Source organism: Cucurbita pepo, chromosome LG01 (genome assembly GCF_002806865.2).
Source record: "Cucurbita pepo subsp. pepo cultivar mu-cu-16 chromosome LG01, ASM280686v2, whole genome shotgun sequence".
Classification (NCBI taxonomy): Eukaryota; Viridiplantae; Streptophyta; class Magnoliopsida; order Cucurbitales; family Cucurbitaceae; genus Cucurbita; species Cucurbita pepo.
In genome coordinates, this window is record NC_036638.1 from 16,443,817 (window position 1) to 16,572,936 (window position 129,120).

The following is a 129,120-nucleotide window of genomic DNA, read 5'->3' on the forward strand; positions in this document are numbered from 1 at the left end:
TCCTTGCATAAAATACCTCGTTAAACTTTGACTCGATCTCTAACATTAAATTGTTTAAACATTTTTATTTAAATTTTGAAATCTAGCTTGATTCTTAAAAATTTAGGAAAAAAAAGGTTTTTATTTATTTATTTATTATATAAAAAAAAAAAAAAAAAAAAATNAAAAAAGCTTAAAGCTTACCGCGTAGGCAAACACAAGGCAAGGTCAAATTTCTCCTGCAAATTGGGGAAAATAAAGCCGGTTCTGTCGCCTCCACTCCAATACCCCATATCCCTCGAACCGCTTCTTCCCAATTCATTTTTCGCCGCGGAAGGCTTCGATTGTTCCCCGTCGAAGATGCTGAGGGTTGCGGCTCGAAGGCTCTCTTCGCTCCCTTCTTCCCATTTCAGGCCCTCTATTGCCTCTTCCTTGCCCGGTTCTCATAAGATCGCTGATGGCGGTGATTCTGCCCCATCCAATGATTTCAGATCCGTCAGCTCTTTCAATACCTTCGCTTTTGGATCCAACTTTGCGCCTAGTTGTCGAGGTTACATTTTGCTCCCCTCTTCTCTGAAATACTTTTGTTCTCTCTGCGCGTAGTTGATTTATGGCGTTTTTTAGGGTTTGTTTTGGTGGAGATGTGATGTCTTTTGTTGAAATTTGTTTTTGGGAAGGGAAATCCTTATTTAGTATTTGACTTGTAGTTTTGTTACTTGCTTGTGTTGCTTTAATCATGTTTAGCCGTGGATGGGGATTGATAATGGTCTTTACCGATCTACTGTTTAGTTGCATTTCATGATGATGAATCATGTTTTGCGTACTCATTTTTCATTGTAAATTTGAGGGTTGTTTATGGGATTTATGTTGGGGCATCATATCACTTAGTCGAATCAATCACTTCCTATTGGAGTTCATGTTTGAATCTTCCAGAGTTGGTTTTCAAAGCTCTTAACTTGTTGTTACCATCATGTTTGCATATTCGTTTCTCATTCTGGAAATATTGTGAAAACGTGAAATGTTATTTAAAAACCGTATTTTCTTAGCAATACGATGATATCTCTCTGTTGAAGCAGCCCCTTTTCGTTTATTTTAGAATCTTTTCACCGTTGCTCTACAAATTTTACAAAATTTTTAACATTTTTTTTTTCTTGTAAATATTTTTTATTCTTTCTTTCATTTTCCTTTCATTGAAAAGTGTGATTTTAGCCCATTCGAGTGCATAAGTTTTAAGTGTGAGTTTTCTTTTTTACTTTTCCGTTAAAACAAATTAGTTTAAGGTTTTCTGTATTATCTGTACCGAATAAAGTTCAGAGCATTCGTCCATTTTAAGCACTCACCCATTCTTGATAAACGGATGATATGCAACATTGTAGAGGGAGTATAGTAATTATTTTCCTTACAAAAGAACATTCAGTGCACTAATTCATTTTTAATAAACGGATGTTATACGGGCTGCAGTGATTGGGGTGTAGTTTATTGTTATTGGAAGAATGGATTTGTTATTTACAAACTTTAAGCAGTTGTCTTTTTTTTTTTTTTATTAATTTTTTTTTTCTCCCGTTTGGATTGTATTTCTTTCTTTCTCATTTTTTATTATCATATCTTGATCAACAGATAGTAGGTTGCAAACAAAACTTGGCATTGAAAACTTTTTTTTTTTTTTGAGATGAGAAACAACTTTTTATTGATACCTAAGGAGTTACGATGGTACTAAAATATTAGTAATAATAATAAAAAAAAAACTCCATTTAGGAGCTTGTTCAAAGGAATCTAGCTACTTGAAATAACATTTACAAAAGGGCCAAGATTTTGAGAACTTAGGCACCTAAAAAAGAAGCATTTGTTATAAACACCAAAGATCGGGCATTTCCATAGTCCACACCCTTATGGACCATACAATTAGAAAGACGAAAGAAAATAAATGAAAGTCAAAACCAGCAAGAGCAGGTGACTCAAGGTATGCCATTGCCCTTCTCTCTTGACAGACACTTGAGACTTCGTTGGGGGAGGTCGAGTTTCATAAACAAGGAGAAGAATTTATAGTTATTAAAAGTTTGTATTACTTGGTTGAACAGCATTGCCTTTGGGCGTTGAAATTCTATATTAGCTCATTAGCCATGATGTGATCATGGGCTTATTGTGGTCTTTTGGTTTGTGTTATAGAGGTCTATGAAGTTGTGTTCCATGGTTGCTAGTGCCAATTCTAATAGGCTCGTATCAGGCCATAAGAACCTCGTAGGTGCCTTGTAGGTGCAAAATAGTGCTAGGAAGAACCATCCTCAGCCTATCATCCTACACCTTAGCAATGGTTTCATACAAGCTAGTTCCAAGCTGATTGGTATATAATCCAAATCTCTCGTGATCAAAAGCCAATGGAACCATCATGGCTGAGAACCTTACTATTGATTGTTATCAAAGCTGAAATCATCGAGCCTTTAACCTTTTCTACCCTTCTCTAGAATAGGATGCTGATTAAAACCTTCCTCAAACCTTTATGCGACTGATTACTGAGTTTTATTTCCTAATCTTGTATGTAAGTCTTCAATAGAAATGTCGGCCAGAAATTTGTTAGCACTCTCTGGAAACAGTTTGAGGCCCGCTTATAACTTCCCCTGGAGAATGTGTACTAGCATGTTATTATTTGGTATTGTGTTTGTTTGGTACTAATTAAATGAAAAAGGGCTTCAAAACTGAATGGTTTGGACTCTGACTTTAACAATCAGTAGGTTTAGATGTTGAACATTCTGCCCAAGGCAATTGATTGGATGACTGCATTTCAATCGTATTTTGTGATTCAGCTCTTTTGTTATGAATGATTCTTTCTTTCTCCTGTAGTGAAATTTTATGATTGAATAGAATAACTCTTTGCTAGGTTTCGCTTCTGATGCCTTGACTTCAATGGGCGAAAACAACTTAGTTCCAGATGTTCCTGCAACTGTTGCAGCCGTTAAGAACCCTACTTCAAAGATAGTGTATGATGAATACAATCATGAGCGATTTCCTCCGGGTGATCCCAGCAAGCGTGCATTTGCCTATTTTGTCTTGTCAGGCGGTCGGTTTGTCTATGCTTCTTTGATTCGCCTCCTTGTTCTCAAGTTTGTTCTTAGCATGTCAGCCAGTAAGGATGTTCTTGCCCTGGCCTCACTTGAGGTTGACCTCTCAAGCATTGAGCCTGGTTCTACTGTGACGGTTAAGTGGCGTGGAAAACCAGTCTTCATCAGGCGACGAACTGAAGATGATATTAAGATAGCAAATAGCGTCGACATTGGATCTCTTCGTGACCCACAGCAGGATGTCGAAAGAGTCAAGGATCCAGAATGGCTTATCGTGATTGGTGTTTGCACACATCTTGGTTGCATTCCCTTGCCAAATGCTGGTGATTTTGGTGGGTGGTTTTGCCCGTGCCATGGTTCCCATTACGACATCTCCGGTAGGATCCGTAAAGGACCAGCGCCATACAATTTGGAGGTACCCACCTATACCTTTTTGGATGAAAACAAGCTTTTGATTGGTTAAGAAATCAAACTCTTTTTCTGGGTTTGTAGTAGTGGTTTGGAACAATCATCTATGATAATGTCTTGAAGATTTGTTGCAGGCATTTTATTATTTTTCTACTCAAATTCTGATTTGATGTTTATGTTATGAGAAAACTGTAACTCCCGTATATTGGTGGTGCATGAATGCATCTGAATAAGTTGCTTTGCTTGAATGGGGTGTTTCCCCCATGAAGTAAGATCTTCTGATTTTGGGAATAGACTTGATAGTGAAATGGAAACTAAAATTTCTTTGTATGATTTGTATCTACAATTGCTATACAAGTCTACAAAATTTTCTTCAGTTGAGCAGATTTAATTTTAAATTTTATTTTCGAGTTCTAATAACATGTGAGGTGGATGGATTCGAACATTTGGTTGCATCTCATTTGGATTGATCGATTGATTGAGTTTTTGAACTTTAGCAATTGATGTAACTCATGAGGATTTCTTCAAACTATATGGTAAACAGGACAACGAAAAAAAAATCATTGCTAATAAGTGCGTTCGTATTACTTGACGAAGTAGTGCTTTATCGAGGTTTCTGCTTTTTCTATACATGTTTGTTTCTCTTCCTCTTTGGCTCTTCTTATCATCACGGTTTTTGTTTTATTTTCTTCTGGCTTTTCTTGTGTATTATCCGAAATAGTCAATTCTGTTATGTGTTTTTCCATATTGAAGGTCTAAAAAGCGTTTTTATTATTCTGAGAATATGAAAAGAACGTACATTTGCTTGAAGTGTCAAAGACAACACGCATAGAGCCTTTAATTATGTTTCGACGAAAATTCGATAGTTGGAAATACTGTATCAAAATAATTTTTTCTAATGTTTTGTTAGAATTATCAAGATATCAATATATCAATATCTTGTTATATATATATATTTATTTATTTATTGTAAAAACAAAAACCATATGCATTGAATAACTGTTTTTGAGGGAAAATAAAATAAAATAAATCTAGAGAAATGAAAAAGGAAAGTTGAAAGAGATAATTTTTAGAGTGAAAAAAAAAAGATTAAATGAGAAAAAATGTCGTAGTGAGAGGAAATTCAGGTAGAATTATTAAGAAAAATATTTAAAATATATCGGAAAAAAAATGAATTTAATATTTATAATAATAGGGAAAAATCAAAATGAATTTAATTAATAAATAAAAGGAATAAGCCTATTATTCCTATTCAAATAAAAAAAATTAAAATTAAAATTCACATTGACTGGTTATCAAAAACTGGTCCGAACAACTCTAATAGAATTTATAGTCCAACCAACTCAACCCATACTTCTTAAAAGGTTGGATTAAGTTGTCGATAAAAAGTTATACTTATCTATTAATATCGCTCATCATAATAATATTATTATAAATAATAAAATTTTTTTAATATTTATTATATTTGAAGGATGGAATGGTAAATTATTATAAATAATAAATTTTTTTTAATATTTATTATATTTGAAGGATGGAATGGTAAATTATTATAAATAATAAATATTTTTTAATATTTATTATATTTGAAGGATGGAATGGTAAACTATTTTCCGGATGTGAAGAAAAATTATTAGTGAGCCGAGCCGAGCCGAGCCGAAAAGTAAAATACACACGAGTTTAACGGTTCCGAACAACGTCTGCATCTCTCTCTTCTTTCAATGGCCATTGGGTCTCTGTTTCAGTGCCTCTCTCTATCTCTCGCAGTTCAGCTTCCGCAATATTCTGGATAACCCAAAACCCTATCTCTCACTCGTTCACGCTTCCGCTCTACTTCTTCTTTTCATCGATTACACTTTTCTATCGTTTTGTTTCAGAATTCTCATCCATTCTTCACTGCGGTTTCTTGCACTTTTCCATGTTTTTGCGGCGATAGGAGCTTCGTTTTGAGAATATTCAAGGTTTTCTCAATCTTTATGTTTCTTTCTGTTGCTCCGACTGTGGGGTTTTTTGTTTTAATTCTAGTGAGTGTTTCTTTTTCTTGTTTTTCCTCTAGTTGCATTGCTCTGACTCTTAATGCGACCTCTTTGTTTTTCTATTGGTGTGGAATTTGTTTTTGGTTGTAGGCTGAGGCTTTGTTGTTGTTGTTGTTGTTTTTTTATGAAGAGGAGGAAGAAGGCTTTTGGTTTGTAATTTGCTAGGTTATTTTTTGATGGGTTTGATTGGTGGTGTTTATGTATTGTTGTTATTAGGAATATTGATTCATGGTTTGTGTATTGTTTGTCAATGGAGGTTGAAGGCTACTGAGAATTGCATTTTGAATAGATTATTTTTTGTTCTTCGAACTGTTAAATCCATGTTTTTTCTTAAAGTTTTTCCCCATGATTGTTCAAGTGAGGTTTTCTGTACTTGGTATGAATTCAATGCTTGTTTGTAATATAACCATTTTGATTGACATGTGCTACGATGAGAATAAAAGGTTTATCACTTTTCATTTTTGATATTTTAAAAATATGGTATGCTAGTGATCATCTAATCTGTGAAATAAAATTGAAAATTTAGAGGGCTAATTGGCTGCCTGAAATTGGATGTTACATTTGATCAATAAACGACATTTTAAAAAATGTTTTCAATTGAGTTTATGTTTCTCTACTTAAGATTGTATATGGCTGTAATATGTTCTCTCTATGACATGGGATGTTATGCCAGTTACTAGTTAAAGAATAGTTTGATCTTGGGAAGGATTTTGAAGCCCCATCCCTGAAATTAACTTAGGCTTGATGATTCTACAGTATTGAAAGGTTCACTAGTTGATTCATTTTTCAGGCCTCTCATAAAAGTCGTAGCTGCACTATCTATGTGCTAGTATGTTGTCTTCCTGCAACTTGTTCTGATACTTGATTAATGGCGGCCAATCAACGGAGAAAAAAATTGAGTTCTGCCAGTGTAGTCAGTCACAGTACGAGGGATTCATATAGAGTTAGAAAAAAGAATTTTGCATTGCCGCACAGTGATGCAAACTTGAGATCCCATATTACTCTGGTATGGGATGGGAGTAAAAGAAGAGTTGTTTCTAAAAGGGAACAAGTTGGCATAAGTTGGAGAAAATTAAGACCATTTCTTGATTCAGTTTCCAATAAACACAGTATCTTAGCTGACGTTTTTGATGTTCCTCGTGAGATTTTTGAGTTGAAAAATTTATCAGAAGTCCTTTCACTTGAGGTAGCAATATTTTTGCGGTCAGGCCTTGTTATTTGTATCGAAGTATCGCTTTCCCTTCTGTATTTCTTTTTATTCATTTGGCCTTGAATTTATTTCAGGTTTGGCAGACACATCTTTCAGAAAATGAGAGAAACGATCTGAGGAGGTTTCTTCCTGAAGAACAAGAAAATGAAACTGATGTGATGGAAGCATTGTTTTCTGGGGATAATTTTCACTTTGGAAATTCCCTTGTTAAATGGCGAGTTTTTCTTTCTTTCTTCTTCTTCTTTTTTATTTTATAAATAACAAACAAACACTTCCATTAAAAAAAATAAATAAATAATACCATCAACTGGGCTGGGACAGCCTAATGCACAAATGGACAACAGCTTTAATTGGAGGGATCTTGATGGCTATGAAGTAACTGTTGTTTATCAAAATATGTCTTGCAGGGAGTCTTCACTTTGCTCTGGTGCCCTGCACCCCGATGCAGTTCTTCAAGATGAACAGTGTTTAATGACAGCTAAAAAGTCGTATTCCTGTGAGTTACAGAAGTATCATAACAAGTAAGAAGTGTACTGAATGTTCAATCTGTAAAATTGCCATTTTTAACTTTATGATTTCAGCACTGTATTCTTAACTATTTGAAATATCACTATGATTTCAACAATTTATTCTTAACTATTGAAATATCTCTATTTTCTGTACGCCTTTCAATGGTGTTTACTATAAACTGAAGCATGTTGTTGCTAATACTGGTTCCTACTTGTGGCAGTATGATTGAATATCTGCAGAAACTGAAGGATCGATGTGCAAACTGCAAAGATCCAGAGAAGGAAATCATACATCCAACATGGAGGTTACCTTTTCTTTTTTCTTCTTTCAAACTCATAATTTTGGACCTTTTGCACTGATAGAGTTTGAACATCAGCTTGGACAATATTCTGCATATTGTTGTAATGAAGGATATTTAAAGCTGGTAGCTGGCATATAGAATTGCTTCATCTCTTTAATTGTTCTCCCGATTATTTTCAATTGCATTACACTTTAGCGGTTATTGCTTATAAATGACCAATTTTTAAAACATACTGTTGATTTCTTTTCAGTCGTCCGCACATTTCTTGATTTTTTGATTGATGGTCAAGGTTAGCATTCAATAATAAATCTTGGAATGGAAAGAAGTTAATTAGTAAATATTTTAATTTGGATCCTGCCTGCCAATTGTATCCATTTAAACAGAATGCCAAAGTATTTCTTGTCAAACGAAAAAAATTCAGAATTCAAAATAGGCTGGTGTGGTTTTTTATTTGATCAGGAAAGAAAACGAAAAAAATTCAGAATTCAAAATGCACTTTAAGCAGGTCAAGAAATGCAGAAAGGAGAGTCTCCACCCAAGTGAATGAGTCCAGATTTGACTATCACAAGGATAATGCGATAGCTACATCAGAGTCTGGTTCATGGGCTGCAGAGGAGAAAGCATGTAGCAGTGATAACAGACTTCATTCATGAAGGGTAGAGTACTTTCCGAACGGTAATTTAGCTTGGCATTCTGGAATATGCATGAGGCATATTGATCCATTCTTTATATAGGCTGGTGTTTATGAATTCTGAAGGAATGAATCTGTTTGTGGTTCTTCATATGAGATTAGTGGACGCTTGTATGGTTTATCCATCGTTCCTTTTAGTTAGGGATAGTTTCTTCAAGGTATCACGATGTTTTTCTGCTATCAGTTGTGAATAGGTTGTATAGGTGCACATCATGTTTTTCTTTGTAATCTCTATTTGAGAGGCAATTTCTCTATATTAAATATGCGTTTTGTTCTGTTGACTGTTTATTAGTTTTTATGATTAACAGGATGTGTTCTGTCGACTATTTATTAGTTTTTATGATTAACAGGGTGTGCACTATTCTGGTCTAAAAACAGGTTGTGCAGTCGAGAATACAAGCAAAAAAGATGCAGAACTTCATCAACTCCTATAGATGATATGCTTAATGTGGGAACTAGACCTGAGGTCAAGCTACAAAAGCGCAACATCCAGTGTAGTGATGGTTCCAAATATATGTCATATTTCAAGGTTAGGTGCTTTTTTATTTCTTTCATTTTGCTTGAAATGAATAGAATAATATCATTGGGAGTTTTGGGATAATACTATGTTTGGGTTTCTCTCCTTGGAGCTTTTGTCTTAGGAGTTCTGTAATTATTCTCCATTTATATGTGTTAGTTTTTTATTTTCTTTCATTAATTCAAAGCTTCGTTTCTCATAAAAAAGTATTAAAATGCCCAAAACATTAAGAGGGAAATAAAGTCTATAGGATGTTGGACTTTTATAAATGCCCAAAACATTTATTAAAGTGCCCAAAACATAGTTATAACACATTTCTGTTATGTTGATGATTAAAAGTTATGGTTTAACAGACTTCATGAAAATCTGGTTATTTTCTTTTTATGAATTTTTCTCCTTTTGACAAGAGGGACAAGTTTTGGTACTTGGGCGTGATTTGATGTCAATTTCTTGTTCACACACTTCAGATTAGCAAGAAGCAGCTTGACCTCGTGAAGAACATGAAGCAATCTGGATCCCTTGACCAAGTTTTAGGTGACATGGAAGCTTTTAATGTACAACCATATGAAGTATTTGTAGAGGAAGAACGAAAGAAGTTGCATGAGCACTGGTGAGAGCATATGTGAAGTAACGTATTTATTGTTATACCAAATTGAATGTTTCATTCTGTCTCCCTCATTTAATAGTTTCTTTCTTTGCATAGGGTGCAATTATCAAAAGTTCATCTCCCAGTTGCATATGCAAATTGGAGAGAGACTCGTTTACAGAGACGGAAAGTAACCAAGGCCTTGGAGCAAGATCTGAACGACAGGCAAAAATTGCTGATGGTGCTTAACAATTCTGCTTCTTTCTTCTCTCTCATTTATTTTCCTCTCTTTGTTCAAGTGTTTGGTCATCGTTGTATGCAGTCTTGCTAGTTCATATTACCTGTACTCGTTTTGCTAGGATGTGGACACTGAAAGCCATGATAGCATGCTTCGAGACCAAATGGATACTGAAGAAACAGATCAAATGGATAGGGAAGAAACAAGGAATGAACCTATTGAAAAATCAATTTCTGGTTCCCAAAGTTGTCAATCCTCAAAGCAGGTCAATGGTGGGCTGGAGACCTACAGAAATTCTGATTCTGAAAACCACGACACCCCAAATTCTGGTGATGCTCATCTTGAAGAATCTGGAATATCAAGAAACAGGAATGCTATAGAATGCTCAGCCAGTCAGGGAGAGTCCTTACATTCTATTGGTGATGTTCACCCAGAACCAAGCATGCCAAAGAATTACCACAGCTCTGCTACCAGCCATGATTATGCAACATCTATTAGTGTTTTGTCTCTTGCAAATTCTCATGCTGATGAAGAGCGAAAAACAAACGTTTTCAATGTTGAACCTGACATGCCTGCCAGAGGTATTGCTAAAAGTTTGTTGCCAAGACAATCAGATGACGGCTCTTCTGTGAAATCTGGCTTACATGGTCTGGATATTGGGAAAATTTTGTTGCCTAGACAATTGGATAATGGCACTTTTGTGGAACGTGATTCGCATGGCCGAGATATTGGAAATATTTTGTTACATAGCGGATCAGACGATAGCACCTTTTGTTCTTATGGAAACCAAGGTAAAGTTATTGGAAAACATATGTTACATAGACATTCTGACAATGACACCCTTAGTTATGAAAATCAAGGTAAGGATGAGTTACTTCATTCCGTGTTTAACAGACGGGGAGTAGCAGCTCCTCTGTCCTTCCATCGTGAGGAGAGGCACTCGGGTTTAGATTTCCAGCCATCGAACCACGACTTGATAGAAGAGAATCGATATTCTAGACATTTCCAGGAGCAACCAGATTTATCCGTGCCTTTGCAGCAAAGAAGAAAGGAAGACAAGCAAGTTTACTTGCAACATGGTGTTCCTGAAAACATTTATCCTGAAGGCAACAAGTATATAATCCCAACACAGCAACAGTTACCCTCATCTGTAATGCAGGACTGGACGGTGAACTCGGTTCCCATGTCTACTCATATCCATTCTCATACCATGAATGCTGGAAGTTTATTAGGCGATAATTGGTTTCCGGGAGAGCATCAAGTCCGTGGAGGGTTTACTACGGGGTCAGATGGTGTCATAGTCCCAAATCAGAATATTGGCAGTGGAAACAGCAGCACAGATCAAACCTTATTCAGTGTTCTATCTCAAGGTAGTCAATTCTGTTCCCCTTTTCATTCAATGGGCTCGAACAGACAATTCATTTCCCCAAGGAACCATGGAATGTTGCACGAAGGAAATCCCATGATCGGTAACGTTCTACCAAAAGTATCAAACTCACTCGACTACTTGGGAGGGCATGAAATACCATCCCAGGGTATGAACTGGGTAGGCATGAGGCATCAGAATTCCAATTTGACTGATCCAATGGAGAAACCATACTTGAGATCATGGAATCAATGAGGAGAAATCTGTGGCCATTTTGTTTCCCTATAAGGGACAAAAAAGAAAACGTCGTGGATGTTTCAATGAGAGCTGGTTTTGTGTAATACAAGATGGTAGACTGCTATATATACCCAATTCATACAGGAAGAGAAGCAACCAACACCATGTACATATTTAGATGTTAGATGAGCAGCTGGAAGGAAGAAGAAATTTTGAAGCGATGGAAAGATCCAGGTCAAAATGATTGTTCCTGGTAAGGTAAATTTTTGTAGCTTGTTCATTTATTCTTAGTTCTTCTATCTGTTCTGTTGCTTAGAAAGATGATTTCAATAATTTTGGAGGCTACAAAGCCATCTATGAGGCCAATGCTTAAAAGGGATGATTCTCCTGATTGTTTGCTTTGATCTGTGGTTTATTAAGTTGTTGATTATTTTTCTGAGGACACTGATTGCTGCTCTGCTGAGTTATGGTTTGCTTAGTTTGAGAGGGATGGTATATTTCTTTTTTCTTTTCTGAAGATAACATTTACAAATGAGGGGAGAATTCAAACATACTATCCATTAGGAAGAGACACTAAATCCTATTTGAACTATGTTTAGAGGTTGGCAACATGTATTGGTATTGAAATGCGAGCAAGGCATCGAGATTTGAGTGATATCGCTGTTGATATACTTATTTATTTAAATTGAATTTCAAACACAATGTTCTCTTATTCTACCGTGGTTAGAAATATTCATCTTACTTACGAAGACTTAGCTCGAATGTTACATAGCATGGTCATTTAAACAAGAAATTATTTTCTTTCTTCAAAAGATTTTTCTCTCATAAAAACATAACTGGTGATGGGGATTATATTATCTTCCTCCAACCCTGAAAATATTGAAATTCAAATTTCTAGAAAGTATGTATTTTTCTATGAAATGTTATTAGGTTAATTGAGATGTTTTGACTTTTTATAATATAGAAATTATATTGGAAATTAAAAAAATGAAAATTATCTAGAAAGAAATATTTTAAGAAATTCTTGAGATAGAATGTTCTAAAAAAAATTAAGTTCTTACAAAAAAAAAAGAACATTGAAGAAAGGACAGCAACTTGATATGTTTTACTTTTAACATCTCATGTCGACAAAAAAAAGCAAAAAATACTTAAAAGAGACATACAGGTTTATGTTAATGTTATTTACTACAATGCTTCGTGTAAATTATCTAATACATTTGTTTTATATAGTCATACCTCTCCCTAAACATTAAATCAAAAAGGCCTTTTGTAAGGATCATGAATAACACGTCCATGTCGTAAATTTCAAACATCAACAAAATTGTCTCTACAAAATTGCAAGCGAACAAAATTTTGCTTTACGAGATCTCTTAAGGAGTTTCAATCAATGTATGCAACTGCAATAGCAAATCCTGATCGATTCTTTTACAAAAACACATGGACAAATAAATTTGTTCATCAACTACTAAAACCACATCTAAATCTAAATCCAAGTTCACCCAAAGGAGCAAAAGCCCCTAAAAGCTGTCTAGCTTAAACACACCTCTATTAAAATAAATAGCAAAAAAAAAAGGTAGAAATCGCCTCACAAGGTGAAACAATCCATTTTCGCTTTCAGCTGGTCTCGTTGAGGTTCAAAGAATCAATTTCCTATGCAAGAACAGAAAAATATTGACCAGTATCAACTACATGTGAAAATAAAAAATTGTATCTCTATAGCTTAGGTTGGCAACGGGTTTTATCATAATACAATTTTCTTATCTATGGAAGCTACACCTTCGTGAGGGAACACCCATAACTCCCATCTAATTTCAGACTTCTAATCCTCTTGCTAGGGATGCATTCTAAACGTTAAAACCAAATCATTCTACCATTTACCACAAAGCACCAAATTACCAAAGCCAAATCAGATGACTACAAACTATGGCGCTCCCGTCTCTGCAGTTGTTTTGGCCTTTCGTGCCCGTTTTCGTTTACGAGTCCTTTTAGTAGTATTATCATCAGCCTTCTGCAGCATAAGATAGAAAATTCAATCATGACCCAGAAGCACAAATAGGTATTAAGACAAAGCATTGAAATAAAATGCATAGAAGATAATTATATTGTGGTTAGGAAGTAAGATGTAATTAAAGAAAAAGTAACAGTTTGTTTTCATGCTATCTCATGATGAAAAAACAAAAGAAAAGCATACTTGAAGATGATTTCCTTGGATTGGGACATGAATTTTCAAGAATATTTCAGACTAATCTCTAGACTTTCAAACTTCTTCTATTTTAGTCCCGAAGCTTTCGAAGTGATCGTTTTGCCTTCGAACTTCCCCTTTTTTTCTTTTTGTCTTTAAGCTTCAAAATGTAAATTATAGTTCCTAGACTTCAAGAGGTAATCACTTTGATTCTTACCGTTTTTTTTTTTTTTTTTTTTTTTTTTTGGTTTAGACAGGAATTTTATTTCTTGAGTTTCTTTTGCTTTTAATAAGTATTGGCTGGGTATTAAATCGAAAAATGGTTTTTTTTTCTAAGCTTAAGGACTAGAAATGGTATTATTCATACTATACTAGTTTAAGGACAGACATAAGTAAGAAAATAATATAACTCAACAAATTTCAGTTACGACTTATGTTCCCAATTCTTAGCTTCCTTCGCCCAATCGAATAGCATCTTATCTCCCATTTGTTTTCCATTGGTTTTCATTTCATTCAATGAATTATTGAATCCTATCAAATAATAATAATACAAAAAACAGAATGAAGTGCAATGCAATCATGCAACAATAATTTGAAATTATAGAAGATGCAAACTACCTTCTCTGAAACTGGATGTTGGTTTGGATCGACCTTTTTCTTCTTCTTCAGACACGAAAGAGGGTTTGGACCCTGCTTTTGTGGAGAGAATAGAAAATGAAAGTGATTAAGAAACTTGGTCTGACCGATCAATATAATCATCATATAATAACTAAGAGCAGCAACAGAATGGTACCCTGAATAGTGTTATGTAGAAAAAGAAAAAAAAAAAAAAAAAAAAAAANAAAAAAAAAAAGAATGACACCATAAATATAAATAATAAATAGCAGTGCTTCATTGTAGGAGTGTTCATATGATCCAAGAACCCAACCAACCTAGACTACCCAACCCAAACCGTAAAAGTTGGGTTAGATTAGATTTGTTTCTGATTTGGGTTGGGTTGAGTTTTTAGAAAACTGAAACTTCGAGTCAATTTGCAGGTTGACATTTTTGTTTGTTTGGGAACCCGAAAATAGGGTTACAACCCAACACAACTTATCCTACTTTTAAGATTATTCAGATTGCCCACCAACCCAACCAACCCAAAATTTTAGGTTGGTCCAAAAAGTTTTCCCAACTCAACCCATGTACACCCCCCTCACTGCACATTTATTAAATAACAAACATCACTATGAAATCCTTCAGCATCGAACATTGCAATCAAAATAGCTGAAAGGAATTTCACAAAAAACCAGCTTATCTCTTATCCGATAACTCTAGTCAAGTGACTAGAAAATCCTAGAGCATGCATGCAATTGAAAATAGGAAGGATCAAATGAAAATGTACATGTCAAGAAGGAAAACATAAGTTTTCATTAATGTGATAAAAAAAAAAAAAATCTTGGCTTTGTATCTTAAATTACTTTCTTATCATCTGCAAGTGTCGGAATGAATTAAGAGTCAGAAGAGTTGCTTTCTATATACAATCAACATAAAATGTATTGGGCAAAATCAGAGGAAATACAACAACTTAGGGGCAGGTGAAAAGAGAATACCCTCCCAAAGGACGCAATTGCAAAATAATAATAATATAATAATAATAATAATAATAATAATAATAATAAATCAATCAGAATATAAACGCAATTAGGTCATTACAAAAAATTATTTATAACTATGAACCCACCAAGAGCCAATAAGCAGAAAAGTCCCTAAAAAAGAAAGAAAATCAGTAAACTCATCCTCAAAACATGCATTCATAGTCGAACGAAAATTCTTCTGTGCAATTCCTTTAGAAAACAGACTAGGGTCCAATGCACTCCCCTAAAAAATAATATAAGAACTACAGACTATTCCTTCCACGGCATTTTAATATAGAAAGCTCAAGATAGGACCAAAACATCAAAGTTACAAGTTAGTAATAATGCAAAAATGAAGCACAAAACCAAGTCTACAATAAAGAGAAAATGTTATCATGGAAAAATACCTTTGTTTTCTTTCTCTTAAATTGAGGTCTATCCTTCAAATCATTTAAATTTCCTTTCTTTTTCTTTTTCTTTTCCAAAACCTGCATCTCTGAAATTTTGTCTACCAGATCTCCATCTTCGTTAGTTTTCTCAGTTTCCTCTTCGTCGTCCTTCGTTACTTTCCGTAACAAATTAAGTTCGACCTCAGAAATATGCGATCTTTTTTCTTCCGAAGATTTAACAAATTGGCGTTCCAAGGCAGTTGGTTGCTCCATGAAAAGTGCATTTCTCAAACCAAATATAAGTGGGACCCCAGGTATCTGCAAACGTATACAAAAGAATTAAGCAAGCAAGTTTAAGATTTCAGCCCTTCAGAAAACCATCCATACAAGCAGGCATGGATAAGTCAATCTAAACATAATAAAAAATAATGGCCAACAATAACAAAAATACCAGTCCAAACATACATAGTTAGACTTCCAAGATAACTTCTAACCAAGTGCATATGTTAAAAAGGTAGAAACTAGAAACATTTCATAACTAGGAAGTTGGAAAAAGATAATAAGCTCTTGAAGCAAACGAAAAGAGTATAGATGCAATGGAAAATTAATAATTTTGGGATCAATTCATTAAATAAACTAACCTCTTGAAGCTGCTTCTTAAGATCAGTATCTTGGGTGGCAACAAAAAAATGCTCCGCATTTGATTTACCAATCACCTCCATGATACATGTCACAGCATGCTTTCTTATCTCATGGTCACATCTGACGCAAAAATATAATTTCAACTCAGAAAAGATGGAATTGAACAAGAAAATACAATTACACTACCTCATAGCAACCAACGCTAATACCACAAGAACATGACAAAGTCAAGAATCGATGATCATGAAAAGAAGCTATTCAAGTTAAGAAGGGAAATAATAAGATAAGTCCGTGTCTGACCTTGCAGTAGACAGATTACTAGCTGCCTCAAAAGCTTTAGAGTAGGATGGACCAAGGGCCTTCAATTCTAAGAGTACACATCTGCAAACCAATGAGATAATGAAAAACAACAGGTCAAATGGGCGTAGGAAGAAACATACTATGATTGATTCAATAAAGAAAACACACCTAGTGGTGAAAACCTTGACTCGGCCACCAAGAACTTTAGCAAGGGCAGCATCGGCCGGCAATATTTGATTGGAGAGAAGATGGTGGACAAAAGTTCCGTCACACAAGACTTTAAACGGCTCCCTGAATCCAAAACATGTAGTGTAGAATCTCACAGCTTTCCGATGACGCTTTTGCTTTTTGAATCTCATCTAAACATATAACCAAAAAAACAATTGAAATATACGTTCCAATATGAAAGAAGACATGGTAGAATAAATCATTCCATCACTAAGATCAACAAAATTCACGTTAGAAGAAATTGATTGTAACTAACCTATGATTTAACAAAAAATCACTCCATTACAAAACCAGTACATGAAAATCATGCTTCAAATTAAAAATTGTAGATTAACATAAATAAATAAAAAATCCTGATAGGAAAAATTAATTGTCATGAACGTTTGAGATAACACAAATCACTGCATTACAACATCAGTAATCTTCAGGTATAATAAATATCTTCCTGTGATTAAACTCAAATCATGATTGAAATAAGAAACTATAGATTAGGAAGAGATTTAACGGAAAAATACCCTGAGAACAAGGAGAGCTTATTCTGGTACTTGCGATTCTCGATTGCAGCAACTGTTTTCGTGGTATTGCCTAGTCCGGGAAACCTTCGGTTGCAGCAGACAAAGAAGAAGAGAAGAAAGCAAAGTGGCAGTGGAGGCGTCACCGGCGTGCGGCGGCGGAGAGAAACATAAATCAGAGAGTGAGCAGAGAGATGACCGAAACTTAAACCTCGGGTTGCTTGTTCATCCTAGCCCAACCCATAGTAGGGCATCTGGATTTTCCTTTTTTATTTTCACTTTTAATTTTAATTTTAATTAGAATAATCTTTTTTTTTCCGCCCTCTACCTATTATTATTATTATTATTAATTTTTATTTTTCATTTTTTCATTTTTTACGGTCTTTTTTTTTGTTTGTCCTAATTTTCTAATTTTATCAATTTAATTAAATTAAAACTTAGAGATGAAAATAGAATTTATTCAAAAATATAAATTTAAAATTTTGTAATATTGCTAAGCCATATATGTATTCATGAAAGTTATGTTTATGAAAGAACGAATGTATTCATGAAAGTTATGTTTATGAAAGAACGAATGTATGACGTGCATCATAGTTTATGTCATGATTTAAATCTAAGTATCTCATGCATTTTTGTATGTCATGTACACAGAGATATTTCTCCATTATGATGACGTCAAATGCGTACATTACAATATTTATGTATGTCATGATTTATGCAAACTCTTTTTCCTCCTTCGCTCCGGTAGCATGAGCTTGTACTAGCTGAAGGCCAGGCCCAAGTACTTATACGCCCGCTTGGAAAAGAGAGTTCAAGAAAACATTTTTATGAAAGACTGCTTGTGTATACTCAAGTCACGTGCTACTTTTATTTTACTTTTATTTTTTAGGTAAAGGTAAGACAATCCTTATCCGCCTGCCTCTATATACTCAAGTCACATACTACTCTTATTTTCTAGGTAAAGGTAAGGCAATAAGTCACTTATTTTCTAGGTAAAGGTAAGGCAATAAGTCACGTATTTTCTATTTTCTAGGTAAGGCAATAAGTCAAGTCACGTGCTACTCTTATTCTCTATTTTCTAGGTAAGGCAATAAGTCAAGTCAAGGCAACAAGTCAAGTCACGTGCTACTCTTATTCTCTATTTTCTAGGTAAGGCAATAATATTCTGTCACGTGCTACTCTTATTCTCTATTTTCTAGGTAAGGCAATAATATTCTCTATTTTCTAGGTAAGGCAATAAGTCAAGTCACGTGCTACTCTTATTCCCGTGCTACTCTTATTCTCTAGGTAAATGTAAGCTACTCTTATTCTCTAGGTAAATGTATATTCCCGTGCTACTCTTATTCTCTAGGTAAATGTAAGCTACTCTTATTCTCTAGGTAAATGTAAGGCAATCATTATACGACAGCATATAGTAGAGACCATACAACCGAATTATATAAACGTTTAAGTCCATGACATCATTTACGAAATATTTTAAAACTTTATTTTTAATAATTTATTTCATTTAAGTCCATGACATCATTTACGAAATATTTTAAAACTTTATTTTTAATAATTTATTTCATATAAAAGATTAAAATATTTTAAATAATATTTCGATCCCAAAATAGATCTTATGAGTTTAACCAATTAAACCTAAATAAGAGCCGAGCCGAACATAGGCGCTAATTCATTAGGTTCAACTCACGAAACAAACACCCGTTAACGAACCGTGAATAACTCGAGGTCATTCCGGGATCGATAAATGAAAATTATAAATTATAAATAAAAAATAATAATAAAAAAAAGAATGATTCAGCTGTTTCTTTTTTTATACACTTACAACAGCTGAGCTCTGTTGCTCATATTTTCTGATGTGGAGGGAAATTTAAAAGGGAATTTAATATTTAAAAATAAAAATAAAAATAAAAATAAAAATAATAAAGAACTAAACATAAACAAGCCTGTGTTTTCCCTTTTTACTTTGTGGCTTTGAACAACTGACTTCCAAGAGTAACCGTTGGACTCCCTTCTCCCATCACTGTTGTCAAGTTCATCTCCTTCTCCAGTATCCTTTCAAGCTCCATCACCACATAGCTCATCACCGGCCGCCTCTCGCTCGAGTACCCGACGCATTGAGCGATCAAATGCATCACTTCACCCATACCTTCCTCCGTGAAGCTCTTCTTCCCCAATCTCGGATCCATAACGCTACCAATATCGTTCTTTTTCGGATTGCTTTGTATCTTTCAAATAGGTATGGAACGTAACACGGTTTCAGAATTCGATAAACGCAAAAGATAGCAAGATAAACGAGAATAGTGTCCTATTTGCAACCCGAATGCCATATACTAGACCTATGTGAACTAGTAGGGTCCGTATTGCTTTCATTAACCTTCGACTTCTTTCCCGAGGCCGGAGTCGTATTGAGAAAAGCAAACCATGTCCAAAAGTTAACAAAAACGTCTATAAATACGAGAATAATGTCCTATTTGCAACCTGGATGCCATATACTAGACCTATGTGAACTAGTAGGGTCCGTATTGCTTTCATTAACCTTCGTTCTCTTTCCCGAGATCGGAGTCGTATCGAGAAAAGTAAACCATGTCCAAAAGTTAACAAAAACAATGTCTATAAAAACGTTCGACCGATACCGAGATTATTTAGAGCAAGACAATGATCAGTTCGACTATGAGCTTTTGAGTAGAGAAAACGACTTACCCAATCAACCAGAGTATAATTTGGATTGGAAACAGGTGCATCCGACGCTTTTTGACCGCTTAACAACTCCAAAAGGAATACGCCGAAACTATATACGTCGCTCTTTTCAGAGAATTGTCGAAACTCTTTTACCCTACAAAAGAGGACGGAAGATGAAAAATACGAACGAATAGAACATGCAGTGTTGATATCGATTGTAGAAAGTTTTAGAATGAATACTCGGGAGCGAGGAATATCTCATCCGTTGTTGCTCGAGACGATGATTCTGAAATGCTAGATCGTCCCATGACATTGTGAAGTCCTGCATCGGCCACTTTAGCTATAAAGTTCTCGTCTACGAGTACGTTGGACGTCTTAAAGTTTTTGTGTATCAAACGCGGGGTAATGGAGTGAAGATGCGACAGACCTGCATAAGATAATCGGGTTACGTAACCGAGGGACGAGTTCGTTGTAAGCATTCATAGATAAGAATTTGGTTTCACCATTTGATATATTCGATGATTAGTCAATCTACAAGAGATCACCTTTAGCTGCCCCCAGAGCTATTGCGAGTCTGATCTTGAATTCGAGCCTCTCAGCCGAACGCTGCTCGGTGCCTGCAAACACCCGTGCTCTTTAAGAAATAGAGCTTTTGCACGTAGGAACCATAAAATTTTCGCTAGGCAGCTGGATGGACCATTACCATATAAGTGGCTAGAAACGCTTCCGTTCGGTATGTAATCGAAGATGAGAAACTGTAGATTGTTTTCCTGGCAGTAGCCTAAAAGAGTTACGAAATTTCGATGTCGAATAGACGAGAGGTAGTGTACCTGATAGTAAATGAAATAAATTAGATCGAAACATGAACTGAACATCGATGCAAGTACCGTCCCTTCCTAGATGAAAGGGAGCCGATCACTAACTAGTAAGGCAAAATGAGCAACTAAAGAGAACATCAACCCGAACCCAACGCTAACAAATATTGTCCTCTTTGAGAGGAAGCCCGAACGGAAAAGCCCAAAGAGAACAATATCTACTAGCAGTGAGCTTGGGCTGTTACAATATGTGAATGTCAAGTGAAACTCGCAAGCAGATCTTATCTTCTTTGGGCTTTCTTTGAGGGGTGGCTTTCCCGTTCGGGATTCCCCTCAAGGTTTTTAAAACGCATCTTAAAAACCTTGAAGAGAATCCCGAACGAGAAAGCCCAAAGAGGACAATATCCGCTTGCGGTAGGCCTAGGCTGTTAGTTTTGCATTAATCAATACGTGATGATCTCAAAAGAAAAAACAGGTGCGGTAGAGTATGATTTGCATTAATCAATACGTGAAAGAAAAAACAGGTGCGGTAGAGTATGAAATTCACGTGTCGAGTTAATACTTCGAGAGACGAGACTTTAACGACCTCGTGATCGTTGGGGGGGGGNTGTTGAAGACAACAAATGAAGATTACCTCATCCACAAAGTCCTGGCTAGGCGCTCCGTGCCGTTTTTTGATAGCGACGAACATCCCATTGTGAAGCATGCCTTTATAGACCTCCCCGAACTTCCCTTCAGCAATCAAGTTCTTGTCGCTGAAATCATTAGTGGCTAACGCCAACTCTGCCATCTCGAAACGCCTAGCATCCCGTAGAGACAACTCGATCCCGACATGTCTTCCCACTACAAGTAATCAAAAAACACAACCAGCTGATGATAGATTAAACTACGTGTGCTAATCGATAACTCGAGCAGCGAAGACGAAACCAATACCTTGAATAGAAGGATCCGAAGAGCCAGTCTCCGATGTTCTTGTAGCGTTTCTCGAGCGAGCTAAGAATCTTATAAGCACAATAATCAATCCCACCAATGCCACAGCTCCTGCAGAACCTCCTAATATTGCTGCTAGGATCCTTGACATCTCATGTGAGTTCTTCCCTTCACCGTTGATGCTTTTTTACAGTATAACAATGACTATACACACTCTTATACATTGAACCTGAGAAAAAAAACACAACACTCAAACCACCACAAGTTTAAACGACCCTCGTCGGTTCGGGATCCGTTCTCGTTTGATATCCGTTTCATTTTTTATAATACTACTTCTACCTATGGGTTTCCTTGTTTTGATATCTATTTTTTACGTGTCTTTTAATGATTTCGTATTGTTTTCGGGAATTTAGCTAAGAATTCAAATGTTTTCTTAAGAACAACGAGACTCATCGATGATAAAACAAGAACAAGTTTCGGGAATTTAGCTAAGAATTCAAACGTTTTCTTAAGAACAATGAAATGCATCGATGATAAAACAAGAACAATTTCTAAAAATTATCGAACATAGTCTAAAGAATCCTCAATTATATCCCTTCGTAAACAAATTTTCGGGAATTTAGCTAAGAATTCAAATGTTTTCTTAAGAACAACGAAGCTCATCGATGATAAAACAAGAACAATTTCTAAGAATTATCGAACATAGTCCAAAGAATCCTCAATTCTATCACTTCATAAACAAATTTTTATGATCAGAAACCAAACCAGGAGTGTGTCGCCTATCCTGAAGTGTTTGATATCAAAACAATTCTTACATTAAACCACAAGAACAGAACAAAGTTCAAGGCACAGATCTTCATCTTGTTCATCACAATAAACATCTAAATTCAGCGACAACAACAGGAACAGAACATGAACATCATCATCATCATCATCATGAACAAGAAGAACAATTAAAAACAGACCTGAAATCGTGAAGAAACTATGGAAAAAGCTGCAGATCTTCTGAAAACGTTGCGTCATTTGACAATCAGCAAATGAAGAACAGGTTTCTTTCCAGTAAAGGATGAGAAAAGCTGATGAAATTCAACCCACATTCAAAAATGGAGGATCAAAGAACTCAAAAACCACAAAAATGGCGGCCGATCATCAGTTGCTGCAAATATCTTAGTTGAAATCGAAGGAAGAAGATGACGAAATCGGCTAAACAGCAACAGAAACAACGGGGAGAGTACTTTTTGGTTCAATTAATACCAAATGCATCATTGGCTACAGACAATGCCGACAGAAAGTGACCTCGCGCCGACAACAATTTCTCAAAGTTTTTATTGCTTCGTTTTCCCCTCCACCAAACCAACCCAAATTAAAAAACCATAAGAACAAACCCACAAAACCCACGATTCTAAAATTTCAACGCCACCAAAAACAAAAACAAAATCAAAATCAGATCAAAACCCGGCCTACCCTTTTGATAAAACAACCAAAGAAACAAAACCCATGTGACCAAAACTCGAATTGAAGGAAGAAAATGGATCAATATCAATATCAATAACAACAAAAGAGTAATAATGTACCTAGAGAGAGAAAGAACAGAGTTAATTTAATCTAATTTTACTAACTAAACCCAATTTCAAACCTCAAAAACAAGATTAATAAGAACCCAAAACCCCAAAACGATCAGTGAACAAAACCCATGTGGTGAAAACTCAAATGGAAGGAAGAAAAAACGATCAATGATGAATAAGAACAAAGAAAGTGATAATGTAGAGAGAGAAATAGAAAAAAAGTGGATTGAAATTTGATATATATTGTTGTTTTTGTTGAGTAATGTGTGGGCTGTAAAGCAGCAAAATAGTGTTGTCTGCTACTGCAACTTGAAAGAATGGGTGGGTTCGTTCATCTCTGTCGTGTACAGAGCATCTTGGCTGTGTTCAAATCACTAAGCTGCAAGAATCAGCGAACGAATTCAACTCCAGAAACCCAAGAAATCAACAACAAAAAGCAAAACGATAATCAAATCACTCAAAATCATTACCCATTTTCTGAAGAATCTTGATTAAACAAGAACACGAAGAGAAAAGAAAAGGGGAAATTCAAAGCAGCGGCTATGTGGGGTTTACGATCCCCACCAGCCAGCTATGTTGATATCGCTTCGTTTCCACTGACCCAAATGTTTTTTTGGTGAAAGAACAGTGAAAATTTGAGATGATATTAAAGAAATTTGAGAGAAGATGATTTATACTAAGAGAGTATGAACGGATAATGACACCAAATTTTGTTGCGGAGTGAAACAGAAAGAAGAAGGGTTATGTGTGAAAAGAAAACAATTTTGGTTTTTTCTTCCNGTAAAAAAAATATATATATATATATATAAGTCTTCTAATAAACGTCTCCGTTATCGTCACGTCGGTCTAAACCACGATCATACCGATTTCCCGTTTAACTTTTGAACTATAACCATATTAAGAGTAGCTCTTAAAAAGTCGAGGATAGTATTGTAATTTTCAAAATGGATTGTTTAGGACGCCAGGTGAAAAGTATTATCTATACTTTAACGGCTGTTTTTTAGTTCATTTTTCCCGTGGTTTGTTTGGGTCTATTATACTTTCGGATTATTTTTTGTTGGTTTCTCGAGTATATCTGTGGGCTTTTAAAATAGTGACTTTACTTCTCCCTTTAATTTCTTAAACACGAGAACTCAACCAATTTAAATTACTCAACTCAAATCATATATATTGAATTGGTTTAGGTTTTTTTGAGTTTCGGTTGGTTTGTGAGTTTACATTTTTTTTGTTTATCCAATAAACTCGACTAACCTGAGAATAAAGAGTAGGGTTGGGTTATGATTTATGCTCGGGTCACCAATCCACCAACCTAACTAGCTCAAAATTTAGGGTTGGTTGGTACAAAAGATTTCTCTAACCTAATCCGTGTATATCCCATAACATTATAAGTTGTTCATATTAAAATTAATTGTCAACTTATACGAGTTGAGATGAAATTTTTTATGAACCAGCGTGAAATTTCAGGTTGGTTAGATTGGTGACCCGACCCGAATAGAGTGCACAATCCAACTCAACCCGACCCTGTTTTCAAATAGGTTCTACCCGACCAAAAAAAATATTAAAACGAGTAGTTCGAGTTAGTTGGATTATCCAGTCATATGAATACTGAATCGTCAGGTAAAATAAAATAATAATAATAATAATATTGACATTTTTGTGTAATATATTATTTTAATATTTTGACATAAAAACAAATAAATACATTAAAGGTAATTCATATAAAATATTAAAAATAATTGAAATAAAAAAATAAAAGTATGTAAAAATTGGAATAAATAAAATAAAATATTTCAATAATCAGTTGATTGAGACTCAACCTCTTAAACAAAAAGAAAGCTTTCAAATCAATATTTATAATTAAGAGAACAGTCACATCATTATTTTTCATAAACTATTATTATATTATTATTATTATTATTATTATTATTATTATTATTATATTAAGTGAAATTAACCTTTTCTTAGAATATTGTTATTGTAATTATAGAAATAATTTTAGTGAGGGATAAATTATAGAAAGTGGGATTAGCTCTTTTGTTTATTTATTTATTTTTATAATTATGGGATGTTTCAATAATGTTGTTAGTATTAATTTAAGAGATTAATTGTATAATGTATATTAATTTAATCTTATTCCTTATAAGTCAACTTATGATAATCTTTTAATTTTATATTACACTTCAATGTGAATGCTTTGTATTTATATCATTTTAAATCTATTTATTTTGCCCATTTATATATAATTAATATTTAAAAACAAATCTCCTTAATTTGCTTACTTCCTTTTTTTTTTTTAATTTATTTATTAATATAACATTTTAATCGTACATAGTTGGTAAATGGTTATCAAAATTTTAAGAAATTTTTGAAAATAAACTATTTTATTAAATATAATTTAAAATGTAGATCTAGTTGTAGGCTCTCATCCCATCTTTAATCTAATAGATGTCCACGTACTTTACTTTGGGTTCTAGAAAGTTTAAGCCTAGTCTCTATTGCTTGAGTATCTATAATGTCTCGAAGTTCCAAACGATACTTTAACTGCTCGTGGACCCATTTTGGGTATAGTGGATGTTGCTACTTGAGTATCTAAGATGTTTCGAAGTTTTAAATGGTCCGCGCATGAACTCATTCTAGGTATAGTGGGTGTAGTTCACCCATTTCAAACCTAGTCTCTACTGCTACTTAAGTATCTAGGATGTCTCGAAGTTTCAAACGGTACTTTAACTGCTCACAGACCTATTCTGGATATAGAGGGTGTTGCTACCCGAGTATCTAGGATGTCTTGATGTTCCAAACGGTACTTGAGCTGCACACGAACCCATTATGGGTATAGAGGGTGTTGCTACCTGAGTATCTAGAATGCCTCGAAGTTTCAAATGGTACTTTAACAGCACACGGGCCCATTCTATGTATAGAGGGTGTTGCTACCTGAGTATATAGGATGTCTCGAAGTCCAAGATTACTTTAACTACTCACGAACTCTTTATGTCCACCCAGTTCTAACGTTACAGGTCATATGGACGACATATCTAATCTCCGAGGTGAATTACTTTTATGTTCTTAGTCTTAAGCAGAAAATTGTCTAGTCAAACACCAAAGACCTTCAAGTTGGGTCAAGGCTCTCCGCTCCTACTTCTACCTCAACACTCTCTACTCCTACTTCTATCTCGAGTTCCATGGACCAGAAAAAATTGAATCCATACACTCTCCATTACCTTTACCCCTACCGAGCCAGCTTGGGACCTGAACTCTCGAAACTCGAATTGAACCCACTATAGTTCAAATAGGTACTCATACCATACTTATCATTTAAGAATTTGTCCTCATATCATACTTATCATTTAAGAATTAAACAAAAACTCAGCATCTTACATACCTTGTGACTTCAAACTTGCCTTTTCAATGAACCCAGTAGGTAGCCATGAAAGCTCAACCACCAAAATAATGATTAAGATTATAGTTAAATGAGCTTTAGCAAGATTCTCTTATAGTCCCTAATTGCTTATTAAAAATCAGTGTACATCTGAAAAGAACAACAGCTGCTGTATAAGAAAAATGAAAAACCAGGTAGTTGCCTTCACAAAGAGTTGTCAAACAATACAAGAACCAAAAATTATGGCAGCTTTTAAGCCGCTTGATATCCAAATACTCTCAATAATTGAAGCCGATCGATACATGTGATAATCTCAATAGCTGATTCATACAATGATACGTACTCGTAATAGCAGATTAATTAACTTTTCGGTACCCGACTTTTCTTCTCCTCGATGCCTGACTGAGAAAATCTCTGGCGAAGAATTTGAAGGACGTCCTCCATCTCTACCCCTTTAACTGCAAGGAGAACCATGGCATGATACAGAACATCTGCCATTTCCGAGGCAGCGCGAGACTTATCCTCGTTCTCTTCCAATGTTCGACACAACTCGTCTGCTTCTTCCCTGTCAAGATGGGGAACAAATACAGAACCTGTCGGAAACCAGGACTACAACTAAACGTTGATTTCAAATACGATACCTTATCTTTGAGCAGAGCAAGTTGTTGTCGAGTAATAGGCGTTTTGTCCATGAGGGTTTGCCATTTTGTGGCACTTCTATTTCTGCTTTGCGTTCGGAAATTGTAGATTCTAACGAGTACAGAGTGGACAAGGCCAGTTTATCTTTTGCATCCTACAAGAATTAACAGACAAATAAGTCACAAGCTCATTCACTTCATTAGCCATAAACAATTAGATAAACGCAGCAGACCTGTTGATTTATCGAATCATCAAGTGATGTATAATAGCATGTCTCAGCTCCGGTATGACAAGTAGGCCCAACAGGCTTCCCGAGATAAATTATCTAACAATCAGTTTTAAAACTGTGTTAGCCATGAACAGTAAACCACAATAAGCTCGTGTTTTAGGTCATAGTCGATTAGAATCGTACAGAATCACGATCACAATCGAGGAATATGTCGTGAATGTTTATGAAGTTATTAGAGGTTTCTCCCTTTGTCCACAGCTGTGATCGGGATCGGCTATAGAATGTAGCCTTACGTTGGGAAACAGTTGTAGCAATAGCCTCCTTATTCACAAATCCTTGCATTAGTATAGCCCCCGTGTCAACATTTTGAGCTATAGCTACCGCCAGACCTTTGTCATCCCATTTTATGCTATCTAACAGTGTCTCAACCTGAAACATACTGTTGGATATTATTTGATTATAATAATAGACTAATCAGAAGAAGAAAAGAACAGACGGAATCAGAGAAGGTTAAGTAAAGCATTATTGGATCTCCGAGTAAATATACACTATGATGGCTCATTTAGTATTAGTAAGGGAATAATGTGAATATTGGATCTGCTAGGGAGAAGTTTCTATACCCTCATAAGGAATGTTTCATTCCCCTCTCAAACAGATGTGGAATCTCACAATCCATCCACCCCCTTTGGGGACCAACGTCCTCGCTGGCACACCGCCCGGTGCCTGACTTTGATACCATTTTTAGCAGCACAAGGTTTCACTTTCGAGCTCGTTTTTAAAACGCATGGGTCAAACAACACCAACAAAATCAATTCAACCAAGTTGAAGTAATAGAATGTGGAGTCCAGATGTAGCTCAAATAACAATAAAAAGTATTATTGGGCAACGATGAACACCTTAAAGAGATTTTGATCAAATCTCCCCAAATTAGTCTTCCAGAAACATTATGGACTCTACCAAATGAAGAAGATAGATTCCTTATTATTGAGTCTGGCAAAATTCTACGCCATATCATGCATAAAAAATGTGAATGTTGCATTCAGATGTGTGCACGACATTACTTTATCTGGTCACATCCCTATATTTGATACCTGCATCTTATCAACATATGTCCTTCCCTATTTTTAAATGTTTTAGTGGTTATGAAAACTGGTTTTATATGTTGATCATAAAAAATAAAAGAAATAAAAAAAATTGTGAATAAGCAGTCATTTCTTCAACGGTAATGGAGAATTAAACTAATACATACAGTTCTCTTTTCAAAGAGCAGATGGTCAAAAGCACGCACATTATGACTACATCATGCAAAGAAATGCTAGACTATGTCAACACAATTCAACTGAGTAGGATTCTATAGAATGTGGAGTCCAGATGTAGCTCGCATAATAATAATAAGTATTATCGGGCAACGATGAACACCTAGAAGAGATTGTGATCTAATCTCCACCATTTATTCTTCCAGACATATAATATAACGGGCCCAACCACAAAACCAAGGTAGATCCCTCATTAAGAATGGTAAAGTTCTTTGAAAAAAAACAAGTAAATATTGCCTTCACAAAGGTCCAGATAATCCCAGTACTAAAATCTCTTCATGGAGTTTAGAGAGTACAAAGAACTAATATGTAGCGATTGATTGTTTTTTACATTCATCGTACTAACTTCATTTTTTGACATCCCTTCTGTTTCCAAATGTTTTTGTGGTTATGGAAACTTGTTTTGTAAGTTGATCATAAAACACAGAAAATAGTCATGAATTCGTTGGCATCCTTCAACATTAGTGAAAGTCAAACTATTACATGCAGCTTTCATTTTCAAAAGCACATGCTCAACATCACACAAATTATGAATACATCATTCAACAAAATCTGAGAATATATCAACACAAGCAACTCAGTTAAGTTGGAATCTATAGAATGTAGTGTCCAGATGTAGCTCACATGATAATATTTAGTATCATCGGGCAACGATGAACACCTTGAAGAGATTTTGATCAAGTCTCCCCAATTTTTCTTCCAGACATAATATAACAGGCCCAACCACAAAAACTAGGTAGATCCTTTTCTAAGTCTGGTAAAATTCTTTTAAAAATTCATGAATAGTGTCACAGTCATGCTTGTCCAGAGTGTGTTACTTGTAGCAGCATACCCATTCCAAACCATTTTATTTTACTTTCATTATATATCTTTCATTTTAGCTAGTTATTTATTTTCTTTGTACTTTTGTGAGTGTACGACTCCTCGCCACATTAGATATCTACACTTGCCAAAGGAAATTTGAGTCTAAGATATACTATAAGAGATATGATGAGTTGTCAAATCTTCCAACCTAGGTTATATGCTATCAAATTAGATTCTATAGAATGTGGAGTCCAGATGTAGCTCGCATAATAATAATAAGTATTATCGGGCAACGATGAACACCTTGACAAGATTTTGATCAAATCTCCCATTTTTTCTTCCAGACATTATATAACGGACCCTACCAAATAAACACGGTAGATTCCTTGTTAAGACTGGTAAATTGATTAAAACAAATTATATGGATATTTCCTTCAAGAGGGTGCAGAGAACAATGTTATTTAGTTGCATCTTTATTCCTAAAATATCCAGTCTTCTAAGTAATTGTCCCGTATCAAGTGGTTTGTATAAAAAATCATCTATTAACATAGAGCACATGAATATGCACATGAAGGAAATAGTTCAAGTACCTTCATTTGAAGTGAAAGGTCTTTTCCCGATTCGCTCATTGAAGCAAACGTAGCATTACATCTGTACTTCCTGGAAACAGAGTTCTTTGATGCGAAGAGGCGTCCCCTGGGGGAAAATCTCAAAGACTGGCATCCAAAAGTCGAAGTCGACATATTAATATAGGGAGCTCAGGATCTTCCCTTCTTGTAAAGAAAATCGCGATCGAATCTGGGAATGCACAACCATGACAAGATACGTTAAGGAATTGAAGTACTCAAAAAAGTTCAAAATATATTGAGAAACTTTAGGAGAATATGAAGAACCCTTCGTTTCTTTTACAATAATCTATGTCACAACCTTCGCTCCTAAACTCATTTACACTCGTCAAAATACTTCCTTCCATCTGTTCTTCGCCAATGGCGAGGGCGGGACTGCAGTGGGACGGCGGCGGCGGCGGCGGCGGCGGCGGCGGCGGCGGCGCCATAAATTAAACGCAAACAAAAACAAGAGAAAAGGGTTGGGTGATTGGAGGAAACAATCAATACTTACTGTAAAAGAGAGAGAGATGATGATTGAAGAGGGCGGAAGCGAAGTGAATCTGGAAAGAGAGATGACGGCGGCACCGAAGCTGCAATGGAACTGCAATGTCGTCGGTAGTGACACTGGTAGAGATTGAAAACCCTAATATAAACTGTATGATGAATGGGCTTGGGCTGTTATGTTGTTAAGTAGGGTTAACACAACTTTAAAATATGGTATATTTTTATAATTTTGCATAAATTATATTTTTAAATGAAAATTTAAGAAATTGGAACCGATTTATTCTCGTTCGTTAGACGAGGCTAGAGACCGAGATTATATTCTCTATCCAACTCCACCCGAGTCACTTTTGCATTTTTCTTTTTAGAGAATATTAATTTAAATGAAAAATGAAGAAATAAGCCGAAAATATTTATTTTTATTAGCTAAATGAGGTTGGAGATGGAGATTATATTATTTACCCGACCTTACCCAAATCTCGGCTTCACTAACTTATTTTTTTATATACAAATATAACGGTATATCTTCCCTGCTTACCTAATAAGTAAATAAATAAATATTAATACTATGTCGTAACATTAAAATTTGAGTTTATAAAAAACACGTTCTAACGTTATATTATAAATTTTAAATTTTAAAATTTAACAGAAAATTATTTCGATAATAACTTTATTTTAAAATATTGATTTTAAGGATTTAAGTTACAATTAACGAGTGGTCATTATGGTATTGATGAGAACGAGAGTTACGATCTTGAGTTTCCTAAAGGGTGGCCGTGGCAGTGTGTCGAGATCACGCCACCACACAATTGAAAAATTCGTATATATATATATATAAATGACTTTTAACAAGAAATTATTATTATTTAAAAAATCATAAATTTGTAATATTAATAAATATTACGTGTCTTCGAAAATTAAATTAATGAATTTATAAATGTATAAAAACATGTATTTTAGAAAAATAAAAATAAAAATAAGTAGGACGATTTTATTATTATTATTATTATTATTTTGGATTATCCAACTTAAGGCCCAAAACCTGCTTTGAAATTTAAAAAGCCCATTTTTTACGGCCTGTTTGCGCAACCCTATATATAAAAATGAGGTTTTAGGGTTCTTGCTTCCTCCCTCTGCTGCGGTCGTGCGCTTCTCCCTATAGGCCTTGCAGGATTTTCTTCTTTCACCGGTTTTCGTTCCAGATTTTTCCAACATGGTGAGTTCTCGTTCCTCTCCTACTCAGATTATTGTAGTGTAGAATCTTGTTTTTCGTTTCGGATCTGTTTGTTCGGACAGTTGAATGTATTTCGGTGTGTTTAAGCCTCGGAGTTTTATTTGAACCGTTTTGAGTTGTGGATTCATGGTTGTAGGATGAGGATACGAATATCGATACAAATGAAACCTCTGTATACTAGAATTTTTGCGTTTTTTTTTTTTTTTTTTTTTTTNTGTTCTGTCGTATTTAGAATTCTTTGGGTTTTGCGAACGAAAAATGCATTAAGATTATAGAAAGATGTGTTTCATAATATGAGCGGAGAACGCTAAGAAATGTTTATCGAGATAGTAGTGCAAAAATATTTTTCATTCCGCTACTCTGATGTACTGAATTGTATGAAATTCTTTTATTTTTTAAATTTGCGGGGGTTTGATTTTTATCTGATGTCCTCAAGTTATTTTGGAATAGATTTCTTTGCAAAACTGGTGTCCGTTGAATGGAATCTCGCTCTTGTGTTTGTAAATAGTTTCATATTTCTGTAGTGTACACATCACGTATGTTCTTAACAAACTTCTGCTACTTGAACGTCTCTTTATGATTTTTTTATATAAAACCCGCAAGTCGAGTATTAAAGCCATATAAATGCATGTTCGAGCTGTTGGTATTAGACAAGTGTAATGATGTAAAATACTGCTGTGGATTCTCAAATTTGGAGTTGATCAACTTGGATTTTTTTTTTATTTTTGTCAATAGGTTCTCCAAAACGATATTGATTTGCTGAATCCACCTGCTGAGCTTGAGAAGAGGAAACACAAGCTCAAGCGTCTTGTGCAGTCGCCCAATTCCTTCTTCATGGTATACCTTTGATTTTATTTCAATTTCATGCCATTATTTCTATGCCCATCAATTTTTTTTCTCGGGGAGGCGCTTCTTAATAGCATACACATTCCAACCTGTTAACGTTTCTGCTTTTGCCTTGAATTATATGTTGTTCTGACAAGTTTTGCCTTTCATTGTGTTTCGACTTGAAGGACGTTAAGTGCCAGGGATGCTTCAACATGTAAGTGCCATTCCTTTTCATTAGTTTGTTGTACTCTGCAAATTTTCTGGATTCTGATCGAGGATGTTGTGTTGAACCCGTCTGATTGTAGTTTTCTTTGATGATATGCAGTACCACTGTCTTTAGCCACTCTCAAACTGTTGTGGTATGCGGGAACTGCCAGACCGTCTTGTGCCAACCAACTGGAGGGCGTGCTAGACTCACCGAAGGGTGTTCTTTCAGGAGAAAGGGCGATTGATTGATGATGAAGATGATGAGGTTCCTTGTTTCTTTTTGATGGAAGAAGACGCTGTCTCTGTTTTGATCATGGTATATTTATTTTTCTTGTACGGTACCAGACTTGATTGTGCTCTCACTCTCCTCAATAGATTATATTTGGCTTTTTAGAGTTATGGTTTTGTTTAAAAGAAGAATTTTATGTACCGAACTGTTAGTTTCATTTAGTAAAGCTTAGATTTCTTTCATCTGTTCTTCATTTTCCTTCATTGGAGTGAATGCCTATGAGTTTATGATATGCATTCATGCAGGAGAATCTTTCACTACTCATCTGATTTTGCATCATGAATTTAATACTATTTTTATTTCAATGACATGTTCTTAATGTTAAGTGTCGTTTGTTGGAGGAAAAATGGTGCTGCGAGCTGTAAAAGTATCCTTCTTTTTCTCTTCTTTTTTTTCCTTCATGTACAGAACATTTAGTTTTGAGGCTTCCTTGTTAGTTTCTCCACTGATTTCTCATCATTATTTTATTTTATATTTATTTTGTGGGTTTAAAGTGTTTATTTTAGTTCTTCAACTGTGATGAAGCTGGGCTTTGTTTTATATATTTGAATAATGGTAGAGAAGGATGATTTTATGTGGTGCATGTAGTTAAATACTTTGTCTTGTGGTGATATTAAGTTTCAAAATATTGAAATTAGTTTTTATTTATCATAAATATAATTAGGAAACTTAAGGGCGTAATTTGCTTTGATTCGAAGTTTTAGAACTCAAAAATTGGTTGTATTTAATCTTTTTTTTTAAAGGACTTTTTTTAAGCATGAGTATCTCCAATGAGAGCTTAATTCTTTTACCAGCTGCATCTTGATACAAACCAATGGTAGCATCAATTACAGGCCAATTTGTGTTTTTGTCGAAAGTGGCATTCATTACAGACACCAATGTTGCTCGTTCGCTTGATTGTTGCAACTATTTCCTCCTAAATTTGGACCTTTCGCATCACAGCCTCATGCGATTTGGTGGACTCAACTGTTTCCCAACCCTTGAAGCAATTCATTTTGTTGATGCCTTTTATTCAAAGAGTCGTCTCACTGTGGTTCTTATTGGATTTTGATTTGTACGGTCTATGATGTCCTCTCGTCTACACGAAAATAACATTAGCCTTGTCAACATGTCACTGGATTATCGATTCAACCTACTATCCTGAACGCCAGAGAGAATTTTATCTCCTTTGTAATGAAAAAAAAAAGATGAAAAATGAGGAACAAGAATGAAAGAATTTGAGTCTCGGACCAACTACTTATTTGTAAATAATAAAAACAATATTAAACATAATTTTAATCCAAGCTTGCCCGCATAATTGGAGAAAAAAAATTGTAAAAGCATTTTGTAAACAAAATCACCTTTTTTGGACAATTTTAACCGTTTTATTGTTTAAATCTTAGTAAATAAATAAATGATTTTAAAATCCTTGAAAAAATTTCATCTAGATACATTATTTTTTTTAAAAAAAGGTAAGATATACAAATAAATATTTTAAGAAAGAATGTCTAAACTATAAGATCGGTGAAACATTCTTGAGATCTTATTGGATTGGAGGGATAAGGTCGGAGATGAGAATAAGGGTGAGAATGCACTTTATTCGAAATAAGATTTGAAATAAGGTTTGTATCGGTGGATACGCATACCGGAATGAGTTCGTTCGAATTAAAATATATGTAAAATTTAATCGTGATAGGCACTACCCTAGTAATTTTTTTTATTTTATTTTTAATAGTACTTTTTATGGTGTTTGGGTAAGATATTATAAAAATGTGTGTAATTAAGTATAGAGCACACATGGGATGCTAATAGCTACTAATTAGCTATTGAAAATTCCTTGTAAAAGATTGCACCATAGTCAGTGTCATCAACCACATCACTCTTATTATATACTTCAATTAAATCTCTTTTATATTTCTTCTATCAAAATAATAATAAATTTCTTTTTACATTTTTATATAGGTAAAACTTTGATCAATAAAATATTTCCAAATAATAATAAACACAATGTTATATTTTTACCGACTCATACCTTTCCTTTCATCCTTAAGTTTCAAAATATTATATTTTTACGTTCGATTTTTAGGTTATAATTTCCCTTTGTCTTTAAGTTTCAAAATATAATATTTTTATGCTTCACGCTATAGTTTCCATTTCGTTAATAGATTTAAAAATATTATATTTTTACGATAGATTTTCCGACTATGGATTCCATTTTGTCCTTAGGTTTCAAAATGTAATATTTTTACGTCTTATTTTCAACTATAGTTTTCATTTCGTCTTCAGATTTTATAATATTATATTTTTACGTCTTATTTTCCAACTATGGATTCTATTTTCTTTTTAAATTTTAAAATATTATATTTTTAGGTCTGATTTTCCCGTACAAAATATTTTTATATTTTTACTCAGTTTTGAATTTTATTTCTATTTAGTCTCCAAAAATAAATTTCAAAATTTCTTCACTCGGATGACATTTTTCGTTAATTCTCTTAGTTTTATGGCGCATAAGTTATTATCAACAAGTTTCAATATTTACAAACGACAAAGGACTAAATTGCAAAATATCAATTCACAGGGACTTAATTGAAAACATAATCATTTCAAGTTTCTAATCCATCCTCTAAATTTCTAATAATTTGGTATAAAATTGAAATTATTTTTTCAAAGTCAATTCGACCTAAGTTTATTATCGAGGAGCATTCCCGAACAAAAAAAGGACTAAATTATAAAATATCAATAGACAAGGACTAAATTGAAAATATAAAAAAGATGAAGGAGCAGAGCATAAAAAAGGAGATTTGTTATGGTCAAAAGAAAGTAATGGTAATTTGAAGTTAAATTAATATAAATATGATATTGGAGTAATGGCTATGAAGGTCTACTCATCGTTTTCTTAAAAAGGAACCCTTTTGTCTCTATATACGTCTTTTTTCATTCATTCACATGCAACCCATCAAAATAGAACCCCAAATAATAATTAATTAATTTTTAAAAAAATATATATTTTTAATTTCAAAGTAATTATACATTTATTCGATTCTTCGTTTTTTTCAAACAAAACCGAATAGAAATAGAATCACACTGCTACCTTCAATGTCCTGACTGTTCACAAAACGTGAGAAGCAGATGAATAATTATCTGATTCTTGAAGATTTTCTAGAAAATTGTATCTGATCCATTCGTTTTTTTTTTCCCTCGGATAGATGGTCTGGATTTCGTATGGGTTCGAAACCTGTTGAGATGTGACGGGAAATCATTAATTGTTGAAAAATAACAAAAATGTTTCTTTTATTCATAGAACGTGCGAAGCAGATGAATAATTATCTGCTTCTAGAAGATTTTCTAGAAAACTGTATCTGATTCATTTGTTTTTTTTCCTCTTACAAATGGTCAGGATTTCGTATGGGTTCGAAATCTATTGAGATGTTCACGGAAAATCTTGAATTGTTGAAAAAATAACAAAAATGTTTCTTTTATTCATAGAACGTGCGATTTGCTTCTAGAAGATTTTTTAGAAAACTGTATCTGATCCATTCGTTTTCTTTTTTCCTCTGATAGATGGTCAGGATTTCGTATGGGTTCCAAACCTATTGAGATGTTCACGAAAAATCTTGAATTGTTGAAAAAAGAACAAAAATGTTTATTTTATTCATAAGACGGGAGAAGCATATGAATATTTATCTGGTTCTATAAGATTTTCTAGAAAACTGTACCCGATTTATTCGTTTTTTTCTCTGATAGTTGGTCAGGATTTCGTACGGGTTCGAAACCTGTTGAGATGCCCACCCGAAATCATTAATTGTTAAAAAATAACAAAAATGTTTCTTTTATTCATAGAACGTGCGAAGCAGATGAATAATTATCTGCTTCTAGAAGATTTTCTAGAAAACTGTATCCGATTCATTGGTTTTTTTTTCCTCCGATAGACAGTCTGGTTTTCGTATGGGTTCGAAATCTATTGAGATGTCCACGGGAAATCTTGAATGGTTGAAAAAAGAACAAAAGTGTTTCTTTTATCGAGACCACCGATAAATAAATAAAATAATAAATATATTTCGAGATAATTATATACTTAATAATTATAAAATTTTCTTTTTTAATCTTTAACTTACTCCCAACAAAAATAATATTATTTAAAAAAAAAAAAACTGTATTTTTTATTTGAGTTATTTAATTATATGCATTAATCCAATTTAATTTTATGCAAAATTTGATTTTCATTCAATTAACAAATCTATAAAAAAAAATATAACATTATTTTTAGCGTTAAAATTAATAAAAATCGAGTATAGCGTAAAAAAATCGAAAGTTTAGCCATCTAATTTTTGAAAACTACGTTAAAATTTGTCGTAGAAATATTTATTTTAAATTTTAAAATTATTTTTTATTTTATATGGGTTAAGAATCACGAATCTCCACAATAGTATGATATGGTCGACTTTGAGCATAAACTCTCGTAACTTTGCTTCTCAGATAGTATTTTTGGAATCCCGGGTAGGTGGGACTTTCATCCAACAATATGAATTATATTTTTTTTAATTCACCTCAAAAACGCTAATTTATATTATTTTTTCACAAAATTTAAATAATTAAAATGTCCCAATAACTAATAATAATTCAAAAAAAAAAAAAAAAAAAAAAANGAAGAAGGTGCGTGGAGCATATGATTGCTGAATTTATTTGGCTTTTGTCCATCAGTCAAATTTGAAGCACATGAATGCATGCTTACCCCTAAACTTTATATTATAATTATTATTATTATTATTTATTTTAATACACCTAACTCAAGCACCTACTTTTAATTATATTATTATTCACCTATTTCATTTTATAATATGATAGGTAAACTTTGTCATTGCTTATAAGTCACATTATAATATGCTAAAACTTTGATAACATGTTGTATTTTTTAAAAAAATACTTAGGTATATATGTTGTATCTTAGGGTCTCCCATACATAATATTTATACCTACCTCTATGTTAGCCTCCCCTGAAGATTTAATGGATAATGAAAGTTAATGTGACAATCACCCTCTTTCTCTCTCTCTCTCTCTCTCGTTATTATTTTGTGTAAATTTACTCGAGAGTTCCCGACATGGAGTTTTTGATTTTTTATAGAGTGCTTGCAGCTTTGTCCGAAACGCTTGCAGCCTCCCGTCAAAATCTTCGAGCAAGAAGCAGGCAGATATAAATAGTCGATAGCAGTAATCAATCGTTTCGAACTCGACAAAAGGCTATAAAATATAAGTTTGTAATCGAGCAGATAAAGTACATTACATAGTCTGTTTTAGGGAGTGGTAACTTACCCATTCAGTAACTTTGACACTGGACGTAATGGGGTATTGTTGGGTCGGGTGAATTCAATAATAGACGCTTGTTGGCATTTCGGGCTTCTTTTCTCCTTTTAGGGTCTACCCGAAAGAGAATCTAATGTTTCTTGGTTGTGAATATCTGAATTGGATGAATTACCCATCTTAATTTAATATTTGAAAATAAAATAAATGACAAAAGTTGGAACAAAGAATTGTGAGCCTGGAACGTGTAGTTAAAAGTGACTACAGTGTCGAATAAAGAGGAGGCTATTCGAGAACTCTGTAAGCCTCAGAAGAGGCTTATAATGTACTATTAGTATCTGTCCCGAGCTTCGAAACTTGTTTTTCTATCAATTTTTAGTATATGCCATGAACTCCGAAACCCGTCTTTATATCGGTTATCCTGTATTTGTCGTGAGCCGTGGACATCTCTACCCCTACCAATGTTAGGTAGAAAATACATACAAAAAGAAGCAAAGCATTGCCATCTTACGCTTATATAAACCCTCACACACACGCAAGCTAACTTCAGTTCATACTAAAACAGAGCTTCTCTGCTTCTTCATCTTCTTCACAAAATGAGTCCATCGCCGTCAAAACCCAAGAGAAAGCAGCAGCAGCCGCCGCCGGAAACGACGCCCCACCGTTTCCTCGGAGTCCGACGGCGGCCATGGGGCCGATACGCCGCCGAGATCAGGGACCCTTCCACCAAAGAGCGTCACTGGCTCGGAACCTTCGACACCGCCGAGGAGGCCGCAGTCGCTTACGACTGCGCCGCCCGCTCCCTCCGCGGCTCCCTCGCTCGTACCAATTTCCTCTACTCCGATTCTCTCCCCCCTCCGCCGCCACCTCCCTCCGCCGCCCTCCCTCCCAATCAAGCTCCTCTGCTTCTGCCTACTCCACCGCCTCATTTCCACCAAATCCCCCCTTCCAGAGACTCGCCGCCAAGCCTCTTCTCCGTCGACGGAGACGGCGGCGCTGAACTCCCGCCGTTTCCTCCCGCGATTTCGTCGGAATCCGAGAATTACAATTACAATTACAATTATAATCAGGGTTTAATGGAATTGCAGAACTCTGGATTTGAATATTTCGATCAGTCTCCGACTGACATCGGATCGTGTTTCGGATTTGATTCGAGCAGCGAGTACGTGCATGGCCCGATCTTCGGCTCAATGCCGGCTGTTTCCGACGCCGGCGCCGGCGAGTTTCTGTCTCCGGCGGCTAATTTCTATTTCCCTCAGTCTTGAGTTTAATTATTATCATATTATAAATTAGAATAATATATATATATATATATATATTATGTAATGTAATGCATGCGATAGTTTGACTTTATCCTCTCAATTTAATTATAATATATATAAGTATTCGCACTTTATTTAACCTTTCTTTTACTATTACCTTTATACTTTCAACAAATTTAATAAATAATCTTAAATTAAAAAATAAATAAATAATTCTTACGGTTAATTTGGAATAAAAATAGTTATTATTCTATTTTATATTTTTAATTTTTTTAAATACTCTTAAAATTTTAAAATATTTCATTAATATATTTTAATTTAAAAAAATTAAAAAAAAATACTTCAGCATTGTATTTAAAAATTACTCATAACATATTTAAAGTAGCATTAACGCCCGTTAAATTTTTTTCTATTGTTAATATATGGACGAACTGTCCATGTTATTTTCAGAATTTAGAGTCGGTAAAAATATCAAAGTTCGAACGTATTTTTGAAGTTTTTTTAGTTGAAAGGTGTAAATGAAATTTTCAAAATTTTAAGAATTTTTTTGGAATTTTTTTTTGAAGTTAAAATAATATTTTTTTAACTTTTTAAAATTTTAGAATATGGTTTAAAAAATGCACAAAATATTTTTTTTTATTAATTTAGCAAAAATAAAATAAAAATAAATACATGAAATCGGTAATTAAATGAATTTTTTAAAACTGACCAAGCATATAATTTATTAATTTTGTATTAAACATATGTTTATTATTCACTAAAAGCATATAATAATTTTTCATATAATAAAAATATATTAAAGTATATAAATTGCAATATAAGACTTTAATGTATAATTTAATGAAATTGAAAGACCATAAATAATAATATTTGTTCAAAATTATTTTTAAATTTTACTTTAAACGATTTTGTTAAAAAATAAAAAAATAAAAAAATAAAAAATGGTCCGACCCGACCCGACCCGTCTTATAAATATCTACAGAAAATTTGGTTGGCTTGCTTCCACGTACAAAACCCTTCAAAAACCTCCACGTTCATATTATCCGTCTCTGTAAATTTCTCCCATTCACAAAGCTTTCTTCCAGTCCTTCAATGGTGGAATTTCCATCTCCATTATCTTCTTCACTCGATTTTCCACCTGCATAACAGTACCTCAGTTCTCGTCTTTATTTGTCTCTTAGGTTATTCCTTTAATGGCTCTACTTTTACCCACAGCAGTCGTTTCTTCCTCCAGACCGCTAGTCGCCTTCAGACTTGGCTCATTTCCCAAGCTATGGGGTCTCTTCAACCGCAACTGTAATTTACGGCATTGTTCCAAGCGATGTGTGTCGATAACTAATGTCGTCTATGCTGAAGATGTTATGGTTCCTGGTGCGGCTAAATCGGCGAGGCGGAGAGAGCAAATTGAGCTCGAGCACGACTCTATTACGGTTCTCAATGAGAGAATTCGGCGGTTTCATGTAAAGAGGGAGTCTTCGAAAACGGCTATGGAGGCCGAGGAGGCGGACCGGTATATTCAGATGGTGAAGGAGCAGCAGCAAAGGGGCTTACAGAAGTTGAAAGGGAATAGGCAAAAGAAAGAGAGCGATGGTTATGATTATAAGGTTGATCCTTATACGCTTCGTTCTGGGGATTATGTCGTGCATAAGAAGGTCGGTATTGGCCGGTTCGTTGGAATTAAATTTGATGTTCAGAAGGGTTCTACGGAGCCTACTGAGTATGTGTTCATTGAGTATGCCGATGGGATGGCGAAGCTTTCAGTTAAGCAGGCGTCTCGAATGCTGTATCGCTATAGTCTGTACGTTTGTTCGTTCATTTACCCGCTTACGCATTCTGTTCATCGTGAACTTTCGTAGAATTATTCGCTACATTCATTGAATTGTTCAATGTTGGCCGTCATTTGGTGGCACATGCTAATTCATAATAGCAGACAAGTAGTTGGATTCGTGAGGATAAACAATTTGAATGAGCCTGCTAAATTAAAACTTCCAAGAATGAGTTTAAACTCAAGAATATATTGTGAATGAATTGCTCTTAAAAGGGTAAGAAAATTATTCAGAGCAGTTGTTTGGAACTATGGTAACTAGTCTTTCTGGAGTTGAGGTTATACGAACAAATTCATTATTTGCTTTGTTATGTTTCTATTTACATATCCATGTTTCATTTATTTCATACTTTATTACATTTTCAGACCAAATGAAAACAAAAGGCCTCGTACATTGAGCAAATTAAATGACACTACCACATGGGAAAAGAGAAAGACCAAGGGAAAGATTGCAATTCAGAAGATGGTTGTTGATTTGATGGAACTGTATCTTCATAGGTTGAAACAGAGAAGGCCTCCCTACCCGAAGTGTTCGGCTATGGAGGAATTTGCTGCTCAGTTTTCTTACACGCCTACAGTGGACCAAAAAGAGGTACTTTCACTCAAAGGCTTCTGCCCTTCCATTCCTTGGGTAGGGATGGTGGAGCTTCTTGGAATTTATCCAACTCCCATAAGGGAGCCTAACGAATCAAAAGTTTCATGTATGGTTTTGAATTGAAATGTTACATATGTATATTTACGTTCCCATCAACTTCAATTTACATTTCGTCCTTAAACTATAAGTTTTATTTCAGTTGAATAAAAAATTCAATAGTTTCAATAATGTTATCAAACTTATCCATTGAGCAAGTTCTTAATCTTAGAGTTGTTTTGACAAATGATTGGTAATATGACATTGTACATTATGATTGACTTATATAAATAAGGATACCTAGACATTTAACAACATGGAATTGTAGGAATTTATTCAAAACAGTGTAATGGGTCAAAATTCATTATCACGACATCAATATTATCTTTCTTTGAACACAACAATCAAATATTATTTACCACATCATCTTACCATTTATTTTGGGAGGAAGGACTAGGGATTCTCTATAAACAATTTATCAGTTTTAGGGACGACACTAAAAACTAGCCTAGAGTTTAGAGATGGAATCAATATTTTAGTCTTTCCCATTTGTTTGACTTCTTAAAGTCGTTCCAGATGTCTAAATATGGGTCTGGATCAATTGCTCATGTTTTACTGTTTGTACCAGTGCATACTAAATCATCTTCTATTCATTAGAACATGATATACTGTTGCTGCTCTAGTTCATTTATATCTGCAATGGCAAGCATAATAAGTTTCGTTAGTATGCGTTTGTATATTTATACCTCCACCAATTCATCTTTATATTAGCCATTAGATGCTTTCAGATTATTGCTATATTACTTTAAAGACCTAGATCCCTACTTGTGTTTTCTGAAGTTTCAGTGGATATGCATATTCTACTCTCTTCTTCTTGTAAAGTATCTGTTATTTATGCAGGCTTTCAGAGATGTTGAGAAAGATTTGACAGAGAGGGAAACTCCAATGGATCGTTTAATTTGTGGGGATGTTGGCTTTGGTAAAACTGAGGTTGCACTGCGTGCAATCTTCTATGTAGTCTCAGCAGGAAAGCAAGCTATGGTTCTAGCACCAACGATAGTCCTTGCCAAACAGCATTTTGAAGTTATCACACAGAGATTTTCTTCTTTTCCTGATGTTCAGATTGGACTATTGAGCAGGTTTCAGGTACTGTTAGATAAGCCTTAATTATGTGAAGACACCAGCATATAAGTTCTGGTAAAACGGCAAGGAATAATTCTAAGTCACGTGGACACAAACAATATAAAGTACTTTGAATTTCTTTATCCGTTTGGTGCATGTTGGCTTGGCTTAAATTATATTCTTAAATAGTTTGTTTTGTAGCTGACTCGACATGAATGTAACCGCTTAATCTTACTTTTATTCTGTTATGCGAACTCACTCTAAAAGAGTATAACTGCTGAATGTCTAAGCTAACTATACACATTACGACATGCAGACAAAATCAGAGAAAGATAAGCATCTAGAAATGATCAAAGAAGGCCAATTGAACATTGTTGTTGGGACTCACTCACTCCTTGGAGATCGTGTTGTATATAGTAATTTAGGGCTTCTAGTTGTTGATGAGGAACAGGTTCCTTTTTTTTTTGGTATCTCATTTTAGTTTGCTATTAATCATCCTGGTCTGGTGTAAGAGTAACTTACTTTCCTTCTGTTTCTTTTGTCTTTCCAGAGGTTTGGTGTCAAACAGAAGGAGAAAATAGCTTCTTTTAAAACTTCAATTGATGTTCTTACTCTCTCTGCAACACCGATACCGCGGACCCTGTATTTAGCATTGACTGGATTTCGCGATGCTAGGTAATTGAATCAACGCCTGTAATTCCTGAGTGAAGATACTGTTGGGATTTGTTGATTTCTAATTATTCTGGTATCCCTTTCTACTTTTGGGTCTAAATCACTGCTATCTTTCTGTGCTTTAGCTTGATTACAACTCCTCCTCCGGAAAGAGTTCCAATAAAGACCCATCTCTCAGCATTCAGTAAAGAAAAAGTGAAATCGGCTATTAAGTATGAGCTGGAACGTGGAGGCCAAGTTTTTTATGTTTTTCCTCGAATTAAAGGTAATGCATTAACACTTTTTTTTAAGATTTAAATTGTACTGTACGCTCAACTCTTAAGAACAGCTTTTATTTATCCATTCCTTCATGGCGCTACTTTTTAATTATGTGTATATGTGCATACGTTCTGGTTACAAACAGTTTCCCTTGATACTAACAAGGGAGAATGGGAAAATAAGATCCAGGCAAGCCAATTAGAGAGCTTTTTTGCTCCTTTGCCTGCCTAGGAGGCTCTCTTTCACCCCGTTTTTGTACTTCCTCTTTTCTATTATTTTTAACTGGCTTTAATCATGGATGGAGAATACCTACAAAAATGTTTATAAGGTTTTCCAACAGGATGGCAACGTACAACCCCCCAAAAAGTGATCATAACTCTTATCATTTCCTTTGAAAGGATGGCTGCTGTGAATTTAATTGATGAGACTATAAAGAAACATCATTTGCACAGAAATTAGTCCAAGGTATATATGCAGCATCTCCAAATTGGTGATTTCCATTTCCCCCTTGCTCTGATTGCACATGGAGCACCTGACTGTCAGGCAATATTTGGGTTCTTAATTTTGTCAGCAATCTTAATTGGATCTAAGTTCAAATACTTAAAAAAAAAATTCTTTTCCAATTAGCCTTGCAGAGAAAAAGAAGGGAAGAGGCTTTTGATCGTTGTGATATCATGGAACAAGGATTTATAAGTAGACTAACACATCTCCAAAGCCTATCGTTTATGGTTGCGCATTAGAGTAGGGGAAAAGTTCTGAATCTTCTTAGCCAAAGAAATCAATTATTTTGTTTTTCATACCTTAGATTCCTCCTAAAACCAAAATCCTATAATGTCACTTCAACATCTGGACAATCGCAAATATTTCTGAATTTTCATTTCAAATGAGTTCTTTCTGATAGGGAGATAGCTGAGTTGACATCTTTATCCATTTTACATGATACTTTTGTTTCCTCGAGTTTTAGAGAGAACAGAGTTTGGACACTTGAGTCTTCTAACGTGGTCTCTTGCAAGTTTCTCTTCTTTAGCCTTGTTCCCCATGTCAATCTGTGTTAGTCCCCTTTCTTCTTCCCTAGAAGGAAAAAGTTATGAGAATGCGTGCCACAACCTCTTCTCAATTGCTAAGATTTTGGTTTATATTCATAGTATATACTACTAAAACCTAGTGACTTGCTACTTCGTGCAGCAACTAGACACTGATAAAAGGAATAAAGATTGTAAAAAACCTTTGGAAGCATTTGATGTGTGGTGCGCCATTTAGTTCAATACTCAACAGAGCGAAATAATTTAAGCAGACAAGGAACTTTGGCTTAAGGGTGGTTTACAAGTAGGGGACCTCTAGCACATTGTATATTATTTGTTGGGATTTGGTCTCTAAATAACCTTAGTTTTTTCTCTTTAGTTTCCATACCAAGAGTGCATCAAGGACACTTGAAATTATCTCCTCATAGTTTTTAGATTCTCTACTGCAAATTGATTTGCTTGTGAACTGGTGGGGTTTTTTACATTATGAAGGTTAATAGTTCAAATCTCCTGCGGTTGGCATGAATTATCCAAAGGAGAGTCTATTGATGTTGGAGACTTGAGCTCAAATGAACACTACCAATTACACTAGAGGGATCCATCAAATACTTTCATTTTGAGGTTAGAGGTTCTTTTGACCTCTCACCAAGTTTAGAGGTCTGAATCTAGGGCTTGAGTGTCACATGGAAAGATAGAGATTTGAATTAAAGAATTTTTATACCAGTAGTAATATGTAAGAAAATATAATTTCTTCTCTCTACTTTATAAATCACATGTACGTTATTTGCGAGATCCTTTACTTAGCAAGCTAATTAAAATTTTAATCCGACCTATTAATTAGAAAGCATAGAAAGCAAATGTAAGAAAAGGGGGATACATACATACAAACAATATGTTAGTGAACCACAACAAATGAACATGAGTGAAGTGAATTCAATCATTTTCTCCCTTCAGAGATTCACGGTTCCCAGGAATTATTTAGTTTTAAAAAAAGGCAAATAAAAGCGAAGCCCAAAGGAGGCTAAAACAGTTGCAAAGTCCTCTTCAGTCTGTGGAAACATTGTAATTACTATTTCTATCATGAGAAGACCAAAAGGAAAAAGTAGAAACGTGATAATATCCAAATATTTTTTGATTGCTCCTTTCTGGATATAATAACCATCATGTAATTCCTAAAGTTGTTTTCTTGATTGTGTTAAGTTGCATTTCTTATCATTGCGCCAACAATATGTACTTCTTTCCTATTACATGCATTTATAAGAAATTCATGCAGCTTTATATCCAGTTTGGTAATGCCATAATTGAACCACAGGACTCGAGGAAGTGAAGGATTTTCTTGAGGCGAGTTTTCCAGACATTGAAATAGGTCTTGCTCATGGAAAGGTATTTTGTGTCCCTTTGTCAATTATGTGAGGCCTTAGTGTTGAATTAGCCGCTATCTAATACAACTTGAGCTTTAGCAATTGTTTCTAGAGCAACTACATTGACTGGTGAGCTAGAATATGTTTCAACAACAACAAACGTGCTCTGCTTTAGTTCATTCAAGCTTAGGGAATTAAGAAGTATGATGAATAAATTATTTTGTAGGACACTCTTTTTTAATTGCTGGATATTGTTTTTTCATGGGAAAGACTCCTGGTTCGTTAAGATATCAAAGCATCATTTAAGGTCTAAGGCTATCATACTAAAAATATTATCAAGCAAAACCTAGTTCCCGTCAGGAATACCTTCGTGTTCAATCTTTGAAAATGTTGTAGCTGCATATTTTATTCTTTCATTTCACTTATATAGCCATTATTTGCAGCAATACTCAAAGCAACTTGAAGAAACCATGGAAAATTTTGCACTTGGTGCTATTAAGATTCTTATATGTACGAATATTGTTGAAAGTGGTCTGGATATTCAAAATGCAAACACCATCATTGTTCAGGATGTTCAACAATTTGGGTTAGCACAATTATACCAGGTCTTGCCTATTCCCTCTTTTATTTCATTTTTGTCCGTCTTTGAGGAGAACTATGTTCTTTTAAAATTAACATTTCAATCTTTGTTTGGAATGTATATTTTTAAATGGAGATCAAGAGATGATACTATTGAATGTTGCAAAGAGGAAAACTTGCTTTTTATGGGGTTTTTTCTAATGCCCCTTGGCGATGGATCAAAAAATTGAAATGGTCATATAATTATTGTGTTTGCTCCCTTTTATCTTTATGAACGTTATAGTTATCTTTATTTTTTTATTATTCTACTATCTTCTTTTACTCTTTCCCTTACGTATCTCTCTAATGTCTGATAGCTGCGTGGAAGGGTGGGCCGGGCAGACAAGGAAGCTCATGCGTACTTGTTTTACCCAGACAAGGCCCTGCTATCTGATCAAGCACTGGTTTGTAGTTTCAATTCCATCTCATCTTTGCCATTGTAAACAATGTGGATGTTCTACACCATAATAATCTATCCTGGGCAATATGATCTTGAAACTTTCGAATTCTTCTAGTGTTTATTGCTCTTCTTTATTATCATTTAGGAAAGGCTTGCCGCTCTTGAAGAATGCCGTGAACTTGGGCAAGGTTTCCAACTCGCCGAGAGAGACATGGGCATAAGAGGGTTTGGTACCATCTTCGGTGAGCAACAAAGTGGTGATGTTGGAAATGTGGGCATTGATCTCTTCTTTGAAATGCTTTTTGACAGCTTGTCTAAGGTTTGTAATGATTCACCATCTACTAGTTTATATTTTGAGAGGGCAGCAGTTTCTGGCATGAAATAATGCGAAGTACTAATAATGCTTAAAAATTTTATTCACTGAAGTGCTAACCTCGTTTCTAAAACCAAATGTTGATTTTCCTGTGTATTTTTCTTGTTGCCATTGTTTCTTCTTTCTGTTTCCTTTATCTTCTGCAGTAATGATGTGTGAGCACATGCAATCTACAGTTGATCAATTAGCTAACTTTTGAATTATGGGTTGGTTGCTAATTTCTCTAATTCTGGATGGATTCTTTTCCTATGAGTTGCAGGTTGACGAACACAGGGTAGTCTCTGTCCCATACCAGTCAGTAAAGGTACTTTCTTGACTGGTGTTTGTTGAAAAAAAAAGAAAAAGAAGTTTGACTATTGAATTTAAGGGTCTAAATAGTAACTACTTTTCATGGTTCTAAGTCAGCTATCTTTTGTTGACAAAGAGAATTACAACATCTTTAACAAGCAAAAAACAACTTGACTGCTTTGTTTCTACTGAAATTCAGTTCAACATTGATTGCGTTGTGAAACACAACTTGTCTTCTAGAGATTGTAAGTAAAATTTGAAGTCGAAACTTGAAAGGGGTTGGTTGTCAATTGAGGGAGTGAGAAGAGATAAAGACAGGTAATAATTGAGAAGCTTTTTTTTTTTAAACCAGAAACGGAGCTCTTCATTAAATAAATGAAACAAGACTAATGTTCAAAAGATACAAACTCCATGAGGGAGTTGAAAAATAAACAGAGAAGAGATATAAAAAGTAATATTTGAGTTGTTTAGGCTTGTGTTTACTAGAAGGAAGGTTCAAGTTTTTCCAACTACCTGGGTATCTTGTTCTTCTAGTTCTAACTTCTTGCAGTTTCTTTCTGTATTTTCTTATTCACTATTAATATAATTCTCTAGTTTATATTTTAAATTGTGTCTGATTTTTATCGCTTTCTAACAGATTGATATAGATATTAATCCTCATTTGCCCTCTGAGTACATTAATTATTTGGAGAATCCCATGAAAATAATTAATGGAGCTGAAAAGGCGGCTGAGACAGACATCTGGGCTTTAATGCAATTTACTGAAAATTTGCGCCGTCAACATGGAAAAGAACCTTACTCAATGGAGATTCTGCTGAAGAAGCTTTATGTGAGGAGAATGGCAGCGGATCTAGGAATTTATCGGATATATGCTTCAGGAAAGACCGTTTGCATGGAAACTAAAATGAATAAGAAAGTTTTCAAGTTGATATCTGAATCAATGGTATCAGAGGTGCATCGAAATTGTTTGACTTTTGAGGAACATCAGATCAAGGTGAGCATATAGAATATCTTGCTGTTCATTTCTTGATTTGTTAAAGTTTATTATTCTTGATCTTGGTCTTGATCTCTAGCCTTTTCTCCACCTGCTGTGAAATGCTTAAACATATGAAATGGAAAAAGTAAAAGGAAATTCTATATGGAAAAATATTAAAATTCTTGTTACTTTTTAGTCTACATGTAACTTTTTCTTCGGAAGAATCAAAGAGAAAAAGAACAATGATCGGTCTTAGAGTTGACAAGGGCCCGAATCACTGAAATGGCTAAACACAGAAGGAAAAAGAACGAAAAGTCCTACCAAACACCCCAGTTATAACTTAGGCCAAAAATATCATGTGACCGAAGTACAACCGTAGGCAAAAGGGAGGTATTGAAATCTGCAGGGTATGATTATGAATGTACGTAAGGAGAAAAAAGAACTGAAGGGTAGCATATGAATGTAGGGAAGGAAAGTTCTTTTTTTTATTGATTCAGTTTGATGAGAGAGCACATTTGCTGCATAATGGAATGTGAATTCTGTTTAGATCTTTGCTTTCAGGGGAGTGTGTTGAACTCTTAAATCCTTCTGCAAGGTATCTTCCCTTAATTGGATTCCGTCCTTTTTCCTTTGTCCTATACATCATATGAAGTAAAGTAAGCATCATTGTGTCAGCCATACCTTCTTTCTTGTGTTACATTGTGTCAGCCATACTAAATAATCTATGCGCACAAAACTGAAAACATTTGAACAATGCTGCTCGTGTATATCTGCATTCTGTTTCTAACCTATGCAATTCAAATTGGCATCTTACTGTTTTTATTCTCTGTCTGTCCCCCTTTGCCTTTCACCTTTGGCAGGCTGGACTTCTCTTAGAGCTACCAAGAGAACAACTGCTAAATTGGATCTTTGAGTGCTTGGTGGAACTTCATGCTTCCCTCCCAGCCTTGATCAAATACTAGCTCTTATTACAGCAGGTTTCACAATGATTTTCTTAATCACAAGGCTTCATGCATATAATGTCCATTAACCAGCCTTGTTATTTTAAAAGCCTGAAATTTAGACTTGGCCTCTGAGGTCTCTGAACAAGAAGCTTTTGACATGGAAAATCTCAAATCCCAAGCAAAAGTATATTACCTGTTGTTAGTAAGCTGGAACAAGCTGATGGATATCACTTTCGAGCATTGTTTCAAGGTAAGCCTGGGATAACTGAAAACTGTTCTTTTCCCTCAACTAGCCTCTTCTTTCAACGGTTTTTCTTATTGCAGGATACGAGCTGGAGTTATCTTTCCAGAATATATAGCAGTGCCCGGGATCTGCTGGTGTATACGACGTTATCGAGACTCCAAGAAGGCTACGACATCACTCAGGTTACAATTTGTTCTGCCCCTCATTGTCTGTATATCATATTCGTTAAATCTTGTTATCAAGTTTGATTAGAAGCACAGTTCTGTTTTATTCTGATCTTAAAATTTACATGAGAAGAGGGTATGTTGTAAAGAAATTCTATGTTAATAAGTACAAAAAATTTAGGGAAGGGTTGAAGTAGGAACCAACAAGCATAGAGTTATTGAACATTTCAGAAGAAAATTGTGAGAAAAATGTTTTATATTATTATATCCACTTTTGATACCCTTTATTCCAGGCTGCTGTATGCATCTCTTTATTCCATGCTCTATTTTCTGATACTAAATTTCTAAAATTAAGCTTGCTTTACCATAAAACTTGATGCTCTTGTATGTTGAGAAATCTGAATCCCTAGATATTGATATACCAACTTGAGTTTTCCTTGTATTATTTACCCCTCAAATCCAATATGATCTCTCAACCTTTTTCTATGTCATATAAGCTCAACATTGACTTAATTACTCTTTGCTACAATTCATTAATGAAAGCATGCATGACTGAAGCCACTTAGATACGTGTCAACACTCGTGTAAAAACCGTTCCAAGATAACAGATATAACCATAATTTGATCTGGAGGTCTAAGATGTATGTCTTAATAAGTTGAACTATACTCATGTTGACAAAATTTTGGTAAGGTATTTTAAAAATAGAATTGATCTTATTTTCTTAAGGTTCCCTTTTGATCCATAGAAATGGACCTCTGGTTAGGTTTTTATCCAAAATTATGAGAAGTTTTGGGTTACATATCACTTCCCAAGGATGTTGGTCCCCAAAATTCTTTTAAAGAAGCTTCATAAAGCTGGAAAACAAGCACAGGTTTGGAGCCAAGACAATAATCAAATGAACTGTTCACCAAAAGAAAAGGAAAAAGTTGATGATCAAATTACATTAGTGCAGCCATTAATGTCCATTTATTTCCAAGCCCCCTCATACTCCTCCTGCATTGTTTAGCAAGAAGAGATTAGCTCAGATAAAGCATGATGATCATCAACAGATCATGAACAAATTATCCATTCTACTAAGCCAGCAGCTTCATTTGTTTGTGTTATTGCATCTTTGAACCTTGTTATGCAGTGGCTGTGCCTGCCCTCATGGCCGCCCTTCCTGGCCACGTGAGGGGTTAGGTCTGTGGGCCCGTAGTTGGGTTGACCGAGTTCGTGTGGTGGGCCTGTTGGTCAGGAACTGTGTCGAGGACTTGTGGGCCTGTTGGTGAGGAACTGGGTCGAGGACTTGTGGGCCTGGAGCTGGGCCGAGACATGCGTGGGCTTCGCGCCTGGTAGGTTGTGGGCCTGGAGCTGGGCCGAGACATGCGTGGGCTTCGCGCCTGGTAGGTTGTGGGCCGGTGGGCTCGTATGCCCTGGGATGCTGGATCGGTCTACATGTCGGGTTCGGGTTGACCCAACTCTATGGCTCGTGGACCTCTTTTTCTCTGCAGAAGCTACAAATTTTGATTCCTCTGGTGAGCTCAACGACGTTGGTTCTACGGTAGATTTACAATGTAAATCTTCCCAAAACACGGTAGATCACGCAGGGTAGAACTTTAGAAGAAGTTCGGAGGAGACCGAGCTCAAGTTCAATGAAAACGAAAGAGGGAAGGATTCTGATCTGTGACAACAATTTACGATTTTTCAACAAAGAACTAATTCGGTGTGATGCTTGAAAACCAAATTTAAATGAGGGAGAAGATTGGGAGAGCATTTCTAAAGAGAATGGGAGAAGAAACGGTTGACGTTCGTTGTTGAGATTGCGTGAATTCCAGCGAGTTGTGTGAATTCCAGCTACTCGCCTGGCTACTCACAATTGACTAACGACCAACTTATAATAATTATTATTATTACTACTAATACCTAACGAGTTAAAATCTAGATAAATTTTGAAAAATGAAAATTCATATCATTAGAGCGTTGGAAATTAAGCTACTCTTACCATAACCCAACAACCTTAAGAGCTCTAGCGTATTCGAACCCTTGTAAAGTCGTTTAAGACTCGAGTAAAGTTCATGTCTACTCTGTTACCTTTTAAAAATCAGGAATATTTGCTACAATGTAACTAGCAGATTTTAAAACATATTTATTTCAAGAATGTAGGCTCAACCCCAATAAAATAATCATAATAATCATTCATACCAGGGCAGGCAAAATGGAAGCTCATGGTCTGAGCTAAAGCTTGGACTTGGGAGCTTGAGGTTCTCTAGACCATGAAGGAGGAATGATTCTGTAATCTTGTGTTGGCTCTTCAGCCTTCTGCTTTTCCCTTTCCTCTTCCTCTGCTTCTTCTTCTTCTTCATCCAATACATCCTTTGAGAATGCATTAGGGTTTGCTTTTATGCAGCTCTGCAAAGCCACAAAAGGATGCACACAGTCCGATCCCTTTACAAAAACCAATCACAATTTAGCTGTTAGTATGTGCCACAATTTTCTTTGAAGATACCAAACAAACTTTCAATCCCATGCCTGTTTCACTTTAATTCTTATACTTTTACTAATTCAGATTTCTTAATTCCCTTTCGGGCTTCCCCTCAAAGTTTTTAAAACGCGTATATACTAGGGAGGAGAACGGAACACCCTTATAGCGTGGATCCACTCCACGCTATAAGGGTGTTCCATTCTCCTCCCCAATCGATATGGGATCTCACAATTCACCCCCCTTCAAGGTCCAGCGTCCTCGCTGGCACTCGTTCCTTTCTCCAATCGATGTGGGATCCCACCAAATCCACCCCCCTTCTGGGCCCAAGGTTCTTACTAGCACACCGCCTCGTGTCTACCCACCTTCGGGGAACAACCTCCTCGCTGGCACATCGCCCAATGTCGGCTCTGATACCATTTGTAATGGCCCAAGCCCACCGCTAACAGATATCGTCCTTTTTGAGCTTCCCCTCAAGGTTTTTAAAACGCGTCTGCTAGGGAGAGGTTTCCACACCCTTATAAAGGGTGTTTCGTTCTCCTCCCCAACCGATGTGGGATGTCATAGTTACATTCCTCTTTAGTGAAAAAGCAGAAAATAAACCTAATGTAGTAAATTATAAAAATAATAAATAAAATTTAAAGGAAAAAGTAAAAGAAATCTAAGGAGCACATTAGTTGCAGAGTTAGACAAGATTAGTCATAGTCCCTTGTTTCTACTTTTCAACCAAAAACATACTCTAAATAACTTAAATGTACAAACTAATTGCTATTTTGAATTCCAATTATCTCTCACTACCGTCAAAGACATTTGGTAAGTTCTAATGCAAAAGTATGAACCACAATGAAACTTTAAACGTATAGAGAACAAATTGACTCAACAATTAAGGGATAACGATTGAAAATGTAACTTAAAAGTTAGTGGATGGGGTGGTTCCATCTTTTTCCTTACCTTTTCCTCTGCAGTACTCTTGAAGAAGCAGAGAAAAGCATCAGAAAATTGGACCCCACATGGACCTTTACGCAAGTCAGCTATGCAGGGGCACTCTAACGCTCTGTTAGCTTTGGCCTCAAGAGACTGAAAGAAGCATAGGTCAACTTCTTTGTTGGCAATTCCAACTTCAAAAGAAAACTTAGATCTTTAGAGTGGACAAACCTCATTTGCTTCATTGCCATAAGCTGCAGCTTCTGCACGAATGACAACAACGTTGTTGATTATCAAACATGTTCTCAAATCTAACACCAAACGGGTAGAGTACAACAGGAATTGCAAATAATATTTCATTTCATCTGTATTTAAACCTAATAAATTTAAAACAAAGAATTGTTGAAGCGCACTAGACAAATAATATTTTTCTGGTTCTGATTTAAAGGCAGTATCATTCAATTTTTTCGGTTATCTCTTGTGATGCCAGCTTAGTATTTCACAACCGACGTGTCGTAGCTTGTGGTTTTCTTTTCATAGGCACTTTCAGTTTTGCCTCTTATGAACCCTATAGTTTCCTCCCTTACCTGAATAATACCTCACGATCTCACTTGTTAGTCTACAGAAAACCGCATGGCTGCAACAATTGCTTAGCATTTTGCTAAAAAAAATTCCCCATCAATGAAGAACTATAAGATAAACCACATGCAGTTGAGCATGGTGCAATCAGGTTAAGTTTTCACTGGAAAAGTTTCGATTGGATGCACTCCTCTAAGAAGTCTGGTCTACGTATTTAAGTAACCTCTCACAAATTAGATTGATACAACTTTCATCCGTGACAAATTTGGCCCTCCAATACTTAGAAGCTACAGATTAGAAGCCTGAAGAACACCTTCAGCAGCAAGACACTAGCAAGTGTTGTCCATTGTGTTTATCCCCTCATACACTAATGCCGACAGACAGACCCATGAAATTTCCTTATTCACAGAATAAAAAAAAAATACCGACTACTAAATGGAAGTTGATGACTTCTTCACAGGTGGTTGAACAATTAAATCTGCTGAAATTGTTTTGCAAGTCATGGGATATCTACAATCTTCTCTTCCCCACGTTAATTTATAAAAATGAACAAAGAGGTTATCCTTCGTTTCAAACAATTCAAACTTCCTATTGAAACCAAGCATGAAACAAAAATCTTAGTCCTCTATTTGATGGTGGACGAGAGTTACCACTCGTTTAAAGTGCTGAAGAACAAGGAATCCACGTTAGATTATCTTGTCATCCCTCCTATATCTCTTTCCAAAATGAGAGAGCTGAACTAAAGCATCGCTGTCCTGTTGAAATTGAATTAACTCTCCTACCTCTAGCCTATAGGCCACTTTAAGTTGTGTGCTGTCAGCTTAGTATTTCACATATTTGGATAGTAAGTGACTCTTCATTTGTGAAGTATTGCCAGTACACGCTCATGTATTCTGTAACCCTCCCGCATGTTCCAACAAGCTCTCTTCAACTCAATGCTTAGTCTCAATCTACCAGAAACCTCAGTTTCATTTAGAAAACCTTATTTAATCTTCCAATACAAACACGGCAACGTTCCAAGAACTGAATGTAGTTAAAACATGCTACGAAGGAAAGAAAAAAATCAATAAAACGAACAGAAAATCAACTCAGCAAAATTCATGATACTCCATAGATCTTTTAGCGCTCAAAATTTAAATTTCTCGAACACGATTCGTTCTCACATGAAAAAAATCGCTTCGTTAGCCTACAGATACATTTTTATAGACACTAGGAATACGAACTGAACAAAAAGACAAGAAGAACTCAGTAAGAAGACGACGAACCTGCAATTAGAGAATCCATGGAGGGAGATTCGGAAGAGGAACCGGAGACAGGACTTGGAGACGGATTCCGGCTTTGTGGTAGATCGTTCGGAGACGATGCCGCTGCTACGCTCTCCGTTTGACCCATCCTTCTCTCAAGTCCACAACTCAAGTTGGAAACCGTATAAGCTCTGAAAAGGCGGACCGAAGAAAAATGGAGCTTTTTTTATAAAAAAAATAAAATAAAATAAATAAATAATGACTTTTTTATATAAAAAAAATAACTTTTTAAAACAAATAATAAGATTTTTTTTTTAAATAACTTTTTATTATGAAATAAAAAAATTGCTAATTATCTTATTTAATTTGTTTTATTTTTTTAAAATGATATTATTACCGTATTAATCTCTAACTCATTCACATATTTATTTAAGTCAAAATCTTATTTTAGTAATATTAATAAATAATATATTAATTTAATTATGATCAAAATTAATGTCTAAAATGAATGAAGTTAAAATCTTTAGAAAATTATTGTTTAATATATTTTTAAGATTTTTATATTATTTTTAAAAATCTTATTATTACACTTATATAAATATATATATATATTTTTCTAATAGTTTAGGACTATTTATCTTGATCAAAAGATTCCATTTATTTATTTATATATATATATATATATATATATATATATATATATATATATATATATATATAAATTGTGATATAATAACGTTGCAACAAATAGAAAATAAATATATTAGAACATAATTTGTGAACATTCAACTAGCAAGATATAAAATTATTGGTTTATCTTTAAATATATTTAAATTAAAAGTTACAATTACTTGTCTATCTTTAATCGTTAGGATTTAAACTAAGGTGTGAGTCTTCTTCAACCGGCCAAAGTACCACTCTGGCAAATCTATTGTAAATAAGATTTTTTAATATATTTTATATATTTGAATTTAGCTCGGGTCAACTCGAGGGTTTTACCCACGAACCCGAAACCGAACCGATTCAGTTTGGGTTCAGAAAAATGAACCCAACCCTACCCGAAATGCTAATCCAACCCAACCCAATCCTTGTAGTTCAGGTTGGGTTGGTCCCGATTGTCTGGTTGTCGGGTTGAATGTACACCCCTAATATGAATCAAGAGACATCAATTATACAATATACTTTATTGAAGATGTGAAGAAAATATTGTTAAAATTATCAAAAAGATATTTCAATTCATGTCACATTAAATAGAATGAAGTTTCATGTTATAAATTTTGGGTGGATTACAATTTAGAGCAATTTATAGTTATTATATTTCATTAATGTCTTTCGTAATGCCTTTAATAGTTTCATTTTGAGGCTATATAAAGCTATATATGTTATATTTGAAAGAAGACTTAAAAACTATAATAAAAGAATCATTTGTGTTTTTCTTGAGCCAATGACTAAATTTATTTGCAATTCTATATAGTTTAGGTTGCATGTAAAATCATTCAAGCTCGACATGATCAATCTTACTTGTGGAGTGATTCAAATCTTAATTAAGTGTTCTTGCGTTGAGATATTTGATCAACAAGAATCATTCAAGTTAGACATGATCGATCTTGCTTGTGGAGTGATTCGAATCTCAAACAAGTGTTCTTGCGTTGAGATATTTGATCAACAAAAATCATTCAAGTCAGACATGATCGATCTTGCTTGCGGAGTGATTCGAATCTCAAACAATGTTCTTGCCTTGAGATATTCGATCAACAAGGTAATCTGAATCTTACTCCCCCTGTAGTGATTTCCACATATCAATATTTTTTTAAACAGATAACATTTTTTTTTTGACAATGTGAATTTTCGACTTCATGGAAAGAACGAACAATTCAATTATCATTGAGTAAGCTCACTTTAATGTATGATATGTAATGTATAAACTACCATTATAAATCAATTTGAGCATAGTTTAACGGATTAAAACATTATATAGGATCAAAATATTAAATATTTGAATTAAAAAAAAGATATTTATGAAATTTGATTAAACTACGAGAGTGTCAACTCAAATGACACGTGAACCTACAAACTCGGATTAACTAATTCAAACTATAAAAATCGGGTTAAAATAAAGTTTTTTTTTTATATTTGAGTTCCGTTGAATCTTTGGAAACAACAAATTGAGTTTTGTTTGAAGATCCAGCGGGAGTAATTTTTTTTATTACTAAGATTAATAATATTTAATATTGTAACTGATGTTAGTGATGCGGTGGATATTTGATATTTGAGTTTTATGATATTTTAATTATTAATATAATATATCGTATAAATAAATATAATTTTTTTAAAATAATTAAAAAAAAAATACAACTCAACCATCCAATAGAGAATTGAGTTGTAAACTGGGTGCAATTCGAAATTGAAATAAATAATGATGGAAGCATCCAAACAAAATTTAAAATTTTAAAACCATAGGATTTACGAAAGAAATAATGCATGTGATCATTCCATGACGAAAATGAGAGCAGATGATTCGAGGAAGAATAATGTGAGAGGCTGAACTGGAGGAACATTGACTACGAACAGGTTCAAATCATCTCTCTCGATCAATCCATTTCTTCAATTTGTAATTGCTCATTCAACAATTTCGAATTAAACTGGACAAATATCCGGTTTCGGCGAGATAATGGCGAAGAAAGTGAAGGTTACAACAGGGATCGAGCAAATCATCTCTCGATCAATCCATTTCTTGAATTTGTAATTGCTCATTCGACAATTTCTTAAATTGGACAAATATCTGGTTTCCACGAGATAATGGTGAAGAAAGTGAAAAGTACAGGATTCGAGACCTTGAAAAAGAACCAGCCGAACACATTCAGATCCATCTTTCACCGCAAAAAAACGAAGAATGGAGACGATTCTCCTTATTCCATCCCTCAGCTCTCTTCCTTCGCAAATTCTGTTGTCGCTCGTTGTTCCAAGTATTTCTTCATTTTTGTATTGGTCGAATGTTTTCTTTGCTGTTATCTTGTATATTTCTGCACGAGTTTGCATGCATTGTAATGTTAATGCTAAGGACTTTATCTTACAATATCAGCTGCTATTTTTCTTCAAAATTTGATGTGTTTACCATCTATTTTGTGATACTATGACTGTTATTCATGCGTGATGATAAAAGGCTACCGTACTGGTGATATACTTGAGTAAAAGTTGTTCTAACATGTGATTTGAAGTAGGATGATTAGTTGTTCATCATGTGCAAATGACTGATTCTCGGGAATTTTTCTAGTTACTGTTGAAGAACTCGAATATGACTATTAATAATCAATCGCTGCACTCATGATCCATGGACAATAATGCGAGTATGTGTGAAGCCCGTCCATTCAAATTAGGCATATCTATCAAACTAATCACTTCCTCTTGTTCTTCTTCATTAACTGTTGCATTATTGCACAGTTTACACATTTTTAGTCAGAGGATTTCAATAATTTAAGCGCTTTTAAAGATATGTTGCATGTCATATTGAAGGCATAGTTTGGATTCAGCATTTGTTATGCAATCTCCACAACTGGACATTGACTTGAGCTTTTATGTCATCGTCATTTCATGCATCTAAAGGCAATTCTGTTATGCAGGATTCTTCAAACGTCCATTGAAGAAATGCAACACATTTTTGATTCAGAGCAACCTGAAGCTAATAAGGAACCCGAAACTTATTCTAGAAGTTTGTTGGAATTTTGCTCATACCAAACACTCTATTCAATGAATAGACGTACAGATTATTTAAGTGACAAGGATTTTCGTCGCTTGACATACGACATGATGCTCGCTTGGGAGTGCCCTGGTATTGAAACCGAACCACTGCCGCAAGTGAGACAGTCTACCATTATTATACTCCATTGATATTTAGTAAGATAGAGTGAGATTATCACTTAGATGCATCTTTCTTTTTTCTCGTGGGGTTGGAGATGGGATGTGGAGGGGCGGAATTTGGGATAATTTTATCTTTTAGTTTTTTTTTTAAAAAAATTCATTTACAAAGATAGTAAAAAAAGAGGGAGAGAAGAAATTGATTGTGTTTCTAAATCCTCTTTCCAACTGTAGGAAACTGCTTCTTGCAGTAATGAGGAAGTAGAGGATAAGGAAGAGTGGTCACTATTTTATTCAAATTCTAAAAACACGGCTGTTCAGGTTAATAATGTTCTGGTTTTCTTATTTGCAACTTGATAGGCACCTTATTTTATCTCATGTCTAGGATGGGTACTTTGAAGATTGTTTTGCTAGCATTGACTGAGATTTAGAGGTACTAGTTTTTAGAACTCTTATATTATGATGATCAGGTTGATGACAAGAAAACTGTTGGACGAGAAGCTTTTGCACGGATAGCTCCTGCTTGCATTGCGCTTGCCGATCTCATAACTGTTCACAATCTTTTTGACTCTTTGACGAGTTCTTCAAGTCACCGACTCCATTTTCTTGTCTTTGACAAGTATATAAGAAGTCTTGAAAAGTAAGAACTTGCTTCGTTTGTGTGACAATTGTGTGATTTTATACATGTGATCGAAATCGTTTCTCCGACTTATACAGGTTTAGTTAAGAAAGCTTTAAATGTGTGATATACAGTTTTTGTTCTACACAAAACAGAAAATGAAATGGTTATCAAACATACACCTTGGATTTTATGATCTTCTATTTTGAAGTTTGTTCTTTTAAGATTAGTTTTTTGTTTCTTTAACGAAAGTTGATTTTAGTCAGTTCTGGATTCATGTTTTTGGTTCAGTAAAGTATTATTTAATCCGCTTTTGCTCAGTTTATGCTTCTGCAGCATTGTTAGAATGATTGTCGTTTAATGTTCGGGTTTTTATATTACATGCGGTTACATTCAAGCTTGTGTGTAGTGTATGATAATTGCACCTTGCAACAGAAATATATTGCAACTATTATATATTAATTTTATTTTTTTTGTGAATATCAAATGGTCACTGAAGAAGTCTTAAGGTGGGACCTATCTGTTTCTTGATCATGACCTTTTCTGTTCCAGAATTAGTTAGTTTATGGACTCATATCACTCTTAGGAAAGGATTATCACGATATCTGTTTCACAGGGTTATTAAGGCAACTAAACATGGATTGCACCCATCAACTGGAAGTCTTCATCTTTCCGAAGGAGAAATTGTCCTTGAAGTTGAGGGTACGCTACCCACTCAACCGGTGCTTCAGCATATTGGCATTTCTGCTTGGCCTGGTGAGTCTTGTTTCTACAAATGTAATCCAAGATTAAACAGATTGAACTACCTCCGTTTAAATTTTGAAGATTGAAATTTAAGATCCAAGTTTCCTTCTCTCGATTATAGTTTTTGAGCCATGAATAAAAATTCATGTTTCTTTCCTTTTTTTTTTTTTTTTTTTTTTTTTTTTTTTTTTNGCATTCCTTACTTTGTCGGTCAAAATATAGATTATTCATGTTGGATAGATTATAGTTGTTTATTGACTAAGAAAGGGTAGATAGTTCTCTCTTTGGAGATTTTGTCCCAGATTATGAGCTTTTTTTGGATTATAGATTTTGGAAGTTGTGGTGTAGAAAGTAGTTAATTCTTTTGTGACTAAAGGATTGATGCTTTCAAATTGGAGGAGAAAAGAGATAAGTCTTCCTTTTTCATGAGATTGCTATGGAATCAAGTGCAATGGTTAGAACCATCTTTGTGTATTCATCTCTATTTCCAATAAACTTAAGTTGCAAAAAAAGGTGAATGAGTTCTATTTGAAAGCTTAAATTGTAATTTTTTCTATCGAGTCTTTCATTGTCTAAGATGAATGGTTGGCTTGCATTTGAATAATAATATAAAAAAAATTACCTTTTCTGATAAAGGAATAAGAAGTGCATTCTGATTCTCGTAACTGTAAAGAAGAGAGGTTGGTTTGTCTTTTTAGGAAATGGTTAGAGAGTTCCAATAAAGCTCTTCACACTAGACCTACCAAGGAGTCACAATAAAGCTCTTAAGTTGCAAAAGATGTATGAAGACCAAGGAGTCACAATTAAGCTCTTCAACTGGCCAGAAACTTTAAATTCCCCAGAACTCACACTAGAACTACTCTAATCTACTCAAAGTTGGCCTAGAAACACCAGAAAATCACCAACAAGAGCCATCACACATATGTAACTTCATTGACATAGATCCATTCTTGTCCCATTGACATAGTGAAATCCCCCGGGGGAACCATTCTTGTCCTAGAGAAATGCTTTTGGACATTTTCTACAATAGGAGTCCAAAAGAGCAAGTTAGGAGTCCAAAAGAATAAACTTACGGGGGTTGTGTCGATATGAACCAAGACATCTCAATTATGTAATATGAAGTTCGAGGAAGATGTGAAAAAAATGTTGTTCAAATTACCACTAGATAAACTCTAGTCACATTAAGTGAAGTCATGTTTCATTAGTATATAGATTAAATTTATATACCGGTTAATTATGGTCATAAAGTGTGAATGCTACCACTCTTGAAATGTATCATGGAAGATCAAGGGTTTTATTTTGAGGCTATATAAAGCCATGTTGTCTTTGTAAAATAGACTTGAAAAATGGAGTAAAAAGAAAGTTTTCTTTGCAATTCTATATAATTTAGATTGCGAGCTTAGAATTATTCAAGTTTGAGTTGATCAATCTTGCTTGGGGAGTGATTTGAATCTCAAATAAATTTTCTTATCTTGAGATATTTGATCAATAAGGTAACCTGAATCTTACTTTCCCTTGAGGTGATTTCTTATTGTTTTGGTGTTCTTGAATATTTTAGATTTAAAAGTTTTATTTTTCAGTAAGGTTGTTACATCGAATTCTCGGGAGTTTCGTAACATTTGAGATTTAGGGGTTTGCATATTCATAAGGGTTCTTGGTTCCAATTGGTTGGGAGTTTCATATCATGTGTGATATAGTATTCACTTGATTGCTCTGCGGTGAAGATATTCACCAAGTGTTTTCCCTCCACATCTGCGTTTGATCTAGTTGATCTATTCATGCAGGGAGGTTGACACTGACCAATCATGCCTTCTACTTTGAGTCATTGGGTGTTGGTATATACGACAAAGCTGTTAGATATGATCTGGGAGCTGGTATGAAACAGCAAATAAAACCTGAACTTACAGGACCATTGGGTGCTCGTCTATTTGATAAAGCTGTTATGTACAAGTCAACATCTGTGTATGATATCTCTTGATCGATATGAAATACTTTTATATATTCTAGTCCCTAGGTTCTAATCTTTGTTTTCCCTTCCTTTGAGGTTATTTTTATTAATTTATTTTATGGTTAAACGCTTTAATGATCTTTTACAGGATAGAACCTGTTTATTTGGAGTTTCCTGAATTCAAAGGCAGTTCTCGGCGGGATTATTGGTTGGATATCTGTCTTGAGGTCCTGCGAGCACATAAGTTTATCAGGAAGAACAATCTTAATGAAACTCAGAAATCAGAAGTACTTGCAAGGGCAATTTTTGGCATTTTCAGAATTCATGCAGTTAAAGATGCTTGTCATGTTTTTGCATCACAATACAGGACATTACTCACTTTTAATCTGACAGAAAGTCTTCCTGGGAGAGATTTAATTTTGGAAACTCTCTTGAGTCGATTGATGTTGATAAATAGAGATAGTGTTCAGCATGATGCTTCTGGGAATCCACCTGCAAAGCAGCAACGACAATTGTCTCCAATTTTTCTTCTATCATTAAGTCAACTTGGATTCACCTTACAGAAAGAGATAGGTTATGAATGCGATGCAGTCTTAGTTGGAGATGTTTGGGTTTGTGAGACTAATCCCTTGGACGTTATAGTGAGACAATCAATGTCAGATTCAGGCAGGGCTGAAGCTGCACAAGCAACTGTTGACAAAGTGAAAGTGGAGGGTATTGATACAAATCTTGCAGTAATGAAGGTAAGTTTGTTGGAGAAAACAATTTCCTTCTATGAGATACTTGGAAGATACGCAAGCTATCGAGTTAAAATTTAAAATTGATATAACTTGTAGACTTGTATATCTTCTTGATCAACAACTGTTATCATCACTATCACGTTTCAGTGTCTTTTCTTTTATTTTACATAGCGGAGGAAATATGGGGAATTTCAATCTCCACTTCTCTGTTTGTGTCAACCAAATTGATAAATTTAATACCGGATAGGTGGTAATTTTTTGCATGCTTGAACGATTAACCAAAGAAAAATATTGAATTCTTTGGGAGTGTATCTTGGATCTGAATCTTTCTCTGTCTGTCCAGGAACTGTTGTTTCCATTTCTGGTATTGGCTAGAAATATTCAAATTTTGGCCTCATGGGAAGACACTTTCACATCAACATTTTTTCTACTGCTGTTTTGCTACGCTATTATATGGTAACTACTCATTTTCTGGAGCTTTGCATGTTTGTGTCGAAATAGAGCATTGATATCTTGGTGTGCCGCTTACTTGACTCATAAATAACTGTGTTCCAAAACAAAGCTTGTAAGTTATATGCATGCTATAATATGCTGGTCTTTTTTACTTTTACCTATTTGAAGGCTGTGTTTGGATTAAGTTCTTAATCTGTCAAAACATTTTACGTGGATAGGATTTCAGCACATTTGATCATGAGTGATTATGGAATTGCTAATAGTTTTTCGGGCATAATCATAAATCTTCATACTTTTTGGTAGTAAAATTTATTAGTGATGAGGTTGAGAAGTGATAGAAGGGTCTTTTATTTCATTTTGATATTTATTGTATCCACTTAGGTCCATCAACTCTAACTTTCCTAAAAAAACTGTGATTTAAAGGACATGGAGCAGCTTTACCATTACGTGGTTCTGCAAAGTAACTTCATGATATGCCTTTCTTGTAACTTCTTGATCAATTTATGGTTACAATTTCCAGATAGTCGCCAATTTCAGCTTCTATTTGCTAGGATCAACAACCTATTGAATTTATCTCCAGTTTTAACCTTAGAGGGCAGAAGAAAGTCCTCTAGCCTTTGAGTTCATGCTTGTGGTCTCCTTTGGTACATCTGGTTGGAGCACAACGACATGATCTTCTCATTCTCTTTCTTTTAATCCTTTTTTTAATTTTATGAAAACTACACTTCTATTGAGGGAGATGATGAAAATGGGAAGGGACATCCAAAAAAGGGTCCAACAGAAGGAGCCAGACAAAACTAACTATATAAAAAAGGCTTTGTTCTCCTTCGAAACTAACACCCCAATCGTAACGGCCCAAGTCCACCGCTACCAGACATTGTCCTCTTTGGACTTTCCCTCAAGGTTTTTAAAACGCGCCTGATAGGGAGAGGTTTCCACACCCTTATAAAGAATGCTTTGTTATCCTCTCCAATCAATATGGGATCTCACACCAATAGAGGCATGAAACTCGGCCAGAGGCCACACCTCCTTCCTCAATCTCAATCCCTTTAAGAAGTCCATTGCTTCTCCCAATCCCCAAAGGTTAAAAGAAGATCCTTATTCAAGTTGAAGATTCTGCAATTATAGCATTGATCCTGAACACTTCTTTCAGACCTCCAAATTTAAGTTCGGAGAGGAATTGAAAATTTTGTTGGTTAATGTTGTTCAGCGAATGAAAAATGTCCAGGAGCTTGGAACCAGTGGCTATAACCGATCAAATGACTTGAAACAAAGAGATAGTATGCCGTTACCAAATACTTTTCGCAAAATGCACCAATTAGGATTTTGGATAATGTTGGTATTTCTTTTCTGAATAAGATGTTTACAAATGATGATTGATAAGCTTGAATTGAATGGCTAGTTAATATTTTTTCCCCCTCGTTTTAGCTATTGTTGCATTCTGATTTTACTTGCAATTAACCTCTCAACTTCATTCCATATATCAAAGTTTTAGTGGGAGGTAATAATAGCTTGAGATCAACGAAATTTTTCCATGTTGAAATGCAGGAATTGGATAAGGTTTTTTTTGCCTTGCATTCTAGTATCTCTTGCGGTTCTCATGACTTGCCGCCGGAAGTTTGGCCAAAGCAAGCCACTAGAACCCTACAGGATCACGGCCCCCCCTAATCGAAATGCTGTAGAACAGTTGCTGACCTTGCAAGAAGTCATCACTCAAGTTGAAGCATTGATCCAAGACGGGAATATCTTTCTCCTAAAAATAAGAGCTCTCTTATTTGCAGTACTTCCACAGGTACATATTATGAATGTTTCCTTGAAGTAAAGTCATTATCTGATTATTTGACTATTTCCTTTATCTTCTTCACCAGAAAGTACTTCAGAGGATGATCTGAATCTTGTACATTTTAACCCAACCCCTCTTTGAGTCTTGCTTCTAACTTTGTTTGTTTTTCTCTCTCCCGGAGTCCTTTTTTCTACTCAACTTTTGGTGGTTTGTGTGTGGTGGCGGCTTCTCCTTATCTTTTAACTACAGCTGTAGTGCTTTTTAAAAACGAAAAACTATAAAGAACCAGGCTTCAAAGGAAACATATCTCAGCCAGAGCACACATATCTTCCCAATACCTTTCCAACCCTTTAAAAATTATCTCATTCCTCACCCAAATCCTCCAAAAAAACTAAATAACTGAGAGGAAGAGAAAAATATGCTTGAGATTGCTGGCCTTATCATGAAAGGTTGGATGGAATAAACATAGTTTATAGGTCAAGACATCTATTCCTTCCTTTGAGATGGAATGATAAGAAATCAATCCAAATAGTTTATAGGTCAAGACATCTATTCCTTCCTTTGAGATGGAACGATAAGAAATCAATCCAAAGGAAAGCTATGATACCAAATGATAAGGAATCAACCAAAGGAAAACTCTGATACCAAATGATAAGGAATCACTACAAGAGAATTAAGATTCAGATTACTTTGTTGATCAAATATCTCAAGGCAAGAACACTTGTTTGAGATTCGAATCACTCGATCATGTCAAGCTTGAATACATGCAACCTAAACTACACAGAATTGCACAGAAACTTAGCCATTGGGTAAAAGAAAGCACAAATGCTCCTTTTACTACATTTTCCGAGTCTATTTTACAAAGACAACATATATCGCTTTATATAGCCTCATAATTAAAACCCTTAACCTTCCATGAGGCATTCCAAGAGTTGTAACTTTCATATTTTATGACCATAATTAGCCACTATGTCTACTCTACGACCATAATTAGCTACTATGTAAATAAATCCTTTAAATACATTAAAGAAACATCATAACTAGAAATTATTATATAAAAAAAATGAAGCTGCATATGAAGTATCTTGAGGCCTTTGTTGCATAAATGAAACTTGATTTTTCTTAACGTGGCATCAATATTATATGATTGAGATATCTTGTGAACCTTGTGAACGAGGTTTCCATCCCCTCCCCCACATTGTACTTAAAAAAAAAATCCTCCATTCATTCTTTCTTTCTTTGTTTTTTATTTTTTTTATGTAAGCTTAAGAAATATTTGGCCTTTAGCCTCTAGCGTTTTTGTACTTTTCAGAAGTCATCAAGTATCATATTTCCTGTGTATATAAGCTTGTAATCCCTTGATCTTTGTTGCAGGAGACGGACATGGTTGCTATAGTGCTGGTTTTTGCAGCTTTTGTTTTTGCATTTATGCCATTTAAGTACATAATTATGCTAGCATTAGTAGAGGCATATACAAGGGAAATGCCATGCAGGAAGGAAACCAGTTACAAATGGATTAGACGGGGAAGGGAATGGTGGATTAGAATTCCAGCAGCTCCTGTTCATCTTGTCAAACATGATGATAAGAAAAAGAAATCATAAAGCGAGTTGATGGGTCGAGATTTTGCATATCGTCTCATCACCATAGTGAAGATATTTTTGTATGTGTATATATATATATATGTCTAATTTATTAATGTCTCGAGAAATCTATATTTCCTTAAAAAGATTACGGTCGCACGATTCTCATTATATTTGCAGTGGGTAGCTCACACAGACACGCACGCTCACACGCAAGTTACAATAGTTAGAACACGAAAAAAAGAAAGAAAGAAAAGGTTTTGTAGTGCCAAGATATGGACTAGGCAATTCAGATTCTTATGTTAAGTGAGATAGAGGTAACGACATTGTCTTCTTTGGGCTTTCCCTCAAGGCTTTACGGAGGATTTAGATGGGTTTGTTTGATATTGTTTAGACCATTTCTAGGAAGTTCTTTTATCGTAAATATTTTGTTGTGAAAGTTGTTTATTTGGCTTTAATGGCTTTTAAAAAACACTTATTGACTTCATTACTTTGGGTTCAGGTCGTATAAATATTAGTTTTCTAAAAAGGAGAGGATAAAATTTGTGTATCAGTCCTACGTGGCAAGCAAATTATTTAGATACCATTGGATTTGAATCTTATCATGTTCTTCTACTCTCTCTCTCTAAAGCTAAGTTGGACTCTTCAGAGATTGAAGGATCATCTTATTGTCGATGAAATTCCGAAACTTTCTTAAGTGCATCAAACTTAAATGACTTTAGATTTATAGCTATTTTTATTTGGTTTTATTTTTTATCAAAATAAAAAGTACAAAAATTCAATTATTACAAATTAAAGGGACTAAATTGTTATTTTCACGAGAGTTATCAAAACTATTATTTATTAAGAATTTTTTTTTAAAAAAAAAAGAAAAATTTTTAAGGGCATTTTTAAAGTTTTCAAAATTCTCAAATTTTTTTTTGTTAATAAAAGTTGGATGCAATAAATGGTAATAATGATCTTAATTTTATATATAGTCACAAATCTAAAAACACGATGGTACAATATTGACTATCTTACAAAGATAAAATTTCAGTTAATTTCTATTTATTGATTTCATCTTTTACGGAATCGATCCCATTTTGACTGTACAAGAATATGTGGAGCTCGGCATGTTTGGAAGCACAGGAGAATGTTGTTTTCCTGATATTATCACAAGTATTCGATATTAGGTCATTCATAGCATTATTATACCTTCTCTATTCATTGCAGGTTGGTTATTCGTCGACACGGGTTTAGCTTACGATGTTTTTGGAAGCCCTCGTCCAAATGAGTATTTTACAGAGAGCCGACAAGGAATTCCATTAATAACTGGCCGTTTTGATTCTTTGGAACAACTCGATGAATTTAGTCGATCTTTTTAGGAGGAACAAATGACTATGGATAAAACTTATCAAATTTTCATTTTTTATTTTAACAGAAATATATATTTTTAAAGCAATTCAACCTCCAAAAAGTATTTTTTAAAAATAAATTCCCGTAAATATAAAAACGAAACTTTCCAAAGTCTAAAATAAATAATCAAATCTATCCGAAATTTGTCGGTTTAATTCAATCAAAATTTATTAATCAAAACCCTTAAGGCAGTCCCTACAACCAGCTGTCACATTACAAGACAACCCCACGAAATATATGATCTTTATTAGTTCAATTATTATATGGATAAAGGTAGAATCATTGACTTTTGAATAACAGTCGTTACTTTAATTCAATTCATCAAATTAAAATAAATATATGCATAAACAATTTTGTTTAATTAAACATAAATTATGGTAAAATCAAGTTTTTAAATTATAGATTCTTTTGAACACATTCTTTTTATTTTAAAAGATTAAAAAAATAATAATAATAATAATAATATAAATATATATATATATAAAAAGCATAAGCCATAAACCCAAATCGGTCTTGTAGAACCAAAACCATCAAATCCATATCCAATATCAATACGCCTACGCCTCTTCGTTCTTCTTCTTCATTTTTTCTGGCGGCCGTCTCCGGTTCAGCTCCGGTGGAAATTATTCGTTCACAATTCAAATCAGCATGCCATCGTCTTCCTCCAATTCATCGTCGCCGGAGAATAACCACCTTGATGCTCTGTTATGCTCTGTTCGTCCTTTCCTTCGCGGTGAACTTGAAAAGGTAAACACGAACCTTCCCTCTCTCATCTCTGTCCTCCGTTCCGTCGGTGCCGGCGAGTGTTGGCACAAGCACGGCACCTTCCTCGATCACCTTGTTGATATCTACCGAATTCTCAAAATCTGGAAAGCTCAAGAGCCGGTTTGTTTGTGCGGCCTCTTCCACTCTGCGTATTCCAATTCCTACGTCAATCTTGCTATTTTCGATCCATCTACCGGCCGCGATATTGTTCGTGGCCATGTCGGTGAGGCGGCGGAGAGATTGATTCATCTGTTTTGTATCGTTCCTCGGCAGCATCTAATTCATGACGATCTTCTTTTCCGCTACTCCGATTCGGAACTCGTCGATCACCTCAAAGTTTCCGAGGCATCGCTGAAGAACGCCGTGGAAAACGGACATTTCAACGACGATGAAACCTGGAGAAAGAAACTGCAGTCGATTCTTCCAGCCGATGGCATAACCGTGAAGCACATCAAAACCGGAGAAGACGTGATGGTTTCGAGGCGAGTGGTTGCGATTTTCCTCATGATGACAATAGCCGATTTCAGCGATCAACTCTTCGGATTCCAAGATTTGTTGTTCGAAAACTCCAACGGACGTCTCGAATTCACAGGTAATAATTACACATCTCTGTGGCCTGGAAACGGCAAGCCTGGACTATGGATGAACTCCTCATCAAGAATGGGAGCGATCTACTCCTTAATTGCGAGAGAGGAAGCCATTTTAATCGCACAGAGAAAGCGAAAGGGCGAATTGGGGCTCAAAACAGAAAGAGACGAGGATTTAGACCTAGTAATTCCCCCAATTTTCAGTAACTGCACAAGAATTCTCGACGCAGATGATCAAATCACAGCAAGGGATTCATACTGGGAAGGTATTTGCAAAACATCTGAAAGAACTGAGGAATTGCTGTTGAGATGTGTGGAGAAGAATCCGTTTGTTGGTGAGCCGCATGTGGCGTTGGCGCAGCTGTATTTGGGGAAAGGGCGGTTTGAGGAGGCTGAAAAGGAGGCCGAGGAAGGGGTGAGGCTGATGCTTGAATGGGGCAGCGCTTGGGACAAGAGGATGCCATGGGATGGCTGGATTGCTTGGGGAAGAGTGCTGTTGATGAAAGCCAAAGAGAGGACATGGACGAACACATCATGGGGAATCCTCAACTTGGGGCTTGTAAGGTAAGAGAAATTAAATCTTCACTATGTTTTGGTATTAATTAGTCATATCAATTGTGTTCATAAATAGAGTTTTGTGAAGAACATTCCATGGCTGTGTTGCTTGCATCTCATGTTGATATAAATAAAACTTGGGTGTTGTTTGATCATACATGAAGTTCATTAGGACATCATAATTGAAGTTGCATGATTATCATATGCCCATTTGCTTCTTCTAAATGATTATTCGATGTTAGTAATAAGTTAGGAATCACGGATCTCTTCACAATGGTATGATATTGTCCACTTTGAATATAAGCTCTCATGGCTTTGTTTTGGGCTTCTCCATAAGGTTTCATAGATGTATTCCTTTACTTATAAACTCATGATCATTCAATCCTCCCCCTGAGGCTTATGAAGCTCTCGAACAACCTTCTTTTAATTGAGGCTCGACTCCCTTCTCTCGAGCCCTCAAACAAATTACACCCTTTATTCGACACTTTAGTCACTTTTAACTACATTTTCGAGGCTCACAATTCTTTGTCCTTTCCTTAATTGAGGCTCGACTCCCTTCTCTTGAGCCCTCGAACAAAGTACACCATTTATTCGACACTTTAGTCACTTTTGCCTACATATTCGAGGCTCACAATTCTTTGTTCGATATTCGAGGATTCTATTGTCATGACTAAGTTTAGTGTATGACTCTGACACATGTTTTAGGAATTATGGATCTCCACAATGGTATGATATTATCTACTTTTAACCCATGATAATTCCCTAAATTAGCTCACGTGTAACTCACTTGGGTTTAAGTTCTTTCTTTTCTTAGTTATCAAACGAGTGGGATAATTAGTGGAAGAATATACCATATCTGTTTTTGACTCTCCAAAGCCGTGTATATAAAGATCACTACAATTTTTCCGTAACTTGTTTAGAATCTCTTCCTTCTTTATTCACGCAAGCTGCAAATTGGGTAATTGATGTTGAATTTTCTAAATTATTAGTGCAAAGTATTGGTATTTAAACAAAAGTGCATTTTCCATCCAAAAAGTTCTTGAATTCTTTTACAAAGCAACCAAATTTGTCTTTGAACTTCATACATATATGCTTAAAAGAGAGAGATGAAATATGTAAATATGCCCATTTTTTAATTTTAAAAATAGTATGTAATAAATGGATGAAATATTTGCCTTCAAAGAAAAATTGTTATAATGCTGACAAAGGTGTATACGTCCAATAATAGAAAGAGAAATGTGGACATAGTCGCATATTCCAAGAACATGCACCAAAATATGATATCATTCAAACAAATGGCGGACGCATATGGCCATAAAACTGGCAGAAAAGGCCAAAAAGTTTTACAAAAGCCCAACCCATTAGGCACTCTAATTCTCATTGGGTTAGTTAGAATGGGTTCAAATTCAGTCCTGACAAATGGGTTCAAATTCAGTCCTGACAAATGGGTTCAAATTCAAAGAAAAAGACACAAACCTAACAGAAAGAAGAAAAAAAAAAAAAAAGAGGTCACCAACCTTTTTTTCAAGGTTTTAGAACGTGTCTAGTAGATAGAGGTTTTTTTTCAAGGTTTTAAAACGTGTCTACTAGACAGGTTTAGGACAAAAATCAAGTATTTGTACTATATTTGCTATATTTGCTTCTAACGCAGCCATAGAATCCAACAGCGGTTTGTGGCTAAATTAGACAGAATTTACAAGATGAAGCTGTTTCTAGCTATTTACTATCACAAAAGACTAACTTGGGAATGTTTTACTCATCTGTTACTTTCTCTGCCTCCTTCTCTGTAATCTCTTCTGTGTCTTTCTCATCCTGAACAAAGATCCCACATTAGCATTTGAATGAATAATCAAATGGATTCAGACAGTTGAGAGCTCAAATCTCACATCTTCGTTCTCAGCGTTTCGGGTTTCCAAGGCTTTTTCGTACTCTGCTTTCAGCTCAGCAGCTTTATCCTGGTAAGGCTTCTTCTCCTGTTCAATCAACTTAAGTTTTAAATGACAGAATTCATAAACATAGACGTGCTTTTAGATGGCAAGTAATCTCACTTCATCAGTCATTGATTTCCATTTCTCACCACCCTCCTTTGCAACCTGAAAAGATTGAAATACTTGATCATGAGACAGAGCATACAATAATTTGATCCCTCGTCATAATTACTATATCAATACAAGCCCACCGCTAACAGATATTATTCTCTTTGAGCTTTCCTTCCCCTCAAAGTTTTTGAAACGTGTCTACTAGGAATAGATTTTCACCCTTATAAAAAAAGTTTCGTTCTTCTCTCCAACCAACATGGGAACTCACAATCCACCCCTTTCGTGACAGCATCCTCATTGACACTCATTTCTCTCTCCTCTCACCGTTACTACACAAAGCGATATGGGTCTGTGCTAACCTCTTTAACGCCTTTAGACTCAGGATTTGCTTCTTTAAATGACTTTCTGAAGTCGTCCCTGAAGTATTACAATTATTTGAAATTCAGTTAAAATTCAAGTAAATAGGAAATAATACTATAAATCTAATGATTCTGACAATTGAGAGCAGAAGGAATGTGGGAAATTTGCATACATGAAGATAAAGAAGGCTGTAGGAGGGCGCTTGGGGGCATTTGGATCTTTGTCTTTCTTCTTCCTCTTGTCCGTTTTGGATTTAGTGGCTTTTGGTTCCGATGGTGCTGATCTTTTCCTGTAGTTAATTTAACTCAAAACATCAGCTCAACCAGGTAAGAATAAAGAAGAACGTGCAGAGAGAGGAGCATAGCGACGGATAAGACACCTTTCAGCTGGCTTTTTAGCTTGAGTTTGCTTCTCGACAGTCTGAGCCTCTACAGGAAACGAGAACAGTAAGAGTTCCAAATCAGAAAAGAATCCCAAAGAAAAAAAAATATTCACGAATCCACACGGATATTACCTAAATTCATTCTAATTTTGGTATCGAGGCTACAGCTGTGCATGCTGATTAGGGCGGCCGGAACACTTTTGCCGCACTCATCACTGTAACGGCCAGAAATCAACCATTCAAATCAGAGAAATCAGAGAAATCAGATTCTTCCATTGTCAAGAAACTTAATGATGTTTTCATTAACTATCAAAATCAAACTAAAAGTGCGAACAGAAAACCACACATTATTATTGAATGAACAACAAACAAAAGGAAAACACCGTAAACTGTAATCTCTTCCGACAATAATCGAAGAAATGGAACGTTAGGAAGGTACAGTACGAACACACCAATGAAACCAACAAAAAACAAAAGCAGTAAAAACACGCCAAGTTATAAAGGTAAGAAATAATCGTACATCAACAAGAACATTCATAACGAAAGCAAATATTTCATTCAACTTTAAAACACAATCGGAATAAAACGCAAGCAAAAAGACAAATATTATCAATGCCAAAGCAAAAATCACTCCAAACACAACTTGTTCCGAAAATATTCGAAGAAATGGAGTGTTAGGAAAGTGTAACACAGACACGCCGATTCAACCAACGTAGAAATCAAAGCATAAAGAAAACAAGTTACAAAGATTCAGGAATGTGACTCCGTCCTCTTTAGCTCTCCAACCAGTCGGTGTACAAACCATAACATCCATAGAGAAAATGGAAAGAAACACGCACCATCGAGCAAAAGCACTGCCGTCTTTGGCTCTCACAAGGGAAGGGCCAGTGGTGGCGGCGTCGGAGGGAGCAGCATCCACTCTCTTCCTCGAACTCGACGATCTTCGAACGGCCATTTCCTCTTCTCCGCCGCTGAATCGGTGACTCCGAAAATGCAGAAGAACTGATGGTAATGGGAAGTTTTTCGCGGTGGAAAAATCAAGTGGCCACTGTCATCTAAATTTTGGCGCCTTTAATCCTCGCATGTTATATCGTTTCACGAAGATCTCTGACTTGGATCAATCTTCTACCGTTGATTTTATACAATTTTGTATCGACGTTCCAGATTCATACTCCCGTCAAATGGGCCTTTGATAAACCTGGGCTAGGTTATTGGGCCTTGAATAAACCTGGGATTGGGCTTGCGATTGGGCTTGGGCTTGGATGAAACTTTTAAAGATTTTTTAAATTAACACTTTTAAAAAATAATTATATAGCTAATTTCTATTGAAAATTTTTCCTTTAAATGATTAATTACCACAAAAAAAAAAAAAAAATTGAAGATCAATTTTAGAAACAAAATAATATTATCTATGAGTAATAACAACGACAATAATAATAAATAAATAAAAGTAAATCGGGTTGGCATATGAAATGGGGAAACATGTTTACGAGAGATCGAGATGGATTCCACCTCAACCGTGCCTAGTGTACGACGAGCAATATCACATAATTGTTATGGGTGTTTGAGGTTGAGTTGGATAGGGTCGAGACATTTTTTAGATCCAGTTGTAAATTTTTTCAACTCAAATAATTCTTATTAAATAATGAACTCAACTCGATCTAACATGGTTCAGTTCATTTCTCAACTTTGTGTGCTTGATTTAATTAGACTCGTTTAGGCACCCTTGGTCTATTTATGTGCTTGATTTAGTGAAGAATTTGTCCGGGTGTGAAATTGGTTTGAAAGAGGCTTATTAGAGATTTTCTAACGTAACTTTGTTTAAATAGGGTTAACGTTGTGGATTCACATAGGATCTACTGTTCGTTCACGTACCGTATGGATATTACAGTCGTAAGGAATTATTCAAATATGCAATGTGGTTCAAGAGATGTCTAAATTACAAAATACGAACCCTATCTCGACCTTGTTTCCTCCCCACCTCCTAAAACTAATATGTAAGTATACTCTTAATCACATGTTTTTACCAATTTGAGCTTAGCTTAACTAGTTTAGTCAGCATGTCTTCTAGTCTAAATTAAACAAAAAAATCGTAAGAACTCTCGTAATCAAAGGGTTCGAGCACATGAATAGCTAGCATAGAACGTTTATGAGGTGGCTAAGTCAAATTGGTCCTTTAATCCGACCACGAGGGACCAAGCAATCATGCCATAAATAACCTTTCACAAACTTTGGATAATAACCCATTATCATCAAGAGGACCCCTCAACTCCTTTTCTTTTTATAATTGAATATGAGAATTACGTTACCTACTCCTGATATTCATGACTTTGAAAAAATCAATACATGTTTTAGCTTTTCTCGTCCTCGTTTTTACCTCCTATTTCATTCTCCGTCCCTACAAAAAATTTCATTTATTTGTTCAGGAATTGTAGCGGGACTCCCTACAAAAGTTCGCACTGATCGGGATTTCCTTGGATTTTTTTTTTTTACCAATATATACATTTTAAATAATTTTCAAAAAAATAATTTTCATTTTCTAATATAATTTATATTAAGAAAATGTAAGAGATCCTAATAAATTTAAAAATATTTTATAAGAAAAAAAAAATTATATATATATATATATATATATATATGGAGTAGCATAGGACCTAGGGGCGGGAATTGGGAAAGAATTAGGGTTGAGGATGAGGATAGATAATATAATTTTCGTCCCCGGTCCCCATTTAGCTATCTGAGAAAAATCTCTCCCCTCTTATTTCTTCATTAATCAGATATTTTTCATCTCATCCGTCCCATCCGGGATGTGTTTGGACGATATTGCCCTTCTAAATAAAGGTAAAGGCTAGAAAAAATAATTATTTTTTAAATATTTGCATTAGAATTTAGATGTAAAAATGACGTCATATTTGAGTAACAATTATTTGAAGAAAAAAATGTGGGAGAAAATGAAAGTATTTTATTTGTATATCCAAAATGATCCTTTGATTGATTCTGACTAAAGCTTACACATTGCCTTTATTTGATTCCTTCACCTTTCACAAATTTCTTGGGCAAATTTTTACTTTTTGGGACATAAAGTAAATATGGGAATTAAGTGGGCACTATGGTTAACATCACTCTTTTTTTTTACCTTATTTTGTTTATATTTACTTTTGCATCAATAATTAGATACGTGTCGATCTTTAGGTCAATATTTTTCACTACATTCGATAGTTCAACATTTGATTTAATTGGGGCGGTGCACGGGTTGAGTTGGATTGGAGAAAACTTTTGGACCAACCCGAAAGTTTAGGTTGGTTGGATAGGTGACTCACGGAGAACGAAATATTTTTGTTAAGAGTGTGGATATTTCTCCCTAGTAGACGCGTTTTAAAACGTAAGGCTGACGGTCATATGTAACGGGTTAAGACGTACAATATCTGCTAACCGTGGACTTGAGGTGTTACAAATGGTATCATAAACCAAATACTGGGTAGTGTGCTAACGAGGATATAGGGCCTCCAAGAGTGGTGGATTCTGAGATCTCGCATCGGTTGCAGAGGAGAACGAAGCATTTCTTATAAGGGTGTGGAAACCTCTCTCTAGTAAATGCGTTTTAAAATGTTAGGCTGACGGCTATATGTAACGGGCTAAAACGAACAATATCTACTAGCAGTGAGATTGTGGTGTTACAAATGGTATCGGAAACCAAACACTGGGTAGTGTGCTAGCGAGGACACAGGACCTCTAAGGGGGTGGATTGTGAGATCCCACATTGGTTGCAGAGGAGAACGAAACATTTCTTATAAGGGTGTGGNCGTAAGGCTGACGGTCATATGTAACGGGCTAAAACGAACAATATCTACAAGTGGTGAGATTGTGGTGTTACAAATGGTATCAGAAACTAAACACTGGGTAATGTGTTAGCGTGGACACAGGGTCTCCAAGGGGGGTGGATTGTGAGATCCCACATCAGTTGCAGAGGGGAACGNAGTAAACGCGTTTTAAAACCGTGCGGCTAACAACAAAACGTAATGGGCTAAAACAGACAATATCTGCGAGCGATGAGTTTGGGCTTCAACCCAATTCAATCTGAAAATAGAGGCCCAACTCCAATTTAAGCATTTTTAGGTGTTTGATTAGGGTTCAAAGTTACCGCACATTATAAACGTCAAATATTCTTAATTTTCATAATAATCTTAAATGGTACGGTTGAGTTGTAACGCTATTTATGGTTTGGTTAGGTTGATACGACAAAAAAAAAAAAAATGTTAGCTAACGAGCCCGACCCTAAACCCTAAACTCAACCCTAAACCCTAAATTCAACCCTAAACCCTAATATTCGGGCTCATTAGTTAAACCCTAAACCCTAAACTCTAAAAAAAATGTTAACAAAAAAATTAGGGTCGGGCTCGTCAGTTAAACCCTAAACCCTAAACTCTACCCAAAATTTAAAAAAAAAAAAAAAAAAAAAAAAAAAAAAAAANCCTATGGATGGGTTTAGGTAGTCCAAATTAGTCGGGTTCTCGGATCATTTGAACACCCTTAAATCTGACAGGCTAAATCCGATTACCAAGGTCTCATTATTTGACCTACGAATTCTAGCGAGAAAAAAAAACATGTTTTTAAAAGCTTATTTTTAGCCTTTTGAATTTGACCGAGAATTCAAATGTCTAACACACATCAATACTCAGAAAACTAGTAACGAAATCATTCTTATCTCGGGTACCTAGTAGATTTTCCAAAAACATCTCTCCAAGACCTCGACACTCGACACTCGACATTTTTTCTAATCACGAACGTATAAATGTATGCAATGCCGAATCGTTTAACTCGTCCCGAACGAAAAAAGGGGCGACAAAAGTAATGAAAATTGATTTCACAATGTCATAAAAAGAGGAAAAAGCAAATGGCTTTACAAAAGCTCATTACTTGAATGAAGCTCAAAGGCAGACCAAAGCTCCTAGTGATGGCTTCACATGTCTACCTTAGTGGTGGCTCCCTTACTTCATCATTTCAACACCTTCAATTATTTATTTATTTATTTATTTATTTATTTATTTATTATTTATAATAAGTTAAAAGCTTAAAGGGATCCCTTGGAACCTTACTGCTCAAATACCCTAATTTTTTTTTTTTTTTATTATTTATTCACATCTCCCTTTTTGCCCATTCTTTTTGACCCACTTTATATTGCCAATGCTGACCCTTTGTTTAACCATGGTTAACCCCTTTTCGACTCTTCGATTAAATTTAAAGTTACTTTTTTCGATCTCGATTAGAGTTTTTATGAGAGCTCACATCGGTTGGAGAAGGGAACGAAACATTCCTTGAGAGGAAGCCGTTAAAGAGAAAGACAATATCGGCTAGCAATGAGCTTGAGCTGTTGGACATCCTCTTTCATTTTCTCATTGCCAATGCTTGACCCTTTCTTTAACCATGGTTAACCCCTTTTCGACTCTTCATTTAAATCTAAAGTTACTTTTTTTAGATCTCGATCAGGGTTTTTGTGAGAGCTCACATCGGGTAGAGAGGGGAACGAAACATTCCTTGAGAGGAAGCTCTTAAAGAGAAAGACAATATCTACTAGCAGTGAACTTGAGCTGTTGAACATCCTCTTTCATTTTCCCATTGCCACTGCTTGACCCTTTCTTTAACCATGGTTAACCCCTTTTCGACTCTTCGTTTAAATCTAAAGTTACTTTTTTCGATCTCCATCAGGATTTTTGTGAGAGCTCACATCGGTTGGAGAGGGGAACGAAACATTCCTTGAGAGGAAGCTGTTAAAGAGAAAAACAATATCTGCTAGCAGTGAACTTGGGCTATTGGACATCCTCTTTCATTTTCTCATTGCCAATGCTTGACCCTTTTCTTTAACCACGGTTAACCCCTTTTCGACTCTTCGTTTAAATCTAAAGTTACTTTTTTCTATCTCGATTAAGGTTTTTGTGCGAGCTCACATCGGTTGGAAAGGGAAACGAATCATTCCTTGAGAGGAAGCGTTAAAGAGAAAGACAATATATGTTAGAACTGAGCTTGAACGGGTATAATTTTCTGTCCAAATATAGAAAAAAAAAATGGTTTTTATTTTTTTTATTTTTTTATTGAGTTCGGAAAAAATATTTTGTGGGATGGTAATAATTTTATAGTGCAGTTTCTTTTTGGTGGGTTCGGGTTTTTTTTTTTTTTTTTTTTTTTTTTTCACGTAAATTATGTTTTTTTAGTGACTATGTAAGAAGAGCAAATATATTTAGACATAAAATTAGAGATGTTCCTACCCTGACCTCGTTTACCTAACGAAATTTTTTTTCTCCCTCCGTCTATCACGTTTTCTGTTGTGATTACCCATCCCGTTCGAGGCAGGTCCATGGACATGTGTACGTAGATAGTCTTATTAGTTACTATACTAAAAGTTGACGTATTACAAACATTTTCGGAGTGGGGGACTTACTAAACATGATACCTTTTAGTATCGAGCTTATACTTTAACCTAAAAAATGAAACCGAGCATTGTTTAGTGGATAAGATAGTAGTTAGGTAAATGTCTACTGTTCGTCCGTTCCTAATGGTTGAACTAAAAAAATTAAATTAAATTAAAAAAAAAAACTATTCAAAATGACAGATTTGCCCTTTGAATTTTGATTAATTAACAAATACTTGGCCCAAATCCCACAAACCCATTAGCTCCATCAACGGAGATTTGAATCCCTTCTTGTTGGATGTTCCCTATTATCGACAATCCCGACGGCGATGCTGCGAATGCGAAGCAAAATGTCCCTTCTCCGTCCACCGGAATCAGAAAGTTTCTCGCCGGCAGCGTCAGTATCGGTCCGCCGGAGAAGTAGAATGATACCGTCGGTACCCTAACTGATACGAACCCGTTTAGATCGTAGCATGTGTCGAAGATTGATACCTCGCGCGATCGTGGTAGGTTCGCCGTTTGCCCTATGAAAGTGTCTCGAAATGCTTCGTATGCCGGCACTGGCAGTCTCGTCACGGCGGTGCCGGTGTCCATCACCACGCCGCCGTACCCTAGATCGGTGAGTTCGAAGATCTGTTCGGGTATTGGAACTCGGATCCCTCCGACTCCGAGACCTGAAAGCCCTACGTAGTAGAAACTTGGAGCGCGTGGATTTCTGATTAAGGGAACCCACGCGCCGCCGACTGGCATAGCACTGCGGCCGAACTCCAGCGTTCCAGTGGACTCGGTTCCTCGACTCACCAAGCAGTAGCTGAACGCGCCGCCGGTCTGGCCGCCGAGTTGGCCAACGAACGACATGGCGCCGCCACCGAGGCCGAGCAACCCGGCGGCTCCTACGAACATTCCACGGTTCATATGACCGCATCCAATCGCGATGTTTCGGATCAAGACTCGGCCGAAAGTTAGGGTTTCTAGAGCGAGATTGCCGCGAGTGTATGAGCCGTCACCGTACGACACCTCGTACCGGCACCGGCCGTCGTTGCAGCCGGCGTTGTCAAGACGGCCGCATACCGACGAATCGCAGGAGATCCCAGCGTAGGAGGCGGAACTAGCCGGGTCGAACACCGGGTCAGATTGTTGGTAGCATTCGCTGCAGGGCTGGCATTGCACCCAAACAATGTCGCTGCCGGAATCAATCACCACGTATTGGCTCCTCGGCGGGCTGCCGACGCCGATCCTCACAAAGTACTCTCCGCTCCCCTGTTCCGTGCCGGAGATCACATCGGAGCCGAAATCCGTCACCTGCAAAAGGTGGAACATACAAATTTTTACCTCCTAACCTTTTAAATATAATCTATACGGCCATTCAAAGGAAAAGCTACAAAATCTTGAGTATATTCATATAAATTGAAAGGAGGGCAACTGCCTCCCTCCTTCCTTCCCTGTCAGCTCCCCCCCCAAATCACCTGCTCGTCACTGCCATTGGAAAGCCGGCGGAGCAGAGAAGAGACTCTTTGGACGTCTCTTCCGATACGCTCCTTGAAACGGCGACGATGGTCGGGGTCGAAGTTGAGGGGCAGCTTATCTCTATGGAAGAGCTCAAGCTTCCATTGATTCTGAGTACTGTTGTCAATTGGAGGGTAGTTTTCATAGAGTTCAAGGTCCTGTGGTAGTCTAGATGGCTTGATTTCTGTTTCTTTGATTGTATCTTTGACATGTAGGAGTTGGGTGGCCGGGTAATTAGCCACAAGGCCGGTGGCCACCGTGTCGACGGCGGCTCTGGTTAAAAGAGGAGGAAGAAGAAGGAGGAAGAAGGGTAGCATGGTTTTTTTAGTAGTTGAGAGCTTGAGAATGAGAAATGATGGCTTGAAAGTGTGGGAAAATATGGAAGGGAAAAAGAGAGAGTTTGTGGGGTTTGGAGTATGATTAGAGTTCTAATGGTTTTTGAGTGTCTCTGTGCAGAGAAATGGAGAAGAAGCTGAAGCTGAAGCTGAAGCTGAAGCTGAAGGTAGTGTGTGTGTGTGTGTGTGTATATAGATTGTATAGATATAAAAATGTGTTCCTTTTTGCTGGTTGTGGCTGATGATGGGCTTTGTTTGTTTTTACGTAGACTTTTTGAGTGTGTTTGAAAGTTTTGTATAATGTTTATGTTGACTATAGGGTGCATGCATGCTGGATTACACCTATCTCTCCCTCACGAAAGCCATAAAGAAACCCGTGTACAAAATTTGTATCGGTATCGGTATCGGTACGTAGGTTGATATTTTTTTGTTTGAACACGTGACTAACTCGAAGTAGTATTACAATCGAACTCTATCCTACTTCTAAATGATTGTGAAAATGAAACATATTTGACTTTTGTAATTCTTATTAGCATTAAGGTAGATAATTATTTTCTTTTTAAAATAATTAACAATAGACGATTGAGTTGAGTCGAAATTTCATTTGAAGATATACACGTAGAGGCATGGATGGATGAATGAATCTCATGCATTTTGCTTTATTGGCTTTAAATGATGAGCCTCTAGTCTTGTGCACAATCATTAATACTCTTTCTATCATTCTTGTATTTCTCTCCCTTCTAAATCAACAACTATTTAAATTTCATTTTTAACATTCTTGTAAATTTATAATTTTACCTTTGAATTAGGAAGGTTTTGTATATTTAATCGTTATACTTCAACCGGGCGTTCATTAGTCACTATTTGGAGGTTTGAAAGTTCATATTTGCAAGGTTGAAGTGAAGTACGAGATTGTCATTAATAAATTTTTCATATTTCATTTCAGGGTCAAGTGTTGATGAACACATTGAACTATCCATGTGGCTGAGAGCCCTCACAACCCAGGCACAACGACGCAATTACCAGGGACGCGCTCTACAAATAAGCTAATAGCCTGTCGTGCGAGCCTCTTATTGGGGCTTGCTATGCCAAAAGTGAGAGGAACCCCATCCCCCTCTTTCCTGTTTTCGACCCCATGTCGCCACACAAGAGGGACATGAGGACGTAAAAAAGGGGATCCTATCAACTCGTTACGACCTAACAAAACTTTATTTATTATTTTAATTTCGTAACTCTTTTTAGTGGGCATTTGAAGGTTGGGGTTTCTTTTATTTATTATTTTAATTTCGTAACTCTTTTTAGTGGGCATTCGGAGAGTTGGAGTTTCTCAAAATGGTATATAAAATTAAAGTCCATTCAAAGTTCAATCATAAAATGATTCAATTTAGAACAGGATTCCAAATCTTGCTTTTAGATCTTTGATCTTGGATCTAATTCTAACTTTGATCAAATAGATCTTTTGAGTGGTAATCTAATTCTATCTTTCTCTCCTCTTGATCCAAATATTGCATAGATATTAATTTATTTAATTACAGGGTTCTTGCTTCGACAAAATCTTAGATCGTTGGCTGAAGAGAATTGAGTCTATAAGAATTTTATCTCTTTGAACACTGTTAAATACAAGATAAATTTTTTTTAGAACGGATAACGCTTTCCACCACCGACTCCGAGAAAGTGAAGCCAAATCTTTGTTTGTCCATACACATAAATACACTTCGAGTGGAGGTTTGAAAGTAGAAAAAGAAAATGTGGTATACAAGCATGAATGCATTAAAAAATAGCATTAGGCTTTTTCAATAAAGACCCCATGGGAAAAGTTTGCCTCATAAACCTATTTAATTACAATCAAAAGTAGTACTTACAGCAAATACCTTCAATTAAAGAAACACTTAACCAAAGCAATTATTTTAAACACAACCCATAAGAAAAGGACATCTTCTAAAGCTCTCAGGTATAAGGTCAAGGTAGAGTGGTTCAAAACTTCCATGCCCATAAAACTAAATCAGTCATCCAAAATAGGAGCAAAAAGATTGTGAAATCCCACGTCGACTCAAGAGAGGAACGAAACATTCTTCTTTATAAGGGTGTGGAAACCTTAGTAGACTCGTTTTGAAAACCTTGAGAAGAATCTCAAAAGGGAAAGTCCAAAGAGGACAATATTTGTTAGCGGTGAGTTTGGGCTGTTACAAATGATATCAGAGCCAAACATCGTACAATGTGTTAGTGAGAACCTTGAGCTCTGAAACGGGATGGAAACCGAGCGGTGTGCCAGCAAGGATGCTGAGCCCCGAAGAGGGGGGGTGGATTATGAGATTTCACATCGATTAAAGAGAGGAACGAGTGCCAACAAAAATGCTGGGTCTCGAAGGGAGGTAGATTGTGAGATCTCACGTCGGTTGAAGAGGGAAATGAAACATTTTTTTATAAAGGTGTGGAAACCCCTCTCTAGCAGATGCGTTTCAAAGACTTTGGAAAAGCCTAAAAATGACAATATCGGCTAATTGTGGACTTGAACTGTTACAAAAATAGACCTACGTTAGCATGTTTTACGTTAATGACTCAGGTAATATTTTGGTCTCACATACTTCATGCACAAATTTTCAATTCTGGAGATTTAGGAAGAACTGCAAGAACATTAAAAATATAGGGATCAAATCTTCAACAAAGATAAAGGAAAGGACCAAAATGCAACAAAAGACAATAAGTGTGTTCATCAGCAAATAGGATTCCTTTATCAGTGAACAAATGCATCAGTGATTAGCTAAATAATAATCAAAAGTGTTGGATGTTATCCACTTCCAAACGTAAAGGCATTGCACAGAATGATAACATAAACCAACCACAGCCCACCAATTGTGTCCATTTGAGACCAAAAATATGGCATAACCATAACAGATTATAAAATTAAGTATAGGAACCGAAGACATGTACGAGCGAGCTCAATAATTGAACCATTACCACCACATTTGGCCTACCACTAGTAGATATTGTCCTATTTGGGCTTTCCCTCAATGTTTTAAAACGTGTCCAATAGGGAAAAGTTTTCACACTCTTATAAAGAATGCTTCGTTCCTCTCTCCAATGACATATGATGAAATTGGAACGATTAAGAGAAGATTAGCATGGCCCCTACGCAAGGATGACACACACAAATCTAGAAATGGTCCAAATTTTTAAGTCTGCGACCGCCCAAGCCCCACTGTTAGCAGATATTGTCCTCTTTGGGCTATCCCTTCTGGGCTTCCCCTCAAGGTTTTAAAACACATCCACTAAAGAAAGGTTTTCACACCCTTATAAGGAATGCTTCGTTCTCCTCTCCAACTGATGTGGGATCTCGCAATCCACCCCCTTGAGGGCCCAACATCCTTGCTGGCACACCTGGGCTCTGATACCATTTGTAATAGCTCAAGCCCACCCCTAGCAAATATTGTCCTCTTTGGGCTTTCCCTCAAGGTTTTAAAACGCATCAACTAGAGAAAAGTTTCCACACCCTTATAAGGAATGCTTCATTCTCCTCTCCAACTGATGTGGGATCTCGCAATCCACCCCCTTGGGGGCTCAGCGTCATTGCCGGCATACCACCCAATGTCTGACTCTAATACCATTTGTAACAGCCCAAGCCCACCGCTAGCAAATATTATCCTTTTTGGGTTTCCCCTCAAGGTTTTAAAACACATCAACTAGGGAAAGGTTTCCACACCCTTATAAAGAATGTTTCGTTCCCCTCTCCAACCGACGTGGGATCTCACAAGAACTCTAGAGCTCATCCGCTACTCTGTTGATCGAGAGATATTTCGAACATAAACACGACAACTACATTGGCACAATCAGCAGGGGAAACAAGCCAGAAGAGAAGATAAAAATAGAATCATACTTGGCTTTTCCTCTCTTCTCCAGCTGAAATAGAACACGTTGAACTCCTAGAACAAGAGGATGTATATGCAATATTGGATATGGAAGATATCAAAAAAAGAAAAAGGTTAACAAACTTAATATCTCATCAATTTTCAGCTATCACAGAACAGATCTTTGAGATATAGTCAAAAGTGAAGCACTACAATATCAGGACAACAAGAGGATGTATGTTTTTGAATCAATAAGAGATGTGAGAGAAAGATAGAGAGAGAATGATCATACTTCTAGATTGAACTTGGGCATTTAAAAAATAAATGGTGGGAGTTCTATAATCTTACATGATGGAAAAATACTCGTCCTTGAGAATTTGAAGGGGATAAGTCCTACAATTGTAATATCAATGTAGTATTACATTTCAATAAAAGAATTCTTCATGGAGTCTTGTATCAATCTTAGCCTACATCTTTCCCGAAGAGAAGACAATGTGACGAAGAAATCGAATCAAGCAATCGCAAAGCAAAAACACGGTCAAGAGTCAACTGTCTCTTAGGTCAACCAAACCAGCAGCTTCCAGACACTTCAAATTCTAAAAATGTTAGTCTGAGTAGTAATTCCTAGAGTTGCTTGGAAAATTGTTTCAGGAAGGTTAAGCCTTAAGAAGGCTCACAGACACTACACATCAAGAAACAAAGCAAAGAATAGATATCACCTCATCACCGACTCTTTTACAAAGGATCGCCCACCTGAACTGCATGATCAAATATCAAAGCCAATATGAGATGCGCATATCAAAGCAGTGGCTGGAGAAATTTTTGCTACAATAGAACTCACACGTATTCGAGGCGAATATTCATGAACCGACGGTTTTCTCTGCTTTGCGACAAAGTAACAGAGCCTTCGATTATTTGGTCTTGTTCGACCTCTAATGGGTCATAGAAGTAGATTAATGTCTGCAAAAATAAACAAGATTAATTCTGACCAAAGCAACTTAACTATAAGATTAAGGCTAAATAATAACAACAGTCTACGGAAGTTTTGGAGGAACAAAGATCTCCACGACATTACCACACATTTCACCCCATTCCCGAAACACGCGAACATGTGGCTAAAAGATTTTTCGATCATTTTTTTCTTGTAAATAGTCTTTAGTTTCATATATCTTCTTTTCCATCCAAAAAATAAATCATAAATGGAGAAACCAAAACCTTAAGTCGTGCACCAATGTAGAAAAGGATTAAAGAAACATTTAAAATATTGAGTTACAATAATACGATGACATACCTGCTGCCAATGGGTTGGAGGGTCCTCAGGTGCCGTGGACAGTACAAGTGCTTCATTTGGATTTGCACGTTTCTTCCTCTGGCTACCATCATTCACTTGATTATCATCAGAAGTTGAGGGCACTAGACCATGCATGGCGGTAGCAGGCCCACAAAACTCCACATCAAACCAGAATGCAAAACCATGCAACGGAGCTGGAAATTAAAGAGCTTTTAATCACACAGGTACAAATTTGGAAATCAAAGAACACTATAGCAACGGGAAAAACTACGTATAAACAGCACGAGAATGGATCCGTGACATGGAAGAAAAAAGGTTTGCACTCTAAAAATACACAAACAATATATAATGAACCATGATTAGAATATATCCATATGGTCCTACTTAATGCAACACCCATGTAGTCCAAACTCCACATTGATATGTAAACAACACAAGGAAGATAAAAGCTAGAAGAATTCTCTACAGTGACTCCATGTGTAACAGCCCAAGCCCAGTGACTCCATATGTAACCGTCTAAGCCCACCGCTAGTAGATATTGTCCTTTTTGGGCTTTCCCTTTCGAGTTTCTCCTCAAGGATTTTAAAATACGTCTGCTGGGGAGAGGTTTCCACACCCTTATAAGGAATGATTCGTTCTTCTCTCCAACCGATGTGGGATGTCACAATCCACCCCCTTTGGGGGCAGCGTCCTCGCTGGCACACCATTCGGTGCCTGGCTCTAATACCATTTGTAACAGCCCAAGCCCACCGCTAGCAGATATTGTCCTCTTTGGACTTCCCTTTTGGGCTTCCCCTCAAGGTTTTTAAAACGCATCTGCTAAGGAGAGGTTTCCACACCATTACAAGAAATGATTCGTTCCTCTCTCCAACCGATGTGGGATCTCACACCATATATGACCGATGTGGGATCTCACACCATATCATATGAGAACCCAATATTACAGAAGTTCATGCATGAATGCCACTGCAAGTCAAGAGGGAAGAATGGCGAGAGAGACATTACCTCGCATCATTGACTTGAACTTGTAACTTTTTGTGACAGATTCGAGCTCGCCAATTGAAACCGTGAGGCAGTCTACATGCTTTACCTGTAAAGGTGAACAGATTGATTGTAAACATTTGTAAATTACTCTATCTCTCCCTGCCTCCCTCCATGTAAGGAATTAAATTTCTGTCACACCAAAAACTAATCTATCGCTTTTCAACTAAAGTTGTCAAAGGAAGGTTCTAGTCAGGTTGTTCCATTCTCTCTTCCATCATTGGACTTTTGAAAATACTTTTAAAGAACGCCATCACATTCTCTTTGGGTGGTTAATCCATCACAAGCTCCCTTGAAATTCTTGTTCTTTTTCCAAATTCAATTATAGATCTGATCAGCCAGCCACTTTTGTGTATAAAAAGAAAATTTAGAAACAGAGCATTATAATGATACATAGAAATTACCAAAAATAATGGAATACCAAAAAAACGTGAAGCATAAGGAAGGCAACTACTGAAGCCCTGATCAAATTCAGCCACAATGTCCCTCTCGGTACCCGTCGAGGAACGATGAGTGCAAGCTGTGGTACTTTAGGGAAGGAAACTTGCCAGCCAAAGAAAAAAAAAAGACTAACAGCTTTAAAAGAAACCTGCCTGCCAACTTAGCATGGCAGATATTTACAAGAAGCCAACACTTACGAACTCACTACAAGAGTGTTCATTATAAATCAATAACTACCTCTCCCCACAAGAAACGAAAAATTTATAATAAACAAATAGCATCCACATCCTCAGGTATTTCACAGCTTATGCATTAAGATCGCGTCATGAAAGACTGATAAGTTCTTGCCTTAAGTACAAAAAAAGAATCCATTCCGAACAAAAATTGTGATGTCATTAATGCATCATTTCTAAGCTATCTTCCATGAACTTTTTGTGATAAGCAACAAACTATAGCATCATCAAGAAAGGGTTACAGCCAAAAGGCTACAGAGAAGAGGAAACACCTAAAGCATCAAGAGGTTACAAGAAACAATCCCAATCAAGGTTAATAAAAAGCACTACTTTTGAAAACTCACATTTATCTTCACCTTTTAAAAGCAATCATGTGTCTTGAGAGATAGGAGGAAGATATATGATCTTATGTCAAGTTTTCCGCCTCCCTATGCACGTCAGTTTCTAAGGAGTTTTTTAATCATCTTTTAGGTCTTTATTTTTTTCTGCTTGGAGCCCTTTTAGGGTAGGTAGTTTAGACTCTGGTTGGCTCCCCTTTCTTGTCCATCTTTTTATAGGTCCTTTTATAATCTTTCACATTTTTTGTCAATAAAACCCTGTTTATCAAGAAAAAAGAAACGGCACTATTATCTAAGAAATCACTACTTTTCCTAAGACCAATCATTAAGTATGAAAGGGTAAATGTTGCTGAAAACACTTCTTTTGGCACCAATATCCATGCTTATATAATCAAACCTGAGTTGTTTTATGTACCTATTTGCCTTTTCAAGGTTGGAATTCTAGTTCATGATTTATATAATCAAACTGAAAAAGAAAGAAAACTTAGAATCCTCACCACTTCCGGCCATGTCAAAACATTCTCTCCTGATATTGTCTCAATCGATGGCTCTTCAAAAGCGCACTGTTTAGCTAATGGCAACATCGCTGACACTGCATACCCCCGCTCCCCCCAGCACCAGGGCAAGAAAAAGGAGAAAAAGAGTTAATTTATATCAACAAGAACACAGCACAGGGAACAAACGAACAGAAAATGTATAATTTATTTTCTTAAAAAAAAAAGGTATAATTTATGAATGTACAAGTTACATACGGATTTTCATTTAAATACTAATAAATACACGTCTCCCATGCTCTTAGTAGGAAAATATGAACAAGATTTACTAAAGAACAAAACAAAAGATTCGGAAGTCATGTAAGAGTATACAAAAATGTTGTTTGTTTTTTTAATAAGTAATTTTATAGAGTATAAAATTACAAAAGAGGGAAAAAAAATCCCAAGTCAATGGAGTAACAAAAAACCTCTCCAATTGGTAACAAGAGAAACAAAAGAATAAGATTTAAAGAGGGCATCAACTACACCAAGATATGGCTAAAAAAGAGATACTCTCCCAAAGAGCCTTGGCCTATCAATGATCCTTTTGCTGCTTAATATTGGCATGACCTCTTTAAACTCTTTAATCACCGGGTGCTTCCTAAAGCTCAGCAACTCTCTTTTGCTCATTTCAGGCACCTATTTTTCGACCAGAGCAATGGTGGCTCTTCAGGAAGATTCTCACCGTGGATTTTTTTTAGATTTGGATTGCTTTCCCCTATTTAGTGTTCTCTTTCAAGAGATTCCTGTAATTATGTTTTGTATACTCTTCTTTGTCGTGGTGCTCTCTTTCAAAATTCTTTTTGTACTTATTTTACCATCGAATTAACTTTATTAAGAAGGAAACAAAAATTTTATTGATGAATGAAATGTACAAAATAAAGCAAAAATCTCAGCCACTAAAGGTGGTTGCAAAAATGACCTTCAATTAGCGACTACGGAAGAAAGTTCATAACTAGTAAAGGTGGTGAGCATTTACAACCAAGAAAGGGCAGTACAAAGAAAATTGTCCGTAAAATTGTCGGACTAACTACAATGTTCTTCTAAAGAGGGTGGAACATGTTTAATAAGTTCAGTATGTGTTTTAACTATATCAATTCCTTCAACAAAAATAGCAGCACCAACCCTCAAAATTTCCAAAGATGCTGGAAAGTATCTAGGATGAATATCTGTTTCGGTTAGGTTAGGCAGTATTGGTTATATAAGCTCTAAAAGAAGGAAAGTTTTATAGTATATATTTACAAGAAAGAAAGAGATAATTTTTTAAAACATACCATGGTGCGATTGTGACCCTCACGTTACGACAAGCAAAGTGGCGACCCTCAAGTGGCGTCCATCCGACCACACGAAGGCCTAGACGAGTGCCATGATGTAACCGAGGAGGATGGTGCATCATCTAACACACCACATAGAGTGCGCATTAAAGAGTAGAGGAGACATAAGCAAGATAAGGGCCACGAGTAGACATGAGTGTCAAAGATAGGCTTGTTGAAGGGTCAGGTAGGGCTTTGGGCCTTAACCTCGAAAGTTGAGGTTCCAGAGGAAATTTGGGCATGCGGTTCTAGAGTCAAGCCTGTCCATATGAAATATGAATGCTTGCCAAATTTGGTGTCAATCGGACACTGGACGAACACTCCACGACACTTTATGACCGTCCACCAAAATGACGTCTATCCGAGAAGGATTGGAAATGCCTAAATATTTACCTTAGGAGGAGGCATGATGTCAGCTCTCCACCACCCATGGGCTCTGTGGCCTAAGTGAGCTACCTTGTGGCACATGTGTGTGTCACAGTGAGGGCGAGCGTTCTGAGACAAGTGTCTCAAGCGACTTCTTTTGAAATGGATCTTTCAAGGACAGTATCGACAAGGCATTTGTGTTGTCAAGCATTAGAAACAAAAACGGGTCAAAACCAAGACTCCCCCAAGCTCAAGAATGTCAGTTGCGACACATTAATGAGGAGAGTCCTTACCTGTCAAGCAAGACCAAGCTCATTTGCCAAGGGCTTGGAGTTCTAAATTGGGCAGATAAGATGCAACAGAAGAAACACCAAGTCGGGTGTCTTCCGGAGAACCATTCACATTAGAGGAATAGTGTCAATGGTTGCAAGTAGAGAAACCAATGGTCAGACAAGACAAGTGTCGGCCAAGTGCCAAGTTGAACACAACACAAGTCCTTATGGGGGGTAACCTTGCTGCAAAGAGGCAACCGAGTTTGAATAGAGGAGGACCCGAGTGAATGGGTTGCTCACGCCATGAATGTTCTCCAAAGTGCAAGCACATGTGTATTCCTTGAGTCACTGCCTCGAGCCTAAGGTGGGTGGTTTCACAAAAGGATCAAGACTAGCATCAGCTAGATAAGTGAGCATTAGCTGTATGTGGGCAAAGTAAGGTGGCTGTAGGAAGACCAGAGAAGTATCAAGGAAGAAATCGCCACATGAAGGTGACCAGTTGAAGAGTTGGCTGAAGTGTAGTGCCAACACGTAGTTGTGTTACAAGCTTTCAAACATTGCTACTATAAGGGTCGGTGCCACGATGAGTAAATGTCGTGATCGACTTGCGAGCCTTACCCCAAAGGGGGCACCGCTGTGTGTGCCTCCGAGAATACGATGAGTGAGGCAAAAGTGGCCAAGTTTGGAACACGCTCCCCCTAACCTAGGCAAGGATATGCAAAGCTAGTTAGCTTGCAGTGGGTTGTCGGGTGAGTCCCAAGCCACGTCCGAGAGAAGGGCAAGGGAGGCCCCAGAGGGGATAGCCCACAATCATTGGGCAGTTGTTTTATTGTGCTTATGTTGCGAGTCTCGAAGACCGAGGGAAGGTTCGTCAGTGGGATAGCTCATAAGTAGTGCGTAATTTTGTATTCATAAAGCACGTATTTCCAGCGGGTCCGTCAACAACCAATCCAAAGTCAGATCGTTGTCAAGGACGATACTGAGATTAAGTGGAGGAGAGTGTCACAATCCGTGGAGTGATTGTGCCCCTGAGTAAGTCATCGAGGACGATTCCTTGAGCCGAATGACTTGGTCTAATATAAAGGCAAGTTGGTTGTGTTGCAGAAGATTGAATATGCACGCACAAGGGGAGTGTGGGGCCGAACAAGCTTGGATTCAGCACAAATGATGTTCGATTGGCAAAAACAAAACTCGCCTAAGGTTCGACAAAACCATAAAGCCAGGCGAAAAATGAATATCGGGTTTCGGTTCCCCTCAAGGCTGGTCATGAGCGTGTCAAGATCACGACGCCGCATGGTTGAAAAAGTTCGACGTTGACACATGACACAACATCCAATTATTTAACCAATACCAAGAAGCTGTCGGTTTTAGAGAAGAAAATCTTCTCATTAATTTAACAGACCAAATTACTTATATATTCAACAAAGAACAAATAATTCTAGATAAACTGAGATATAAAAACAAAAGGCTAACTTATAAAAGCTGAAAAAATGGAACTCGAAGCTTTAACATGGACTTACTATCAATTCCATATACACTGCGCCAGAAATCAATGCTCGCACTGTATCGGTCACTGTGAGTGACAGGTGCCATGTACAACTGTGAGCAAGATAGACAGAATCAGCACTGTATCTGTCAAGCTACTCAAGTTTATAAAACAAAGCATATGCACACACACACGCACACACAACATAAAACAAGCTCTGATCCCAAGTATCCAACTACCCAAGGTTTTAGCACTGTTCCTTCTTTTCTGTCTTATATATTGCTTAAATTTTGAGATCATATATCGTACAGGTTTTCATTGTGTACAGGGTATGTTGATCATTTAAAGCTTTCCAACTTTGATAGCTCTTGCTGTTATTTCAACAGCTTTCATCTTTCTTAATGAAAGCTCCATTTCTCACTAAAAAAGAAGTACCAAACTAATCGGAGATAGAGGTTATGAATGCAAGGGGAATCTTTTTGTATAGCTTTTCATTTTGCACAGATCATTTGAAGTTTTCCAACATCAATAGCTGTCGCTGATCTTTTCAATGCTTTTGCATCTTTCTTGATGGAAGTTCCATTTCTCATTAAAAATGACTCAAAGATCCTACAGAAAAATAGGTAACATGCATGCTAATGGTGTAGACACATCTCATAGTCCAAGTGAAAGTAATGAGAACAAAGGGGCAAAAAAATTGCCACCATTGTTACACAATAGATCAAAACTGAAGATAATATAAGAAAAGCACGATACTGTTGCATTTGATGGCAGTATAAGGCCTCCAGGTTTCAACCACCGATCTCTGGCATAAATTATACTTCCAAGCATGCTCTGCAATAGTAATAACCCCACTATTCAATACAGAGAATAAGTAAAATTGGATCTTTCATGAAAAACATTGAGGTAAACTAGCAGATAAGGTAATTATTTCAGGTTCAAGCTTTACAAGTTGATGAACATAATCACCTCGTATAAAAGCATATATCCCATCCACTCAGAAATAATAACATCCACATCCTCATCAATTTGAACATCCTGCAAGGTTTTAGGAGGAAAAGTTCAACAATGTAATTGTTATTAATATTTTATTAATAAATTAATCAAATTTACTAAATAATAAATGGTAAACAACTAAGTAATCTATTAATGAATTTTGTATGAACTAATATTGAACCCATCTCTTTATCATGTACTTGTGATGCCAATAGGAACAGGAGGTCATCCATTCACAACTTTGAATGAAAGTAATATTTTGGTTTATTGTTTTTCTTATATTCAAAGAACTAAGTGAAAGAAACTGAAGAATACAGGGCCAACCATAGTAAAAAAACAGAGCCAACAAAAAATGGATCTACGAAAGCAGCCCAAAAGAAACCCAACAAATCTTAAACCTCCTGACAACTCCAGTCTAAAAGAATAAAACCTAAATCGATAACGAAAGTCATAAGACATGGACGTCCAAAGTCGTTCTTGGGAAACCAGAGCTGTAAAAACCTACCAACAAAGAGTGTAAGATGACACGTAGGTAGTATGATTGATATCTAAATCAAAACATGACGATGTACATCCCAACCCATTCCAAGAGAATTACTTGAAACAAACGCAACAAAAGAATTAGAAAATAAGGGAACCAAAACCAAGTGGATTGTTTAAAACTTGGTAACCAATATGAGTAATTCTACATCATTCATCATTCAATCTAAATCTCTGATTAGACATTTAGGGATTAGTTTCACCATGTCGTTGAAGATGGGCCACCTGAAATTTAAATGCGTTCCAAAAAAAGATATAATAGAAACATTTCTTTAACCAATTTAAAGAATGAAAGTACAAAATAAGGGATGAATCAAAAGCGCAAAGCAAGGAATCTAACGTTACAAAAGGGACTCCAATCATTAGCGGTTTTTCTTTTTTCTTTTTTCTTTTTATCAAATGATGGAAACATTTTGAACATATCAATTCTAGATTAATGAAGACTAGGAGCAACCAAATAGGAGTAAAGACAAATCTGCAACTTAAGAGAGCTCACCTCAACTCTACTATGCAATACAATAACAGTATCCGATAAATTATTAGCCTTAACAACCTCTGTGGCCTGCAAAGAAAAGCAAAATCAACTCAGACATAAAGTTCAAATTTTGCTTCTTCCATGATTCATAGATGTCTAACTAGGATCTTCAATAAAATTATATATTATAACATTAATAATATGACAATTACATGTACTGAAATATGCATGGATACTAAGAGTGAAACTGAGTGCATCGATATGTAAGAATGTAACGTATTACAAATTTACAATTGATACTAGTCCATTAAAAGAAGAATTAGTAAGAACAAAAAGTAGTTAGGCTACAAAATCTGAAACGTTGAGAGTTAAAAGTGATGCATGTAACCCCGATAGAATTAAAAAAAAAAAAAAAAAAAAAAAAAAAAAAAAAAAAAAAAAANAAAAAAAAAAAAAAAAAAAAAAAAAAAAAAAAAAAAGCAGAAGCGATTGCATATGATGGGTACTTACAGCTCAATAAGTTCAGTTTTTCCGGACATATCAAAATGACAAGACTCCGAAACACATGGTTAACTATATTTCCACTACATTGATGTCAAAAGCCTCCAACCTTGGACAGTAAACATCAAAAAGCACCCACAGAAGGGATAAGGAAAAGTCGATGCAACTTAAAGTTTTGGAACATTGATCGAGTGGTAAAATTTATTCTTGAGCAACCCAAGGGGGAAACCATTACAGAATTAAAAATCTAACAGACAGATTTTCTTTACAATTGAATATTCTTTAGTCAATTTAGCTAAATTGTTAATTTTAGTTAATCAATTAACTAAATACAACTAGACTAATAAATTCACATTGTCTTCTTACATCAGTTTCCAGAATTATACATGGGTGACTATGAATAAAATTCATACAAAGGTGAGGGATATTACATAAAGATTTTTCAGGTAGCAATAATCAAGAAAGTGGTAGCTGGAAACACGTTAGTGTTTAAAGCCCAAAAGCATATTATTTACAACCATAATAATAAGATTTCAATATCATACAAGAATAATACCTGCACTGCTATGTCACTTGCATCAACTGCATAAACCTGACAAAAGAGAGAAACAATGAGCATTCAAGAATGTTGTGGAACGATAAATATTTGTTACCCCAGATCTCAGATTAACAAATCAAGATATTTAAAAGAAAAAAAAGATTCATTATACGAATAAAAATTACATCAAGCGAAATCCCTACAAAAGTCTCAATATCTCTCCCAAAGGAAATATTCATCAATTTCAAGTGTCATTACACAATTTGTATTAATTACACTGGAGGGATAAGTACGAAAGGAAGAAAATAACAAACTCTACAAAGAACAATTAAACTTAGCCAATCATACTGCCTCTTCCAATCTTAAACTTGGCCAACAATACCACCTCTTCCAATCTTTACTCTGACCGTGAAACACCCTTTCGTCTCTCTTTCCATAAACCCAAAGAGTCGTTTTGACTACATTCAACTATAAAGTAATAGTCTCTAAAAATGATTCATAGTATTGTGTCTCAATCAAGAAGAAAGAATGTCCAAACACGGTCCATGATGTTCATTCTCCCATGTACGACCTACAACAAAAAAAACTTAAGCCTTCTTTAGAATTTTAACCTTCTACGACAAGGAACATAAAGGGGTTTTTGCAATATGATGATTACCCAAAATGAGAAGGAAAGAGTGGTAAGTGAATCCTTTAGAGGGATTGGGGGACAAAACCAAATAAGGCTCTCCTTTGCTTTCCATTACGAAAGATAGGGAATTTATATCAACAACACAACCCTTTATCTCACATATCCATCTTTCTCAACCAAACTCATGTTCTTTTCATTATCGTTTCTAGAAACTCCCCGTCAGCTATATCAAATGCGGCCATTCATCTCACAAACCTGTTCTCTGTCCCTCTTAACTCTATACTTTCTTCCAAATCATTACCAATTAGAACCAAGCCCACTTTGTCTTCCTTCAACAAAAGTATGTAGACATTTAGAAATTGAAGTTCTTTCTTTTAGACCTAGTAATTATGGGAAAACTTTTAGACCTACCAAATCATTACCAATTAGAACCAAGCCCACAATAATTACTAGGTCTAAAAGTTCTTTCTTGTTTATAGCACCATTCTTGAAATTCCTTCTCAATCCTCCCCTTCTTCTCCCGTTCCCCAACTAGTAAAGTCTTCCATCTGCTGGATCAATCAATTATACTCCTTTTCTATAATGTCCTTATCTAAAGTGCATTCCTTCTTTTTAATACTCAAGTCTTTTATAAACACCTTTAAACCTTTTATTTTCTCCATCAGCCTATACCCTACCCAATGCATCAATTAACAGCCGCACTATAATCCTGCCCACCAACCTTAAACTAACTTCAAAGGCTATGGATCTTGCATCAGTATTCACACACCGAAAAGGAGGAGGGCCCCAACAAAAAACTACTAGATTCTAACAAAAATGAAGTACGACTTAATATGCAACATGGTATTTATTATAAGGGGCAAAGTAGCCTTGTTAACAAAATACACAAAGATCTAGGTCTTTCTGCTCCAATCCGTTTATTAAAAGAAACAAAAAAAAGTGAAGCATTATCTAACACCATTTTCACTTTTTAAAATTTTCTTCTTTAAAAAAAAAAAAACATTCTTTTCTGTTCAAAGTTTGGATAATAAAACATATCAAGCTTTGATAGTAATGGCCACTCCCTTGTGTTTCACTTCATAAATGTTTCAATTGTTAATGATTGGACAATCTTTAATCGAAAAGGTACGATGAAAATGGGCTGCTGTTAGTGATTGAATTTCAAGGAACTGGAGTTACAAGAGACGTCTGGGGATCCTAGAGAGAGATGCCAGGCCAGCTCAACCAATAATTAAAAAGTGCAAATACCTCACCATTAGAAAAGCTAATAGTCCAAGTAAAATTTAAAAACAGATTCCCGCATTGTGCCAATAATGTTTTTAGGAAAAGAAAACACATTTAGACACAAGATAGCTCACCCGCCTAGCACCAGCCTGAGCACAAAATATGGAGAGGATACCAGTGCCACAGCCAACATCCATTACAACCTGTATTCAATTTAGTAAATAAACAGGAAAATGAGCACAGATCCAAATAGAATCCAGAAATGGATATATTATGCTATACACATGAAAGACTAAAGTTTTGACCCTGTTTTGATAGAGTGAAAAAACGTAGAAAGAAAAAAAAATCCAAGAAAAACATGGAAGCCCTGTTTGATTCCAGATTNAAAAAAAAAAAAAAGACTAGTAGCAGACTGTTTTTCTTTGTTGGGTGGCTTAAATATAAATGAAACTTCCTCATAGGATGTTAAATCCTTTAATGTATCAACTCCATTTTAAAGCAGGGAAGGGCCAAGTATCTACTTTTTCGGTGTTCATATAATTTTTTATTTAAAACCCAACTTTCATTGAAGAAAATGAAAGAAAAAAAGACATGAGGGCGGCTCAAAAAGGAAAGCGGAAAACAGAAGAAGCCAAAAAAACAAAAACTTTCATTGTTCGTATAGTGGCAAGTGTTTGAATAGACTTCCAGAAATTTTAGTGTTTCTTGAGCATTCGATAAACGGACAAAGGATAATATTTTCCAGCTACCTTGTGGAATAAACTTTAAAAGTAAAGTGAAGCTTTTATTTGTGGTGTTTTGTTTCAAGTTCGTCCTTGTCCTTCTTCTTATAACGTAATTTTTCCCAGTTAGAAGGCATTTTCATAACATTTTGGTTCTCCAACAAGTCGAGTTCGGGTATTCATAATATGAAATTATAATTTCCTGTATTTAGGAGGAATATGTCTTCTCCTAAAGGAGAATGTCTTTTCGTTATCCATCTGTAACTTTTAAGTCATTATTGAAAAATTATATTTCTTTTATTTAAAAAGAAAAATAAAAAGACAAAAAAAAAAATGGATTGAAACTATTTCATTAAACACATGGCAAAGAAACAGATTTGATAAATTTCAGCACAAACATATTACTTTGCCAGCAATATAACTCTGATGTTGCATAATCGCCGCCCTATAAGTTTCAGTCCGCACGCTATCCTGAAAATAGGGATTTCACGATATCTATCAATATAAAGAAAGAACAGCACACGAATGGAGTAGAATTTCTAAATTTACACGCTTGCATGTTTTAGCTAATATAATTCATTCATTCTAAATAATTAATATACATTCATAAATATAAAAGAAAAAACTTAAACCTTTAGAAAGACTACTCTTAGATGCAGTCAAAAGAATAATGGAGATATGGCAAGAATTTTTGTGGCCATTTCAGAGTGTTATTCCATCTTCTACAATGAAGAGCCATGCCAATACATCTCCAAGCCTTTTTCTTTAAATTCGGCTATTGGGATTCAGTGGAATTTCAAGAATACGGCTGATATGGATGCCTCACTTTATGTGATGTCTTTAAACAATTTTGCATGATCTTTTAAAAGGGTTGCAACGGAAGTATATCTGAAACTGTAACTCAGGTTCTTGAGAACTTTTTTTTATAAAGGAGACAATTAAAGACAGATAAACAGTGTCTCTACCTTTTGACATATCTTGACAACATTTTCTCTCTCAAAACCAAAATACTAGACTTCAGAAGCTTGGTCAACCCAGTCCCATCACCATCAGCTCCTTATTTGGTGTTCTTATAGCCGAGGACCAAGGAAAATATCAATTCTCAAGAGCTTTGTATACATATATGAAAGAGGTCAACAGAAAGTGTAGGGTCTTTCATCAGTATGTCTTTCTTCAAGGTCTTAATGCCACTTACGGTAGTCTAGCAAAGTTATCCTACATGTTGCCCCGAGTCACAACCTAACTATGAAGAGAGTAGGTCGTGACTCTCGCGTTACGACAAGAGAAGTGGAGCCCATCCGACCACACGAGGGCCTAGACGAGTGTCATGATGCAACCGAGGAGGACGGTGCATCATCAATGTTCGGTTGGCAAAGACAAACTTCGCCTAAGATCCGACAAAGCCACAAAGCCGGACAAAAAATGTATATGGGGCTTGAATTTTCCTTAAAGCTGATCGTGAGCGTGTCAAGATCACGACGCCGCACGTTTAAAAAAGTAGGACGGTGACACTCCGCCCCCAATTGGTGTGTCCTTGACAAGACAGAAGGAAATGGTTTATCTATATAAGAGCCAAAACTCAAAATGGAACATTGGCCAAGTGGGGAAGGGAAAAAGTGAAGGGACTACATAAGCTAACCAAACTAGTGTATATAATAAACGGTCTAAAGTCTGTAATATAGCGATAATAGACTAAAAATTCTTGGGAATCAAGCATATATAAAACCCATTTCCACTATAATCAAGAACATCATTCTGAAAATAAGCCTCAAAACACCCCCACAGCATCCTCCCAACCGATGTCCTAACTTCCTTCCAAGTATCCCAAAGTTCCACCGCTCCAAATAAAGGACAAAATTAATATCTCAAATTGACATCGTCTAGTAAAACGCATCAGCAATTATCACAAATAGAGAACAACAACCGAAACTGACCTTGATCATTTCTTCATGAATACCAACGTGCGAGTACGATTGAAAGTAGGCCATGTCAAAATCGGTACAAGGAAGTCCCTCCACTTGCTTCATCTGCTCATCTTCAGAAACCCTCACTCCGCCGCCATTGGAGGACCTGCTAGCTCTTCCCCGGCGGGGGCGGCCTTTCTGGACGGTTCCAGGCCGCTTTTCGGAGGAAGAGTCGCCGTGGTGGAAGCCGTTAGAGTGGCCGGAGTTGGAATACATTTTCCGAGGCTTCTTGGAGCTGTCTTTGTGTAGTCGGAGCTGGGAATACAGTAGTGTAATTAAGGTGTGACGTTCTTCTTGCAATATAAAAGCGAACGAGAAAGGGCGGGCGCAGATCAAAATGTTGTCTCCCAGACGACATGTCGAATTATTTTTTGTCTTTAAGGAATTTTAATTTTAAAAACAATTTTATTTATTTATTTATTGAAATTTAAATTTTTAAAAATTAGATTGATTAAGGTTGTAATTATTTCTTTCTTATAAAATTTCATTATTTTTACTACAATATTTTATACCATTTTATTCTATTTCTATAATTCTTTAAAAATAAAATATTAAAATTAAAAATAAACTGTTCATTTAAATATATTTCATTATTAAAGAGTTTTTTTTTATTTATTTATTTAGAATACGAGATAGAATTAAAATAGAATAAATCTTCCAATTTAAAAGAAAAAAAAGGGTTTTTTTTTTGTTGGAAGAAATAAAACTCGTAGCATAGCATATGTCAAGTTTTGTCACGTACTCTGAGGTTTATAATATCGTCGTCTATGATTAATTTGCGTGTGCAATCGGCTTTTTTTTTTTTTTTTTTTTTTTTATTTTTTTAAAGCTTAAAAGTTTTTTTTTATAGTTTTTTTTTAAATAAAATTATTAATGAANTTTTTTAAAATTATATTATGCTTCAATTCTACTCTAAATTTTTTACGAGATCTTCTACTAGGATTAGTTTAAAATTTTCGAAAATTTTTAAATTATTTTTAATATAATGATTTTTCACGGTTTTAGGTTATTTTTTATAAGTTGAAATTTGTCACAGTGAATGTAGTAGAAAACCGGAAGACATGCCTGTTTATCTAGACCAAAACTTTTAACCTCTAAATTTGAGTTTGAAATCTATTCCGCTCTTAAATTTCAAAACGAGCTTTCTTTCTGGATGTTTGAGAAATAAATCGTCGTAAAACTAAGTGATTTGTGCTAGACTAGAAAAGTACAAGACAATTTTCCGTTTATCAACTAAGAATCATAAAACGTGGTGATTATAATATTAACTTCAAGATTTCAGAGACCAAATAAACATTAAACTCAGACATAAGAACCGAAAGTTTATTTTCCACAAATACCCTTTTGATCGTTCAACGTTCAAGTCTACCAATCAAACCATGATATTTTTTTTTTTTTTGGTTAAATTAGTTTAATTTAAAGTTTTATTTTTAATAAAAATAAAATATTAGTGTGTAAAAATATTTAATTATTTATTTTCAAACATTTAATTAAGATTTATAATTTAATTTTAATAACTATTTTAAAAAATTACCTTTAAAATGATTAAAAATTATTTTAAAGAATAATTAGAGTATATATATAATAAAAAGTAATTATAAAAATAAATAAATAAATATATATATATATTTATAACAAAGCTCTTTATAATTCAACCCAAATTTAATTTAATTTTAAATATTAGATTTAACTAATAAAAAAATTTAATCATCAAATAAAAAACAAGAGAATTCAACAGATCTACGAGAGTCATCAATGATCAACAAAAACAAACTCCGTTTAGTCCAATTCTTCCACTCGTTTTCCTCTCGATTCCCCTTCGCTCTAAGAATCTCTCTGATCAATTTGTTCTCCAGAGATATCTCTCAAATTCTTAATCCCTCGGATTCCATCTTCTTCAACAATCGTCTCTTCAATCTCCGCATTCGCCATTGGCAGCCATTGTTGAACACTTCACAGAATGAACAGAGTTTCCATTATCATATACATTACAGTTGCCATTCTTCTTTTTCTTCTCATTTCCCACTCGCCCAAGAAAACCCCAGATCACCGCCATCGCCGCCTCCATCTTCGCTCCAACTTCACTTTTGACCCTTCGCACAATCGCAGACACAACCATCACGAGGCGGTGCCGTTCGACCCTCTCGTCGCCGACATTGAGCGCCGTCGTGAAGACCGGCAATGGGAGAAGCAATATGTGGAAGAACACCATCCAGAGATGGCTGCGCATTTGACGGAATCGGCCCCTGGTGAAGAATCGCAGCCCGAGTGGGAGGATTTTGCGAATGCCGAGGATTATATCAATGATGATAATAGGTTCAATGTGACCGATCGGCTGACGTTGCTGTTTCCGAAGATTGATATTAATCCACATGATGATTTTGTCACTGTCGATGAGTTGACTGAGTGGAATTTGCAGCAGGCCGAGAGGGAAACTTTGCATAGGACTCGAAGGGAGTTGGAGACGCATGATAAGAATCATGATGGGCTTATTTCGTTTTCAGAGTACGAGCCCCCCAGTTGGATTCGCAATTCAGGTCTGTTTTTCTTGAAATGCTATTGGATTTTAGTTTCATGTATGCTCGACAATGAATTGGCGACTCTTTCTTCTTGTATTGTTCAATTCTTCCTCATTGCGAATTGCTATGCTGTGTAGAAAGATATGTTTATCCTGTTCAATCTCTAGGACTAAGAGTTTGAAAACCCCTTTGATCGATTTCTTAAGCGATAAGTATTTTGACAAAAACAAATGTAATTGCCCCACATATGATGCAGATTCATAGGAGTTTTTCCATTTGTTTTATGTTCCTTTGTGTATTACTCATTATTAAACTGTTCATCAGATAACAATTCCTTTGGGTATGATATGGGTTGGTGGAAACTTGAACATTTTAATGCATCGGATGCGGATGGAGATGGTCTTTTGAATTTGGCCGAGTTCAACGAGTAAGTTTTTAGTATTTGTGGAGGCTATTTTTGAGGTGAACACGGAAGGCTTATTGGATGTTTTAATTGAAATACATATGATTTTTCTTCATCTCTGGATTTTTAGCTTTCTGCACCCAGCTGACAGCAAAAACCCAAAGCTACTTCATTGGCTGTGTGAGGAAGAAATAAGGTAATGAAACTTTATGAAGCTATGTTCTTAACAGTTATCGCAAATTTTCTCAATGTTTTATTTCCGTTAGTTTCAAAGCCTTTTATCAACTGCCTTTGCATTAGCATGTTCAGTTTCTCTTCATGTCTGCTAAATCTACCATTAGCGTTAAAAATGACTTTAGTCTATGGAGGTTCTTACTGAGAGCATTTAAATAAAGACGTTTGATTTTCTATAATTTCATAATATATATCTCATTTTGGTTATTCTTGAACCTCCCATCGAACTTTGGAATTAATTCGTTTCATGTCGAGAAGAACCATTTAATGCTTGATTCAAGTGACTTGAACTATGATAGATATATGATGAGAGGTCCTTGCTTTTCTGTTGTTCTTACTGAGAGCATTGAAATAAAGACGTTTGATTTTTCTATAATTTCATAGTATATATCTCATTTTGGTTATTCTTGAACCTCCCATTGAACTTTGGAATTAATTCGTTTCATGTCAAGAACCATTTAATGCTTGATTCAAGTGACTTGAACTATGATAGATATATGATGAGAGGTCCTTGCTTTTCTGTTTTGTGGAGTTTTGTTGGCTGAATTATTTTTTTCCATATCTATATATTAAATACTTTTTTTTAACAAGGTTGCACGTACTTTAACTAATCTTAATGGGACAACCACTTGACTCTGCTACATTTGGTTGCCTGACACATAAGATACTCATAAGGGGATAAAAGTGCGGAAGAGGGTGATAAGGAATCCATCTATAAGTTAAGAAGGATTACAAAAACCTTCTCCAATTGCGTTTATAAAAAAAGAGTCATCATTACCAAATTACTTGGCTGTTGCACTCCAAAAGGAAGCTTTATAATGAATGGCTACCCGAACCTTCTGTCGTCTTACCTTATTGAGAAAATTTTATGGTTTCTTTCAAGCCAGTCTTCACAAATAAGAGCTCTGAACCTGTTCTCTTGAGGAATCTTGGCTTTCCTTTTCAAAAAGAGGTAAAAATGCAGTTGCCATGGAGATTGCCTGAAGGTAGTGGAGAAACTCCAATTGGATACCAAAACTATCCAACAATGTTCCAAAGATTTTCAGGCTATGCAGCAATATAGGCTTTTGTTCTATAACCAAAGATAACAACGACTAAGAGATAAGGCCCAATAATGATTTTTAGTCTTTGAATAACCCAAGGTGGATTTATCCCTCCCCTTAGTGAAGATTGCAAGAAAAATGTTTACTCTTGGGAGTTTGAAGAGACTTTCTTCAAGTAAGGACTCTATATTCCTTAAACTCCTAGAATATGATGGCAGTATAATGCCTCCAGGTTTTAACTGCCATCAAATGCTCTCTAAAGTCCGCATCTGTTTTTCACGGTGATTGTTTGTGATGTGCATGCGGGAAATCAGCTCATTTATCTCCTTATTACAGAAAAGCCTTCTGAAATCAGGATTCTAAGTATTAGAAACAATGCTCCGATGCTCTTTGGCTGCAGTAATTTACTTCAGCCAGATTATCTAATCTTGGAAGGAGAAGTTTCAAAGAAATCTTTGCTGCCAAGGCATGGTTCTCTAATTTTTAGTTGCCGGTGGTTTTTCGTTAAGTTGGTGCACTTCTCTTCCTTTTTGAACCAACTCAACTCATCGTTTGCTTTTGGGCATCTTGTCTAATAGGCTTGAGGGTGATCTTTCCGTCAGACAAATTGTCTTACCCAAGTCTGAGAGGAAATCAGAATTTAAAGTCAAAATCTATCTGGGAACTGAAAGGCTCTGTACTAACTCTGACACTGCAGCTATTTGGCTGGTTTTCTTGGTTCAGTACTTGGGTTACTGGGGGAAGATGAAGGCCATTGGGAATCAAGTACTTTTGTCTGCCAGACACAAGTCTTTTTGCCATTCTCATGAATTTAACTTCCACAAATTCCTGGCGATATATACATAGTATAATTCTTCTTAGTACGTTTTTATTTGAACTGTGAGGAGTTTTCTATTGATCCTTCTCCATTCTGAGTTCAGCTGGTAAATATCTAAAATATTATCTTTTCTCTGACGTAAGCTTCTAGTTCACTTAGTGGAGTAACAAAACTGCAACATTTTGTTCCCATCTCTTCAAAGATTTGGAGAAAGATTTCCAATTTTTACCTCTACCATCCTTTCTAGGATTTCATCTCTCCATTTTTTGAATTTGATGAAAACTATCGCTCTATTCTCTGGACAGACTCAGCATTCTAGCTTCATCAGCACTCTCACATCAAAGCAGTGTTTTGTTGGTTGGAAAGGATTTAACACACATCTTATAATGTATCTGTGGATCTCTTAAGACCCTTTAGCCGTTTTTCATTGACGCATCTACTCAAAACAACTGCCATTGTTTCCAAATCTATTTGCAGTATCTCCTTTGAACTGATCTTAGTCACACCTGTTTCTTGTGTAGCTTGTCTTCCTTTTGCTCGTTGTTTCTTATCAGTTCTTTCATTGCAAGGGATGTATTCTTCCCGCTTGATATTATTCCTCTCTTATAATCTCTACATTGAAATCCTTCCAAAGGCTCAGGAATTACTATTTCGCTTATCATCTCTCCATTGAAATCCTTCCGAAGGCTTGGGAATGATTACCTATTTTTATCATCTTTTGATGATTATTTCTGATTGGAAGGCTCTGTTCATGCAGTTTTTTCTTTCCTTCTTGTAATTACTTCCTTCTATGGCTTTTAGGCTGTGTCCCTGGCCGGTTGGTTGCCGTTTCTTCTATCCGCATGTACCTTTCTTCATTTCTTGTAAGTAGATTCGTTCTGTCAACTCCAGTTCAGAGGGGATAGGCAGGATATGTTTCTTCTCATTGTTTTATAGTTACTATTGGCAAGTCTCCTCAGCCTCTGCTGATTAAGGAGAAAATGGGCTTGGCTGGAAGAGGATGACAACATGAGAGAAGGAGATGAAGAATCAAATTGTATCAATTGTTTTTTCAGTAGGCAGGTAGGTTATGTTTCCTTCCATTGTTCCATAGTGATGAACTGTTGGCACCAGCACCCTCAGCCTTTGCTGGTTAAGGATAAAACGGGCCCAGCTAGAAGAGGATGGTAACATGAGAGAAAAGGAGATGAAGAAGCAGATTGTATCGATTATTTTCAGTTTCCCCCTAATTTATTAGAAAACAATAAAGAAAAAGGAAAAAGTGGACTGTGAAGAAACAGGTGTTGTAGAATTCCATTATGGTTAAAGCTCAAAATCACAACAGTTGGGAGGCATAATCAAGGAGCTTAGCTTGCTCTATGTTAACGTCTACAAGAAAAATATTACTTTCTTAGAGTATCTTTTCTCTGAACCAACGTGGTAGCTCCTTCTCTAGCAGTTCTCTCAAAATCTAATTGTAGGCCTCGAACTCACAATGAAAGAAGCATTTTTAGTTCAATATTTTTAGTACATATATGCATATGGTAATGTTACATTTCACTATGTAAATTATATATATATATATATATATATATATATATAGTATGGTAATAAATGTTATTTTCTTATAACATGTGTTGGGCATTTTTGTTAGGATAAATAAATTCATTACCAATCTCGAATAAATTTTTGTTGTGGATAGTATCTGCATTGCCAAATCTATAAGCATTCCCTTTCTTGTACATTTTTTCGTGGCTTCAATGAAATGTATCTTATAAATAATCTATGAAGAAGAAACAATAGGGCTCACATACATGTTTTTTTTTTCAAGCTTAATTTATTTACTGTTTGCAAGCTTAATTTATTTGGAAGGGTGTAATCCTATGGTTTGGGGTTTGGCATTTCAGCACCTTTGCTAACTAGCCAATTTGTGTGTGGCCTTGTAGGGAGAGAGATTCAGACAAGGACGGAAAGATTAACTTCAACGAGTTTTTCCATGGACTCTTTGACATGGTGAGAAATTTTGATGAGAATCACAATTCTTCACATCATTTAGAAGATGCTAGGGATGGCCCCGCCAGAAACTTGTTCAACGTGCTAGACAAAGATAATGACGGGTAACTAAATTTATGATGTGAACAGCTTCATACATGGAAACTGCAGAGTTCCTTGGCAACTTTAATGATTTGTTTGTGTTATTTTTTCTCATAGATACCTTTCTGATGAAGAGCTGCTACCCATAATCGGAAAAATCCACCCTACAGAGCATTACTATGCAAAACAACAAGCGGAATATATCTTACAGCAGGTACTCATGCATGACAAAATTTTGAAACCCAGATGAAATTTGAAGAACTTTTTGGCCTTGTTGTTATGATATTGCTTGGATACTGCACACATTAATGGAATAAACAATCATCTTGTAATAATACGCCCTTGTCATTAGACTCTCATGTCTGGCTGCATAAGTATTTTCTTTACTTTTGACCAATCATCCACCCATGCATGATGCATTAAGATTTATGTAAAAATCATTTTTAGAACGATTAAAATCAGTCATTAAAACACAACTATTCACCAAAGATTTCCTGTTTGAACATTGTGTAATACTGCTGCAGCAAGAGATTTCAGTTTCCTCTTGATTCATTTTATCTTTTAATGTATTGTATAGCATAATTGTTTATGTTATTTGTTCCTCGTTGATTTTGATCTGATATACCAAGTTTTTCTCTCAGCCAAAGAACATTAATATATTGTATGACATGATTTTATCTTTGGCATTTGATATAGAAAAATTTTCTTGCGAATGTTTGTTATCTCAATTAGAAAACATTACGCCTAGATCGGAATAAGCCTGGAAAACATGTTCTTCATGCCGAGTGAGCGAGTATGTCTATTGATCAACAACTCCTTTGGATCTCTACTTTTCAGGCGGATGCAAATAAAGATGGACGTCTCACCTTGGAAGAAATGATTAATCATCCATACGTATTTTACAGCGCCATTTTCAACGAAGATGACGAGGATGATTATGATCTCCACGATGAGTTTCGTTAAGTTCTTTCCAGTATGGTCGAACTTTTTCGGACAAGACCAGCCACGATGACCTCTTGATAGTTTGTTGCTGTAGCAGGAGTAGTTGATAGGCTAGTGGTAGAAGAAAATGGAGTTTTTCGCTCCACGAAATCAGGACATAGAGTTCGAAGTCTTAGTCAGCAACTTTGAGGGGAGCATTGGATTTGAAATGCTGGTCTCATTCATTACTGGTTTAACCTTCTTCACCCATGTCTGCCCATTGGTATCCTCATTTTGTAGCATATGAAACTCTCATCTTGTCTGAAGATGATGATGATGATGATGATCCATACCTTAGATCATAGACATTTATTTAATTTGGTTGCTAATTTTTGTTTAGTTCGGTGTCGTCGGGGTATAGAATTATCATTTAATCGTGTTATTTGTTACTAATTTACTGTTTATGGATCCGAATTTTCATTGATTCAATGCTTAAATTTTCTTCTGAGTTCTGAAGCTTATGGCTTTTGAAAAGTGGGCTACAATTGTATGTACTTTTGTTTGCTTTGCAGAAATGATGCTGTAGTTGATTCTTTGTTGGGGGCTCTATAAAATGTCAAAATTTAAATAATTGCATTGAAGTAATTTCAGTAGATTATTTTAATGTCCTTATTAAGAATTATGGAAATTTAGAAGTGTTTTATGTTCCTAATAAGTTTTATACGTAAAACCATCGTATAGAGAACGCAAACATGCTTGAGAACTCCCACTCGAGCGATTTTACGGGGTCTTCGACTATGCAATGATATTACTAACTGAGAGGAAAGTTAAGACTCATAAGCCAAGTTTTATCGATAGACATGTAACAATTAATCGTGCTACCTCGATGGAATAGTTGAGTTGAACGCCTAGTACGTGTACTTGCACGGTGTTTAGTTACCTACAAACTCCATGTTTTGATATTATTTTGTGAAATCTATGTGTCACTTCAACCTATTTTTTGTCGGTCATATACAAGAGTGGAGGAGGTTGACAAATTTTCAAGATCTAAAGATATTTCCTAACCTACTCCCATTTGGGCAAAAGTAGGATGACGTCAAGCCATTAGAATCCCATCAACGAGGGAGTAGCGTTACATCCTTATCTTTAGGGGGAAAATCTAGGCAACATAGGTTCAAGCCATTAGAATCCCATTAACGAGGGAGTAGCGTTACATCCTTATCTCTAGGGGGAAAATCTAGGGGCAACATAGGTTGGTAGCAAAAATCGACGTTAAGTCATTAACAACAGTGAATCAAACAGTCTAATGCATATAAAGCAAAAAGCATAACGGATGATGATACAATAATAACAACAACAATAATAAACATAACCGTCTAACGCATATAAAGCAAGAATATTATTTCTTTTAGAATCTTAATGATAATCAATATCTTATCCACCAACTTATGTTTAACGTCAACAGAGGGAGAAAACCCTTTGTTATACTCCTCTCACTCATTTTATTGACCAAAATGTTATTTTCTTTCTAAAATATTACCATCACTCAAATGAAAACAAATCTATTATGTTAGCAACAATTCACTTTTTTTACAAAATAAACGTTTTTTAAGATCACGATGACATACGAGAGACGTAATTATAAGACAGCTCGAAGCAGAAATTCGAATCTTTAACCTCTTGATAGAGCAATGCTCCGATTGATAGCTCAAATCTCTCGTGTTTTATATTAACGAGAAAACTTTTTATCAACCGCTAAAAAATTGAAATCGTTTGATTTCTTTCGCAAACTTCCAAATGCATATAACTAATTAATCGAGCAAGTTGCTTCATTCGACAAATTTGAGTCAAATAAAGCAATCAATCTTATCCAATTACAATCTTATACGATTCGCGATCAAGATATTACTATCACTTTCTTTAAAAGTCGTATGTTAGACAAATTTAATATCGATAAAATAAAATAATCGTTAAAAATTCATAATTTTTAGGAGAATTTTCTAAGTATCAAATATTTTTAAACCCTAAAAAAATCCAAAGGCACTTCATTTACAATATTCAACTTAGCCTAAAGTTGAATTTTCAAAGATGACTTTTAAAAGTAACTTTACCAAAAGTTCTTCAATCAATAAATGATGCTTATTTTGAATATATATATATATATATATATATATATAACGGATAACAAAAACAAAGAACGGTTATTAAATGGGTCTGAAAGAATTATTCAGTGGGATCCATGAAATTAGAAGTTTATCTAAACCCTAAACTCGATTATATTTTAAAATTTTACACTGAATGTGAGATCCCACATCGACTAGAGAGGGGAACGAGTGTCAGCGAGGACGTTAGCCTCAAAGGGGAGGTGAATTATGAGATCTCACATCGGTTAGAGAGGAGAATAGAGCATTCTTTATGTATAAGGGAGTATAAACCTCTCTTTAACAGGCACGTTTTAAAAACCTAGAGAGGAAGCTCGAAAGGGAAAGTCCAAAGAAGACAATATCGGTTAGCAATGGGATTGGGCCGTTACACTAAACTTAAATGCTTCCCTTAAACCCTCGACCCTAAACCCTAAACCCTGTACTCAAACTCGACCGAAATCAAATTCAAACAAAGGGCGATAATGAGAAAGGCAAGGGAGGGAGGTTGAGGACAAAGAAATTAGGGCAACCCATATGATCCCACACATAATTAAAGCCTGCCTGTGTGTACCACCGGTCACATACTTCCCATAATTGGTCCCCTCCAACTTTTATCTCTCTTTTCTAACAACTTGTACAAACCCTTTTTTTTTTTAAAAAAAAAAAAAAAAACCTATTTACCTCATTTTTAAAAAAATTATTTCCACGCTGAATGAGACCTGACGTAATCAAGGATTCATACGACGGTTTCCAAGAGGAACTATGCAACTACATCATTATTTTCCATCTTTATCGATCTGGGCATAGCTCATTTAGTTAAAATATTACGTATCCTACCCGCTATCCGGTTGGACAGTAATGGGCGGAGAAGGGCAATCACTCATTTTTAAAATCAGCATTCTTAAAATCAAAGAGGCAGACAGAATTCTCCGCTCTCCGCTCTCCGTCCTGGTTGCCCTCCTATCAACCTCTCTTTTTAAAAAATTATTCCCGCACCGAACGGGACCTAACTTAATCAAACATTAAAATGACGGTGTCCAAGAAGAACCATGCAACTACATTACTTCCCATCTTTATCGATCCGAGCATAGCTCGTTAGGTTAAAACACCTTATTCTCCTTATTTCATCGAGCTAGTTTATTCTCTCTTCTCTATAACATTATCAGAACATTATTTTATCAATTTTTCATCTACCAAATTATATTTAAATCGACATCAATTATTTTATTTAATTAATTTAGGCACTTTTTTTATAAAAAAAAAAGAAATTAATTTCAATCCATGGTCATTGTTTAATTTTATTACCTCAATTTCTCATTGGACCATACAATTAATTTGCATAGTAAAAATAATAACATAAATGTCAGTATTTATTATTATTATTATTATTATTATTATTATTATTATTATTTGAAATGATGGTCTCTTTAGGAATTGTACATTTTGTCCTAAAAAGTAAACTTTTTGGGGGAAAAGGACCTATAAGTAAATAACTCATGTGCAAATACTAAAAAGTTGGGGAAAGGGACAAAAAGGTACATTTAAATATATATATATATATATAAGGGTAATATTTTCACCTTGAAAAAAAAAGGTAAAAAAAAAAATTACTATCTATTTTTTTAAAATTTAAAATATTATCTTTAATATTTTAAAAACGTTTAAAACTATTATTTAAATATGAATTCTTTAAAATTTTAGACAGAAATTGACACCTGAAATAGTATGCCGGTACCTATGGATAGTCCCGTATTGTTAACCTAAGCTACATCGGTCGGCTCTTCGTTCTCCTCGAGCTATTTCTTATCATATTCAAAAAGACGTGCATGCTCGTTCATCTTGACGTCCGTCAATCTAAGTTGCATCTTAGTTCTTTTGTTCTTGCTTGCTCGGGTTGTAATCTTTAGTTTCTTTGATTTAATTTCTCGATAGCTTTTTCTTGGGTTCGGTGGTTCTCCCTTTTTATAATGAATACTCCTTCAAACGAAAAAGGAAATTTTCAATTTCTTCGTGTAGTTTAATTATTAATCTCTAATTTTCTATGGTCGATCGTTATTTTTCATATGAACATTAAGTCAACCTACATCAACATCACGTCAATTTTTTTTTAATAACTTTAATACATTAATATATGTAACCATATCTTCCTTATGGGTTTAATATTAATGTTTCCAAAGCGAGTGACATGTCGGTCTATTTTAGTATAAATTAGCAATCTAATGCGTATATTCTACACGATCACTGTTAAAATGTTGAGAGTAAGAACATAAGTTTTAAATTTTCATTTTTTATCTTTCACTCTCGTAACTGTCAAAATTTTAATAGCGGTGTGCAGGAAGATATCAGTATTGACATGTAATCAACTGTATTATACTATTTACTTAAATTTTCACAAACGTTTCGAAATAAATTAAAATGTTAAACGAAAAATTAGCGTTACAGTGACTCAAAACAACATGATATTGACTAGAATGTTCGTGTGGATTAACGTTTTAAAGAATGACATTCAGATTCATTGACTTTTCGTCCAAAATTCTAACGGGTTTTCAAATTCATCAGTAGTTTCGAAACATTCATGAAATGTTAGAGCAATATTACAATTTTGAAAAATTAAGGTTTTTTTTAGAATAAATAACGAACTTCAAGGACATTTTTGTAATTCAACATATTAAAAATATAAATGTCTATTTTTTTTTATATATCAACATTAAATTTTTTGGTATGAACAAATTCGGCCATGCGAAAATTATTTACTTATTATTTAATGAGTCATGAATACCCGAACCATACATTTGACTTTAGTACAACATTGAAAAAATAATTGCTACAACATTAGGGGCCAAATGAAACATAAATATCTTGGTCTAAGCTAATAATATTTTCTAGCTCTATTTTTCTCAAAATAATAATAATAATAATAATAATAATAATTTTAATTATTGTTACTAATTTTTAATAAGCTATTAAATGAAGCTATCCTGGAATATTAAATAAAAAGTATATATATATATATAAGTATTTGTTATAAGATTATTTTAAATAATAATGATAATAATAAATATAATTTTTTTTTAAATTTAAAATTCATGCTATATTTTAAATTTTGATTAAATTATTTTTGTAATAATTTAAAATTTCCTTAAAAACATATTATGCTATTTATTTAAATATTTCTAAAAATGTCAAATTAATTTGTAATTAGTTGTTATTTCCTTCTTTATTATTATTTATTGGCAATAATTTACTAACATACCAAATTTAGATAAATATTACCACATTGTTTAATATTTCCATTTTAATCATTTTTTTAAATATTTTATTAAATTCTTTTTAAAATAATAATTAAATTATATATTTTTTAAAGCATTTTTTTAAAAATTTATTCTATACATTGCATATGTAATTATTATTGTCTCAAAAAATAATTTTCTAATTCTATTAAAATATTCAAACTATAGGATTGAGAACGTAAGGCGTTTAGTTGAGTTGGTGACTCGAATAACCTGAACGGAATTCAAAACTTAACCTTCTATTTTCAAATTGGGTCGGGGATTATTATTATTATTAATAATTATTTTTTTAAAAAATTTACTTATTCATAATACATGTTATATTTATCACTAAAATCTTATAAAATTCAAATATCGAAAATCTACAAGTCACAATGCACACTAATCTTGATTACGAACGTTAAATATTCTCGATATTTTTTAAAAGTAGGGTGGTGTCGGGTTTGGTTGTTACCCTATTTTTGAGTTGGTCGGGTTTATTCGACCAAAAAAATTCAACAAAATCCAAAAAAGAAACAAAATATCTAACCCAATCCAACTTTTATGGTTTAGGCTGAATAGTTTGGATGGTCCGGTTATCTGATCATATGGACATCCTTAGTTACAATTTTGATCAAATTGAGGTATGTCGAAGATAACGACAGAAAATAAGCATAATATAAAGTTGATTCAAACTTTTTAAAGAATAGATTCTCGTGTATATATATATATCTTAATATTTTTCATTCTTATCTCCGAGTTTTATGTTATAATAATGTTATCAGTTTCAATTTTGCCCTAATATTTAAAAAAAAAATTCAGTCATATAAATTAAAAGACGCTATAATGCTTCAATCTCCGACCTCGTCTCCAACTTTTATTAGGCTAAATTACAAGAAAATGCCACTAATTTCAAATTTTCGAGATTAAAAGAAGCTCGAATCCCTCCCTTTTAGTTACTAAACTTTCATGATCGTACAATTTAATCCTAAACTTTAGTTCGTAACGCTTTGCCTTTATACATTTAGTTTTATAACCCTTTAGTCCTAACAATTTAGTCTCTCTAATTTAAAATTTGTACAAAAATAAACTCTACACTAAAAAAAATATTCAAAAAATTTAGTGGAATTTTTCATATACTGTCATATCCCATATTGGTTGGAGAGGAGAACAAAACACCTATAAGGGTGTGGAAACCTTCCCTAGGCGCGTTTTAAAGCTTTGAAGGGAAGCCCGAAAGGAAAATCTCAAAGAGGACAATATCTACTAGCAATGGATCTAGGTCGTTACAAATGGTATCAAAACTAATCACCAGACGATGTGTCAGCTTTCTTGCTGTCCCCAGGGGGTAGACACGAGGCAATGTGCCAGTAAGGATGCTGGCCCCGAATGGGGGTAGATTTGGTAGACAAATGGTATTAGAGCCAGACACCGGACGATGTGCCAGCTTTCTTGCTGTCCCCAGGGGTAGACATGAGGTGATGTGCCAATAAGGATGCTGGCCCCGAAGGGGGGGGGGTGTGGATTTGGTAGCGGTCTCATATCAATTGGAGGAAGGAAAGAGTGTCAAGGACGCTAGGCTCCGAAGGGGGGGGTGGATTGTGATGATCCACATTGGTTGGGGAGGAGAACAAAACACCATTTATAGTGGTGTGGAAACCTTCCTCTAGTAGACGCTTTAAAGTCCAAGGAGGACATTTATAAGGGTGTGAAAACCTTCCCCTAACATACGCTTTAAAGCTCAAAGAGGACAATATCTGCTAGCGGTGAATCTGAGTCGTTACAGACACGTAGATCGACAAACGAATTAAGAACTGCACGGGTATAAACTAATACAAATTAACACTAATCCATTGTTAATGATTAATTTAATGGAGAGAATCCAATTCAATCCAAGAACAAAGATAAAGACATTAAAAATATTGAAAATGAGAAGGCAAAAGGAAGGCAGGCATGTGCTTTGGTTAGTCCATGAAATTTGACCACTTGTTCATCAGCTCACCAATTATTGGTCTATTTCTTAGCTCTATGCAACTTGCCCAACTCCTCCAATGCCTTCTTCTTCACCTTTATCCCGTATCATGCCGATGGTGGTGTATTGACCCACTTTCTAAAATGTTACCTTTTTGTGTTCGATTCGGGTGATGGGTTTCGCTTCCTTTTTAGCTCGCTTCGATTCGAGGATAAAACACGTTTTTGATCCTTCGATTCTCGATTAAGATTCTGTCTGGTGTTTAATGTGTAAAGATTCCATTAAATCCTTGATGAACGTCAATACAAATTTACCTTATTGTATAAAGAAAGTCTTAAGAAGAAAAACGGATCTCACCGGATGTTTATGAGCTTGACGGGAAAGTTTGAAAAAAATTGGATGTAGATTACGAGGTTATGACTAGAACACGACTGTGAGCGGTTGAGATAATCCAAATGTGTTTCTTTAGAATAATCTCATTATTTCTTCACGGTTGTACTTGTTTGGATTTTTTGTCCCTTTCGTTATGTGATAGTCGTTTACACTATTGAAGTCGCTCGTGTGTTGTGGTAGGTCTTCACTGTAAGGATTGAATTATCGCTAGAGAACGATCAAAGAAGATGAATGTGTGGATAGTATAATTGGTAAGATCTCAACCGGTTTGATTCGACCAGTTCGACTGGTTCACCTAATCGGACTGATCTTGTTCAACTCGTCTAATTTGGTTTCTTTTCTCCAATTTGTGAGCGGATCAAGAGCGGTGAAATCGAACTTTTCAGACATATGATCAAGCATCGAGTCACGTTTGACACAACATGTTTTATAAAACGTGAGCGAAAAAATACATTGAAAACAATTAGAAAAAAAAAAAAAAATCAATATTACAGGCTAAAAGCGAATAAGCAACAAACACAACTTTAAAAGCGAATTGCATGATAATTATGATCATGTACAATTATGTGCCTATGTTTATAATGATACTACAATGAGACTCTTACCAGCTACCTCTAGCAACGATACAGTCCTTTATCGTTAGCTCACATATGTATTTTAGTTACTATGCACGGAGTTACTCTCTCGCGTATATGATTATGTATGTGTGTCGGGATTCTAAAGTTATTTATGACTGACTCACATACATAATCATAAACGCTACCACACCTAAACGAGAGTGATCCTGAGAATAAGTCACTGTCAAATGTGCACCTTCTTTTTCGATGGACTAATCCCATCGCTAGCAGATATTGTTATTTCTCGACTTTCCCTTTTGAATTTTCTTTAAAACGCTTCAAGAAAGGTTAATAAAAAATCGAGAAACTCGGGTCCATCCGAGAAATCTAATGACATCCCCCACCCAAGTTTGGAAATTATTCAGGGTTGGTTGGTGGATTGGTTTATTAATTTGATTTGATTTGATTTCATTTATAGTTTTGTGTTTGGAAGAAAAGAAAAGAAAAGAAAAGAAAAGAAAAGAAAAGAAAAGAAAAGAAAAGAAAAGAAAAGAAAAGAAAAGAAAAGAAAAGAAAAGAAAAGAAAAGAAAAGAAAAGAAAAGAAAAGAAAAGAAAAGAAAAGAAAAGAAAAGAAAAGAAAAGAAAAGAAAAGAAAAGAAAAGAAAAGAAAAGAAAAGAAAAGAAAAGAAAAGAAAAGAAAAGAAAAGAAAAGAAAAGAAAAGAAAAGAAAAGAAAAGAAAAGAAAAGAAAAGAAAAGAAAAGAAAAGAAAAGAAAAGAAAAGAAAAGAAAAGAAAAGAAAAGAAAAGAAAAGAAAAGAAAAGAAAAGAAAAGAAAAGAAAAGAAAAGAAAAGAAAAGAAAAGAAAAGAAAAGAAAAGAAAAGAAAAGAAAAGAAAAGAAAAGAAAAGAAAAGAAAAGAAAAGAAAAGAAAAGAAAAGAAAATTCAATTGTTCTACTTCTCTCTCTACTTTCTCTGTCTTGTTTTTCTTTTTGATGTGTCAGATATTTAATGAGTATTCATTCAGATTCTGGTGTTTTGTCAACTTGAGGTGAGCCTTTTTCAATCCTCGCTGTATGGATTGTAGCAAAGTAGGTGATGAGAATGGGACCAAGAAACCCCATTCTTCACTGTTCCTTCTCCTCTTCACTTGTGTGTAATTTCTCAACTTCACCCATCATTTTCTTTACTAATTTCGTTCTCTGCCCTTGTAATTTTTCAACATTTTTTTTTAGGGTTTTTCTCCCCCTTTCAACCCCCAATCAATTCATTAACACCATGCTATTTTTCATCTTTTCTTTTCATTTCATCCTTTTTTGGGTGTTTATCTGAATTTGGACTCTCCCACTTATTTCTCTTTGGATTCGAATTCTGCCATTCTTTTGTCTTTTCTTCAATTTATGCGTGAAACTTGCAGTGAAATGTAAGATAGTGGCTGTAATTAAGCTCTACGTTTCTTAGGTTTTTGTTGTTTTCCCGCTTTTTTACTGATTTTGGTGGAGTAATTTGGACATTTCAGCTCGGATTCTTACTTTTCTAGGTAAACTAATACTGGATTTCATTGTTTTTTTTCTTCTGGATTGTCGGTTAAACTGTCTAAATCTTCGTGGTGATTATGATCTCTGTTTATTTCTTTTGGTAATCCTTCGATTTCCCCTTTCGATCACTGTTTTCTGTGGCTTTTAGAGCAAGAACAACAGGGTATCGAGGTGGTTTTCCTCCTTTTTTTCTTGTTCTGTTCTTCAAATCAATCGTTTCTCGAGCTATTTCGAGGAATAAGAAGTGGATTTTGTGGAGTTTAAGCCGCTTCTGATCTTAGTTCATCAAAATCGATATCAATTTCAAGCAAATCCTTACTCCTCTTTCATAGATTCAAGCTGGGTTCAATTTTGTTCTTCCCCCAAATCATTCCAACCCTTTCTGTTTAAGTAGAAGCTTTGATTTGCTGTAAAAATGGGCGTTGAATGGTTAGAATCTGATATGGAAAGGATAAACCATGGTGGGCCTCAACTGTTAAAAAGCTTTGTGAGCTGTTTGCCTTTGGTAATTGAGTTTTTTGTTTTGTTATCTATCAGAATACTCCTTTTTCTTATCTCTCATGGACTTTCTGGGTTGTTCCCTCTTTGTTTGTTACCTTCAAATGTCACTTTCAAATTTCGCAATTCAAAGCCTTAATTACCACTTTGTTTATATCATGAATGCATTAATTTCCATTGCCTCACGGAAAACTGACAATTTATTTTATTATTATTATTATTATTATTATTATATTTTATCTTTTGATATTATGACATTCAGATATTTCTCATGGTACAACTGAACTCTGTTGCCTTTTCGTTCTTCCAATAGGTCAGCTGGTTCACAAGAGTCGAGTTCTTGTGCTGTGGAGCAAATCAACACTGAGAATCCTCTTCTACTTTACAGGTTTTTGTTACTTTTTTCCTTTCTCTAGGCTGCTCTCTGGTTTCAGCTTATTTCGCGCTTTCTCTTTGTGTTTTCGTCTCCCTGAATTTGACGAATTCTTCAGGATCTGAGCGTTAAAAGCTTCCCCGAACCGTGTATCTATTATCGGTTGCATCTGCTTGAGATACAACGAAATCCCGAGTTTTGGAAGCTCAATCTTAGATTTAGAACGAAAAAAATAGTGTGTAGATTAGAAATCTAGATTGTAGAACATAAGGGTTAAGTTGGTTCTTTTGTTCTTGTTCTTCTGGTGGCTGATTCTGCTTGGGTTACTTAAACGAAGCCAGATGACTGTTGATGAAGCTGGAAGTAGCTCCTTGTGGAGTTTAGAACAGGATAAGGCATTTGAGAATGCACTTGCTAGTCATCCCGAGGATGATTCGGATCGTTGGGAGAAAATTGCAGCCGATGTACCGGGAAAAACTGTAGAAGAGATTAAACATCATTATGAGCTCTTAGTTGAGGATGTGAATCTAATCGAATCGGGGTGTGTGCCTCTTCCTTCTTATAGTTCTTCTTCAGATGGTTCGGCTAGCCATGCTGGTGATGAAGGAACGACTAAGAAAAATGGCCATTTTGGGCACTGTAATGGTGATTCAAATCATGGAAGTAAGACTTCGAGGTCGGATCAGGAACGTCGTAAAGGGATTGCTTGGACAGAGGATGAACACAGGTGAATCGATTGTTTTATGTTTACTCTTCTCTCCTCGTCCTTCGTATAAATAAGCTGTGATATGATCTCTTAATAAAGTCAAAAGTACAGATACTGTTACATTAAACGAATCGTTTTTGTTTCTTTCTACTTGAGACATTAATATCTTCTTGTTTTCACGACTGAAAAATTCTATTACCGTAGCCTAATCGAGTTAGACCGGTCCCATCCTAAGTTCCTATTTAGGATACCTTGGTTGTTCTTCATTATCACTTTCCTTAAATGAGTCATATATATGGCAATGGATATGTCTATTTTTCGATTTTCGTTCGATCTGCTGAGTTGTTAGAATAGAATTAATTTCTTCATACCCTTCTGAAATCACATCACATATCTTGGTTGAAATCATCCTGCTTTTGTTGAAATTGTATGATAACATTTTCGATCTTATTGTGATAAGTCTGCTTCTTAGTTCTTATGTATCCCGACCGCATCTAAATCCTAAGTGTTGTAAATTCTGATCTTTCTAGCTAAGGTTGCTGTAATCAAACCCGAAATCAGCAAGTTAGACACCATCTAGTGCATACGAAAACTTGCACCAAGAGGGAGTTTTTGAGGTCGAGTAGGTAATCTATGAGATATGAACAGGAACGGAATTCTCGACCAAAAGGTCAGAGGTTCAAATTCCTGCACTTGCTAACCAAGAAAATCCTACTTTGTAAAGAGTTCCCATTACAAAATGTTTCCTTCATTATGTAGTTTCGGTTTAGGTTTGGTTTCGTATCTCTGATCTTTGGAATTCTGTTCTTTGGAGAGCTCTTCGAGGGAGATGCATGTTTTGTGATTCTTAATACCGAAAGAAATTCATTTGATATAGTTTCATTTGGTTGACTGATACATCGTGTTATTGGAAGCTCGTTGGAAAAATGTCTTCTGTTGTCGTGTCATAGTGATTTGATACTAGTCGATGCGTTCAATGTTGTGTCCAACATCGTTGACTGGCCGTGTGTTGGCTGTTCAAAATTGCATGTTTATCTTTTGTTTTTCATTATGTCGTTTTTAATCTCCTCCATGCTTGACAACACAGATTGTTTCTACTTGGTCTCGATAAATATGGGAAAGGAGACTGGCGGAGCATATCTCGAAACTTCGTAGTCACAAGAACACCGACGCAAGTGGCGAGCCATGCACAAAAATACTTCATCCGTTTGAACTCAATGAACAAAGAAAGGAGGCGATCCAGTATCCACGATATCACTAGTGTCACAAACGGAGATGTCTCAGCCGCCCAAGGACCGATCACCGGTCAAGCAAATGGCTCTGTAGCAGCTCCTTCTGGAAAACCAACAAAACAGCCTCCTCAACCTGCAGCTGGTCCTCCTGGTGTGGGAATGTATGGTGGTCCAACCATTGGACAGCCAGTGGGCGGACCAGTCGTCTCAGCTGTTGGCACCCCTGTCAATATCCCTGCTCCAGCTCACATGGCGTATGGGGTTCGAGCCCCAGTGCCCGGCACGGTGGTTCCCGGTGCACCTGTAAACATGGGTCCGATGACATATCCGATGCCACACACATCTGCTCATAGGTAAAATAATATACAAATGATTAGATGCTGGGAATGCCATTTTTTTTGTTTTAAAACCTTTCTTTGGATCATCTTCTCTCATTGGCAATGGAAAAATAAAAGCCACAGTGGAGGAAATTTATAAGTTTCTGTATAGGCATTAGGCAGCTTATGGAACAAAAAGTGGTTAGCAGTTATGAATGAATAGGACATCTTCTGTCTCTCTGTCTCTGTGTTTTGTGGGTGAAAATTGTCATAGGTAGAACTATTTTTGTTGCTAAACTTTGAAGCCATGTTCATAAAGTTTAAGATTTAATCATTTCATTACAAAGCAGAATCAATGTTTGGATCTTGTGTTCTTCTTGTCTTCTCCAGTGTTCATTGCTGTTTCCATACTGTTTCTGAGAAAATAAGGAAGAGCTGGGAGCTGAGACATCATTTTTACTTTCATTTGGTGTTGATTTTTTTTTTTTTTTTTTTTTTTTTTTTTTTTTTTNGACTGCTCGTGTCGGTGACAACCTATTATAGGTTCGATTGAGTGGTCAATCTTACCCTAAATTTGTAGACAAGTCACTTGTTATTTGTGTTAAAAGTCGAAAGTTAGATCTTTTTTCCCCGACCTTTGTTGAGCTTAGAACAATATTTGGCATGTTGCCATTTTTTCTATTACTATGAATTGATCGGCATCAACTAAAAGTTTGTGAAAATTTGAAAACGGCCTGAATGGATGCAAAAACTACCTTTTAATTTGGTAAAGAGTTCAAACGTGCGAGGACGGGAACGAGTGGAATTAATGTGTTATAATTTTTTTTTTCTGATATCCTGAAGCATGTTCAATTACAAGAATCTTAGGACGATGACAAGCGGGATTAATGTGTTCTAATTTTTTTTGCTGATATCTCGAAGCATGTTTAGTTGCAAGATTCTTGAGGACAGGAGTGAGTGGAATTAATGTGTTCTAGTTTGTTTTGCTATCTCGAAACATGTTCAATTGCTAGAATCTCAGGACAAAAACAAGCTAAATTAATATGTTTTAATTTTTTGTTGTTGATGCCTCGAAACATGTTCCGTTGCAAGAATTTGAGGACTGGGATGAGTGGTATCCCGAAGCATATTAAGTTGCTAGAATATGAGGACAAAAACGAGCTAAATTAATATGTTCTAACTTTTGGTTGGTACCCCGAGTCATGTTCAGTTGCAAGAATTTGAGGACAAGAACGACAAGAATTAATGTTATAATTGTTTTTTTATTTTCCTTTAAAAAAATCATTTATGAATTACTCAAATCAATAAAAAAAAATAATAATTTATATTAATAATATATTTTCCACTTTAAACATACATCATTATTAAATAACAAAGCAATAAATTAAATACTATTTAACTATAAATAATGGCTCATCTGATTAATTATTATATTACATTTATTTTGGAATGATGTGCTTTTTATTATAAAATATACCCATTTTTATATGACTCATCGTTAATTTCGTTTTAATGAATTAAAACGACAAGATTCATCTTCTTTTTAAACATTAAATTTATATAATTATCCTTATAATCTTTTTTTTAAATTGTCTCGAACACTTCAAACTTAACATAATTTTGACATCTGTTGTTTTTTTTTATTATTATTAATATATATATATATATATATATATATATATATATATATANAAATTAACTCGAACACATGCGAGATTCCACGCGGATTAGAGAGAAACATAATATTCTTTATAAGAGCATGAAAACCTCTCCATAGTAGATACGTTTTAAAACCATGAAACTAACGACGATACGTAACAGGCCGAAGCTGATAATATCTACCATTGTTGGATTCGGGCCGTTACAAATGGTATCATAGCGCGTCAGTGGGTAGTGTGAGACACTGGTTGAAGTAGGACTAAACTCTCCCCATAGTAGATGTGTTTCAAATCCGTGAGACTGACAATATGTCTATTAGCGGTGGACTTGAGCTGTTATCAATAGTATTAGAGTCAGATATGGGGTGACGTGCCAACGAGGACGCTTGACTCTCTAGGGGTAGATTCTGAGATATCGCATTTATTAGAGATTAATGAAGCATTTCTAGAAGGGTGTGAAAACCTCTCTTTAGTATACATATTTTAAAACTGTGAGGCTGATGACGATACGTAACGGGTCGAAGCAGACAATATCTACTAGTAGTGGACTCGATCCGTTACATCATAAACTCAACCAAATAAAATTAAAAACACGACGATACGTAACTAGACAAAACGAATAATATCTGCTGGCAATGGCAATGGAGTTATTGAGAATTATTTTCATTTTCATTAGTGAAGTTCAGATTCTTAGCCATTTGTCAAGTAAATGGGCCTAAATCTGTCATAATCCAAGGCAGAATTTGGTTACATTCTTCTTGTTTTGTTCGTTCATTTTACAGCTCAAGATAGACAAATATACGCGCAAATGATTCACAGAAAAGGATGCTTACTACATGATCTACTTGAATCTTCTAGCTTTCCAAATCGACGAGGGGACCCTCCTGATCTTCTTTAATAAGGTCGTGAATTTGTCTCTCCCTTCACCCTTTTTTTCATCATCTTTTGACCTGCCGACTTGAAATCCTCCATGGATTTGTTTCTTTTACTTTTTCTAGCTGTTTCTAACGCTCAGGACCCATTAAGACTGTTTGATGAACTAAGATTAAAGTGGGATTTCCTGAATGTCCACAATGGAACAGAAATTTATCTTTTGGGATCTTGCACACCATGTGTTTGATGAAAGTCCTGGTACTTTTTTTTCACCTTCACTGATGCTTACGAGTTCTTTTGATGCTGCGTGAGTCAGAGAAGGAGAAAGCAGCAGTTATGTTAGGCAATTCAACTGAGATTTTGTACTGTAAACATAATATCAATCTTCGTTTCTGGTAAAATTATGCGTCCGTTATGCCTTTTAGCATGTGATAGGTGTTGGTTTTACCAGTTGGGTTTTACATGGACCTTCCTTACCTTTTCTTTATGCTGGTATGGAAAGTAAGCTGGCATCAGAAAGCCAATATGCCAGCTCAAAAAGTTGAAAATCATAGCCTCACACCATTTCAAATTGAGGGAAAGTAGGAATCTATAGTGCTATGATTCAAAAGTTGTCTTGGGATCTATTTTCAATAGCTAGCTTTTTCTATACTTTCTTCTTCTTATTTATTTTATCAACTTTTTTCGGGGGTGCGAGTGGGAGTTCGTTAAGAAACCTGAACAATTTTCGTGTCGCCATAATTCATGGTAATAGATGTTTTAAATAAGAGGTACGTGAGGATAACTTAACTTGTTAAGTCATAATTATCCAACTAAAAGGTTGAGGCTGAAATCCTCACGTGTTGTTGAACTATTACTCTCTTGTTTCCTTGAGCTTTAGTGGATCCGCTCGGTAAGGTCCTTTTTCGGTAGTGCAAAGAAACTAAAAACAAAGTCACGAGAGTTTAAGCTCAAAGTGGACAATATCATACCATTGTGGAGGTTCGTAATTCCTAACATGGTATCAGAGTCATGCCTTTAACTTAGCCATGTCAATAGAATCCTCAAATGTCGAACAAAAAAATTCTGAGCCTCGAAAATGTAGTCAAAAGTGACTCAAGTGTCGAACAAATAGTGTATTTTGTTCGAGGCTCTAGAGAAGGAGTCGAGCCTCGAGTAAGAGGATGTTGTTCGAGGGCTCCATAGGCCTCAAGGGAGGCTCTATGGTGTACTTTGTTTGAAGAAAGGATTGTTGGGAGGGACTCCCACATTGGCTAATTAAGGGGTAGATTATGGAAACGAGGCCTTTTGGGGAAACTAAAAGCAAAGCCTCGAGCTTATGCTAAAAGTGGACAATATCATACCATTATGGAGAGTCGTAGTTTCTTACATCCTCGTTATACTTACTTACACTCAGCACTTCTGCAATGTACCGAGACCATCGGCTTTCATATTCTTATAACTCCAAGAAACTAGCCTTTCTTCAGAAGCGTTTTAGGGAGATAGAAGATATTAAAAAATGCATTCAGTTTTTCTTTTTTCTAAAGTTACTAAACCTAAGATCCCCTTTTCTTTTTCCCAATTTGCATAACTTTATTTTTTTCTGATGCACATTGGATGACTCGGACAATAGAAAAGTAAGATTCACCAACAATTTTCGACCCCTTTAAATGTATTAGGAGAATCAAAGAATGATACACTAGGCATCAAGCAAACATCTCTTCCCCTGCTTATTGCTATTGAAGAACATCCTAGGTGAGTGGCTGCAGAGTTCAAGCCGCTCAAAGCAAGAGCATTTTGTATTGCCGAGTTTTCTTTATCAATATTCGAATATGGAAGCTTCACTGCATAGACATGTTATTGGATTTCCACTTGGCTCAGCAGCATTGCAGGTCGAGCAATCGGTTAAAAGAATCTTACCTGATCTTGCTGGCCAGTACAACATTTCCCCCTCAGATGGTAAATATCCATCAAAACAATGTAAGAAACCCCCCCTACTCTTGGCTTGACAAATGAATGATGAGCAAGAAATGGACTTTTGGATTGAGAATAGTCTTCATTTTGCAGGTAGTAAAATTTCAGTGCTCAGCAGGGTGAATAAGCTTGGTAAAAAAGCAGACAAGTTTGCACATGGAGTCCGAGAACATGGTGAGTTCATTGTTCTACTTTATTAGTTTCTTATTAAGAGTGTCAAACGCTTTGATATGGTGCTAATGTGAGATCCCACGTTGGTTGGAGAGAGGAACGAAACATTCTTTATAAGGGTATGTAAACCTCTCCCTAGTAGACGTGTTTTAAAAACCTTGAGAGGAAACCCGAAAGGAAAAGCCCAAAGAGGACAATATCTACTAGCAGTGGGCTTGAGCTGTTACAAATGATATCAAAGCCAGGCATCAAGCGGTGTGCCAGCGAGGACACTCGGCCCCCAATAGAGGTGGATTGTGAGATCCCACGTCGGTTGGACAGGACAACGAAACATTCATTATAAGGGTGTGGAAACCTCTCCCTATCTGCTAGCGGTGGACGAGAATTGGGATAATAACTAAGTTTTTCTTTTGTTTATTTATTACAACATCCAAGTGAGCTATTTGGCATGGAAATTTGATAGAAACTTTCCTGTTTATTGAACTGCAGTGAGATTGGGATCCAACATCTCAGAAATTGTTAAGGGAAAGTTGAGCTTAGGAGCTAGAATTCTTCAAGTAGGTGGTTTGAGAAAAATATACAAGCAATTGTTTAGTGATGGAGATAGCGAGAAATTGTTGAAGGCTGCTCAATGCTATCTGTCAACCACAGCTGGACCCATTGCAGGTCTGCTCTTCATATCCACAGATAAGATTGCCTTCTGCAGTGACAGATCCATCAAAGTTTCTTCCTCCGCAGGAGAGCTAATTCGATTCCATTACAAGGTATGGTTGCTTTCTTGTTCTTCGTCGTCATCGTCGTCGTCGTCTTCTTTCTTTCTCTGTGCTAAATCTCGAAAGAAATGTTTGTGTTCTGCAGGTAGTGATTCCAGTAGGAAAAATAGAGAGAATCAATGAGAGTGAGAATGTGAAGAAGCCTTCACAGAAGTACATAGAAATAGTTACAGTTGATAATTTTGAGTTCTGGTTCATGGGGTTCTTAAATTATCACAAAACTCTTCAATATCTTCAAAATTTGATCTCTCAAGAATGCAAGAACTGCTAGATGCTTGGAAGAGATTGCTGCAGAAATGTTCTTTGTCCCCTCCACCATTTGAACTGGGAGGAAAAGTTCACTATACAATTTACTCAATTGTACAAATCCTGTTTATGAATGATTGGTTTAGTTGGTGAAATAAGATTAGAAAGAGGCTCAACTTGGTCTTAGTTTTGAACTTTGGATGTCTATTTGAGCATGGAAATGCAAATGATTGTTTTTGTCACTTGAAATTTCGACCGAAAGCTAACTCAAAGAGACCTAGCGTTCTCACTGGCACACTGTCCAATGACTGGTTCTGATATCATTTGTAACGGCCTAAATTCACTGTTAGCAGATATTATCTACTTTGACTTGTTACGTATCGCCGACATGGGGTCTCACGTAAGTTCACATTTTAAGCTTATATAAGATTGTTAATTCTCCTCCCAACTTCCAAACATGTCGCCTCTTATAGTTTATCCTAACTTTGATATTTGAAGTCATTCCACAAACACCACTAACTTGTCGTTGACTTTCTAACGTTACGAACAAAACTTCAAATTTTATCGAAGTAAAAAAAATCCACCCAACGTTACTACGTTTCAACTAGCCGACTTACTCGCCTCTCTCAATATTGAGGATGAGAACCCACGATTTGATCTACTAGCATGAATGCTCGAATCATACTTATAAGAGGAAGTAAAGAAAAGACTGTAAGAGGCGAGAGGAGTATTTCAGAGTCCATTCTTCTTTTATTGAGCAGTGAGGTGGAAGAGATATAAAGGGGGGCATCCATTGCAGCTGTTATGACGCAATTCAATGTCCACTTGATCTACAACCCGAGGCCAGACCGATCAAATCTCACTTGCCTTTGAAGCTAGAATGCCTTCCAACTAAGTTTAGAACACTAACGCTCTCTCCTTAACATGTACGAGAAAAGATAATCCTTTCAAATGTAACTGAAGTGATCTTAGATACTTCAAGAGTAAAGTTAAAACTTTTGAGGGGAAATCCGATCTAAGAACGTATCATTTGAGCATACGAGAGATAATCGTGGAGTCAAAATGATAAGATAAGGAATCAATACAAGGGGAATAAGATTCGGATTACCTTGTTGATCGAATATCTCAAGGCAAGAACACTTGATTCAGATTCGAATCACTCCACAAGCAAGATTGATCATGTCGAGCTTGAATGATTATACATGGAATCTAAACTACATAGAATTGCAAAGAAACTTAGTCATTGGCTAAAGAAAAGCACAAATGCTTCTTTTAATATATTTTCCAAGTCTACCTTACAAATACAACATACATGGCTTTATATAGCCTAAAAAATGAAACTACTAAAGGTATTCCAAGAGTTGTAACATTCATACTTTATGGCCATAATTAACCATTATGTAAATGTAACCGAAATTAAATAAAAAGTCTTAAAATACAATAACTCTAAATTACTCTAAATTGTAACCCACCCAAAATTTACAACAATCAAACTTCATTCTTCTTCAATGTAGCATGAATTGAAACATCTTTTGATAATTTTGACAACCTTTTCTTTACATCTTCATTGAAGTATATTGTATGAATGATGTCTCTTGGTTCATATCACAAAAAGTGGACGGAAAATGAAAGATGAAAAGGGCGTAAAACATAACACACAAGGAAGTGATTGATTGGGTTGATCTAATGGGTTACAGCTGCAACTTATGAAATCTTTTCCCCTCCAACAGAGACAAAGGAACATGGTGGCATTGCAACAAAGCTAGCTGAGCTGCCCAACACAGCCTCCAAAGTGGGAAAAGATAAGCAATGTAATGTCGTATGTTTCTCATAAACCCTCTCTCTCTATGTTTCAAGTGGTAGACTTTACTTTAAGGAACAAACAACTTTTCTTTTTCAAGTTTTACCAAATTTGAGAAATCAAAAGGAAAAAACAATTATGGGAGTTAGATTTGAGCATTATTTGAGC

At 35.5% G+C, this 129,120-nt stretch overlaps 17 protein-coding genes, 1 long non-coding RNA gene and 1 other non-coding gene across 28 annotated transcripts; 12 read left to right on the forward strand and 7 right to left on the reverse strand.

Annotated features, from left to right (window-relative positions):
- Positions 1–189: 189 nt before the first annotated feature.
- Positions 190–3,784, forward strand: LOC111808136 (cytochrome b-c1 complex subunit Rieske-4, mitochondrial-like). The gene is made up of 2 exons (XM_023693952.1): positions 190–529; positions 2,855–3,784. Exons 1-2 carry the CDS (start codon positions 340–342, stop codon positions 3,496–3,498), a joined length of 834 nt encoding a protein of 277 aa, XP_023549720.1. The 5' UTR covers positions 190–339; the 3' UTR covers positions 3,499–3,784.
- A 1,343-nt stretch (positions 3,785–5,127) lies between these two features.
- LOC111808530 lies at positions 5,128–11,576 on the forward strand. Of its 2 annotated transcripts, XM_023694590.1 has the most exons (10): positions 5,128–5,401; positions 6,267–6,662; positions 6,761–6,900; positions 7,094–7,207; positions 7,417–7,500; positions 8,567–8,717; positions 9,173–9,315; positions 9,409–9,532; positions 9,651–10,320; positions 10,424–10,566. In XM_023694590.1, exons 2-10 carry the CDS (start codon positions 6,345–6,347, stop codon positions 10,432–10,434), a joined length of 1,755 nt encoding a protein of 584 aa, XP_023550358.1. In that variant the 5' UTR covers positions 5,128–5,401; positions 6,267–6,344; the 3' UTR covers positions 10,435–10,566. The 2 variants fall into 2 exon arrangements, with proteins under 2 accessions (XP_023550358.1, XP_023550348.1); XM_023694580.1 differs by having other exon boundaries at positions 5,129–5,401; positions 9,651–11,576.
- Positions 11,577–12,500: 924 nt separating this feature from the next.
- LOC111782025 (rRNA-processing protein UTP23 homolog) lies at positions 12,501–17,249 on the reverse strand. 2 transcript variants are annotated; one of them, XM_023662802.1, is made up of 7 exons: positions 17,005–17,249; positions 16,430–16,620; positions 16,262–16,342; positions 15,961–16,081; positions 15,338–15,637; positions 13,933–14,004; positions 12,501–13,137 (listed from the first exon to the last, which is right to left on the reverse strand). In XM_023662802.1, the coding sequence occupies exons 2-7, from the start codon at positions 16,618–16,620 to the stop codon at positions 13,054–13,056; spliced, it is 849 nt and encodes a 282-aa protein (XP_023518570.1). In that variant the 5' UTR covers positions 17,005–17,249; the 3' UTR covers positions 12,501–13,053. The 2 variants fall into 2 exon arrangements, with proteins under 2 accessions (XP_023518570.1, XP_023518562.1); XM_023662794.1 differs by having other exon boundaries at positions 12,501–13,140.
- A 1,530-nt stretch (positions 17,250–18,779) lies between these two features.
- LOC111805580 (proline-rich receptor-like protein kinase PERK3) lies at positions 18,780–23,696 on the reverse strand. Its single transcript, XM_023690697.1, has 9 exons — positions 23,464–23,696; positions 22,394–23,372; positions 21,432–21,657; positions 21,133–21,341; positions 20,387–20,513; positions 20,229–20,300; positions 19,924–20,110; positions 19,705–19,837; positions 18,780–19,229 (listed from the first exon to the last, which is right to left on the reverse strand). The coding sequence occupies exons 3-9, from the start codon at positions 21,577–21,579 to the stop codon at positions 18,963–18,965; spliced, it is 1,143 nt and encodes a 380-aa protein (XP_023546465.1). The 5' UTR covers positions 21,580–21,657; positions 22,394–23,372; positions 23,464–23,696; the 3' UTR covers positions 18,780–18,962.
- A 2,822-nt stretch (positions 23,697–26,518) lies between these two features.
- On the reverse strand, positions 26,519–30,632 carry LOC111805641 (histidine biosynthesis bifunctional protein hisIE, chloroplastic). 3 transcript variants are annotated; one of them, XM_023690791.1, is made up of 6 exons: positions 30,477–30,632; positions 29,948–30,155; positions 27,421–27,666; positions 27,241–27,333; positions 27,011–27,162; positions 26,519–26,934 (listed from the first exon to the last, which is right to left on the reverse strand). In XM_023690791.1, the coding sequence occupies exons 2-6, from the start codon at positions 30,098–30,100 to the stop codon at positions 26,730–26,732; spliced, it is 849 nt and encodes a 282-aa protein (XP_023546559.1). In that variant the 5' UTR covers positions 30,101–30,155; positions 30,477–30,632; the 3' UTR covers positions 26,519–26,729. The 3 variants fall into 3 exon arrangements, with proteins under 3 accessions (XP_023546559.1, XP_023546566.1, XP_023546573.1); XM_023690798.1 differs by lacking the exon at positions 30,477–30,632 and having other exon boundaries at positions 27,421–27,676; positions 29,948–30,054; XM_023690805.1 differs by lacking the exons at positions 29,948–30,155; positions 30,477–30,632 and adding an exon at positions 27,858–27,882.
- A 945-nt stretch (positions 30,633–31,577) lies between these two features.
- On the forward strand, positions 31,578–33,206 carry LOC111788102 (40S ribosomal protein S27-2). Its single transcript, XM_023668293.1, has 4 exons — positions 31,578–31,682; positions 32,436–32,537; positions 32,714–32,742; positions 32,854–33,206. The coding sequence occupies exons 1-4, from the start codon at positions 31,680–31,682 to the stop codon at positions 32,978–32,980; spliced, it is 261 nt and encodes an 86-aa protein (XP_023524061.1). The 5' UTR covers positions 31,578–31,679; the 3' UTR covers positions 32,981–33,206.
- A 5,691-nt stretch (positions 33,207–38,897) lies between these two features.
- Positions 38,898–39,566, forward strand: LOC111801785 (ethylene-responsive transcription factor LEP-like). The gene has a single exon (XM_023685981.1). The coding sequence runs from the start codon at positions 38,898–38,900 to the stop codon at positions 39,564–39,566; it is 669 nt and encodes a 222-aa protein (XP_023541749.1).
- Positions 39,567–40,580: 1,014 nt separating this feature from the next.
- LOC111792403 (ATP-dependent DNA helicase At3g02060, chloroplastic) lies at positions 40,581–50,753 on the forward strand. The gene is made up of 14 exons (XM_023673831.1): positions 40,581–41,361; positions 41,755–41,980; positions 42,920–43,165; positions 43,458–43,592; positions 43,692–43,816; positions 43,939–44,078; positions 46,406–46,476; positions 46,898–47,059; positions 47,390–47,476; positions 47,618–47,791; positions 48,105–48,149; positions 48,771–49,127; positions 49,970–50,303; positions 50,378–50,753. The coding sequence occupies exons 1-13, from the start codon at positions 40,757–40,759 to the stop codon at positions 50,069–50,071; spliced, it is 2,475 nt and encodes an 824-aa protein (XP_023529599.1). The 5' UTR covers positions 40,581–40,756; the 3' UTR covers positions 50,072–50,303; positions 50,378–50,753.
- Positions 50,754–51,210: 457 nt separating this feature from the next.
- Positions 51,211–52,222, forward strand: LOC111792439. Its single transcript, XR_002814796.1, has 2 exons — positions 51,211–51,777; positions 51,813–52,222. It is a non-coding gene; the product is annotated as an uncharacterized LOC111792439 (long non-coding RNA).
- Positions 52,223–52,474: 252 nt separating this feature from the next.
- LOC111792431 (mitochondrial intermembrane space import and assembly protein 40 homolog) lies at positions 52,475–55,870 on the reverse strand. Its single transcript, XM_023673894.1, has 4 exons — positions 55,689–55,870; positions 54,076–54,107; positions 53,872–53,997; positions 52,475–52,886 (listed from the first exon to the last, which is right to left on the reverse strand). The coding sequence occupies exons 1-4, from the start codon at positions 55,813–55,815 to the stop codon at positions 52,677–52,679; spliced, it is 495 nt and encodes a 164-aa protein (XP_023529662.1). The 5' UTR covers positions 55,816–55,870; the 3' UTR covers positions 52,475–52,676.
- A 2,270-nt stretch (positions 55,871–58,140) lies between these two features.
- On the forward strand, positions 58,141–67,526 carry LOC111792410. 2 transcript variants are annotated; one of them, XM_023673846.1, is made up of 9 exons: positions 58,141–58,633; positions 59,288–59,522; positions 59,993–60,162; positions 60,758–60,897; positions 62,670–62,847; positions 62,982–63,576; positions 63,917–64,029; positions 65,575–65,818; positions 67,184–67,526. In XM_023673846.1, exons 1-9 carry the CDS (start codon positions 58,467–58,469, stop codon positions 67,409–67,411), a joined length of 2,070 nt encoding a protein of 689 aa, XP_023529614.1. In that variant the 5' UTR covers positions 58,141–58,466; the 3' UTR covers positions 67,412–67,526. The 2 variants fall into 2 exon arrangements, with proteins under 2 accessions (XP_023529614.1, XP_023529624.1); XM_023673856.1 differs by having other exon boundaries at positions 58,141–58,238.
- Positions 67,527–69,286: 1,760 nt separating this feature from the next.
- Positions 69,287–70,849, forward strand: LOC111792417. The gene has a single exon (XM_023673871.1). It carries the CDS (start codon positions 69,434–69,436, stop codon positions 70,703–70,705), a length of 1,272 nt encoding a protein of 423 aa, XP_023529639.1. The 5' UTR covers positions 69,287–69,433; the 3' UTR covers positions 70,706–70,849.
- A 1,129-nt stretch (positions 70,850–71,978) lies between these two features.
- On the reverse strand, positions 71,979–74,524 carry LOC111792423 (high mobility group B protein 7-like). The gene is made up of 8 exons (XM_023673883.1): positions 74,313–74,524; positions 73,606–73,688; positions 73,471–73,519; positions 73,264–73,380; positions 73,091–73,148; positions 72,741–72,785; positions 72,579–72,665; positions 71,979–72,504 (listed from the first exon to the last, which is right to left on the reverse strand). The coding sequence occupies exons 1-8, from the start codon at positions 74,426–74,428 to the stop codon at positions 72,445–72,447; spliced, it is 615 nt and encodes a 204-aa protein (XP_023529651.1). The 5' UTR covers positions 74,429–74,524; the 3' UTR covers positions 71,979–72,444.
- A 5,541-nt stretch (positions 74,525–80,065) lies between these two features.
- On the reverse strand, positions 80,066–82,129 carry LOC111778859 (protein ASPARTIC PROTEASE IN GUARD CELL 2-like). The gene is made up of 2 exons (XM_023658852.1): positions 81,346–82,129; positions 80,066–81,181 (listed from the first exon to the last, which is right to left on the reverse strand). Exons 1-2 carry the CDS (start codon positions 81,700–81,702, stop codon positions 80,105–80,107), a joined length of 1,434 nt encoding a protein of 477 aa, XP_023514620.1. The 5' UTR covers positions 81,703–82,129; the 3' UTR covers positions 80,066–80,104.
- A 2,660-nt stretch (positions 82,130–84,789) lies between these two features.
- On the forward strand, positions 84,790–84,895 carry LOC111782916. Its single transcript, XR_002813234.1, has one exon. It is a non-coding gene; the product is annotated as a U6 spliceosomal RNA (small nuclear RNA).
- A 942-nt stretch (positions 84,896–85,837) lies between these two features.
- Positions 85,838–100,771, reverse strand: LOC111802214 (probable protein arginine N-methyltransferase 6). The gene is made up of 13 exons (XM_023686503.1): positions 100,441–100,771; positions 98,912–98,977; positions 97,919–97,987; positions 95,948–95,983; positions 94,912–94,977; positions 93,849–93,917; positions 93,636–93,713; positions 92,914–92,992; positions 89,407–89,501; positions 87,862–87,946; positions 86,857–87,050; positions 86,407–86,525; positions 85,838–86,323 (listed from the first exon to the last, which is right to left on the reverse strand). Exons 1-13 carry the CDS (start codon positions 100,684–100,686, stop codon positions 86,281–86,283), a joined length of 1,245 nt encoding a protein of 414 aa, XP_023542271.1. The 5' UTR covers positions 100,687–100,771; the 3' UTR covers positions 85,838–86,280.
- Positions 100,772–102,211: 1,440 nt separating this feature from the next.
- LOC111798134 (calumenin-like) lies at positions 102,212–108,997 on the forward strand. Its single transcript, XM_023681115.1, has 6 exons — positions 102,212–103,007; positions 103,314–103,416; positions 103,523–103,588; positions 107,412–107,582; positions 107,677–107,773; positions 108,397–108,997. Exons 1-6 carry the CDS (start codon positions 102,431–102,433, stop codon positions 108,520–108,522), a joined length of 1,140 nt encoding a protein of 379 aa, XP_023536883.1. The 5' UTR covers positions 102,212–102,430; the 3' UTR covers positions 108,523–108,997.
- Positions 108,998–118,017: 9,020 nt separating this feature from the next.
- LOC111798140 (transcription factor SRM1) lies at positions 118,018–121,850 on the forward strand. Of its 4 annotated transcripts, none has more exons than XM_023681143.1 (4): positions 118,018–118,236; positions 119,163–119,237; positions 119,341–119,949; positions 121,016–121,850. In XM_023681143.1, exons 3-4 carry the CDS (start codon positions 119,564–119,566, stop codon positions 121,515–121,517), a joined length of 888 nt encoding a protein of 295 aa, XP_023536911.1. In that variant the 5' UTR covers positions 118,018–118,236; positions 119,163–119,237; positions 119,341–119,563; the 3' UTR covers positions 121,518–121,850. The 4 variants fall into 4 exon arrangements, with proteins under 4 accessions (XP_023536911.1, XP_023536920.1, XP_023536896.1 ...); XM_023681152.1 differs by lacking the exon at positions 118,018–118,236 and adding an exon at positions 118,256–118,353; XM_023681128.1 differs by lacking the exon at positions 118,018–118,236 and adding an exon at positions 118,404–118,856.
- Positions 121,851–123,902: 2,052 nt separating this feature from the next.
- Positions 123,903–127,400, forward strand: LOC111789857 (GEM-like protein 7). Of its 2 annotated transcripts, XM_023670575.1 has the most exons (5): positions 123,903–124,037; positions 125,667–125,967; positions 126,055–126,135; positions 126,622–126,896; positions 126,991–127,400. In XM_023670575.1, the coding sequence occupies exons 2-5, from the start codon at positions 125,820–125,822 to the stop codon at positions 127,174–127,176; spliced, it is 690 nt and encodes a 229-aa protein (XP_023526343.1). In that variant the 5' UTR covers positions 123,903–124,037; positions 125,667–125,819; the 3' UTR covers positions 127,177–127,400. The 2 variants fall into 2 exon arrangements, with proteins under 2 accessions (XP_023526343.1, XP_023526338.1); XM_023670570.1 differs by lacking the exon at positions 123,903–124,037 and having other exon boundaries at positions 125,305–125,967.
- The last annotated feature ends 1,720 nt before the right edge of the window (positions 127,401–129,120 follow it).

Bases quoted from the DNA above. Each gene is read 5' to 3' on its own strand.
- LOC111802214 (XM_023686503.1), bottom strand. From the start codon at position 100,686: ATGTATTCCAACTCCGGCCACTCTAACGGCTTCCACCACGGCGACTCT. The intron at 98,978-100,440 runs GTCAGTTTCGGT...CCCTATTTTCAG, and splicing joins TTCATGAAGAAATGATCAAG to GATAGCGTGCGGACTGAAAC. The intron at 87,051-87,861 runs GTAATGTCTCTC...TTTAATTTCCAG, and splicing joins GTTCAAGTCAATGATGCGAG to CTCCGTTGCATGGTTTTGCA.
- LOC111805580 (XM_023690697.1), bottom strand. From the start codon at position 21,579: ATGTCAAGGATCCTAGCAGCAATATTAGGAGGTTCTGCAGGAGCTGTG. The intron at 20,514-21,132 runs GTAATCTTCATT...ATTTACTATCAG, and splicing joins GCCAGGACTTTGTGGATGAG to GTACACTACCTCTCGTCTAT. The intron at 20,301-20,386 runs GTAATGGTCCAT...GGGTGTTTGCAG, and splicing joins CGTTTCTAGCCACTTATATG to GCACCGAGCAGCGTTCGGCT.
- LOC111808530 (XM_023694580.1), top strand. From the start codon at position 6,345: ATGGCGGCCAATCAACGGAGAAAAAAATTGAGTTCTGCCAGTGTAGTC. The intron at 7,501-8,566 runs GTTACCTTTTCT...GTCTAAAAACAG, and splicing joins ATCATACATCCAACATGGAG to GTTGTGCAGTCGAGAATACA. The intron at 8,718-9,172 runs GTTAGGTGCTTT...CACACACTTCAG, and splicing joins AATATATGTCATATTTCAAG to ATTAGCAAGAAGCAGCTTGA.
- LOC111805641 (XM_023690791.1), bottom strand. From the start codon at position 30,100: ATGTCGACTTCGACTTTTGGATGCCAGTCTTTGAGATTTTCCCCCAGG. The intron at 27,667-29,947 runs GTACTTGAACTA...AGTATGTTTCAG, and splicing joins ACCTTTCACTTCAAATGAAG to GTTGAGACACTGTTAGATAG. The intron at 27,334-27,420 runs GTACGATTCTAA...ACTGATTGTTAG, and splicing joins TCGATTGTGATCGTGATTCT to ATAATTTATCTCGGGAAGCC.
- LOC111792417 (XM_023673871.1), top strand. From the start codon at position 69,434: ATGCCATCGTCTTCCTCCAATTCATCGTCGCCGGAGAATAACCACCTT.
- LOC111789857 (XM_023670575.1), top strand. From the start codon at position 125,820: ATGGAAGCTTCACTGCATAGACATGTTATTGGATTTCCACTTGGCTCA. The intron at 126,136-126,621 runs GTGAGTTCATTG...ATTGAACTGCAG, and splicing joins ACATGGAGTCCGAGAACATG to TGAGATTGGGATCCAACATC. The intron at 126,897-126,990 runs GTATGGTTGCTT...TGTGTTCTGCAG, and splicing joins TAATTCGATTCCATTACAAG to GTAGTGATTCCAGTAGGAAA.
- LOC111792410 (XM_023673846.1), top strand. From the start codon at position 58,467: ATGGTGAAGAAAGTGAAAAGTACAGGATTCGAGACCTTGAAAAAGAAC. The intron at 59,523-59,992 runs GTGAGACAGTCT...TATGATGATCAG, and splicing joins AAACCGAACCACTGCCGCAA to GTTGATGACAAGAAAACTGT. The intron at 60,163-60,757 runs GTAAGAACTTGC...TCTGTTTCACAG, and splicing joins TATATAAGAAGTCTTGAAAA to GGTTATTAAGGCAACTAAAC.
- LOC111808136 (XM_023693952.1), top strand. From the start codon at position 340: ATGCTGAGGGTTGCGGCTCGAAGGCTCTCTTCGCTCCCTTCTTCCCAT. The intron at 530-2,854 runs GTTACATTTTGC...ACTCTTTGCTAG, and splicing joins CTTTGCGCCTAGTTGTCGAG to GTTTCGCTTCTGATGCCTTG.
- LOC111778859 (XM_023658852.1), bottom strand. From the start codon at position 81,702: ATGCTACCCTTCTTCCTCCTTCTTCTTCCTCCTCTTTTAACCAGAGCC. The intron at 81,182-81,345 runs GTGATTTGGGGG...CACCTTTTGCAG, and splicing joins CCAATGGCAGTGACGAGCAG to GTGACGGATTTCGGCTCCGA.
- LOC111792403 (XM_023673831.1), top strand. From the start codon at position 40,757: ATGGCTCTACTTTTACCCACAGCAGTCGTTTCTTCCTCCAGACCGCTA. The intron at 46,477-46,897 runs GTATTTTGTGTC...CATTATTTGCAG, and splicing joins TAGGTCTTGCTCATGGAAAG to CAATACTCAAAGCAACTTGA. The intron at 49,128-49,969 runs GTGAGCATATAG...CACCTTTGGCAG, and splicing joins TTGAGGAACATCAGATCAAG to GCTGGACTTCTCTTAGAGCT.
- LOC111801785 (XM_023685981.1), top strand. From the start codon at position 38,898: ATGAGTCCATCGCCGTCAAAACCCAAGAGAAAGCAGCAGCAGCCGCCG.
- LOC111782025 (XM_023662794.1), bottom strand. From the start codon at position 16,620: ATGAGATTCAAAAAGCAAAAGCGTCATCGGAAAGCTGTGAGATTCTAC. The intron at 16,082-16,261 runs GTCAGACACGGA...TTTTTGCGTCAG, and splicing joins AGTAATCTGTCTACTGCAAG to ATGTGACCATGAGATAAGAA. The intron at 15,638-15,960 runs GTTAGTTTATTT...ATACGTTTGCAG, and splicing joins TTAAGAAGCAGCTTCAAGAG to ATACCTGGGGTCCCACTTAT.
- LOC111798140 (XM_023681143.1), top strand. From the start codon at position 119,564: ATGACTGTTGATGAAGCTGGAAGTAGCTCCTTGTGGAGTTTAGAACAG. The intron at 119,950-121,015 runs GTGAATCGATTG...TTGACAACACAG, and splicing joins TGGACAGAGGATGAACACAG to ATTGTTTCTACTTGGTCTCG.
- LOC111792423 (XM_023673883.1), bottom strand. From the start codon at position 74,428: ATGGCCGTTCGAAGATCGTCGAGTTCGAGGAAGAGAGTGGATGCTGCT. The intron at 73,381-73,470 runs GTGTCTTATCCG...AATTAACTACAG, and splicing joins GCTAAAAAGCCAGCTGAAAG to GAAAAGATCAGCACCATCGG. The intron at 72,786-73,090 runs GTTAGCACAGAC...CAATCTTTTCAG, and splicing joins AGTCTAAAGGCGTTAAAGAG to GTTGCAAAGGAGGGTGGTGA.
- LOC111798134 (XM_023681115.1), top strand. From the start codon at position 102,431: ATGAACAGAGTTTCCATTATCATATACATTACAGTTGCCATTCTTCTT. The intron at 103,589-107,411 runs GTAATGAAACTT...GTGGCCTTGTAG, and splicing joins CTGTGTGAGGAAGAAATAAG to GGAGAGAGATTCAGACAAGG. The intron at 107,774-108,396 runs GTACTCATGCAT...TCTACTTTTCAG, and splicing joins CGGAATATATCTTACAGCAG to GCGGATGCAAATAAAGATGG.
- LOC111792431 (XM_023673894.1), bottom strand. From the start codon at position 55,815: ATGGGTCAAACGGAGAGCGTAGCAGCGGCATCGTCTCCGAACGATCTA. The intron at 54,108-55,688 runs GTTCGTCGTCTT...TCATTCGTGCAG, and splicing joins CATGGATTCTCTAATTGCAG to AAGCTGCAGCTTATGGCAAT. The intron at 53,998-54,075 runs GTTTGTCCACTC...TGCTTCTTTCAG, and splicing joins ATGGCAATGAAGCAAATGAG to TCTCTTGAGGCCAAAGCTAA.
- LOC111788102 (XM_023668293.1), top strand. The intron at 32,538-32,713 runs GTATACCTTTGA...TTCGACTTGAAG, and splicing joins CGCCCAATTCCTTCTTCATG to GACGTTAAGTGCCAGGGATG. The intron at 32,743-32,853 runs GTAAGTGCCATT...GATGATATGCAG, and splicing joins TGCCAGGGATGCTTCAACAT to TACCACTGTCTTTAGCCACT.